This window comes from Diabrotica virgifera, chromosome 6 (assembly GCF_917563875.1).
Source record: "Diabrotica virgifera virgifera chromosome 6, PGI_DIABVI_V3a".
NCBI classification, from domain to species: domain Eukaryota; kingdom Metazoa; phylum Arthropoda; class Insecta; order Coleoptera; family Chrysomelidae; genus Diabrotica; species Diabrotica virgifera.
The window spans coordinates 84,494,664-84,638,842 of NC_065448.1; the positions used below are offsets into that span (position 1 = coordinate 84,494,664).

Sequence of the window (144,179 nt, forward strand, 5' to 3'; positions counted from 1 at the left end):
GAAAATTTGATCCACCGTGCTGCGTCCTCTTCTGAATCCACATTGATATTCTCCTATGTCATTATCTATCTTTTGTGTTATCTTGTCTTTTATATGTACTGCAAGTATTTTATATGCAACGTTTAGTAGGGCTACTCCCCTGTAATTATGGCATAAACTTTTGTCGCCTTTTTTGTGAATTGGACACAGTGTGGCTTCAGTCCATTCTTTTGGTATGTGTTCTTGTTCCCAAATTTCTTTTATCAGCTTTTCCAAATGCTTAATTAGTACTGGTCCTCCATATTTAAACATTTCAGCTGTTATTTCATCCTTACCTGGGCTCTTGTTTTTCTTTAGTTTTTCTATTATTTCTTTTATTTCTTTTTCATTAGGCGGTCTTTCCTGTATTTCTTCTTGATCAATATTTTCATTCGGTCCTTCTTCTTCTTCTTCTGCATATTCTGTTGTGGGAATTTCATTTAGAAGCTCTTCGAAGTATTCTCTCCATCTGCTCAGTATTTCTTCGTCGCTTACTAAATTCCTTCCATTTTTGCTTTTGTAGTGTACAGGTTTTCTTTGGAACCCCTTTTTCTCATTTTTTACTCCTTGATATAAGTTCCTGACTTCTCCATTTTTATAGTTTTCTTCTATGCATTTCAATTTATCTTCGTTGTACTTTCTTTTCTTTGCTCTTATGATTCTTTTAGTTCGTTTTCTTTGTTCGTTGTATTGTATCTCCATCTCTGGTGTTTTCACTTGCATCATTTTGAGTCTTAACTTATTTCTTTCATCCAGTTCTATTTTACATTCTTCATCAAACCATTCTTTGAATCCATCTTTTATATTTCTATTACTGACTTGCGCTGCTTTGGTCATACATACTTTTATTTGCGTCCATTTTTGTTCGATGTTTTCATTTTTTGCAATATTTTCCAGTTCTCTAGTGACTAGTCTTTCATATTTACTTTGTTCTTCTTCTGACAGTAGTCTAATAGGTTTAGTTACTTTGTACCTTTTTTTCTGTTGATTTCTAAGAACTGGTATAACCTGTTTAAGTTGTATTCCGACTATAAAGTGATCTGTGTCTGCATCCGGTCCTCTATATGTTCTTATGTTCTTTATACATTTTTCCATGTCTTTTTCGATGAGCACATGATCTATTTGATTTATGGTTTTTCCATCTGGTGATCTCCATGTTCCTTGATATATTCTTTTGTGTTGAAAGTACGTGCTCATAACGATCATGTTTTTTTCTTTTGCAAAATCTATTAAGAGGTGACCATTTTCATTCGTTGTTTCATGCAGACTATATTTTCCTATGGTGGGTGTGTATATTTCTTCTTTTCCTATTTTGGCATTAGCATCACCTAGTACTATTTTTATATCGTATTTGGGAATATTTTCGAATACTGTATCTATTTGACTGTAGAAGTCTTCCTTTATCTCTATGTTTTTCTCTTCAGTCGGTGCATGTATGTTTATAAATGTTATTTTTTGGTATTTTCCTCTTATTCTTAGTATGCATATTCTCTCTGAAATTGGTTTAAAGTCAACGATTAGATCTTTCAGCTTTTTGTTTACTACAAATCCTGTGCCTAACATTCTATTTTCGCCTCCGCTATTGAAAAATAAATAGTCATTTATTTCCATTGAGTTTTGGCCTAGTTGTTTCGTTTCTTGTAGTGCTACTATTTCGAATTTATATTTTTTACATTCATCTACTAGGTGTTTCAGTTTTCCTTCTTCGTATGTTCCTCTTACATTCCATGTTCCTACTAATATATGTTCTTTTATGGGCTGCTTTTCATTAATAATCTGTACATTTTGTCTATTTCGTGTACCTGTACTTTGCCATGTCGTCTCCGTTATTTCAGTCTGCTTTCGTTGTATTGCTAGTTTTTTGGTTGTATATTTTTCTCTTTTATGAGTTGTTGTTGACTGTTATTCCATGTCCATATTTCACCATTAATGATTAGCTTCTGGTATCCTATTTTTACATTTTTTCCATTATGCCTCTCTACCATAGCCTTGCTTCTAATTTCTTTCTGAATAATTCTTTCTTCTTTTGACATATCATCATTAATATAGATTCTTTCGTCCTTTTTGGTTTTTAATTTACTTTTATTTTTCATTACTTCTATTTTGTTTTTCACGCTGTTGAGTTCCACTATGACAGTATTTTCTCCTATTTTCCTTGCTCCATTTACATCTACTGAAACTTGTAGCTCTTTTTCCATAAAATTCTCCATAGCCCCTCGTAAAACTTTCTGATCATTTGTATCAATTTTTATTCCTTGTATTATTACATTTTTTCTCTTTCTTTCTCTTTCCAATTTCTCTATTTTTTCATTTGCTATACTAATTTCTTTTTCTAATTGACCTATTTGATTTATAGCTTTTTCGTTTGTTTCTCGCAGCTTTTTTATTTCATCTTTGTAGCCGCTTTGTTGATCTTTCAGTTCTTTAATTTCATTCTTTAGTTGTGTGATTTCGTCTCCAGATCTATATTGTTCTTTTTTTATGTCTTTTATATCCATTGCTAATTCCCTCATCATTTTCATCATTTGTTCCATTCCACTTATGTTATCTTCATCTGTTTTTTGTGATGTTCTAGCTGTTATTTTTGATTTTTTGCTGGGATGTTCCTCCTCTTCCCTTCTCCTTTTCATTTCATCATCTAATTCGCTATCTGAACTCATTGTTCTTAATTCCTAGTTATTTTTCGTGCTAGAGTTATTAGTCAATGCGTCACGGGTGAAGTTTCGTGGAGAACTCTACTCACAGTTCAAATTCCCACCCGCACCCGCGCTAGCCGTTACTAATTTTCCAGCACTTTTATTCCTAGGTAAAATCAAAATCAAAATCCGGCCCTGGTTATCTGTTTATAATAAAATTAATTATATTATAATAAAGTTTTCTACTTACAGCTGATTCTGTTTATTAATATGCTTTATTTTCCTGTAGAAATACACCATTCACAATATTGTTTTGTTTCCACCTACTGCAAAACCTGCTTTGTTTATATTCGATATCACACAAGTTTTTATCACTTTACACAAGAATTTAATTCCTTATCGTTGGAATTACTTTTTTCCGATTTTTTCACTGTATAATTAGTTAACTAATTAGGTTGTTTATTTATGTACCTACATATATTGGTTTATAGTTACACTGCACTTTTGTATAACACAATTGTTTTATTGCTATATCTGCCCGAGAATCGAGTTAAGATACGAGCTAAACACGTGTGTTCTATTCGCTGGTCAGCGACCGAAACATTTTTCTCTGGTTTATCTAAGAAACCGCATATGCAGTGGGGTTTCGTTCGGTTTGACCCAGCGTCAGTTTACTACCGCGTCCGCACAACACACACCCTTCGATTGTCGATATAGGTCAACAACACACCAGCTTGTTCACACCAAATAATATTATGTACCTACCATAAAAAGATAACAGAAAAAATAAATCTTTCATTATGAGTTTCTCTTTCGTCATATAGAGTTTCCGTTAAGTGATTTACAATGACGCTATGTTGATAAAACCTCAAAAATGCAACTTGAGTAATAGAAAATCATAGCACGGATAATTAGGGTTCTACTGTAAGTTAAAAGGGGACATGTGGGACAAAGGGGGTTTTACCTTCATCATACACATACCAAACTATACCAACTTGAAGAAATGTTACTAAATAGCATATCAAGCAAATAATCTCATTATGGCTAAAATCAGACGTAACATCAAGTTTTGCCATACCACTACAGAAATATAGTATTGAATTTAAATAAAAGTTTTCCCCACATTAACAAATTTTTACATCATTGAACAGTTATTAGGTTTGTTCTAGCATCAGTTTCAAACGGTTTGAAACCATCAGCGAATAGTCGACCAGCGCGAGTAGATAGCGGATAGCACTGGTGACTGTATTATGTTCTCTCACTGAGCAACTAATTGCTGACGGTTTCTGACTAGTTTGACTGTTTGCTAGAACAAACCTAATATTAATAATCATATGATATGTACATATATAATTATGTAAACAAAATTACCACTGCATCTGTTTCATTAGCTAGCTTGTCTTTATTTAAACTTGTCTTTGTCTTCTATTTTACATACAAATCAACAGTTTTCCTCTAATTTAAAATGGATTTACCTCTTGTTCAAGCTCTCCAGTAAACTATTTCAGCATAATCAATGTTTTCTTTCTAAAACAATATTGTTGTCTGATTAAAATATGGAAATGTATTTCTAAACCTTATGACTTTGTATACTTATTTTTTTAAGTTGTAATTCTTTGATTTACTTACATTTCCTTCATTCCTTCTTCCAAAATGGAAATAAAATCGATAAAATCATCTTTGAATCTAATTATGTTAGGTTAAGTTAAAGCTGAAATTATAAAAATAAACATAAAAGTCAGGTGTGTTCGGAATCCAAACTTACTTTTAAGCTTATCTACCGGATAACTAACTGGAACATAAATTGACGTGAAAAGACGGGTACATTTTATCTGGCGAATAAATATTTATCCTCCAGATAGCTAACTGCCAGATAAGAGCATATTTATTCGGAGGTGAAAAGACCGGGCCTAAGTATGGTTATAGACACCTGTTAATAGTCTGAAAATTTATTTATACCTTAAATTTTTTGGTATATTTTGAAAAAGAAGCCACATCTCGATAAAAGTTGATTTATCAAAAAAAGACTAAGGCCCGGTCTTTTCACCTCTGAATAAATATGCTCTTATCTGGCAGTTAGCTATCTGGAGGATAAATATTTATTCGCCAGATAAAATGTACACGTCTTTTCACGTCAATTTATGTTCCAGTTAGTTATCCGGTAGATAAGCTTAAAAGTAAGTTTGGATTCCGAACACACCTGACTTTTATGTTTATTTTTATAATTTCAGCTTTAACTTAACCTAACATAATTAGATTCAAAGATGATTTTATCGATTTTATTTCCATTTTGGAAGAAGGAATGAAGGAAATGTAAGTAAATCAAAGAATTACAACTTAAAAAAATAAGTATACAAAGTCATAAGGTTTAGAAATACATTTCCATATTTTAATCAGACAACAATATTGTTTTAGAAAGAAAACATTGATTATGCTGAAATAGTTTACTGGAGAGCTTGAACAAGAGGTAAATCCATTTTAAATTAGAGGAAAACTGTTGATTTGTATGTAAAATAGAAGACAAAGACAAGTTTAAATAAAGACAAGCTAGCTAATGAAACAGATGCAGTGGTAATTTTGTTTACATAATTATATATGTACATATTATATGATTATTAATATTAGGTTTGTTCTACCAAACAGTCAAACTAGTCAGAAACCGTCAGCAATTAGTTGCTCAGTGAGAGAACATAATACAGTCACCAGTGCTATCCCCTATCTACTCGCGCTGGTTGACTATTCTCTGATGGTTTCAAACCGTTTGAAACTGATGCTAGAACAAACCTAATAACTGTTCAATGATGTAAGAATTTGTTAATGTGGGGAAAACTTTTATTTAAATTCAATACTATATTTCTGTAGTGGTATGACAAAACTTGATGTTACGTCTGATTTTAGCCATAATGAGATTATTTGCTTGATATGCTATTTAGTAACATTTCTTCAAGTTGGTATAGTTTGGTATGTGTATGATGAAGGTAAAACCCCCTTTGTCCCACATGTCCCCTTTTAACTTACAGTAGAACCCTAATTATCCGTGCTATGATTTTCTATTACTCAAGTTGCATTTTTGAGGTTTTATCAACATAGCGTCATTGTAAATCACTTAACGGAAACTCTATATGACGAAAGAGAGACTCATAATGAAAGATTTATTTTTTCTGTTATCTTTTTATGGTAGGTACATAATATTATAATATGTATGTGTATACGTACTTATTATACATAAGAAATACATGTTCGGATTATCAGTGCCACCTTCGGTCCCGAGGAGCACGGATAATCTGGATTCTACTGTATTAGGTAGGCCAGAACTTGATATATTACTTGATTTCTTATGTTGATTACTTTTCGTTTTTGGGTTGACAAAACATGATTTAAACTTTCAAAATGCCCTCCTGAAAAATTAGGCTAGATGGACATATCAATCATTGTCAAAACGCTACAGATTTATAATCCATCCAACTGGTATATTGAATAGTAAACTAGGGATAAACCAACTATGTATATCAAAACACAATATTTTAAAGATAATTTACATGGTAAATTTACATGGTATAATTTACATGGTAAATTGAAGAATCCCAATAACAAGAATAAAACCTAATTTTAATATTTGTTAGTAGATATCTTTCACTTTTCTAAATAAAAAAAATTGGTTACAGATATGACAAACACCTAGAAGATGGAATCCTGTGTTCTCAAAGAAAAAGCTAGTTCCAGAAATAAGCTACCAATAATAAACTAGAGAATGTATTACAAGAAAGAACAACGCTAATACTCAACATAGCTCAATTGCTTCAGATAGAAAAAGAGGAGGAAAGGGTAGAACACAAGCGTGCCAGAGAAAATTAAAGGGCAGAAGAGACACAAAAATTCATTGATTTATATAAATGAAATAAAGAATAAAAAATTATACATGTATATTAATGATCCTTCTATTTCCCCATAAAGCTTGTTACTGACCAGGAGGTATACTATAATAGATATATTACATCTCATATTGCTCACTATAATAATGAGTGAGCCTGCATAAACGGAACCATAATATACATTAGGTATAGTTCCGTGTATGCAGCCTCACTCATTACTATAGTGAGTGATATGAGATATATTTTAGTATAGTTCCCCGTGCGTGACAAGCTTAACACAAAAATTTTTATAAGGTTATCAAACATCATAACTTCAGTAAATTCAATAATTTAGCTTATTCCTGGTCTATACTTAGCAATTCATTTTCAAAATTGTCTTCATTTTCATCTCTCTCTATGTTATAAATATATTGCTTCAGTGTAGGACAACTGAATCAATGTAATCGTTTTGTTTTCTGCTATATACAAAAAGGGATGTATTTGCTGACTCATTAAAAAAGTAACAACCCATTGCTATGATCTGAATTTAAACAGCAATAATACAGAATTACTTATATTTGGCACAAAAAAATATTAGTAAGAAGGTACCTATTTAAAACATATCCTATTACGAAATTCTCAGAATATAAAATCAGTCTTCCTATATTCTATTTTTTTAGAATTTCATGATACAAACAGCAGCTTTTTTTCAAGGTAGGTACCTATCATCTACTGTTTCTGAGAACCATGTGCATACATAATTCTAGTTACTACCTACATATATCAATACCTTTCATTTTGGAATCGTAAAATATTTGGCAATTCAAAGAAATGATGGGATAAGAAACTATTCTATTTTTATTTTTTACAACTTGTTTTCCTTTGTAAATGAATATAGTTGGGTAGGTATACAATAATACATACCTATTATAATTTTTTCAAATTATAAATTATAACCCATCTTTAATTTAATATCTAATAACTCTGCTTAAAAAATTACAGTAGGTAGGTATGTATAAAAACAAAATAACATAAAATTTGTGATTGAGAATTTTTAGAAAGAACAAAATTTTACTTTTGCAATAAATTCAATCAGACCCTCAAGATTTTAGGTTATATTTTTAGTTTCCTGGTAATCAGAAACCATGAAATATACGAAAATCAAAGTTTATCTGCCAGATAACTTCTTATTCGGTACTTTATTCGGAAGTTAAATATTTGATATTTAACGTCAATTTATCTGCCGGATAACTTTATTCCAGAGTGAATAGGCCCGGTCTTTTCACCTCCGGATAAATAGTTAACAGGAAGTTTATCTGACAGATAAAAAAAGTAGCGTCTTTTCACTCTGGAATAAAGTTATCCGGCAGATAAATTGACGTTAAATATCAGATATTTAACTGCCGAATAAAGTACCGAATAAGAAGTTATCTGGCAGATAAACTTTGATTTTCGTATATTTCATGGTTTCTGATTACCAGGAAACTAAAAATATAACCTAAAATCTTGAGGGTCTGATTGAATTTATTGCAAAAGTAAAATTTTGTTCTTTCTAAAAATTCTCAATCACAAATTTTATGTTATTTTGTTTTTATACATACCTACCTACTGTAATTTTTTAAGCAGAGTTATTAGATATTAAATTAAAGATGGGTTATAATTTGAAAAAATTATAATAGGTATGTATTATTGTATACCTACCCAACTATATTCATTTACAAAGGAAAACAAGTTGTAAAAAATAAAAATAGAATAGTTTCTTATCCCATCATTTCTTTGATTTGCCAAATATTTTACGATTCCAAAATGAAAGGTATTGATATATGTAGGTAGTAACTAGAATTATGTATGCACATGGTTCTCAGAAACAGTAGATGATACCTACCTTGAAAAAAAAGCTGCTGTTAAGTATCCAAAACATACTGGGTGTATCATGAAATTCTAAAAAAATAGAATATAGGAAGACTGATTTTATATTCTGAGAATTTCGTAATACTCCCCGGATATGTTTTAAATAGGTACCTTCTTACTAATATTTTTTTGTGCCAAATATAAGTAATTCTGTATTATTGCTGTTTAAATTCAGATCATAGCAATGGGTTGTTACTTTTTTAATGAGTCCGCAAATACATCCCTTTTTGTATATAGCAGAAAACAAAATGATTACATTGATTCAGTTGTCCTACACTGAAGCAATATATTCATAACATAGAGATGAAAATGAAGACAATTTTGAAAATGAATTGCTAAGTATAGACCAGGAATAAGCTAAATTATTGAATTTACTGAAGTTATGATGTTTGATAACCTTATAAAAATTTTTGTGTTAAGCTTGTCACGCACGGGGAACTATACTAAAATATATCTCATATCACTCACTATAGTAATGAGTGAGGCTGCATACACGGAACTATACCTAATGTATATTATGGTTCCGTTTATGCAGGCTCACTCATTATTATAGTGAGCAATATGAGATGTAATATATCTATTATAGTATACCTCCTGGTCAGTAACAAGCTTTATGGGGAAATAGAAGGATCATTAATATACATGTATAATTTTTTATTCTTTATTTAATTGTCCTTTGTATAATTTAATTATTAAATTTAATAAATCAATGAATTTTTGTGTCTCTTCTGCCCTTTAATTTTCTCTGGCACGCTTGTGTTCTACCCTTTCCTCCTCTTTTTCTATCTGAAGCAATTGAGCTATGTTGGGTATTAGCGTTGTTCTTTCTTGTAATACATTCTCTAGTTTATTATTGGTAGCTTATTTCTGGAACTAGCTTTTTCTTTGAGAACACAGGATTCCATCTTCTAGGTGTTTGTCATATCTGTAACCAATTTTTTTTATTTAGAAAAGTGAAAGATATCTACTATGGGCCATTCCACGAACATACGCCTGTTTTGGATTATTTCGACAACGAATATTTTACTGTGCAACCTAAGAAGTACGAAAGTAAATGGCACTAATAATTATTCCAATAAATAACAATGTAATTTGCAATTTACTTTTGTTCTTCTTATTTTGCAACGTAAAATATTCGTTGTCGAAGTAATCCAAAACAGGCGTATGTTCGTGGAATGACCCATAACAAATATTAAAATTAGGTTTTATTCTTGTTATTGGGATTCTTCAATTTACCATGTAAATTATCCAATCTTTAAAATATTGTGTTTTGATATACATAGTTGGTTTATCCCTAGTTTACTATTCAATATACCAGTTGGATGGATTATAAATCTGTAGCGTTTTGACAATGATTGATATGTCCATCTAGCCTAATTTTTCAGGAGGGCATTTTGAAAGTTTAAATCATGTTTTGTCAACCCAAAAACGAAAAGTAATCAACATAAGAAATCAAGTAATATATCAAGTTCTGGCCTACCTAATACAGTAGAATCCAGATTATCCGTGCTCCTCGGGACCGAAGGTGGCACTGATAATCCGAACATGTATTTCTTATGTATAATAAGTATGTATACACATACATATTATAATATTATGTACCTACCATAAAAAGATAACAGAAAAAATAAATCTTTCATTATGAGTCTCTCTTTCGTCATATAGAGTTTCCGTTAAGTGATTTACAATGACGCTATGTTGATAAAACCTCAAAAATGCAACTTGAGTAATAGAAAATCATAGCACGGATAATTAGGGTTCTACTGTAAGTTAAAAGGGGACATGTGGGACAAAGGGGGTTTTACCTTCATCATACACATACCAAACTATACCAACTTGAAGAAATGTTACTAAATAGCATATCAAGCAAATAATCTCATTATGGCTAAAATCAGACGTAACATCAAGTTTTGCCATATTGCATGATATTTACAGAAATATAGTATTGAATTTAAATAAAAGTTTTCCCCACATTAACAAATTTTTACAGCATTGAACAGTTATTAGGTTTGTTCTAGCATCAGTTTCAAACGGTTTGAAACCATCAGCGAATAGTCGACCAGCACGAGTAGATAGGGGATAGCACTGGTGACTGTATTATGTTCTCTCACTGAGCAACTAATTGCTGACGGTTTCTGACTAGTTTGACTGTTTGCTAGAACAAACCTAATATTAATAATCATATAATATGTACATATATAATTATGTAAACAAAATTACCACTGCATCTGTTTCATTAGCTAGCTTGTCTTTATTTAAACTTGTCTTTGTCTTCTATTTTACATACAAATCAACAGTTTTCCTCTAATTTAAAATGGATTTATCTCTTGTTCAAGCTCTCCAGTAAACTATTTCAGCATAATCAATGTTTTCCTTCTAAAACAATATTGTTGTCTGATTAAAATATGGAAATGTATTTCTAAACCTTATGACTTTGTATACCTATTTTTTTAAGTTGTAATTCTTTGATTTACTTACATTTCCTTCATTCCTTCTTCCAAAATGGAAATAAAATCGATAAAATCATCTTTGAAATACTTTGAATCTAATTATGTTAGGTTAAGTTAAAGCTGAAATTATAAAAATAAACATAAAAGTCAGGTGTGTTCGGAATCCAAACTTACTTTTAAGCTTATCTACCGGATAACTAACTGGAACATAAATTGACGTGAAAAGACGGGTACATTTTATCTGGCGAATAAATATTTCTCCCGTGAAAAGGAAAAACCTAGTAACTGAGTTTTGATAACTTTTCAGGAAACGAAAAGAAAGAAAAGTATATCGCCGTTTAATAGAATTATATTATTTTTTGTTTTTTTTTTTCGTTCAGTGGATTTCAAGTGTATGTCCCTGTAACTGTAACTTAGTTTTTTCCAAATATTTGCAGTTTTTTTAATTCTATGTCACTTACTATTTTTGAAATGCAAAGAAATATTGATTTTGCTGCGGAAAAAGCTAGTATGCTTACTTAGTTCCTAATTCATACTATTTTTGCCAAGGAAAAAACTAGTAGGTACTATATTACACTTGCTAATATGATACTTTATGATTGCTTTAAAACTATGTAAAATCAAGTAGTTAGGTACATTTTGGTTTTTAAAAATAAAAAGTAGGTAAAGTTATAATTTTTACATATATTTTATTAGAAAAATTACAAAAAGTTTTTGAATTCAACATTTAATTACATAAAACAAACAAAAATAATAAAAACTAAACTCGATTATTTAGTAAATCATTTGATGTTTCAGAAACAGGTAGTTTCTCCCAAAAGAATCTTTTTTGGCTTAGCATTGCAGGAAGAAGCTCTGTAATTATTTTTTGTTTTTTTTGAACATTTACACCCCTATCTTCAGTTTTGCTCTCAGGCATTTCCAGATTAAATTTAGGTTTTAAAAAGTCAAAATTAATAAATTCGTTTTCAGTATGACTTTTCTTATAAAACATTTGTCTTGACCCTTTTCTAAATTGTACTACTTTAATCACGTTAAGTTTTGGGAAATTTTCATCTTTTTTTGTTCTTTGTTTTACACCGTCTTTAAAGCGATAAAAATCATCATGTTTCATTAGTAAGGTTTTATTTTTTCTAGAGGCTTTTAATATTAGCTCATTTAAGTCGTTCATTTCATAAATGTTGGATCTCTTTTTCCATAGCTTGCCAATGTTTCCGTGGACACTGTCGGCTCTCATAAAAGAGTGCCCAGCTTCAAAGTATTTTAAAGTAATACTGTTTGGACCCCAGTTAGAATTGACAATTACCACAAATGACGTAAATAATTTCCAGTTTTTATTTTGGGCACTGCAGTTGTCACACCAAAATTCGTAGTGCTCTACGTTAACTGAGGATCTTTGAATAAGCCCGCAATATGCTGATGCCACATCTTCCGCCGAGCGACCACTTATAGCTTCATGCCACAAAACGCAAATATTTTCTTCATCTTTTGTTAACGAAGCAAAAGTTTCATTGAACACAACTAATTTACTAACAAAGACAGATTTTTTTAAAGATAACTTTGGAAGTAGTAACACTTTTTGCATATCCGCGCAATAAACTTTAAATGAGTCTGGATAGTCGTGCTGTCTGTCATTATCATACGCTTTTCTGGCAGCAATATATGCCATATGGTGATCATTAAACGTATTACATTGATCACAAGTCTCTGGAATTGTACATATTTTTTTGTGCTCTTTTTGATGTACGCAAATGTCACACTCATCTTGATTTGGTTGATCAAATCCAATGTTAAGTGAATTAAATTCAGTTCTATATCTGTCATAAGATATTTTTTCATGAGTTTCACAAAAATGTTTCCACATATCAGTAATAGATAGCTCTTGAGATAAATATCTTCTATTGGGAGCATGTTGCAATTTATAGTGTGATATTTGCGGATTATAAGATTCAATATGGTTTCTTATTAGAATGGGATCCTTCTTGTTAGATGGAACAGACGAGCCTCGTTTATCCTTAACCAGTTCTAACCCCATAGATTGTTTATATCTGTTTTTGAAGTCCGTTATCATACCATCAGTTTTCATTCCATGTGTATGTAAATACATTTGCTTACACACATTCATTTCAATACCATCATCCTTGAGCAACGAGTATGTAAGGACGTGTTGACGTTTATTTTCACTATCTACTTTTCTTCTCTTAATACCCCCAATCTTTATACTGGCATTAAAATATTGACTTCTCTCGCCAAAACTCATTTTCCAAAATGACTGGCAAATATTTTGTCTTCTTTCTTCTGATAAAAATTCTCTACATTTTTTTTTACAATTACATGGTTCTAATAACTGATATTTTTCTAGATGCCTCTCAATTTGCTCTTTCGCTGTTCTTGCTCTTTTTTTTCTGTTTTTCTCGTATCCTTCATCGGTTTTATCACTGATTTGTGCTTCTATAAAAAACGTAGATATTATAGTTAATTCATGTGAAACACAAAATACAAAGCATTTTTACCTGGCAGAGTTTCCTGGTTTATATCTTTCAATTGTTTATCTACTAAACCTTCATTTTCCATAACAGTGCCAACTACACTTTTTTCATTTTCAGTTTGAAAAAATTTTGCTATTCTCCTTTTTTTCTTTGTCTCATAACTTATTTCTTCAGATTCTTGTGGGTCATAACTAGGGTCTAAATCTGAGTCATCGTCAACTGTGTCATCTAAAAAGTATAAGTTTGGTCTAATTGTTTATAATAATTAATATTTTATTTAGTAACCTTTATTATGCTGACAAACGTCTATAACATCAACCGATTTTTCTTTGTGACATTCATTATTAACATCCGTATCATTTTGACTACCATCCTTTGTTCCATCAATTAATGGTAGCGGTTTTAATTCGGTATAAACTTTTGTGTTTTCTTCCTTCCTAATATCTCTTACTAAACATATTGGTTGAATATCATAAAAATGGTTTTCATTAGTAGAGGGGTTATCATTATCACTAAAAATAAAAAAATAAAAATCAAAAATGCTAGCGACAAACGTCCATATTATTATTATCATTGTAATAATACTCCAAACCAAAAGCTTTTGAGTTCGAAGGCTCTTCTGAATAAACTGTTATGCTTAGTTTATTTGATTTTTGTTTATAAATTACTCTAAAAATAATGATAATACACATATTTTAACTTCTGAAGTTTAGAATTAAAAATTGCTACATTTGCTATAAATACACAATGTGTTTAAGAAATACTTTTTAGTATACGAATATGAGCAAGATAATTAAAATAATTTCCACGAAACATAGTCAATAGAAAAATGTTTTGGTAATTGAATATCCACTGCACACAAATATAACGATTTTTGTTACATAAGTAATGGTAACCTAAATATTTATTAACAATCAGCTGACATGCGAATTTTCTAAATATCAACTAAATTAATTTGTTGTAACCTATCACCTTTTACAGTAATAAATAAGTCGGTTCATATTATTTTTTGTTTCAAGAAATGTTGATTTATTCAGAATATGTTAATTTTATAATCAGAAGTCCGTATAAATAAATCTAGAAACCTACTTTTGATTTTGTAAGCCGTCCATCATCAGGTTATCAACCAAATAATCGTCTTTCACAGTATCTTGTATCGATTTCAAACAATCTTGACCAAAGGACGCAAGTTCACTATACCTATAACAAAAAGAATGCATTCGTTACAGCATTTCTTTTGAATTATCTACCATTTTACTGATTGTTTGTTTTTTGAAAATCAAACAAACAAAATTGTACTTTGTTTGTAATGTAAAAACTAATACTCACCGCTTTTCAAGATCACCCACTTCCTGAACACAAACTACTTTATTTTCCTTAGCCAAAGCCATTATAATGTTTTTTCTTTTAGACATAGTTTTCAAAACTTTATATAATTAGATTAAAACAAATTCACCACCAGACGAGTATATGTAGGTATACACAGTTGAGACTGGCTCGACAGACTGAATAATTTAACGAAGTGCATTGGAAGAACATAGTAAAAGATCCTTCGTTTTCGCGCCAAAGCGGAATTAAATTGGAAATACCTAGCATACACACTTTAAAATAATTCGCCGAGTTTAAATGACCGGAAAAAATATGGATATATCTAGTAAATGACTTTGCTAGTTTTTTGTTTAGAAATATGACGTTTTTGTCTTTCGGCTTAAAAATGGTAAGGTATGTTATTAGGAACTTCCAATTTAAAAAAAATATTTATATATACACTTTTCAAAGGAAATATTTAGTAAAAGCCTTTGTTATATTTTTCCTTCTGAAATAAGTAGAAATGTATCGTTCACTGTATAAGTTGCTATGTTTATTCTAAAAAAATAACAAGATGCTAGGTTTTTCCAACCAAATTTATTGAAATTACCATTTTGCTAGGATTTTCCATCTGAAATAACTTTCTTAAAAATGCAAGTATTTACAAGTTTTAAGTACCAGTCGATAAAGAGCTTCATGGGGTTTCACACAATTGATACTAAGCATAAACCTAGTAAGTCACTTTACTAGGTTTTTCCTTTTCACGGGAGATTTATCCTCCAGATAGCTAACTGCCAGATAAGAGCATATTTATTCGGAGGTGAAAAGACCGGGCCTAAGAGACAAAATATTTTTAAAAACACTGTGTGTAACTAATGGTACCACAATAATACTTTAATTGGAACGTACACAAACATTTGGGTGGTTTAAAGGAACAAAACCCCCATAAATTTTTTTATGTAAATATAGTAAAAAGAAGCCGCATCTCGATAAAAACTGGCTTATCGAAAAAATACTAAGAGACAAAAAAGTTTTAAAAACGTTGTGTTCAACTAATGGTACCACAATAATGAATTAATTGGAACGTACACAAAAGTTTGGGGGGTTTAGGGGAACAAAATCCCCATAAATTTTTTATGGGGTGGACAAATTTCACTATAATTTTGTTTAAGGTGGTCCTGCCATAAGAATGATACATATCTTCTACTTTAAAATGTATATGTCTGAATTGCCAATATAAATGAGTCAGATTAAATAAATTATTATAAGAATTTTTTTGCTTAGCAACAACACTTTTGTTTATTTTAGTAATATTTTGTATTTTGACAACGGCACCCGATTTGGGCGTCGAAACGTTAATAAAATTATTTTTTTCATTTTAATTGTGGCTTATTTCCCATATAAATAATTAATCATAAAAATTCCACAAGGAAATAGCTCAGAACAACATTTTTTTAGTTATAAGTGAAATATGTAGTATTAGTATTACCGTCGAAAATTAAAATAAAAGGAAGACCTATAAAGCTTTCACAATAATAATTAACTTGTTCTGAAGCTATTTTCTTGTGGCATTTTTGTAATCAACTATTTTAAATGGAAAATAAGCCACAATTTAACTAAAAAAAATGATTTTATTAACGTTTCGACGTCCAAATCGGATGTCGTTGTCAAAATACAAAATATTAATAAATTAAACAAAAATGTTGTTGCTACGTAAAAAATGTCTTCCAATAATTTATTACTGATTTTTGTTTTTTGACAACGACATCCGATTTGGTCGTCGAAACGTTAATAAAATCATTTTTTTAGTTAAATTGTGGTTTATTTCCCATTTAGAATATTTTTTTTGGTTTTGTGGCATAGACTTGGGTGTCAATTAGCCAGTCCCAACTTTTTTTCTATTCATACATAAAGAAGGCAATGAGGTCATTAGAGTTCCATAACAAACTGTTACACAGCTCTCTACTCAGTTCAAAAGCTGCAGCTGGCCTCTATGTACTATCCAAAATTAATAATATAACATTTAGAATAGTTGATTATAGTAATTAACTTACGTATAAAAATTATTTTAACAATATTTTGTACATGTCATGTCAACTAAATACATATTTATTTTGCTAACCTGAATATATACTTCTTTTATATATACATTGATTTAATTACAATTAAGTTTGAAACATCTGAATAGTTCTGCTTCCCTTCCCTTAATAACAAATATTGTTCTATCAAAAAAACCCTAAACATATTAAAATAGCGTGTCACTGCGCACGCTAAATAATGACGTCACTGGCTTGATGAAGTTTAATTCGCGTGTACCTAACTTTTTAATTTGCGTACACGTTAGCGTGCACCTAGACACAGCGTAATATATACGGATTATACGAAATACAGTGATGTGGGAGGGAGGGGATGCGGAATACGGTGAAGTAGATGGGCTCAGTTTCACTCGCAAAAACGCTCCATCCAATATGGCGGAACAACTCTTTGGTAGTATATTCTGCTCTGTATAAAATATATAATTATAAAATTATATTATATAAATATATAAATAATTAATAATTCTAATGACTAATTAATAACATATTCCATATATAACATATAAAAACCTGCCCGTCGCCATATTGGATGTCGCACAAAAGTGTCAAATCAAGTGGTCCCATTTAGTAAATACAAAATTATCCCTTATGTCGTATCCCCTCTCTCCCATATCACTGACGAAATATGACTGAAGCTCGAAACAAATGACTGTAAATGAAAAGCCCTATTGTAAAAGAATTAGGCTATGCTGTGAGCTCGTACGTAGAGGGGATATTTACAAATTCGCGAGCGCCAGTAGTGGCAAGTCTGTAAACGTTTACCGGAAATTTGACATAAATGTCAAAGTGATTAATTTAAAATTAAAAGTAAAAACATTAATTATAAAAAATATTAGTTGGTCAAAGCTGTGGTATATATTTTTACCTTAAATATACTTACGTTTTAAATACTGAATGTGAAAGGTGGCGGCTGACCTTCTCGTATTCTGCATTTGACGCTGTGTATTTTCACTCAAGGTCACGCGCCAGCACTGGCTTGTCGGATAGTAAGTTTTTTTAATGTTCCGTAATATCGTTGATTGAAATAAACGGTAATCTTAGCGCCATCTACACGATAATTGTGAAAGTATCCGAAGTAAGAAATTCATATTTTATTAATAGAACGTCAAAATGATTAGCAAAATTTAAAAAAAATCGAGTACAATTTAATTAATTTTTTGCGTTGTAATCCTTTATTCGATTAGTTATCGGAATATTAAATATTAAACAGTAAATATTAAGCGATAACAATTAAATAATAAATTTAAAAATTACCGGTGAAAGTTGAATTAGTAATCCGCCAGAAGCGCCACCAGCGAAGCTCAGAGCCTTTACGCTGTGAGCTCGTACGTAGAGGGGATATTTACTAATTCGCGAACGCCAGTAGTGACAAGTTTGTAAACGTTTACCGGAAATTTGACATAAATGTCAAAGTGATTAATTTAAAATTAAAATTAAAAACATTAATTATAAACAATATTAGTTGGTCAAAGCTGTGGTATATATTTTTACCTTAAATATACTTACGTTTTAAATACTGAATTTAAGTTTTTTTAATGTTCCGTAATATCTAATTATAAATAATCTATTATAATCTTAGCGCCATCTACACGATTATTGTCAAAGTATCCGAAGTAAGAAATTTATATTTTACTAATAGAACGTCAAAATGATTAGAAAAATCTTTAAAAAATCGATTACAATTTAATTAATTTTTTGCGTTGTAAATATTAAGCGATAACAATTAAATAATAAATTTAAAAATTACCGGTAAAAGTTGAATTTAGTAACCTCTAGGAACGACACCAGCGAAGCTCAGAGCGTATAACATATTAAAAAAATCACTTAAATCTGCCAACAGGTTTAGAAAATATAAGACATATTAAGTGGACGGACTTCTATATGCACGCAAGTTTATATAAAAATATATTATATTGAACTAAAATCATTTAATAACATACCTTTTAATATTCTTTATAATTTGGAGCACGAAATATTGTAAAATACAGTTGAGTCCGGGAATCTTTACCCGTGCGTCATCATTTAAAGCATAGGTACGAAATAAGTCGATGATAAGTCGGAAATTGAAATATACTAAACGCAACAACAGTGCCATCGGAGACATGTCAGACGACCTCCAAAAAAAAAACGCAACAACAAGTCACTTACTGTTGCGTTTAGTAAATTTCAATTTCCGACTTATCATCGACTTATTTCGTATGTTTTAAATGATGACGCACGGGTAAAGATTCGCGGACTCAACTGTATTTCAGTTTCTCTGTAAATACAGTGAAAATTATTTAAAAACAAATGAGAACTGTCAGATTTAGGGCCGGTACTTTATGTCTTGATTAACAGCCCGTTAGTTAACGGAGGTTTAATCGGGACCTCTTTACGGTCTCTTGCGTTGTAATAAATGCAATTATAATTATTATTATACTTATTTATAATTATAATATTACTTGTAATTTGTAATTGCATTTATTACAACGCAAGAGACCCTAAAGAGGTCCCGATTAAACTTCCGTTAACTAACGGGCTGTTAATCAAGACATAAAGTACCGGCCCTTAATCGGTCTACCAATAGATGTTGCCAAATTTCAACTTCATGGCTTGTTAAGTAAAGGTGGCTATGTGTGCGGCTGCCTTATAAGACAGAACTAACCTTAGACAAGGAAAAAAGAGAGGACGGGTAAAGTCGACTTTACACTACATGATTTATGATGTGATTTGTCATATGATTTTTCCCATGACGAGCCGCATGACAATGCTTATGACAAAACGAGCCGTATAAACAATGCAAAATCATATGACAAATCACACAGTGTAAACATGTAAATTTCACTCCATGACCAAATCATATGACAAATCACATGATAAATCATGTAATGTAAAGTCGACTTAACACTCATTTAACACACACGTTCCAAAAGTGAAGCCAGTTTTTGGTTTGTTTGTCACCAGAAACATGGCGGTCACGTCAAAAATAACAATGGGTTGCCAGTGGTGGGTGTTCGTTGAAGGTTAAAATTTCATAAAAAATGGTCGTGTTCACCAGAATAATCCGAGTGCAATCCATAGAGGCAGTGGTGTCATGGCAAAATTAGCAGTGCCGGAACGCACTGCTAATTTTTGTTTACAAAACCTAAATTCTCTATTTATTTTTTTTTCTTTTCTTAACCAGTGTGGGAACGGCGTTCCCACGCGTTCCCACACCATGACACCACTGCATAGAGGTATATATTAACATAGAGTGAGCCTTCACTCCGCCACCACTGACGACAAGATCTCTTGGACTGGTTTGCGGTATCTCTTTCTAGCACAATGTATCGAGAAACATAACATGAAACTAAGTGGGGGTACGGGACGGCAAGTGAAATAAGGAGAATGGACAGCCTAAGTCTGACGTCACAAATGTCACAAAATTGGGAGGAGTTAGGAGTTTATATTGGCTGGCTCCAAACAATTTTGATTGTAGGGTTAAATGGTCATAAGACATTTTTCATTTATGTGCTTTGTGTGGCAAAATAAGACTTCATTTACGTATTTTGTTAAAGAAACGTGTTAATTAAGAGATTTTTATTCGTTTTTGCTCAGGTGGTTTTTATTCCTTAGTGATTGAAAATAAACATAACCTCAACACTGTTTACATTCTAATCATTGCAATAAATTAACTCACCTGAGCCAAAACGAATAAAAATCTCTTAATTGGCACGTTTCTTTAACTAAATACCTAAATGAAAAGTCTTCTTTTGTCACACAAACTACGTAAACAATAAATTAAAAATTCCTTATGAGTGTTTAACATTACAAACAAAATTGTTTGGAGCCAAATATAAGCTCCTCCCAATTTTGTGACGTCAAGACTTAGGAAGTCCATTACCTTCTTCTTTATTTATTATGACAAGTGACAAGACAACATAACCCAAATAATTTAATCCAGCCCTATTTCTATTTTTGAACAAAATGCTGGAAATTGGAAATATCTTAGTTTATTTTTAGTTCTAGCTTATTTACGACTAGATTGAAAATCTGAATTTTCTAATATTGGTTCATGATTATCATCAGGGACTTGATTCGGTTCTTAAACAGGTAAATTTTCTGTCTCATCTGATATTGATTTGGTAGTGGAATTCTTTAGTGTATTATTTGGACTTTCATTTTCATCTTAATCACTATTGTGATTCAATAATTTTAGGTCACTTCTAGGAGCTGAGTACTTCGTTGCAACTGTACTTTTCTTTCCGTTTAGATACTGTATTAAGGCATAATCTGCATTGGCTTCTAAAAGATAATCCTCTTCAACTAAAGGATCAAACTTACTCATTCATACAAATTTTCTTAGTAATACTGTGTCTGAATCTTTCATGAAAAAATAGAATTTCTGCTAGTTGATCTTCATTGATAAGTAAACACATGTTCATGATGTGTACAATTGGTTGCTGTAGACAGTAAACTTCATATAGAGTGCAGAGCATCTGGTATATATAGGGTTACCATACGTCCGGATTTGAAAGACATGTCCGGATATGAGAAATGTCCGGATTTTTTTCTTTACTAAAAAAAATATTAAAAAAAACATATTTAACAAATTACTCGAAAGACTCAAAGATGCAAATTTTATTACGGTTATAGTTCAAACAGAAACGAAATCAAACTGACTCCGGTATGTGTTCGTTATTTTAAGCAAAATGAAGGTGTCAACGTGAAACTTTTATTTTTTGATGAACTTCCGGGTGAAACATCTATGTTTTAGTAGAACATGTTTTAAAATATATTAAAAAGTACTTTATTGATTCAAAAGTAATTTGCGTTTGTGCTGATAATACCAGCACTAACTTTGGGGGTGTCAAAAGGCAAGGGCAAGGATATGTTTTTTTCCTTGGACTACCCCTGTCCGGATTTGGCCTTAATAAATTATGGTAACCCTAGGTATATAGAACATTTTTCCATTTAGTGATGTCTAAATTACTGGTTTTCAATGCTAGATTCACTGCTTTCCATATAACTCCATTGTATCTTTTAACTTAACCATTTTCTTCAGAATTATATGGTGTTGTTCTACTTGAAGATATTCCTTTAGAGTGTAGGTAATTAATAAATTCTTGATAAGTAGAGCTAGTCCCCCTGTCTGACTGGAAGTATCTTAGCATGGAAATCTTGAAAATTCATAAATTTTTTTTGTTCAGAATCTGTGAGGATACGTGAGAAAAAGGTAACGGGTCTTCCAGATTGACTCAGCATGATAGCAATAGCAAATTCATTCATGTATCTGTTTCAACAATGAGAATTTATTTTTCATTAATTACTGTCCATAGAAGTGCAATATTGTATATCCCAACATATTTATAACTTTTGATTGTAGTGACATTTATTTTGATTTAAAGTTAACCCATATTTTTTAACGGCATTTAAAAACTTCTGTAAATTCAAATCATAGCTATCTTGATCCTCACCACTAACTGTTACGTCATCTAAATAAGCGTAAACCCCTTGTAGATTTTCTTTTTTATTGATAGAATCAATGGCTCTCTGAAAATATGATACTCCATTGGTCACCCCAAGAGGAATACAACAAAATTGGTAAAGGCATCCACTTTCCTCAAAAGCTGTAAATGGTTTGTCATCACGCCCAGATGGATGACATCACTAGTATGTTGTATACAGTAGAACCTCGAAAATCCGAACTAATTGGGGGGACAGCCTGTTCGGATTCTGAAAAGTTCGGATTATCTGAAAGTCAGCCTAACTAGTAATTCAAAGCTCTCCTGCAAAACGTGTAACCTGACTATGAGAAAACCGAAGTAAATTTATGTTTAACCTTTATAAGAGATGTTCAGCAGACATCAAGAAATCATTACTTTTCTATTCACCCATTATTACCCAAATGTATACCTCATTTTAACTACAATTATAACAAAGTACATTCCTCATTAATAACCCGGCTAAAACTTACCCATGGACTTTTTCCAGAGCATCTACATAGGATTGGAATCTATGTCTGTTCCTGTAACCATGAGTCCATCGGGGATCTGAACATGTATTCTTTGATTGTCTTAATCATAGGGATCAGACTCAAAACTTATATTTAGGTTTAATTAACCTTAACATTAGCCTTCCAGTTAGCATCAGCAATCTTTTATCTTATTCTGACAAATCTATATTTAATATCTTAATCAAGTTTATAAATGATTCTAAGATAAAAATTTAAACATATCTATAACAAAAAGACTCTTTGTCTAATGCCATCTCTTTGACACACACACACACACACACACACACACACACACACACACACACACACCCACACCCACACCCACACCCACACCCACACCCACACCCACACACACACACACACACACACACACACACACACACACACACACACACCCACACCCCACACCCCACACCCCACACCCACACCCACACACACACACCACACCCCACACCCCACACACCACACCCCACACACCACACACCACACACACACACCACACACAACCTTTATAATCATTACATATAAAGTACCTACGTATTTATTTTTAAGAAATTTTAAATGTCAAAGTCCTACTAATCCAATATTGTTCAATTTTCTGGTTATACTCTATATAATAAACATGTATTTAAGTTTTTGTCTTAAATTTTTAAAAAAAATTCACTTTCCGTTAGTTTGGATTTGCGGGGTTCTACTGTATGTCAAAAATATATATGGGGGGGGGGGGTGGTCAAAATATAGTGAATAACCCTGTACATCAAGAAATTTACTACCAACGCCTCTGTTACTGAATATATCACTAAGTACAGGGCAACCTATTTAAAACTTAAAAAATCAGCTAAAAAATTATACTATCAAAATCATCTGAGAAGCTTTAAAAGTGTTGCAAAGGAAATTTGGTCCATAATAAACAATCTTCGAAATCAAACTCACACAGCTCAAACATTTTCCCTTCCAGACCATGAATACTTTATTAATGTGAGTAAAATTATAACATCAACTATTTTGTCACAAGAGATCAATTTTGTTAAGATCCGATTTCCTATCTCCCTAATTCAAGAAAGGTCTCAAATTCATTATTTATAAGACTAGTTGATTAATCTGAACTGATCCAAACAATCAATAGTATCAAAAGCAAATCTTCCTGTAGTACTGATGGACTATCCATAAAAATTGTCATAAAAATCTCCCAGAAAATGTGTTGGGAGTCCTCATCCCACTAACGACTCTTTTAAGGGGCTATCCTAGTGTAAAAGAACGAAATTCACATACTTTTTTTGGGAATATCTAAAATAAAAAGTACTGTACCAATTGTTTTGAAAATTTGCATGACCATTTATTATAAAAAGAAGTACAAGTAAAACAATTTTCATAAAAAAAAAAAAATAATGAAAATTTAACGATTTATGCCCTATCTACTGGCACAGTGAAAATAAAAAACATGGCTCCACTGCTGCAGTGATTGGGACTAATAGAGATCCTGAATTATAAAATTGCAGTGATTATTGAAATATAAGTATTTCCTATGTCCTATACCATCAATTAGGATTTTTGGAAAAATGACAAAGTGTTGAAATTTTTTTTAAATTAGCTAGAACATTTTCAGTTTCAAAAACCGCCAAATTGACATTTTTTATCCGATTAAAAAAATCCCTATTTGATGGTATAGAAAATAACCTATATTTCAATAATAACTTTGATATTTTATGTTTCAGGATCTCTTTTAGTCCCAATCACTGCAGCAGTGGAGCTATGTTTTTATTTCCACTGTGCCAGTAGATGGCGAATAAATCGTTTAATTTTCAATATTTTTTTATGAAAATTGTTTCACATGTACTTCTTTTTATAACAAATGTTCATGCAAATTTTCAAAATAATTGGTACAGTATTTTTTATTTTAGAAATTCCCAAAAAAGTATATGAATTTCATACTTTTACACTAGGATAGCCCCTTAAGAAAGGTAAATTTCTAGAGCTGCCTAAAGACAGCCATCATTATTCCTCTTCATAAGGGTGGTGAAAAATCTAATGCCTGCAATTATAGACCTATTGCATTACCACTGGTACTCTCAAATAGGACTCATAATACACAAGTATAAAAACTTGTTGCTGGTATGAGCACATTGTGTAAATGTTAGGATTTAAAGAGGATGTAAAAACCTTCAATACGATTATGAGCGTTAGTCTCTTTATATCCTAACATTTTTTTGTTATTGTTTTAGTTTATTATTGTTTTATTGTGTTTATTATTGTTTTTTATGACTCTTTGTAAGTTTTGTGTATAAATTGTACAATTTTCCATGACAATAAAGCATTTTTCTATTTTAAGTTGTCTATTTGTTAAACCAAAGCATTGATTATTACAAAATATTAATATAATCAATTAAATAATAATATTAATCTCACAAACAACGTAGGAAGTATAGTTAAAAAGAATAAACATAGTAATCCACAATGAAATAAATCTGCACATAGCTATAGCCCAAAGTAACTTCTGTTGTTTATCCAAATCTTCAATAGTCAAAAACATTTGTGTAAAGTTAGGTTCCAGCAGTTTCTCCTTTTCCTACATTTAAAATAGCTGGTGTTTATTCCTAAAAACAACAAATACATAAATAAAAACTCTAAATTGTATACCATAAAAAAATCATACAAATATGACAAAATATCACATGAGTATTTTAACATTATTTAAGGACAATTGCCATAATAAGCCACAACAAAAATGTATTAAGCGAAAAAGCTATAGAGCTGAAACAGGAAGTTGCTATGTTTGGTCTATATATTAATGAAAGTAAAAAAAATACCTATATGGAGTGCACAAAGTCGAATCCACATGAGAATCTGAAGGTAGACAACCATACCTACGAATATGCCTCCACTTTTCCCTACCTAGACTCAATAATAAAAAATGACAACAACACCTGTCAAGAAATATAACAACGGATTCTTATCGGTAATAAGAAGTGTTTTTATGCATACTTAGTATGCTTAGAGTATAAGCTTAGAATCTACAAAACAGTAATTACACCAGTGGTCACATATGGATGTGAAATGTGGACCATCTCAACCACTAATGAAAATCGACTAAAAATATTTGAGCGTAAAATACTAAGGAACATATTTGGACCAACACATTGTAGAGATGGTTCATGGAGAATTAAAATGAACCACAAGCTGAATGAACTAATGCAGAGCGCAGATATTGTTAGATTTGTAAAGTCTAAAGAAGATTTAAGGACAGTTTAGGCAGGCTATATGCATTAAGGCATTATTAAGCTTTGCATTTAACCATATTGTAATACACTATATCTTACATGATCAAGCATGATTTTCTTTACATAACCCTTGTTCTAAACTAGAACCGAATTGGTAAGTACATGTATATTATTATTGTAGACATTTCAAAAACTTATTACTTAGTTGAATTACTTTAAACTTACCACTTATAAAATGTTTACTGTATACTCTCATATTTTAATTTGAGGTCTGTTCTCCTTATTGCTTTTATCCAATGTTCCTGCCTTTGTTTGGATAAAATTCATTTAAATGTATTGCATGGGGGAAATGTATAGCCTTGGGAATAGTAAAAAGTGAGGATTTTATCCCTGTCTGTCCTATTCCCGCAATTTACAGGATCCACAAGAAAGCCCTTGCTACAAGTCTGTCAAACACAAGGAAAGGTGTTTTTTCTTTTTTAAACAAATTGACACAAACTGATAATTACTATGGGATAATTCAGTTCTGTAGGCGATAAACAACTTTATATTTAATTTACTATCACAATTTCGCTGCACAATTAACAATCAAAAACAAAACCAAACAGAATATTTGTCTAAAAACATCTACAAATTACAAATAAATGTAAACAGTGACTAAAATAAAAATAACAGGAAAGACATCAGCTAACTTCATACTTCTCCTAACTTAAAAATGACGTTTATTATACTGTCGCAGCTTTACTATGTGTAAGAGTGAAGTAGCACTAATCCAAAGAAAAAAGATGGTGTCGTCACTTCGCTCCGAATGACACTCTCTCTATGTCATTGGGTGCATTCAGCAGACGCAATCGCTAACTAATCGATTAGTGATTTTCTGCTGAATGCCACATAAATTGTGGCATTCAGCATGTAAATCACAAATCGATTACTAATCGATTAGTTAGCGATTGCGTCTGCTGAATGCACCCAATATATACCTCTATGGTGCAATCCGATTAATTTGCGCTGAAACGCTGACAGTTTTTTTACTAGTGAACGACTGACGTTTGACATTCGATTGAGAGTGTTCTGTGTTCCATTTGTTTATGTTTTTATTCTTTGTTTATATAATTTATAACCTAGACAGTTTTGTTTTTAAATAAAACTGAAACTGTCTAACTAAACTAAAATGGATAATATTCTTGAAGAACTTTTGTTTGGGGACGAAATTAGCAAATGCCGTTATACATTTAGCAGATGTACCTACCTCAAATTATTCCAGAAGGATGAGATGAAATTAAATATATATAAACCATAATTCAATATCCAATTTAGAGAACATTTTCATATGTCCAGAACTACTTTCCAGGTAAAATTATATAACAAATTAATAACATCATGTATATTATATTGTTATATTTCCAGGAACTATTTAATTGTATTGGTCATATCCACCAATTTGAAAACAGAATAATTCTATTGGAAAAAATTAATGTTTATGATGTGGATGCTAAGTAAACCAGAGAATTTGTTGCTGGGGATACGTTTGGTTTGCCAAAGAGCTCTGGACATAAGATTTTCACCCAAATAATATAGAATTACAAAAAATTGGAAATAACTAATCTTGAATATCAATGTGTATATTGAGTTTAATTTTATTGTAAATATTCTATAATATAATTTTATTGTAAATATTGTATTAACACATTTGTGGACACATCTTCATATGCAGACAGTAATTTCCCTTTGTAAGTACATGCATATTAGTCGTATCTGCGAATGGGTTAATTGTAAATCGTAATCAATAAAAATTTTTTGTGACTCAATAAAAAACTGGTTTGTTTGAAAATAAATGTAGTACAAATGTGGTCATAATATTTATTTTCATGCTTAGATAAAAACTAAATGTATTGTAACACAACCTTTCATATATCTTCCTCCTCCAGTGTTAAGCAGAATTTGTTAACAAGAATTGTCCCTCCATTCTTTTTTTAATAAGAGGAATTTCTTCCTTAGCGTTCCTAGTATTTGGTTGTGGCTCTAAAATTGCATTTGTTTCACTGAGAGCATCTAAAAGGTCTCTCAATCCTTATTTCGTTTGACATAGCCATACTCGTAGAAATAATTCTATCTGTATTGATGGTATTATCAGAGAACAACAAACACATGGTGGTCTTCAGAGTGCTCCCAACCAACAGTACCTTATGCTGCTGCGTTTTCTTTTACTGTTTTAACCCTTATCCGGGCAAGTGGGGCTCAATAGGCCCGAAATGCCATGTCTTTTATATGGAAGTAAAATGTCTTGCCCGGATAAGTATTAAAGTGAGCTTTCTCGTTTCAGAATTTTTTATCGAATACAGCTTCAAGATAACGTAACCATGCAAAATAATTATTTTTTCCCTTTATAGGATGCCAGCAACAACTTTGTAATGTAAGATTGCTTGGAAATGTGCTTCTGTATGAGCATCATAAAGGGATGTCTACTGCATTCCCAGTTTATCTCAAGAGTTAGTTGGTTGTGATCAAAGAATCGTATTAAAAAATAGATATATCTCCCTCTAGTTCTTTTTTCATAGTACTTATATTAAATTTGGATTATGCCTAATTCCATGAAATGACAACAAATAATATGATTGTAAATAGTTTTGAAAAAGCTGTTTAAACTGTATAATTAAATTTTTTTTAAAACGTCTACTTTTAAAAATTTCGTACCTAGGCCTGGATCCCGCATACCAAAAAAAAGTTGATTAATAGCAAGCTCAAATTTGTTAATAGCTTAACGGTGTCTAGTTGGACACACTTTGATGTATAGAAACACTGGAACAGGGGAAGCCTTAATTGTGGAACGTGCCATCCTGACAAGTTTATGATTGTGAAAACTAGCAGGTTGTTTTTAAGTTTATTCAATAGCAAACTTTGTATATTATAATATATGAAAAAATTTTTGTCCGAAAAATATGTTGGGCAGTTGGCTGAAAGACTTTGGTCGATGGCCTTTTGGTACATTGTATCAATAAAGTATGTCTCTCTCTATGTTGGGCATTTTAATAATTCCGACACGTAGAACATGTCAGAGGATAGGAATTATATTGGTGATAAATAGCAGTCTAATTTTGCATGCTAATGAAATAGTAGCAAATCAATTGGAAGTTCTGTCCGACACAACACATGAGACGTTTTTGTAGTCTGACGTTCGAAACCTGTAACCTGTTCAACAATTAAAACTTCCCGTTCCAGTGTTTGTTTTAAATTAAAACATCAAAGTTTGTCCGACTAGACACCGTTAAGCTAATAACAAATTTTCAGCTTGCTATTAATAAACTTTCTTTTGGTATGCAGGATCCAGGCCTATTAACTATTTAACTCGAGCAGATTCCATTTTACCAGCGAATATAAATCTCATTCAAAATTCGGCATATCTAGATACTTAACTTAATGAAATCTTACCAGAATAATAAACGTTTACTACAAGAACAAGAAAATTTTGATAATAAATTAAAGATTCGGTCAGCTGTAGAAAGGTTTGAACTAATAAAATGCAAATTTAGAGAATTAAAATTTGATACAGAAAATATTCGATTAACGAACATTGTGTTTTACACAATTTTATAATATAGAAGGCAATAATGTTCTGGATAAATGCAATATTGAGTAGGTATGCTAAATAAAGAAATTAATAACATAACGGTGGGTGAAGAAGAATAAAAAATTGGAAATATTATTGAAAATAACTAATATGGTGTATTATTGTATAGGTACCTACCTACCTATATTAAATTTAATTTTATTGTAGGTAAATATTAATTACAAATAGTTGGTATGCAATCATACCAATTTTTATAAGATTTGTGAATCAATCAAAAACTGGATTGTTGGAAAATAAATGAGGTATTTAGGTACCTACTATACAGATATTGTGTTAATATTTCTAGTAACTATATAAATAAAAAAACACAAATATTTCTAACTTAATTTAGATAATAACTATATATAGGATACATATTAATAATACTAAAATAAGAACTACAAATATTTACAATAAATTACATACAATAATTATTGTATTTATATTCAATTTTAATTAAATTATCCATTTTACTTTGAACTTAATTTTAAAGTTGGCGGGATTCAGCTATCACAGCACAATAACAAATTTAAGGCTGAATAAAATGGCGAGCGCTTCCAATCCGATTAATTCAGCGCACCGTTCACTATTAGTAAAAGTAAAAGAGCTTCCAATCCGATTCCAAGCTCTCTGTTTGATGAACGCAAAAGTAAAAAGTAAATCATCATCTAAAATTCGTAATAAAAACATATGTATGTATTGAAACATATGTACGTAATATGAGAAACTTAATAAAACATTTACCGTACACAAATTCTTCATTTTAAATACATTTCATGTTTTTATTTTAAATACTCAATGCATAACAATACCCCAAAGATACGTCGATGATCAAAATCTCTGCGGTGGGATCACGATCGGTAGAATGGTAGAATGCTGACGTCACGTTGCCTAGCAACCGTCGATTATCGCCTGCAAGCGTAAATTTGGTATCACGATGAATAGAATGGTCGTTTCCAGTCGAATTTTATCCCCACCCTTGTAGAATAAAAATCCTCCTCAAACTACCACTTCTTAGCTGTAGAAAGGACGGTTAATCTCTTTCTTTCTCATGTTAATAAACAAAAACAGAACCAATATGGCAATATGACAGATATTTATTTTTCCCGCTTCCGTATTTTTTGTCTTGTTTATTGTTCACTAATATGTTTTACATAATATTTCAATCAACGGTTTTCCTCATAGACATGTAAAGAAAGTTTCTCGTGGTTTTTCATAGTGACTGTTTTTTCAAAAATATAATTAGTTTTTATTTTGAGATAACTAATAGCAGGATAACCAAGCAACAAACCTAAATAACATGTTTGGCTTTCCTTTATTTGGAGACATCAACTTTATTTCTTCGTGATACTGGTACCTTAAACCTCTACAGAATAGAATTTTGTCTCAAAATAGATTGGTGAATGTATCTACTTACACTGTATGTTTCTTAGATGAATAAAACTTTTTTCTACATAATTGTAGGTACATTTTGATTTTATATACTGTTTAACAACCCATACTTATAGTAAATATATAAACCTACCACTAATAACCCTAGTGGTTGATGCAGATAAAAAAAAGTTTGACCTTCACTGTGATTGTTTTTAATAAGTTATTTAAATTATTTGTAGTTTTTTTTATAAAAATTTGTTTGAATTTAATCTTTTGATTAAAATTTAAAATGCTTATTCTTTTGCACATTATTTGTATTCTGAAAGCTTACCTATATAAAGATGTTTAATGCCTGGTTGCACCAACAGATCTTAAACTTTAGACGTGCCTTAAGCTCAGATTGCGAAATATATGTATGTGTGGCATCATTGAGTCTTAGATCAGTTTTCAGCTTGGCACAATGGATTATTTAATTTATTTATTTATTTAGACAAGAATCGAAAATTATGGTGCAATGTGAGTGAAACTTAAAGCGGCCATATCTATGAGCTGAGCTGAGTTTAAGATTTGTTGGTGCTACCAGGCATAAGTTTAGTTAATAAAAATATATGATTTACTATTTTATTGGGAAAAAGCCACAATTTAAGTGAAAAATTAAATTTATTGACGTTTTAACTTCCACTTCCGAAGCAGTTATCGAAATATAAAATATAAATTAATATAAGTAATCAATTTTTATTCAACTTATTAATGAGTACTAAAATATTAATTAAGATTTTGTATTTCAATAACGATTTCCGACTTGGAAGTTGAAACGTTAATAAATTTTATTTTTAACTAAATCGTGGATTATTTCACAATAAAATAGTATATTGCATACGATATCACAAAGAAGCAGCTTCAGAACAATATAAAAATATATGTAAATTAACTACAGAGGACAGTCTGACTTTTACAAAATTAACCTTAATTTTTGTGAAATATTTTTTCTCAAAAAATGCATTGTTTCTGCAGAAAAACCTCAGAATCCTCTTACTATTATCATTATAATTTTCAGGTTGAAATAAAAATCAATAATGGGTAAAACATAAACTTTATTTAAACTGAAGAAAACATAAAAACAAATATAATCCATGAACATTATAAAAATAACATAAAGACAAATCTTCATAACAAAGTTGTAGTACTTCTCTGTTACATCCAAAACATTTTCTTTCATAGGACTGAAAAAGCACACAGTATTGTCTTAACATTGTTTCATACCAAGACTAAAATAAGAACAAAGAATAAATCACAAATAAACCACAAATTTATGTAAATTGAAAAATAATGCAATTTTACTCTCTATGGCCAGTTTCACCAACAACAAATAAATCAGTGAATAGTTTGATAATTTAAAATTAAATTGACAAATTTTCTTTATATAGATATTTAAAGTGAGATTAACTCGTCAATTCATTTGAAGAGTAACTATTTATTTGATAAATAAATAAAATAAGTACTATTTGACGTTAGAGAAACATAGTTGTGTCAGTTTTATCAGTTGAATAATTTTATTCATGGAATAAACTACTATTCATCTTTGGTGAAACTGGCCATTAGTCAATGAAGCTTTACAATTATTATTTCTAGTGCAAAAATAAGTAATAATATTAAACTACTTATAAAAATTATTATGAAACTTTAAATAAACATTTCTTTAAGATATTTGATCAATGCATCCATAAAACAAAAGTTTTATGTTCAAAATACTTCATAATAAGATATAAAGCTTCACCGTCCAGCAAAGATAACTAAGAAGTGAAAGTAATCTTTGCCAGAATAGAAATGGAAAATGCTTTGATCTCTATTTTAAACGATCTGCTGCAAAAAAGTTTTACATTTGAGTTTCTCCACATCATGTGTTGCACCTCCCCATCTAGCATCGATGTTTAAAATTTTTAAGTCTGGATCACACGCCTAAAAGATTGTAATTTTTTACTTATTCTTTATTTTGTTAGTCAAAGTTTTTTCAACACAAATATCAACAAATACTACAAATTTTTATGATATTTGCAATATAATATATTATGTGATAATACATTATTTTTATAAATTGATTATTGGCAGCATATAGTACATAATATAATATTACAAGTAAGTAGTGTTATATAACGAGTGTTACAATTTCTACATTTTTAGAAAGATAACTTTTCTATTAAGATAGTTATGTTCCCGTTCCGTTGGAGCAATTATAGCAACATGTGTGCAAACTATGACCCCTACACTGCATAAATTTTCTTTTAAAATTCTCTTTTTGAACGAATGTAGTAGGAAAGATAATCGACTCTTCACTTAGATGCTCAAGTGTTAAATTTGTTACATCATTTAAACGGATGCTAACAGTATTTTAGGCAATTGATATAGTAGTTATATATAGGCATAAAGTGAAACGTACGCCGATGTGCTTAGTATATTAGTATACAAAATGTATATACACATCAACGTTCATTTCACTTTATGTTTTGACTTAATTTGTTTGAAAATGAACTGATAGCTCTGACCGACTACTCTTTGATAGGAACTTATTGCATAAAAATAAGTGAGGTAAAAATTTACAGTGAAGGCTCAACACTGCTTGGATGAACGGATTATCACATATTATGAGGTATAAGCCTCTCAAAAAAATAGTTCACCATGTCTGTTGTTAATATAAATAAATCTACAAACTCCTAAAGTAAATGCATCACTTTCCCTTCTCATTATTCTCCTCTATATTATACCTATTTATTTCGTTTCTTAATTGCTCATTTCTTTGTATATGAGCAGGAAGCATCTAAACGTCAAACTATATCAGTATTTAATATAAACATCAAAATATATTAATAATAATTAATAATTAAATAGTTCACTATGTCTGTTGTTGATATAAATAGATCTACAAACTCCTAAAGTAACTGCATCACTTTCCCTTCTCATTATTCTCCTCTATATTATACCTATTTATTTCATTTCTTAATTGCTCATTTCTTTGTATATGACCAAGTATCCGAGCAGGAAGCATCTGAACGTCGAACTATATCGGTATTTAATATAAACATCAAAATATATTAATAATAATTAATAAGTGATATGAACCTACAACTTATTGTGTTATTTTTCCTTTACAGTAACAGGAATTTATAGAAAAAATACCTACATAAAAATACCTTAATATAACAATGTTCCCTAGTCACAGGTAAAATTCAAAAATTTAGTGATTTCTAATAAAATAGTTCCAAACAACCCAAGACAAAAATATACAAATTGAAAATAATCACAAATAATAATCTTTCTTTAGGTTAGCTTTTTGAATACAACCACCACAAAATAAAGACAACCACACGTCAAACAGCAATATTTTTAAGAAGAAGAAGCGATATTTTTAACACGGCTAGTAGAATCATAGAGGTATATATTGACATAGAGAGAGTGTCATTCGGAGCGAAGTGACGACACCATCTTTTTTCTTTGGATTAGTGCTACTTCACTCTTACACATAGTAAAGCTGCGACAGTATGATAAACGTCATTTTTAAGTTAGGAGAAGTACGAAGTTAGCTGATGTCACTTGCGGTTAGCGAAAACCAAATACTTTGGCTTCGGAGCTTCTAGACAATTGACAGTTACAATTATTGGGGACTTAGAAATTTTACACCCGTATTTTGAATTTCTCTAATAGATGGTTTGTTTAAACCCTAAATTTGCCTTTAAGGCTTTTTCTTATTAATTGAAAACAATCATTTTTGTTTAAGAACATTTTTATTATGTGAAATATTTATGTTTTTCTTTGGTAGTAGGTACCTACTGTTTTTGATCTGGTAATAATATAACTTTTATAATATGGTTAATTATTTGACTGTAATTTATAACTTTCCTATGGTTAATTATTTTATAGAGAAATTCAAAATACTGGTAAAATTGCTAAGTCCCCAAGAGGTACCGAACTATAAGTAACATATCCTATACATATAGGTACATATTATTATAAGGTACCTACATGACAAAGTTTTTTATTTAAAATATTGCTAATAAGTACTATATAATTAGGTTAATAAGTATATTTTGAATTTCATTTACATTTATATATATATAATCTACCAAGCGCAGTGAGGTTTTTCATTTACTGTCTTAAACTCAATGATGTATAAGTTGTATATGATGTATAAGTAGTATAGGTACAATATATATACTTTTCAAATTGCCCGCCAAATCCAGAGAACTGTCAATTGTCTAGAAGCTCCGAAGCAAAGTATTTGGTTTTCTCTAGACGCAAGTGCTGATGTCTTTCCTGTTATTTTTATTTAGTCACTGTTTACATTGGACATTTATTTGTAGATGTTAGACGAATATTCTGTTTGGTTTTGTTTTTTATTGTTAATTGTGCAGCGAAATTGTGATAGTAAATTAAATATAAAGTTGTTTATAGCCTACAGAACTGAATTATCCCATAGTAATTATCAGTTTGTGTCAATTTGTTTGTGTGCAAAAAAGAAAAAACACCTTTCCTTGTGTTTGACCGACTTGTAGCAAGGGCTTTCTTGAGAAGCCTGTAAATTGCGGGAATAGGACAGACAGGGATAAAATCCTCACTTTTTACTGTTCCCAAGGCTATACATTTCCCCCATGCAATACATTTAAATGAATTTTATCCAAACAAAGGCAGGAACATTGGATAAAAGCAATAAAGAGAACAGACCACAAATTAAAATATGAGAGTATGTAGTAAACATTTTATAAGTGGTAAGTTTAAAGTAATTCAACTAAGTAATAAGTTTTTAAAATGTCTACAATAAAAATATATATGTACTTACCAATTCCGTTCTAGTTTAGAACAAGGGTTATGTAAAGAAAATCATGCTTGACCATGTAAGATATAGTGTATTACAATATGGTTAAATGCAAAGCTTAATAATGCCTTAATGCATATAGCCTGCCTAAACTGTCCTTAAATCTTCTTCTTCTAATGACACTACAACCATTTGTAAATCTTTGCCTGCTTAACAGCATTCTTCTATTCTGCCCTGTTGCTACTTTCCTGCACCACTGCCTGATATTTATGGTTTTAAGATCCTTCTCTACATCGTCTATCCATCTGTTACAGGGCCTTCCTCTTGTTATATTTCCTTGGGGCTTCCATCTCTGACATCACAGCTCGATTATCTGACATTTTTGCTAAGCGACCAAGAAAGTTTAGTCTTTGACACTTTACAAATCTAACAATATCTGCGCTCTGCATTAGTTCATTCAGCTTGTGGTTCATTTTAATTATCCATGAACCATCTTTACAATGTGTTGGTCCAAATATGTTCCTTAGTATTTTACGCTCAAATATTCTCAGTTGATTTTCATTAGTGGTCGAGATGGTCCACATTTCACATCCATATGTGACCACTGGTGTAATTACTGTTTTGTAGATTCTAAGCTTATACTCACGATTCAGTAACAGTAACTTACTTTTCATTACGTCTTTGTATGCATAAAAACACTTCTTATTACCGATAAGAACCCGTTGTTATATTCCATTTAGGTATTTTTTTTTACTTTCATTAATATATAGACCAAACATAGCAACTTCCTGTTTCAGCTCTATAGCTTTTTCGCTTAATACATTTTTGTTGTGGCTTATTATGGCAATTGTCCTTAAATAATGTTAAAATACTCTTGTGATATTTTGTCATATTTGTATGATTTTTTTATGGTATACAATTTAGAGTTTTTATTTATGTATTTGTTGTTTTTAGGAATAAACACCAGCTATTTTAAATGTAGGAAAAGGAGAAACTGCTGGAATCTAATTTTACACAAATGTTTTTGACTATTGAAGATTTGGATAAACAACAGAAGTTACTTTGGGCTATAGCTATGTGCAGATTTATTTCCTTGTGGATTACTATGTTTATTCTTTTTAACTATACTTCCTATATTGTTTGTGAGATTAATATTATTATTTAATTGATTATATTAATATTTTGTAATAATAATCAATGCTTTGGTTTAACAAATAGACAACTTAGAATAGAAAAATGCTTTATTGTCATGGAAAATTGTACAATTTATACACAAAACTTACAGAGTCATAAAAAACAATAATAAACTAAAACAATAACAAAAAAAATGTTAGGATATAAAGAGACTAACGCTCATAATTGTATTGAAGGTTTTTATATCCTCTTTAAATCCTAACATTTACACAATGTGCTCATACCAGCAACAAGTTTTTATACTTGTGTAATATGAGTCCTATTTGAGAGTACCAGTAGTAATGCAATAGGTCTATAATTGCAGGCATTAGATTTTTCACCACCCTTATGAAGAGGAATAATGATGGCTGTCTTTAGGCAGCTCTAGAAATTTACCTTTCTTAAGGGGCTATCCTAGTGTAAAAGTATGAAATTCATATACTTTTTTGGGAATTTCTAAAATAAAAAGTACTGTACCAATTATTTTGAAAATTTTTTGCTCAATTAGAAATCCAATGAAATCAATTAATTTGTGGTCATCTGATTGAATACAACCAATAAAACCAACATTATACTGAAAACAGATCCCATGGGCTGTTTTCACTCAATCATGTAGCTATGGATACCTACATTTCGTTTCATTTCAATTTTGACATTTCAAATATTCAATATTTCAAAATGTCACGATTTGGTTGTAATAGTGATGAGAATATTAATGAAATTATTATTAATTTTATATCAGCAAAAAATTTTCTATCCGAATAACCCTCGAACATTGATAAATGCTCAAAAATTTTTTAACAACTTTCTCAAGCTTGTTGCTTACAGGCAACAGACCTCCGCCTACAGCGTCGGTCTGTTTCCAAGAAACAAGCTTTCGAAATCTGTTATAAAAATTTTTCGAACAATTATCAATGTCCTCTGGTTATTACTACTGAACATTTGTTATAAAAAGTACATGTGAAACAATTTTCATAAAAAAATATTGAAAATTAAACGATTTATTCGCCATCTGCTAGCACCGTGAAAATAAAAACATAGCTCCACTGCTGCAGTGATTGGGACTAAAAGAGATCCTGAAACATAAAATATCAAAAGTTATTATTGAAATATAGGTTATTTTCTACACCATCAAATAGGGATTTTTTTAATCGGATAAAAAATGTCAATTTGGCGGTTTTTGAAACTGAAAATGTTCTAGCTAATTTAAAAAAATTTCAACACTTCGTCATTTTTCCAAAAATCCTAATTGATGGTATAGGAAATAACTAATATTTCAATAATCAATATGTATTTGCAATTTTATAATTCAGGATCTCTATTAGTCCCAATCGCTGCAGCAGTGGAGCCATGTTTTTTATTTTCACTGTGCCAGTAGATAGGGCATAAATCGTTAAATTTTCATTATTTTTTTTTATGAAAATTGTTTTACTTGTACTTCTTTTTATAATAAATAGTCATGCAAATTTTCAAAACAATTGGTACAGTACTTTTTATTTTAGATATTCCCAAAAAAAGTATGTGAATTTCGTTCTTTTACACTAGGATAGCCCCTTAAAAGAGTCATTAGTGGGATGCGGACTCCCAACACATTTTCTGGGAGATTTGAGACAATTTTTATGGATAGTCCATCAGTACTACAGGAAGATTTGCTTTTGATACTATTGATTGTTTGGATCAGTTCAGATTAATCAACTAGTCTTATAAATAATGAATTTGAGACCTTTCTTGAATTAGGGAGATAGGAAATCGGATCTTAACAAAATTGATCTCTTGTGACAAAATAGTTGATGTTATAATTTTACTCACATTAATAAAGTATTCATGGTCTGGAAGGGAAAATGTTTGAGCTTTGTGAGTTTGATTTCGAAGAAGATTGTTTATTATGGACCAAATTTCTTTTGCAACACTTTTAAAGCTTCTCAGATGATTTTGATAGTTTAATTTTTTAGCTGATTTTTTAAGTTTTAAATAGGTTGCCCTGTACTTAGTGATATATTCAGTAACAGAGACGTTGGTAGTAAATTTCTTGATGTACAGGGTTATTCAATATATTTTGCCCCCCTCATATATATTTTTGACATACAGTAGAACCCTGCAAATCCAAACTAACGGAAAGTGATTTTTTTTTAAATTCAAGACAAAAACTTAAATACATGTTTATTATACAAAGTATAACCAGAAAATTGAACAATATTGGATTCGTAGGACTTTGACATTTAAAATTTCTTAAAAATAAATACGTAGGTACTTTATATGTAGTGCTTATAAAGGTTAAACATAAATTTACTTCGGTTTTCTCATAGCCAGGTTACACGTTTTGCAGGAGAGCTTTGAATTACTGGTTAGGCTGACTTTCGAATAATCCAAACAGGCTGTCCCCCCAATTAGTTCGGATTTTCGGGGTTCTACTGTATACAACATACTAGTGACGTCATCCATCTGGGCGTGATGACGTAATCAAATATTTTTTTAAATGAGAATAGCCAATTCATGAATCTGACAAACCATGTACAGCTTTTGAGGAAAGTGGATGCCTTTACCAATTTTGTCGTATTCCTCTTGGGGTGACCAATGGAGTATCATATTTTTAGAGAGCCATTGATTCTATCAATAAAAAAGAAAATCTACAAGGGGTTTACGCTTATTTAGATGACGTAACAGTTAGTGGTGAGGATCAAGATAGCTATGATTTGAAGTTTTTAAATGCCGTTAAAAAATATGGGTTAACTTTAAATCAAAATAAATGTCACTACAATCAAAAGCTATAAATATTTTGGGATATACAATATTGTACTTCTATGGACAGTAATTAATGAAAAATAAATTCTCATTGTTGAAACAGATACATGAATGAATTTGCTATTGCTATCATGCTGAGTCAATCTGGAAGACCCGTTACTTTTTTCTCACGTATCCTCACAGATTCTGAACAAAAAAAAATTGATGAATTTTCAAGATTTCCATGCTAAGATACGTCCAGTCAGACAGGGGGACTAGCTTGACTTACCAAGAATTTATTAATTACCTACACTCTAAAGGAATATCTTCAAGTAGAACAACACCATATTGAAGGAAATGGTTAAGTTAAAAGATACAATGGAGTTATATGGAAAGCAGTGAATCTAGCATTGAAAACCAGAAATTTAGACATCACTAAATGGAAAAATGTTCTATATACCAGATGCTCTGCACTCTATATGAAGTTTACTGTCTACAGCAACCAATTGTACACATCATGAACATGTGTTTACTTATCAATGAAGATCAACTAGCAGAAATTCTATTTCTTCATGAAAGATTCAGACAAAGTATTACTAAGAAAATTTGTATGAATGAGTAAGTTTGATCCTTTAGTTGAAAAGGATTATCTTTTAGAAGCCAATGTAGATTATGCCTTAATGCAGTATCCAAACAGAAAGAAAAGTACAGTTGCAACGAAGTACTCAGCTCCTAAAAGTGACCTAAAATTATTGAATCACAATAGTGATTAAGATGAAAATGAAAGTCCAAATAATACACTAAAGAATTCCACTACCAAATCAATATCAGATGAGACAGAAAATTTACCTGTTTAAGAACCGAATCAAGTCCCTGATGATAATCATGAACCAATATTAGAAAATTCAGATTTTCAATCTAGCCATAAATAAGCTAGAACTAAAAATAAACTAAGATATTTCCAACATTTTGTTCAAAAATAGAAATAGGGCCGGATTAAATTATTTGGGTTATGTTGTCTTGTCACTTGTCATAATAATTAAAGAAAAAAGAAGAATAAAGTAATTCTCCTTATTTCACTTGCCGTCCCGTACCCCCACTTAGTTTCATGTTATGTTTCTCGATACATTGTGCTAGAAAGAGATACCGCAAACCAGTCGAAGAGATCGTGTCGTCAGTGGTGGCGGAGTGAGGGCTCACTCTATGTTAATATATACCTCTATGAGTAGAATATCCGAACATTGTCGAGCACCGATTCTACTTTCCCAAGCGTGTTAACGTGATACCAAAATTGTCGATTGTAGAATTATTTTTGTGACGTCAGCATTCTACCATTCTACTGATCGTGATCCCACCACTGGTGTCAGTTTGGCTTCACTTTTGGTCATAGGATTACTCGTCCTCTCTCTTTCCTTGTCTAAGGAACTAATAGAAACACGAAACCTTAATTCGCACACTTGATCCAACGTTGCCAATTGTACGGGTAACAGTCAATGCGCGGTAAATTTAAAAAAGTCGATGCATTGTGCCAGCACACAATGTGACACAATCATAATATAATGATTAGTAATATATTAATTTAATCATTAAAGGTAGTCAGTAACTGCGTGCGTTATACATATATTTTCAAGTTTAATTTTTGTCTTACTAATATACATACATGATAAAGCTCAAGCTAAAATAAGTTTATTCAAGCGTTTAAGCTATTAGGTCAGGATCCCGCGTATGAAAAAACAATTGATTAATAGCAAGCTGAAAATTTGTTAATAGGTTAAGGGTGTCTAGTCGGACAAACTTTGATATATGGGAACACTGGAAATTTTAATTGTGGAACAGGTTAAAAATTTGGAACGGTCAGACCACGAAAACGTCACATGTATTTTGTCCAAAAGAACTTCCAATTGATTTGTTACCCTTTCATTAAACTTTCATGCAAAAATCAGACTGCTATTTATCACCTGCTATAATTCCTGTCATTTGACATATTCTACGTGTTCCACTCATTTATAATTCTCATTTGGTGATAAATAGCAACCTGATTTTTGCATGAGAGTTTAATGAAAGGGTAACAATTCAATTGGAAGTTCTGTCGGACAAAATACAGGTGACGTTTTAGTGGTCTGACAGTTCCAAATTTTTAACCTGTTCCACAATTAAAACCCCTTTTCCTATATATCAAAGTTTGTCCGACTAGACACCCTTAAGCTATTAACAAATTTTCAGCTTGCTTAATCAACTTTTTTTTCATACGCTGGAGCCAGACCTATATACATATATGTACAAGAACTGTAAGAAATTTTGTGAAAGTGGCTTGCGAAAAAAAAACAAACAGATCGCTTCGTAGCGGCAATTAAGATTGCTTCGTAGGGGTAACTTCAGACATGGCCTGTTCTGTTGGGCCATAACAGAGGGTTACTTTAAATTGTCGGCTCGAGTGGGGAAAGAATTTGGTAAGATACTGGGTGCTATGTAAATACCAGGTAAATTCAGAACCAAGTACTAACTTTTATTACAGGAGTGAAATGGAAAGAATAAGCTAAAGATAGCCTAACTCAGCAACCTTTAATATATTACTCAGACACATATTTGCTGTTTATTTAGCGTTTGCCTCTAAATCACCGCCTTTGAAATCAATAGGCAGTGATGTGTTGTTGCCATATCAATTTCTAAAAGTAAAAGTTGATATAAAAATAGTGTTTTTCAAACTAAGCAATATCTTAAGGCTTACAATAAAACGAACGTCTATAGTCGTACCGAATTTATTTTGCAAACATGAAGTTGGTCAAGTGCAATCAATTACACAGTTTAAAAAATACCTCTAATACAAAGTATAACAATACTTGAATATATGCTATAGAGGGTGTTATAACAGAAAAAAATAATAAGCAGTAGAATATGATCGCCGTTTACAATTAAAAGAAAATATGATTTAAAAATTGTGGCCTTCTATGGAAAGTTTTTGTTATCAATGGGTTAAAGTGTTTTTCACTCAATAATATGTAGTATGTGTAATAATATGTGTAGAGCACCAATTCAAGTTAAACTTGTTATTGATTTTTGTGTTTGTTATTGTTTTGTATTTTTTATGACTCTGTAAGCATTGTCTATAAAATTGTACAATTTTCCATGATAAAAAGCATATTTCTATTCTAAGTTGTCTATTTCTTAAACCAAAGCATTGATTATTACTACGAAATATTATTTTGTAGAAGTTGTCAAACAAATAAAATATTTGGGAATCATTATTGATAATTTATTTATCAACATTAAAAACGATTTATTGATTACAGTTAATTTATTTAATGGAAATTAAGGCAATAATAATAATAATAATAATGTTTATTCAACACAAATATAACAATATACATAAAATAATAAACTATAAAATCTTCATGCGACTAAAAACATATCAAAGTGTAGATATAGTTAATAAGAATAAACATAGGAAGCCACAAGAAAATAAATTTGCACGTAGCTATAGCCCAAAGTAACTCCTGTTGTTTATCCAAATCTTCACTAGTCAAAAGCCTTTAAAGTAAAGTTCCAGCAGTTTTTCCATTTTCTACATATATAAAATAGCTGGTGTTTGTTCCTAAAAACAAATACATAAATAAAAATTTTACGTTGTGTACCATAAAAATCATACAAATGTGGAAAGTACCACAAAAGTACAGTACACACTTGATACTCCGACATGCTCGGTAGTCTGACCTTTTGGTCCCATACCTGTCAGACTATCAAGGGACAACTGTATTTTATTATTAGGATAGTTATACCTATAAGGTTTAGGTTAGTTTAGTTAGTTTTATATAAGGGCAGTTGCCATAATAAGCCACAACAAAAAGGTATTAAAAGAAAAAGCTATAGACCTGAAATGGGAAGCTACTATGTTTAGTTTATATATAAATGAAAGTAAAACAAAATATACAGAGTGCACAAAGTAAAATCAACATGAACATCTGAAGGTAGAAAACCATACCTACGAATATGCCTCCCATTTTCACTACTCAGACTCAATAATAAATGACAACAACGCCAGTCAAGAAAAGCATGGATTCTTAGCAGCAATAAGTGATTTTATGCATACAAAGACTTGACGAAAAGTAAGTTACTAAGTCTACCCTTAGAATCTACAAAACAAATCTACACATTGCAGTGATGGTTTGTGGAGAATTAAAATGAACCACGAGCTGGATAATACTAATGCAGAGCGCAGATATTGTTGGAATTGTAAAATCTCAAAGACTAAATTGGCTTGATCACTCAGAAAGAATGCCAGATAATCGAGCTGTACAAGTAATCCAGAGATGGAAGCCCCAAGGAAATAGAACAAGAGGAAGGGCCCATAAAAGATGGATAGACGATATAGAGGGGGATCTTAAAACCATGAACATCAGAAAAGTATCTGGCAGGGCAGAATGTTGTTAAGCACACCAAGACTCACAAAGGGTTGTAGCACCATTAGAAAAAGATTGAAGGACAGTTTAGGCTATATTAAAACATGGTGAGCTTTGCATCTAACCATATTGTAATAAACTATATCTTAATATCTTATACTTACATGGTCCAGAGAAGTCTCTTCATTATTTTCTTTACATTTACTTCTTTCATCAGCTCTTCTCTTGCATTCTAGATCACCTTTTCTTTTTATTGCCTGCTTTGGTAACCCATGTTTTAGTTTGGAATATCTTTTTAAAGTGGCTGGCTTTCCTAATAATTAAGTTTGAATTATTACTTAGGTACATCTTTATTATTGTAGACATTTTTTAAAAACCTTATTAATTGAATTACTTACCACTTTTATACAATGTTTATTGCATATTCTTTCATATTTTAATTTTAGTTCTGTTCTCCTTATGGCTTTTACATATCCATTGTTCCCGACTTTGTTTTGTTCAGTAATGTAAGGATAACTATTTACATTTATTTTTAAAAGATAATCTGTCAATTGTCAAATTGGTGTCAAATATTGAGATTTTAGTGACTTGGCAACGTTGGATCAAGTGTGCGAATTAAGGATTCGTAATAGAAACAGACAAATGTCAAATTTTTAAGGATGCTGAAATGCAAGAAAGTTTGTTGATTTGATGCTGTGATTGTGATAAATTAGGGAAAAACCAAATACTTTTGTTTCATTTATTATATTCAATATATTAATTTGTGGAATACCAATCAAATCAAATGGAAGTTAAACAAGAAGTTAGTGAACATAGGTATAAAATAGAAATAGATAATAATGGGGTGAATGACGCTCTTCTGGATACCGTTAAAACTGAGATTAAGGAGGAACCCCAGACTGAAGTTACACACGATTCATTTGATTATTTAAACTTGGAGGAGTTTCCTTTAAAGACAGAACTAAAATACGATGAAGATAAACTGTGTCCCCTTGAAGTTAAAGAAAGTAAGTAATTAACCTTTAAGTAGACTATAGACTTTAAAGTCCACTTCAACTTTATTATGAAATCGGGCGTAAGTATATTAGCCCAGTAAATGAACGTGAAATACGGCGATACCGTGTAATTTTCTGTAGTAATTACACATTACACGAGAGCTCTAAAATTCTAATTTCAGGACCCGAAGGGGAGTAAAATTATGTCAAAGTGTCACCAGGGCAAAACAAATTGAGAATTTTTAAGAGTTCGAGTGTAATTTGATAAGTTTACTTCATGAATAAAACTGTTTTTTAAATAATTTTAACTAATATTTTAATTGGTATCTGCACGTGAATATTTGCTAAACCTGTTCCTGGTGTTCTCTTTGACAAGTTGTAAAACATTAATTATTATTAATGTCGCTGCATCTTCATTTTTTCGTAGCAACGAAGGGTATCTGATGTAATAGTTGACAACAGGAAATTATCAAAAATTATCGCTGTAATTTTAATTCTTGTAGCTTTTTATTGTTCTGAATCTCTATGAATGATATAATCAGTGTCACCACCGAATTGCATAAAAATTTGGATATTAAGTTCATAATAATTGTAGTGCCTGGACTTATGCATAATTGTGGTAAAAGTGGTAACTAGAGATTGCAATTGCTGGATCCAGCAATCCAGCGCTTTTTTTTACATGCTGGAACCAGCAAACCATGCTGGATCCAGCAGCGCGGATCCGCAAACGTGTCAAATTCGAAATAAGTTACTTAATGTCTTCATTCGCCTCTTTATTCAAAGTCGTGAGTTGGCAACTTGCCACTCTATCGCACTGGCATGAGGTGAATCGATTCGCGCCTGCGACTGTTCGGCTCACTCCGAGGAGTGCACCGACCAGCCGAGGCCCTGGTCTGCCTACCTTACGGCATATCTGGCAGTAGCTCAGTATGCTGGAAAGTTTCTATAGCTTAAAAGTTTGAATCGATAAAGCAGTATTATACCGGGTGGCCAACTAAGAACGGCCGTCGGCTATATCTCAGAAACGGATTATGTCAGAGCTTCGGGATAAAAAATTTTATGACAAAAGTGACCTCGAGAAAAGCCTGGAAATTATTTTTAGAATTGTAGGTCTACCGCTAGATGGCGCAATTTAAACAGAAAAATTTAAAAAGGAAAATTTGACAAAATTTTACCAATTAACAGGCATTCAAAATACGATCATCTTATTCTTCATAAAATTATGCGTATATTTTGTAATACAAGTTTTGGTCAATCTTTTAAAATAAGAGGTAGGGGAGAGTGGGAACCTTGTTACGGAAAAGTGCTTGTAAGTCCGGTTCTGCTTAACCGATCTTTACAAATTTGGTCTTGTTGTAAACAGCTCTTTACTGGCAATGTAGGAGTTATAATGTCGAAGCAACCTAATATGTTTGGTACCTGCTAGAGGGCGCTATTTAATTTTTATTTTAAATCTAGTTTTCCTTGAAAAATATTAAATAGAAACATACCGTTTTATTATCAGATTATAAAAGAAGAATAAATTAGCAATAAAATACCGAAAACAGCATGTCGATATCTTCTTCCAATCCGGAGATATCTTAAAAAACGTGTTAAATGGGAGAAACTTTTATGCATATTCTAATTTCGACTTATTATGTTACTATATTATTAGGTAAGTAGGTATATTGTACCACCATTTATCTTATGAATCAAGGACTGATGAAAAGTATTAGGAAACTATTACCTAAGTCGATTAATCAGTAACAGTCAAATTATTACACTTCAGTAATAAGTATAAAATAAATTGCCCTTTACATACCTACAAGCAAGGCTATGATTAACAAATGAATATCGCTTCTAATGTCAAAACTTTTAATGGCGTTGTAATTGTGTCTATTGTTTATGTTGTTACCTTTTTAATTAATTACATTCGTTAATATAAATATAAAAATATGATTATTACAAATGAAGAAGCTTTTGACATGTTGGCAGTTTATTTTGAATGTATGAGAAATGCCACTGTTGCTGCTAGAGTATATGCACAGCAGTATCCCAACAGACGACATCACGGTAGACGAGTTTTTATTCGAATCGCACAACGTTTACGTACGACAGGAAGTGTGCATTTACCTTTGCATCGAAGACGTCGTATAGGTCGCACTGAGGAAAATGTAATAAACGTTTTAGCGTTTATAAATGTAAACCCCCATTTAAGCACAAGAGCTATCGCCAGAAGTTTGGGAATAAGTCGAACCACTGTCCAAAATATTTTAAGAGACCACAGGTAACTTTAGTAAATCATATTCGTTTACTTTATTCGCAATTAGAATACGCCATAATTTTTATAGTTCATCCAATATTTGAATGATAGTTTGTAAATATTTATATTTTCCACATTTTGCAAAATTTTAATTATCTCAAAATTTACTATTTTAGATTGCATCCATATCACCTTGTCCTACACCAACATTTAAATGCTGAAGATTTCGATACCAGGCTGGATTATTGTAACTGGCTACTAAATATGATAGACGACAACCCCGAATTACTTTCAAGTATTATGTGGTCAGATGAGGCTACATTTCGTAGTGATGGCCATGTAAATCGCCATAATATGCATTACTGGTCTGAAACGAATCCCCATTGGATGCAGGAGGTTCGGCATCAGGGTCGTTGGTCTGTTAATGTATGGTGCGGTATTCTAGGTGGACAAATAATTGGACCATATTTTTTTAATGAAAATTTGAATGGAGAAAATTATTTAGATTTTCTAATGAACCAATTGCCACTACTTTTAGAAGACGTACCATTAGCAACTCGTCGAGACATGATTTTTCAGCATGATGGGTGCCCAGCACATTACTATAGAGGTGTTCGGAATTTCTTAGACCAAACCTATCCTGATAGGTGGATAGGACGTGGAAGCCTATTTGCTTGGCCAGCAAGGTCCCCCGACCTAACGTGTTTGGATTTTTATTTGTGGGGAAGAATAAAAGAGATAGTTTTTATTAATAGACCTACGACAAGGGATAATATGATTCAAAGAATACGAGATGCAATACAAAGCATCCCAGTAGCAGAAATTGAAGCTTCCGTTTTATCCACTCGTCGGAGACTTTTGTCTTGTATTGCAAATGATGGACAACATTTTGAGCACCTTGGGCGCCATTAGTCTTAGTTTTTTCTCAGTAATTACTATTTTGGAATTTACTTAGGTACTTAGTTTGTGTATTATTGGTAGTAGGTAAGTATAAATTTTAATTTATGTAGTTAAAAGCCAATTGTATCTGAGCATTTTTTTTTATAATTTATGATTTACAATGTATTGTTATTGTAAATTAATGTAATTTGTAAGACCTATGCAATTATTAGTTAAGTTAGTGGGTTTATAACTACTGTTAAGTTAAGCATAAAAGTTTCTCCCATTTAACACGTTTTTTAAGATATCTCCGGATTGGAAGAAGATATCGACATGCTGTTTTCGGTATTTTATTGCTAATTTATTCTTCTTTTATAATCTGATAATAAAACGGTATGTTTCTATTTAATATTTTTCAAGGAAAACTAGATTTAAAATAAAAATTAAATAGCGCCCTCTAGCAGGTACCAAACATATTAGGTTGCTTCGACATTATAACTCCTACATTGCCAGTAAAGAGCTGTTTACAACAAGACCAAATTTGTAAAGATCGGTTAAGCAGAACCGGACTTACAAGCACTTTTCCGTAACAAGGTTCCCACTCTCCCCTACCTCTTATTTTAAAAGATTGACCAAAACTTGTATTACAAAATATACGCATAATTTTATGAAGAATAAGATGATCGTATTTTGAATGCCTGTTAATTGGTAAAATTTTGTCAAATTTTCCTTTTTAAATTTTTCTGTTTAAATTGCGCCATCTAGCGGTAGACCTACAATTCTAAAAATAATTTCCAGGCTTTTCTCGAGGTCACTTTTGTCATAAAATTTTTTATCCCGAAGCTCTGACATAATCCGTTTCTGAGATATAGCCGACGGCCGTTCTTAGTTGGCCACCCGGTACATTGATTCTGCGATAAAATTCTCTTTTGGCGAGTGGTCAATAATCAATGAGTTAATCACCACTTTTAACCGGCTGTAGCTCTTTGCAGAATAGAGTCCACTTTGTTAACGGCCGACACAACCATGAAATTTGTCTTAGACAAACTAAATAGCCAGAGCCTTAATGCCGATCTATTGGAAGCACTACGCAACACAATCACGGAACGGCACCTCTCTGAGATTTTTTATTTATTTATTTTACGAGAAAACCCCATTAACAAATTACAATTAACAAAATAAATAACAATATGTAAACAGATTGAAAATAAACTTAATTCTAAATTAAAAATTTAAAATAAATTATTTCCATTATACATTATCATATACACCCTTAAATAGAGACTAGGTTACATCACGTCATATTGCATTCTAAAAATTTATGCTCCTTAACTGACTTTTAAAATAATATAAACTAATACCAAAGACCTCTAGATGATACTGATTTATAATTCTTGCATATCTATCTAAAGGAGAGTAGTAACCATAGTTTGTTCGGTGAAATGGTACAAAAAATGAGATATAACGATTTCTCCTATTTCTTGAGCGAATCCCAATGTGTAATTGATCCAATAGATCTGTACAATATATTGTACAATTTAAGTACTAATTTGTACAGAAATATTAATCCAGCACAAATCCTGCGATCTACCAGGGATTGTAACTTAAGTTGCTTTTCAATTTCACTATACTCATGATCTACTATAATCAACTTAAGTTTATAAGAGCACACCCGCAAGAATTTATGCTGAATGCTTTCAATTGTTGCAATGTGCACTGCATGATATGGAGACCATATCACCAAAGCACACTCTAATCTAGACCTAACTAATGAACAATAAAGAATTTTGAATGTATTTACAGAAAAAGTTTTACAACTCCTAACTATAAAACCTAGCATTTTTGATGATTTCACTGTAATTGTATTAATGTGTTCCACAAAAGTTAAGTTTTCATCAAATATAACCCCTAAATCCTTAATTTTAGTAACATAATTCAGTGTTATCCCTTGTAATGAATATGAAGTATTCAGTTTTCTAATTCCTTTAAAGAAGCTTATGTGACAACATTTAGAAATGTTTAACCTTAGCTTATTTATCCTACACCATTGATCTAATCTATCAACATCTTCCTGCAGAAGTTTTTGATCCTCCAAACTGCCAATTACTCTAAAAAATTTCAAATCATCTGCAAAACCCAGGGCTTCACAGTTCTTAAAGCATTCAAAAATACTATTTACAAATAAAACAAAGAAAATCGGAGAACAGTGTCCTCCTTGGGGAACTCCTGAGGTAACATTTATAGAATCTGATTGATACGAACTTATTTTAACTCTTTGCTGACGGTCAGACAAAAAGCTCTTAATCCATTTTAGAGTGTCGATGCTAAACCCAACATTATAAAGCCTATTGAGTAATGTATGGTATCTACTTGGTCAAAGGCTTTGGAAAAATCAGTATATATAGAATCCACTTGTTGAAAGTTTTCAAGTGCTTTTGTAATTTGCATCTGATACGATAATAAATTGGTGACCGTAGATCTACCTGCACAAAAGCCATGTTGGTTATTGGATATTAATCCTCTACAGAGCCACTTCAATTGATCACTTACTATCAAATAGTTTTGGGATTGATGACTGGATACAGACACTCCTATAGTTAGTAACAAGATTTTTTGTCCCACTTTTAAATATAGGCATTATAAAACTATGCTTCCATTTATCTGGAAATATTGAGCACTTCAAAGATTGATTATATAGTAAATATAATGGAACAACTAAAGTGTAAATACAGTGCTTAAGTAAACTGTTTGGTACCCCATCTGGACCTAGTGTGTTTTTATTAGGAAGCTCCAAGATTTTGTTAAAAATTTCTACTTTTGTAATATAAGTGAAGTTTAAACTTTCAGAAACATTTTCAGGTATCTCTATTGACAGTGAATCATCCTGGTTCCTGGAAGTATATACTGATTCAAAAAAGTTTTTAAACAATGCAACACTTTCTTGACCATTTCTGGCTTCTTTGTCATTGTAAATTATGTTTTGAGGCAGAGAATGATTTGACTCGTAAGTCTCAGATATATTCCCAAAAATATCTAGGATTTAATTTAAATTCTTGATCCACCTTAATTAAATAGTGTTGCCAACATACCTCCCTGACTCGTTTACACTCCCCTCGCAACCTAGAAAACTCATTATAACTAGCATAGGATTTCGTATGGACATAGGCTCTATGTGCTGCTCTTTTAAGGTAACAAAGATTTCTAAGCTCAGATGAAAACCACTTAGGATACGTCCCAGTTTTATATTTCTTTAGAGGCACAAAAAAAGAAATTCCCAAACTCAAGACTTCATAAAAAACCTCCAAAGATGTATTTATATCCTGGTACAACAGACACCGCTCCCAATCTATACCTGCCAAATAATCATTAAGACCCAAGTAGTTGGCATTTTGAAAATCATAGTAATAGTCTTCATAAAATAAACCAGAGGGATCCTGTTTCTTATAAATATTTCTAATAATACATTCATAACTGACATGATGTAAGCTATCTCTGAAAATTTGTTCCCTTGCCAAACTTAATTCTACATCTTTATCATTTGTGAACAATAAATCTAAATAAATGTTCCTTTTATTTGGAATATCTATCTTTTGAAGTAATTGAAGGTAACCAAAAGACTGAGCCACTGGAAGTGCTGAAGAAGTACTAGGACAAACTACTTTAACACCAAAATCATCATTAGACCATTGAGCTTCCGGAAGATTGTAATCACCAAATAGATATAATTTATGAGATGATTTTATGAGATTACAGGTACCTTAGTGTATTGACAAAATCAAAAAAAGGATGACCAAAGACTCAACAATCCTGGTTACTTCCCCATGCCGAAAAAGAATGCAATGTGACAAGAGATGAAAAATTTGTTGATTCGTATAAATAAACAAGTATTGTTCATCCGCTATAACTTTTCCCATGCGTCACGATTCATTTTCAAACAAATTAAGTCAAAACATAAAGTGAAACGAATGTCGATGTGTATATACATTTTGTGTACTGTATACTATATACTACACACATCGGCGTATGGGAAATGCCACATGGGAAAACTTATAGCGGACGAACAATAACAACTGTGGAACCAGTGCAAGAGATAATGGAAGAAGATGGGCCAACTAATCCAGAGCCCGTGAATTTTACATTGGAACAAGAACTTGAGATTGAATTGGAACGAGAAAGAGAAAACATTTATAGCCAAAAAAACTGGGTCTGAAAAAGATTAGGAAAAGGAAATGGCGGTTTATGAGACAAAAGGAGTGAAAGGCGATCGTTTGTCAATGATCTATGACTATTTGATGACCTTAAAACCGACCAGAACAGAAGGAAGGGCTTTCTCCGTAACCGGTTATATGTGCAGTTCTGTGCAAAGTAGGTAAGGTCTATGTTTTTAAGGTATCACTTTCAAAAAACTAAATAATTCATGTTTCTGTTGTTTAAAACTTTAGCATACAGACAAAAAAAACATTAAAATCGTGTTTTTATTTTGGTTCCACATTTTGCTGGATCCGCGCTGGATCCAGCTGGATTCAGCCCAATCTTGCAAAAATCCAGCTGGATTGAAAATGCTGCTAGATTGCAATCCCTAGTGGTAACACAAGCAACAAACACAGAGTGGGTTAACAAGCTTTAAAGTTTTAAAAGGGTAGTGCTAAATCCAAGGACCCTAGATTTCGTAGGCTTACTGTCAAAAGTACATAAGTCCAAAATACCTGACTTTACAGGAATGACAAAAAACCAACTGTGCATAACTCGACTTGTATACAACAAAATATTAATATGAAAATCTATGAGGAAAAAATTTTTCCTGTAGTTGGCTGTATACCATTTATTACAAAAAACCATAAAATCCTTTATGAAAGGTATATTTGATAAAATCCCTATACAGGGCTACATCACAGAACAGAACTAGTTTTTGATCGGATGACTGATCATCATCAGTGTTTACGTGAATCTAACATGCTAACCACCAAAGTAAAAAATATGTGGGTAAAAACCCTTTACAATTAATCTGTCATAGGAACATAGAAATAAAATGTGAAATTAAACATGGATGTTTAAAATAACCCATGTTTCATGCTCTAGGTACCATTGAGCTCGAATCTGACTTGTTCACATCATGACTAGTGAAAGTCATGATGTGAACAAGTCAGATTCGAGCTCAATGGTACCTAGATGGTACTATGTGTAATATGATGTAGATATGTACAATGGTACTAGTGAAAGTCATGATGTGAACAAGTCAGATTCAAGCTCAATGGCACCTAGAGCATGAAACATTGGATATTTTAAACATCCATATTTTTTACTTTGGTGGTTAGCATGTTAGATTCACGTAAACACTGATGATGATGATGATCGCTCATCTGATCGAAAACTAGTTCTGTTCTGTGATGTAGCCCTGTACAGGGATTTTAACAAATATACCTTTTATAAAGGATTTTATGGTTTTTTATTAATGTGAAAATTGCATGACTCCCTATATACAATTTAATTTCATGTTTTTAATAATAAATTTAATCATCAAACAGTAAGTTATATTAATCTAACCTCTACTCACCCATTTGCAATGAAAACATTGTTTCCACCTACCTCTACCGAAAGTATACTTTTCCGGACCTGATTGTAGGGAGCAAAGTTCTACTTTTCCTCCCTAGGGAGGAAAAGTAAAAGTGACGTCATGGTATTTCATTCATGAAATATAACTTATTGACGCCCTGTACAATATCTATTTTCTATTACGTAAGTATCTATACATTTTAACGTTTATTTATAAAACACCCTGTATTTTGCAGAATGGTAAAAAACAGTAAATTGTTATTTTGATTTAACAATGTTTACGTTAATAATTTGACTTATATTTTTGACAGTTGACAGTTATGTTGTACTTAGTTGTTCGTTTTAGTTCTAATAAATTTTGTTGGTTAGTTACATAAATAAATTAAGGAAAAATGAAAAAAATGTCTTGTTATTTGAGAAAGGTGGAAAAACCATATGTATAACATGGGAGTAAACAGTGGGGTAGCTGACAGGCCCGCAAGGCGGGGGGCCCCGACGTTAGGAGGGGCCCCTTAAAGCCTCCAAGCTTAATACTTCTACTTTCTTTAAATTGGGGACCAAAACCTATTTTCCTAATAAACATCAAAATAGAGAATTTAGAAGGAAGTAATGAAGCGGGTAATTGATGTAACTCTTATGCTCGGTTTCATAATCAGTTAAAGTGGACTTTATATTTTAAGTTGGTACTTTTACCAATGCAATTCATATGGGTAAATGTCAACTTTAAAGTGAACTTTAGTTAATGTTCACTTTAAGTTGATAATGAAACCGGGCATTACTCTTTACATGTGAAATTTAGCGTTTCATGGACATGTTGGTAGTTTAGATGAGAGTGAATCCCAAAAACGTAATTTTATGTCGGTGTTTCTTTTACGAGCTAAATATGATCATGTTTTAGCTAAATGAATCGATAAAAACAATAACTTAAAAACAAAATACTTGAGCCCCCAAATACAAAACGAAGTTATAAATTTGCTGGCTTAAGAGGAAACAGTAGCGATCAACAGGTAGCCAAAACGCGTTCCAAGATTGCAGCTGTAATTTTGAATATTTCTTCGAGATATTTGGCACATGTATTAGTAATATAATAAAGAATGGCGGTACAGAGCCAAATTTTAAAAATATATTAATATGTGGCAATTACTCTGTAATTAAATACAATATTAAAAAAACGAGCCTATACCGCCATTAAGAAGAACAAAAAAATACACTTTCTTCAAAAGAACTTTTTTATCCCTAGATTTTGTGTCATTTTGGAACTACTAATGAAATAAAAAATGTTAGTAGTTCCAAAATGACACAAAATCTAGGCATCGGATAAAAAAGTTTATTTGAAGAAAGTGTATTTTTTGTTATTCTTAATGGCGGTACAGGCTCGTTTTTTAATATTGTATTTAATTACAGAGTAATTTCCACATATTAATATATTTTTCAAATTGGGCTCTGTACCGCCATTCTTTATTATATTATGAATACGAGTGCCAAATATCTCGAAAAAATATTCAAAATTACAGCCGCAATCTTGGAACGCGTTTTGACTACCTGTTGATCACTACTGTATCACCTTAAGAAACTGAACACAAATTGATTAATTTAATTTAAAAAAGTTGTTTCTATTCAATAATTCTTGATACCACTCAAGATATTTCAAAACACGATCAGCTTAGTTTTATTTTCTGGTTTGTAAAAATAACTTGCGATGAAAATAATTTACCTTCCAAAGCATAAGTTGTTGAAAGTTTTTTGGAATATATTCGCATATTAAACCAAATTGCAGAAGGACTTGTAAATGAAATTTTAAAATTTACACAATCAAAGCACCTTACCGTACACAACTGCAGAGGAAAGGGGTATGATGTGGCAAGCGTTATGAGTGATGTATACTCAGGCGTACAAAGGCGCATCACTGACATTGAAAAAACAGCTTCCTATGTGCCCTAGTTGTGACCTATTGTGCATCCCATAATCTGAACCTAGAGTTGGATGATGCCGTTGCTGGTGTACAGGAGTTGGTTTTTTTTAGGATATAATTAAAAGATTATATGTTTTTTAGTGCAAGTATTAAAAGATGAGATGTACTCTTATGACTTTTGATTCATCACGTTTGGCAACATTTAAAAGGTTGTGTAAAACCCGGTGATCATCCAGACATGATGCTGTTATGGCTTTGCATTAAGCTAGTGCATTATTAGAGCATATGAATTTTGAATTTGTCGTTAACATTACTATTTTTTTTTGCAATCTGAAACGGCAGAGTTAACGGTCGCCCTTCAAGTTAAAAAAAAAACGTGATAATCTTCGAGAAATGATAAATTCATTTTCCGAAACTTTAGCAGAAGCAGCAAGAATAGCAGAATAGTGGGATATTATACCGGAATTTAAAAATAAACGGATAAAACGTATAAAAACATTTTACGAAAACATAACTTGTAGCAAAAAAAGTTTTGAAGTTAATGTTTTCAATGTAAAATATATACCTAATATTGCAACAACTTACTAATAGGTTTGTCAGATTAAGAGACATGTAGGTGCAATACGTTTTCATGTCTATTCCCAAAAAATCGTTTACACCAACTGATATAGAAGAAAGGCAAAATATTGTGATTTACACATATTTTAGTAATTATACTGTTATTAGTTGTCGTTATGTTTATAATACGGGGGCCCCACAAAATTTTTCGCGGGTGGGCCCCCCAATCTTCAGCTACGCCACTGGGAGTAAAGTGCCTTTTCCTCCCTTAAATGATTACGCGTCGGGCAGTAGACTTCATTCTCGGGAGGAAAAGTAGCACTTTCCTCCCTTGTTATACAAATAGCTATTTATTTTGTAAACAACAGAAACGCAGCCATACATTTGAACAGTTTGACCACTAAGTGTATGTTCAGAGTGGAGCGAAGAAAGAGTGCAAACAAAGAGTAAAGAGCACGAGCAAAGAGCAAAGAAGTGCTAGACCAGAGTGGAAGCTGCGCTGGTAGTTACTTGAGACGAGAGTTTAGTTATTTCCTACTCGGCAGTCATAGATAGTTATTTTCTTTTTTTTTTTTTCTTGAAAACTCCTCATTTAGTGGAGTCAATGAAGGTTTTCACCTCCGATTTCGTTGAACCTCCATCGATTTTCATGAAAATTGGTAAGTATGTAGAGGATACCTCAAGAAACAAAGGTGACATGGTGCCAACTTGCGCTTTTACCCTAGGGGGGGGGATGCCACCCCTTCTCGGGGGTGGAAATTATTTTATTAAAAATAATACCACTAATCGATAGAGGGACAAATTATAAGTAAAATTTGTTATATAAAGTTATTTCAATAAATCAATAGTTTTTGAGTTATTAAAGATCAAAAGTTTTAATTTTTCCTGAAAAAAATCCATGTTTTAAAGCAGTTTTTCATAAATAACTCAAAAACCATAAGTTTCTTCAAAAAAGTTGTTATTACCAAAATCGAAGATAATATAAAAATAAATAAGCTCCTTATTCGAAAAATCCTTTATTACATATACATAGTGGCAATTGAATGTATATTTTTTTTTCGCGAGTACTCAAATCTTAGTATTCAAGCTTAAATAACAGGAAAACGATACACTTTGTTAAATATAGATATTAAACATTTTAATAAAGTACTTAAAGGTAACTATCAAAAAGCTATATAAGAAGTCGATAGCATCAAAATTAAGCAAGTTATGATGGAAATAAGAGGACCCTTTCAGATTTTTTAGGGAAGAATGAAAAATGAAACATACGTCATTTCCACAAAAATTAAAATTTATAGTAACCCATTTAAAACATTATTTATTTTAACATGAGTAATAACTTCAACAATTTTGACCGGTTTAGAATGCATATTTTTGAAAAAAAAATACGATTAAAAAAAATTAGAATTTTTCAAATTTTCGTGAATTTCATTTTCTTTTGATAATAACTCCAAAAATACTCGATATACTTAAAAAATGGTAGAGAACAAAATTTTAGTTTTAACTTTATTTAAGCTTTTTCTTTTTTTAATATTTTTTTACGACAAAAAATAACCGAGATAGAAACATTTAAAACCTAAATTTTACTGCGAGAACCATGTAACCGGGGCCCTTTCACCTTGTATTAAAAAAAAATAAAGGATTTAGAAAATTATGTTTAATACAGTGTTATAGAACTTTTACTTAGCTTTGTAATGGTTTTTGGATAAATCTCATATTTAAAAATTTAACGGAGTTATTTTAAAAAAACCAATAACATTTTCTGTGAAAAAATTTTATAGCGGAGATTTTGTATGTATACAGGTTGTGGGAAGTCCAATTAGTCGTTTGTTGTAGGAGATACGAAAAAAGTTTATTTAGGTGAGATTGGGGCATAGATAATATCAGAATTTAAATACATTTCCAAATATACAGGGCCACCCATATTGACAGGGTGAAACAAAATTATCTTTTGTTTAATGGACCACCCTGTATATTTTTACATTTTTGGATTCTCCTCTATGTTTTATTTCTTAAAATATCAGGTTTTGTGATTTTATACGAAGTAGTTTAAAAGATAATTACGTTTTTATTTTCAAATTTCATAGCAATATTCACCCCCTGTATAATTGTAGTGATTTGACATCAGAAAATCAATTTATGTTCAAGTGATTTTTAATATAATCTATTATTGTTAAAAATTATGAATCTAGCAAAACGTTTAATTTTAGCTAATACAGGGTTGGTCGAAACTGAATGAGTGTTTTCTCAAAGTTTGAGAGTATGTGTTTTCTCAAACGGAGCAGCCTGTAATGCCTGTAATGAGCATTGTAGTGAAATGCTATTGTATGGCACTTTATTATTTCCCACCCTGCCAGTGAGAACTGAATTTATTTTTGAAATCCCTAACTTTATGTCTTTAATTATTTTAAATATTGTAAACGATTAAAAAACAATCAAATTAAATTGAAATGAATAACCAGTGTATATCTTCCACATTTACTTCATATTTAACGTAGCCTGTACCATAACATTGCACAGATTATTATCCCTGTATAGCAACGATATACCATGAATGTGAATTCATACTTGAGAAATGTCCTATATCCAGTCTCACAAAAAAAGGGATTCCTCAAACATAATATATATGCAGACAAAACCAGCCAAAGTGATTTGCGATATCTAATTAAAGGCCCTACCAAGTTGGTTTTGTTGAATATAGCATGGAAGCACGACGATACTTTAGTGATAAGCGTATTTTTCGTAGTAGCTATAGTATGTTGTTTTATATTATGTATTACCTATATTAAATTAGTTTTAGTATGTTTCGTTTATCTAAAAAAATGTAAAACAAACAAAAATTCTGTTTTTCTTGTAGTTGTTTTTTCGTATAGATATTGTTTTATATTGTAGTAAATTGAATTTAGTTTTAGTATGTTCCGTTTGTTTGTAGAATTATATTTAATTAGATTTGCTTTAATTACTAAAATAAATAAATTTTCAGTAGTAATTGCACAAGAGCTCTGAAATTATTGAATTTTTCCCGAGTGACACTTTGACAGTTTTAATTTCACGAGCCGAAGGCGAGTGAAATTATGTCAAAGTGTCACGAGAGCAAAAATTCTATATTAATTTCAGAGGTCGAGTGCAATTTGTTGCGATTATTTCATGAATAAAACTGTTCAAAACCAAAATTTTATTGTAATTTATTTATGTAAGTACCATTAAACACACAGTTTTTATAAATATTTGACGATTGAAAGTCATCACTTTTATAATTTTTAAAACATTAATTGTCATTAATGTCACTGAATGTATTTTTTCGTAGCAACGAAGTGCATCTGACGTAATATACTTAACGACGGGAGATTATCAAAAATTATCGATTTAATTCAGATTTCTGTAGCTTTCTATTGGTCAGAATCTCCTATGAATGAAATAATCAATTATATTTTATGTATTTGTGGAAAAGAAAACCTAGCATTAGCGGCCACATTTCTATAACGGCCAATTGTTTTCTATTTTTAGTGGCCGTTATTGTCAGGTTTTACTGTACCAATAATATTTTATTAAATTATGAAATATTATTTAAATAAAAAATTTATAAACTTGATAAAAGAAAGTTTGCTTAGAATTTACTCCTCTAATTATGGGGTTATTTTTAATAAAATAGTGTTCACCCATGAGAAGGGGTAACATCCACCCCCAGGATAAAAGCGCAAGTTGGTACCACATCATTTTTGTTTCTTGAGGTATCCTCTAACTACTTACCAATTTTCATGAAAATTGATGGAGGTTCAACGAAATCAGGGGTGAAAACCTTCAGTGACTGCCTTTTTGGAAATATAAAAGATTAATTTTTTTCGTGATTGTCGATTTGCTAACTTTCTGATTTTTGGTTGCTATAAGGTTTAAAAAATTAATAAAAATTATAAATCATGCACATAAATGTAAAAAAATATTTATTTTACTTAATTAAACGAGATTGCTTGAGCCAGAATGCTGAAATCTGCATTTTTATCATTAAAAAAAAAAGGTGGATTTCACCCCTAACATGCACGAAGCGCAACTTGGTGCCATATCACTTTTGTTTTTTGAAGTATCCTCTAACTAATCAACAATTTTCATGAAAATCGATGAAGGTTCAAAGAAATCGTGGGTGAAAACATTCAGTGACTACACTTTCAGAAATATAGAAGAATAAGGTTTTCGTGATTTTCGACTTGTTAATTTTCGGATTTTTGGTTGCTATAAGGTTTGAAAAATTAAAAAAAATGTAATTCATGCACAAAAATATAAAAAAAAATATTTATTTTTCTTAATTAAACGAGATTACTTGCGCCATAATGCGGAAATCTGCATTTTTTACAATTTAAAAAGTAGGGGTGTATTACACCCCTAAAATGCAAAAGCGCAAGTTGGCACTATGTCACCTTTGTTCCTTGAGGTATCCTCTAACTACTTACCGATTTTCATGAAAATCGATGAAGGTTCAACAAAATAGGAAGTGAAAACTTACAGTGACTGCACTTTCAGAAATCTAAAAAATAATTTTTAAAAAAGGGGTGCATTTCACCCCTAAAATGCAAAAAGCGCAAGTTGGCACTATGTCACCTTTGTTCCTTGAGGTATCCTTTAACCACTCACCAATTTTTATGAAAATCGATGGAGGTTCAACGAAATCTGAGGTAATAACTCATATCCACCTTCATTGACTCCACTAATTAAAAACGTGGTACTTTCTAACTCGCGGAAAATGTTAGAGAATTCATCGTATTAATCAACCCCGCGGTAATCAAGGTGAATTTCGCCATTTATTCAAAGAGCTACAGGAGGATCCCGTCAAATTAAAAGCATATTTCAGGGTGAAAATGGAGACTTTTGACTACCTACTCGAAAAAATCCAAAACAAATAATTAATAATTGGCCAAGACATGGAAAAATTTCAACAATAACCCCATCTTACCTGCTGAATGTCTTAAGGCGAAGATAGATATGCGCGCCTTGTGAGGCGCAGTTATTGTTCGTTAAAATTTTTCATTTTGACGAACCTTACACGATCCAGAGGAAACTTACGAACATTTAGTAATTGTCGATAATCATGTCTCTGTACGTGAATTTACAAAAGCTATACTAATTCAGTCACGGGAGCGACTGAATTCGAGTAGGTTTTGTATGCAGAATATTAGTATATTCTATACTATTACGGTCCACAAATTAACTATAGTGGTGTAGAATTTGTAAGCGAAATTTTTGATTATTGAGTAAATGTCTATACTGTTTTAGTCATGTAAGTAAAACTAATCAAGTATTTACTTAAGTGGATTTATTATTATATCATAAAATTTAGATATATTTTGAAAATTAAAATGAATAATATATATTTGGATATGATTAAAAATAAAAAAAAAATGAATTACAACTACTAATGTACGAGTATATACAGTATGTCCCTGTAAGTTGGAACCATATGGAAAACTTTTTTATTATTGATTTTACGAAAAATAGTTATTCTGCATAAAAAGTTCTGTGTGGTCTAAAACCCCAGATACAATCATCTGATATCAAGTTTTATCAATAGGATATGAGGAATGTCAAAAAATATGAATTTATCTCAAGAGTAAAGTAGGTACCTTTATATTTTCACAAGATTGAAAATTATTATTACGAAAATTTGTTTGGACTTAAAAATAATGTTCTAATATTCAATAACATTCTTCTAATTGAAAGAGAAATTGAATTTTTTTCTCAAATACAGATACCCAACATCATTTTTATTATTTATAATAACCCCTATAAGTTTTACGAAAAAAAAATTATTCATTATAAAAAGTTTTGTATGGTCTGGAAACTAAGATACAACAATAATTTATCAAATTGTATCAATTGTATACGAGGTTTGTCAAAAAATATGAATATCGTTCAAGAGTAAAGTACCTTTATAGTTCACAATATTTCAATTGAAAATATGTAATTGTATACTCATACATTTTTTTAATTGTGAACAACTTTTTATAATAAAATTTTTCAATATTGTGCAAAATAAAGGTACCTACTTTACTCTTGAGCGAAATTTATTTTTTGACATACCTCGTACAAAATTGATAAAATATGAAATATGTATTATGATTGACGCTTATTTTGTAGAACGTGCAAAACTTTTTATATAAAGTATAACTTTTTTTTGGTATAATTAATAATTTCGGAGTTATCATAATTAAATAAAAATGATGTTTTGTACCTTAAAAAAAAATTTAATTAGAAGAATGTAATTGCGCATTAGAACATAATTTTTAATTCCAAACAAATTTCGATAATAACAATTTTCAATATTGTGGAATATAAAGGTGCTTTACTCTTGAGAGAAAATCATATTTTTTGACATACTTACCACGTATACTTACTATTAATAAAATTTGATATATGATGAATGTATCTTAGTATTTATATAAAAGTATAAATCTTTATTTATACGTCCATGACTGAAACAGTATAGACATTTACTCAATAATAATCAAAAATTTCGCTTACAAATCCTATACCAATACAGTTAATTTGTGGACCGTAATAGTATAGAATATAGAATATGTAACTAATATTCTGCATACAAAACCTACTGGAATTCAGTCGCCCCCATGACTGAATTAGTATAGCTTTTATAAATTAATGTCTCTGTACTGTACTTCTACTACATCTTATTTTGGTATTGTTCTGAAACTATTTTCTTGTGGCATCTTGTGCAATTTACTATTTTATGTGGAATAAGTCACAATTTGAGTTTGAATGAAGTTTATTTGACGTTCCAAATAAACAGTAAAAAATTATCTAATAAAATATTTCAAACGTTTCGTGTTGATTTTGAGAGTAAACTAAATGTAAGACCAAATGTTTACCTTGTCGAGATCGTATCATGAGGTTTTTTCCTCGTTATTTACTACGGGATCACTAAAAGATTTTACTGTAATCATTTATGATCTTTCTGATATTCTGATTTTCTTTCTTCTGACTTTCGGATATTCTTAAGTTAAAGTTGGTTTCATGTTATCGAATGAACTAGCATCTTCCAATAAAGTCAACCCTTTCGCGTTTCTGCTCTCCTGATATAAAATCGTAAAAATTCTCGAATTTTAAGTGATTTTTTTAGTCCTGAACATTTCAGGGACTACCTTTTTCGCTTTCCGGTGACACAATTATAATATATGTGCTTGTTCCAACTACGTCGCTTCACCAGAAACAAAATTAGAACTATAGGTTCTTCCAAGTTGTGCGTTACCTTTTTCGCTTTTCAGTGACCCCTTTTGTTATATATCTGCTTGTTCCAACTGCGTTGCTTTACCAGAAACGAAGTTAGAAAACTATAGGTTCTTCCAAGTTGTGCGTTACCTTTTTCGCTCTCCGGTGGCACAATTATAATATATCTGCTTGTTTCAACTGCGTTGCTTCACCAGAAACAAAGTTAGATAACTATAGGTTCTTCCAAGTTGTTCGTTACCTTTTTCGCTTTCCGGTGACACCATTATAATATATTTGCTTGTTCCAACTGCGTTGCTTCACCAGAAACCAAGTTGGAAATCTATAGGTTCTTCCAAGTTGTGCGTTACGTTTTTCACTTTTCGGTGACACAATTATAATATATCTGCTTGTTCAACTCCGTTGCTTCACCAGAAACGAAGTTAGAAAACTATAGGCTCTTCCAAGTTGTTCGTTACCTTTTTCGCTTTCTGGTGACACAATTATAATATATCTGCTTGTTTCAACTCCGTTGCTTCACCAGAAACGAAGGTAGAAAACTATAGGCTCTTCCAAGTTGTTCGTTACCTTTTTCGCTTTCCGATGACACAATTATAATATATCTGCTTGTTCCAACTGCGTTGCGTCACCAGAAACCAAGTTGGAAATCTATAGGTTCTTCCAAGTTGTGCGTTACCTTTTTCGCTTTCCGGTGACACAATTATAATATATCTGCTTGTTCCAACTCGGTTGCTTCACCATAAACGAAGTTAAATTTTTAATTTATGAATGTTTTTTTATATTGATAACGATTTCCGAAGTGAAAGTCGAAACATCAAGTAAACTTGATTTCAAACTCGAATTGTGGCTTATGCCCAAATAAAATAGTAAATCTTATTTTGTATTTCTTATGTCGGTAAGAAGACAACAATGAAATGACCTTTTTTTACATTGGTCCGCATGTATATTTTTTATTTCAGCTTCGAGATGGATGACGTAAGTCTTCGGTTTACGAAATAATGAATTTATTCCATTTGGTTTTGCCACACTGTAGAACTAATAATAATTATTAAGTTACATAATATTTAATTATAGAATTGCATAAAGTTATAAATTTAAAAAGTCATCGTCGTCATCTGAATAGGGAATCTTTCTGATCCAATAACAGCTTTCTTTGAAACACTTCCAGCTATCAGGACATCGAGATTCATTTTTCGGAAAAATAACAAAGAGTGCGAGCGGAGAAATCAAACTTGTTTGGTTTCGCCGGTTTGCTCTTTGCTAGCACCCTAGCACTCTGTGTACCTCCGTTTCTCAGTAGTAGTTTGATTTCACCGCTTTGCTCTTTGCTCGCACTCTTTCTTCGCTCCACTCTGAACGCGGCCTAACAAGATCAGACTTGTGTAGATATCATATGAAGGGTACAGGGGAAAAAGGAGGAAGGTCAGAAATTTAAATTTTTTGTTTTAATAATTCATTAGATATGGTATATTCTTTACTTTACTATACATAAATAACACGGGTTAAAAATGGATTGTGTCATGAGATAACAAAAATAATAAAATACCTATACAGAAGAAGAAGGGGGAATGTCTCGGTGTTACCAGTTAAGAAGGGGGAATGTCAGTTGTGAATCACGCAGAAATAAGTTAAAACATTTTTATTGTTACACATTGTTTTCGTGTGTAACCACAGAGTATACATACCAAACATATGATTAAAAAAAATTTAAAGCACTCATGGGAGTGCCGAGAGAAGTAAAAACTTCTAATAGTATCTAAATTACGAGCTCAATGCTTTTTCCCCGTCCAAAAAGAAGTGCTATACCTATATTATATACGCGTTGCGTACGTTCTATGCTATTTATGCATACATATATATACATAATATATATATATATATATATATATATATATATATATATATATATATATATATATATATATATATATATATATATATATATATATATTTAAAAAACAAAAAAAAAGAAGTCAATCTTTGAACACACTCAGTGATCAAAAGATACAAAGTTGGTTCACCGACCAATCGTAACAAAATCAAACAAATGAAATAGAGAATGTGGAAAAATCCCCTTACGAATGACTCACACATCCACTATTTATAGTGGATGTGTGAGTCATTCGTAAGGGGATTTTTCCACATTCTCTATTTCATTTGTTTGATATATATATATATATATATATATATATATATATATATATATATATATAGGGTGAGGCAGATAAAGGGCCTATTAGAAATATCTCGAGAACTAAAGGCAACTGAATTATGAAAATTGGAATAAGGGGGTTTTGAAGCCTGATCTATTTAATGAAAATATTTTCATCGATTTGGTACTTCCGGTTATACCGGAAGTTGCTTATAACTTCGTTTTTTTAAATGGGACACCCTGTATATTTTTACATTTTTGGATTCTCCTCGATTTCTTCTTTCTTAAAATATAAGGTTTTACATTATACAGGGTAGGTTAAAAGATAATTTACGTTTTCTTATTAATTTCGTAGTAATATTCACACCCTGTAGGATTGTAGTAGTTTGACATAATAAACTCTATTTATGTTCAAAGGATTTTTAATATAGTCTACTTTTGTTAACAATTATTAGTGTAGCTAAATTTTTAATTTTAGTATACAGGGTGGGTCGAAACTCGGAATGAGTATTTTCTGAGTTTTCTTAAATGGAACACCCTATATTTTAGTATTGTAATGAAATGATATTCCATGGTACTTTTTTACTTCTTAAGCATTCCCTATACCTAACTGCTTTAATTTGTGCTTAATTGTTAATCGCACCAACAATCTTAACTTCGATGGTATTTTGATAGTTCAACCATTATTGACAATTTTAAGTGTAAGTCTAGATTAATATGTATTTATTTCCAAAAAATTATTTGTTACTGAATATTTTCACGGCCAACCTAATACAATGTCACCTATTTTGTGTTGCAATTAATGTTTGACTTAAATCACCAATAACTCACGAATTAAAGCAGTTAGGTATAGGGAATGCTTAATAAATTAAAAAGTACCATAAAATAACATTTCATTACAATACTAAAATACAGGGTGTTCCATTTAAGAAAACTAAGAAAATACTCATTCCGAGTTTCGGCCAACCCTGTATACTAAAATGAAAAATTAAACTATACTAATAACTCTTAACAATAGTAGACTATATTAAAAATCATTTGAACATTAGTAGAGCTTATTATGTCAAACTACTACAATCCTACAGGATGTGAATATTGTTACGAAATTAATAAGAAAACGTAATTATCTTTTAACCTACCCTGTATAATATTACAAAAACTTATATTTTAAGAAAGAAGAAATCGAGGAGAATCCAAAAATGTAAAAATATATAGGGTGTCCTATTTAAAAATACGAAGTTACAATCAACTTCCGGTATAACCGGAAGTAGCAAAGAGACCAAAATATTTTCATTAAATAGTTTATACCTCAAAACCCTTGTATATAGTCTGTTCGCTAAACTCAGACGCAACTTTCTAGATATGTTAGTCGGTAATTTTGCCAATTTTATTAAAATTGGCAAAAAATAATTACTAAATAGTTAATAATCACTAAATAGTTAGTAATTTTGCAAATTTTTGCAAAATTGGCAAAAAACAAAAAAATTATCGACTAAAATATATAGCTAGTTGCGTCTGAGTTTAGCGAACCGACTATACCAATTTTCATTATTCTGTTAGCTTTAGTTCTCGAGATATTTCTAATAGGCCCTTTATCTGCCTCACCCTGTATATAGACGTACGAAATTTAGTTCGGCAAAGTGATGACGGTCGCAAACACAATATTTTTCCCTATCTAAAAAGTGCAACACGTTCCTAAAAAAGTTTTCACTTCACAAATTTATTTCGTCGAAGCAATGAAGGTCGCTAGTTTAATACTTTTTCCCCATCTAAAAAGTGCACAACGTCCCTAAAGAAGTTTTCATTTCAAAAATTTATTTTGTCGAAGCCATGACGGTCGCGAGGACGGTCGCTAATTCAATACTGTTTCTCCATCTAAAAAGAGCACGACGTCTCTAAAGAAGTTTTCACTTCAAAAATTTATTTCGTTAAAGCAATGACGGTTGCTAATTTAATACTTTTTCCCCATCGAAAAAGTGCAAACGACTCTAAAACAGTTTTCACTTAAATAATTAGTTCGTCGAAGCAATGACGGTCGCTAATTCAATACTTTTTCCCCATCTAAAAAGGGCACAACGTCCCTAAAGAAGTTTTCACTTCAAAAATTTATTTTCGTCGAAGCCATGACGGTCGCGAGGACGGTCGCTAATTCAATACTGTTTCTCCATCTAAAAAGAGCACGACGTCTCTAAAGAAGTTTTCACTTCAAAAATTTATTTCGTTAAAGCAATGACGGTCGCTAATTTAATACTTTTTCCCCATCGAAAAAGTGCAAACGACTCTAAAACAGTTTTCACTTAAATAATTAGTTCGTCGAAGCAATGACGGTCGCTAATTCAATACTTTTTCCCCATCTAAAAAGGGCACAACGTCCCTAAAGAAGTTTTCACTTCAAAAATTTATTTTCGTCGAAGCAATGACGGTCGCTAATTCAACACTTTTGCCCCATTTAAAAAGGGCAAAACGTCCCTAAGAAAGTTTTCACTTCAAAACATTATTTCGTCAAAGTAATGACGGTCGCGATGACGGTCACTAATTCAATACTTCTTCCCCATCTAAAAAGTGCACAACGTCACTAAAGAAACAAGTGTTCGCTTCAAAAATTTATTTCGTCGAAGCAATGACAGTCGCTAATTCAATACTTTTTCCCCATCTAAAAAGTGCACAACGTCCCTAAAGAAGTTTTCACTTTAAAAATACCATATATAACAAAACATTCATTAATATTAGTCTTATAACTTTGAAAATGCTCTCCTGAAAAAAATCAACAAAAGTGACATTCCTCCTTTTTCCCTTGTACCCTTCATATTGTATCAAAATTAACGAACTTGTGTAGATTTCATTTTCACAATTTTAGCAAAATCTAGTAAACTATATAGCCATACGTAGGTTTTGGATAATGCTTTTAGGACAGATATCAAAAATCTAAAATTTTATACTTTGGACTTATGCATTTTTCACAGTAAGCCAATGATATCCCGATGTACATAGAAAATTAGGGTCATGAAATCATTACAAATTTTTATAAAAAAAAAGCTAGGTATAGGCACATAAACATCCAAAATTTAAGAAATAAAGCATATTATGGAATATTGGACATGTACCATGTCCGAAATATTTATTTACAAAATTTATAAGTACAGCAAATACAAAAATATTAATTTGTTAGGACAGTCTAACTATCATTTGCTAAATAAATTAGGTACAATGCTTTAAAATTTACACAATGTGAAGCTAGGAATTTTCAATTTTCTCAATATGTGCAATTATTATAGGGTGCTAATATTAATATTTTGTACTTCACTATTAATAAATTGAATTACAGAAGCGCTTAGGGTAGATGTAATATTTTTTTCCTAATGCAAGATTTTAATTAATGCCACACATACTTTCTGCATACTTACGTATCACATTTTTTTTTATAGATAAAGTCTTTAAAATTTGCAATAAATATTTTTTATCATTATCAAACATGTAATCTGGAATAGTAACTTTAATATTATTGGCACAAGGAGCTTTATTTAATTATCTATTATGAAAAGGCACACTGTCCATAACAATTACACTATTTGGTTGTATATTTGGGATATAAAAATCGTTTTGGGGATTGGAATGTCCTAGTAGGATCTAATAATATTGGAAAGGAACATGTAATGGGGAATCATGGCATGGGACAAAGGAATGACAATGGCACAAGATTAATAGAACTTTGCTAAACAAATCATTTGAGGATCCATCCATCCATCCAATGGCACTACAGCCCAAATCGAGCCTTGGCCTCCTTCAATAAGCTTCTCCAATCATTTCGATTTACCGCTGTTCTTTTCCATGAACGCGTTCCCAGGAAGTTCCTGGCATCCTCATCGACTTCGTCTTCCCATCTCTTTTTAGGTCTTCCAACCGGTCTTCTTCCCTGCATTCTTGCATTCAGCAATTTTCTGGGGATTCTATTCTCATGCATGCGGACCACGCGCCCTGCCCACCGTAATCTCTGTAGTTTAGTGTGTTGGGCTAGAGTTGGTTCGCTATATTGCTCGTATATTTCTCTATTATACCTAATTCGCCAGTTGTTATTTTCCCTTATTGGGCCCAGTATCCTACGTAATACTTTTCTTTCAAACATATCTAATGCATTGGCAGATTTCTGTGTCACCACCCATGTTTCGCAGCCATAACTTACTATGGGCCTGATTATTGTTTTATATACCCGGAGTTTTGTTTTCCGGTGTACGTCTCGCGATTTGAATATGTGGCCCATCGCGAAATATGCTTTATTTGCCAGCACAAGCCTTCTATTTATTTCCGGTTCTTCTTCACTGCTTGCAACCAGATCCATTCCTAGGTACGTGAATCTATTCACATGTTCTATATCGTCAATAAAGTGTTGTTGCGCCGGTCTATTTGATCTGGTTTGTATGAGTAGTTTTGTTTTATTTGTGTTTATTGCTAGCTCTACTGCTTCTGCACTCTGTTTCAACTCAACGTAGGTTTCTTCCGCTGCATTCATTGTTCTGCTCATTATGTTTATATCATCCGCGTATGCTGCTAATTGGGTAGATTTGTTTGTAAGTATGTTATTTCCGCTTACCGTCAACCGTCTAATTACATATTCAAGAACAAGATTAAAAAGCGTTGGAGCCAGTCCGTCGCCTTGTTTCAGTCCTTGCGTTATCGTAAACGCATCAGTGATCTGTCCTTGAATACATACTTGTGCTTCTGTTTCTGTCATTGTCATTTGCACTAGTCGTATTAATTTTGATGGTATGCCAAATTCTTCCAATATATTAGGTAGAATTGTTCTATCTATTGAATCATAGGCTTGTTTAAAATCTACAAAGAGATTGTAAACGTCCATGTCATATTCCCATGCTTTGGCTAGTATTTGTTTAACTGTAAATAGTTGGTCAATGGTAGATCTATTTTGCCTAAACCCTGCTTGATATTCCCCGATGATTTTTTCCGTGAGAGGTTGAAGTCTTCGATTAAGGATGTTTGTGAATATTTTGTATCCCGAACAAAGTAAAGAGATGCCTCTATAATTCTGACACAACAGTTTATCTCCTTTTTTATGAATCATTTGAGGATAGGGGTACATTATTCCAACATAAAGATACCCATAAAACAACATCCATGGACGTCACCAGGAGGGAAATTTAAGAACCAAATTGACCACATTCTCATTGAAAAGAAGTGGAAAAATTCCTTACAAGATGTGAGAGCAATGAGAAGAGCCAACTGTGCATCAGACCATGAATCAGTGAGAGCAAAATAAAAATTAGCCTCAGAGCTAGTTATAAATCAAACAAAAAAATAAAAAATTCAATACAAATAAATTAAGAGACTTCAGCATAACCAATAAATACCAAGAATTGTTAAAGAGGCATGTGTGAAACTTAGAACAAGTAGGAAAATCTAGCATTGTAGGTACCTATATAGTGACTACATAAAAAGGCGTTCATGAAAGCAGGGAAAGAGATATTAGGGAATAAGGGGAAAGCTGATCAACCATGGATAACGCTGGAAACTAAAACAAAAATCAAGGAAAGAAGAGCAATCAAAACCGAATTGATTAGAACAACAAGCCCAATAAAACGAAAAGAAATACAGGGAAAATACTTCTTTTTCTACGGCACTACAGCCCAAATTGAGCCTTGGGCTCCTTTATTTTTTGCCTCCACCCTTGCTTGTCTGTGGCTGCTCTTTTCCATATACGGACTCCTAAAAGGGCTTGTGCGTCGCTGTTTACTGTGTCTTCCCAGCGCTTTCTTGGCTTTCCAACCGGTCTCTTTTCCTGCATTCTAGCATTCAGTGCTCTTTTTGGTAGCCTATCCTCTCCCATTCTAATCACATGTCCGGCCCATTGCAATCTTTGTATTCTAATGAAGTCGTGACAGAGGGGTGTTCCCTTATAGAGTTGATACTGTTGAGCTGATACACAGAAAATACCCAGAAAAAAATAAAGAAGTTAAAAAACAAGCCAGAACAGATAAAAAGCTGTAAATGGAACAAATGGCAGCAAAAGCAGAGGAAGCAGCGAGAATACATGACACAAGGACACAAACTAATAAGAAAAGAAGGAGAAACACTCATAACTCAAAAAGAAATCGCACAAAGATGGACACAGTTCTTCGCAGAACTCTGAAGAAATTGAATTACAAATACAGTGGAAGAAGCTGAGAGAAACGAAACATTAGAAAAGATGAATTTACGAAGGATGAAATAAGATATGCTATAAATCTTTTAAAAAACGACAAAGCGGCTGGTGTTGATGGAATTCCTGCAGTAGTACATTCTTTCACGGTTTTTGCCCTAAATTTTAAAGAACCGCTTGGATTGACATGAAATTTGGCACACGCATAGCTTACATGTCAAAGAAAAAAAAGTGATATTGTGCCGATGTGTGCTTTTGCCCTGGGGGTGAAAAAATATATGTCCAAAATAATTCCGAAAATGGATAAACTGACTAATTTTAAGTAACTTTTGTTCTATAGAGCTTTTTCGCCAAGTCAACACTTTTCGAGTTATTTGCGAGTGAATATGTTCATTTTTCAACAAAAGAACTACATTTTTAGACGGTTTTTCGCAAATAACTAAAAAAGTCAGTATTTTGTCGAAAAAAACGTTCTTACCAAAAATATAGCCTGTAAAACAGTAAAAAAATGGTGTACGCGTTAGGTCTCTGGACCTCGTAGAACCAGAGTTATAGCCAATGAAAAATAGATTCACATTCACCAAATTTCAACTAGAATATTTCGAAGTGACATATCCAAAAAATTAAGCACTTTTTGGGGAAAACTTAATTTTTAACTTTTTTAAAGTGTTTAAGAAAATCTTTATTTCTGTTTTTATAAAAAGTTTCTAACATTAAATTTAAGCAAGTTACGCTCAAAATAAAGTTGGTCCCTTTTGTTTTGGCAAAAAAAAATCGGGAAGACCACGCCCTAATTAGCAACTTAAAGGCTGATTCTCATTAGCATGCAAGGCAAGTGCTCGGTAAGGGCAAGGCATCGGCTCGGCAAGATACATTTTACATAAAATCTTGTGCACTTCACGGGATGTAATTCACACTATGCGTGCCAGGCACCGGCAAGCGACGGGCTTTGCATGCCACGTTCTTTTCGAAACAATCTTTGCCGAGCATGTGCCTTGCCGTTGGCGGTCCGGTTCCTTGCACGTCTAATAAGAATCGGGTTTAAATGAAATTAATCGTTACCGCTCCACAAATTATATGTTGTGTTTATATCATCTGTAAGTTTCATCGATTCAAAGTGCTTATTTTTGAAAAAAATTGTTTTCAAAGTAAAATTTTTAAAAATTTTAATTTTGAAAAATATGCTTTTTTTCAAAATAACTTAAAAATTGTTAGAGATACCAAAAATCTCCAAAAACAAAAAAGTCAGCACTGCTTCTCTGAATACCATGTATTTTTTTGTTTTTCTGTTAGACAAAATTGATTAAGATTTGGTGTTTCTAAATTTGCATACATTCGTGATCAGTGACTCGTTTAACCCCTTTTAACTACAGCCCTTTGAAAAATAATGACTTTGAACCGATGAAACTTACAGATCATATAAACAATACATACACGAGTCAAGAAACTTAACGATTAAGTTCATTTGAGATACTAATTAGGGGGCGATTTTCCCGATTTTTTTACCAAAAAAAGGGACTAACTTTATTTTGAGCGTAACTTGTTTACTTTTGATGCTAGAAATTTATTTTTAAAAACAAAAATGAAGCTTTTTTTTAAACACTTTCAATAAGTTCTAATGAGTTTTCCCGAAATGTGCTTCATTTTTGGTTATTTCACGTTAAAGTATTCGATTTGGAATTTGACGAATATGAACCTATTTTTAATTAGCTATAACTCTGGTTCTACTAGGTATGAGACGTGATATATACACCATTTTTTTTAAATTTTTTACAGGCTATATTTTTGTTCAGAATGTTTTTCGACAAAATACTTACTATTTGAGTTATTGGCGAAAAACCGTCTAAAAGCGTGGTTATTTTGTTGAAAAAATGAACATATTCACTGGTAAATAACTCGAAAATTATTGACTTGGTGAAAAAACTCTATAGCACAAAAGTTACTTAAAATTAGTCAGTTTATCCATTTCCGGACTTACTTTGGACGAATATTTTTTCACCCCTAAGTGGGGGGTGAAAACCACCCCCGGGGCAAAAGCACATATCGGCACGATATCACTTTTTTTTCTTTGACTTGTTAGCTATGTGTATGCCAAATTTCATGTCAATCCAAGCGGTTCCTTAAAATTTAGAGGTTTTGCAATATTTTACCGTTAAATAACGTACTACAGAACTGATAAAATCACACTTAAACTTCTCAGTGGACATGTACTACTTACTATTCAAAAAAATTTGGATCAAGGAAAAGATACCAAAAGATTGGGATGAAGGAGTGTAAAGCTACCAAAGAAAGGAAATCTCACACTATGAGAAAACTGGAGACCAATCACTCTTCTCGCTGTAGCGACCAAAATAATGGCCAGGATAATATTGGAGAGAATTAAAGATCTGATCAATGAAAAATTAAGAATTAACTACATACTGTGGGCTAATTAGCAAAATGCATGGAAAAGTTATTTACCAGCAATGTTATTGCTGGAATCGAATTATAAGATCCTATATATTAATAATATAGGTATGCAAAGTCCGCAGATAGTGTGCTACTTTTTTTATAAACAAAATGGCGCCGACAAATCGTGTTTTTTTCAATTATTGCTCTATAACTCCGAAGATTTTAACTTTATAACAAAAACACCCATATAAAAATTCACCCGCAATTTTCCTCGGAAAATGCGGGTTTTCCCAACAAAATCTCTAATTTTCAAATAAAGTTTTAGGTAAGTAATTATTTATCAATAATTAAATAACTTAGTGACATAAAAGCTTTCTTGGTATAGATTGTAATTCCAGAAGCCGGTGAAAATTAAACGAATATTTTAGCAACAATTCAATTGTTAATTAACAATTTACGATCGCAATAATAACCAAAATAATCATGATACATTGATCAAACTTATATATTATAAAGATGAGATGCTTATTTAATATTTTATTGACAAAATATAAATTTTTCGTTTTTTTTGCATAATCTATAAATTTTGAATAAAAAAATAGTTATAATACTCTGGTCTAATTAGCAAAGTACAAGGAAAGGTTATTTACCAGAAATTTTATTGCTGGAATCGAATATCTACTATGATCCTATATATTAATAATATAGGTACGTCAAGTCCGCAGATAGTGTGCTACTTTTTTATTAACAAAATGGCGCCCCCAAATCGTGTTTTTCAATAAATTTTCAAATTAATTTTTTGAGCAAGTAATTATTTATCAATAATTAAATAACTTGGTGAAATAAAAGCTTTCTTGGTATAGATTATAATTGCAGAAGCCGATGAAAATTAAACAAATATTTTAGCAACAATTCAATTGTTAATTAACAATTTACAGTCGCAATAACAACCAAAATAATCATGAGACATTGATCAAACTTAGAAAGATTATAAAGATGAGATTCCTATTTGATATTTTGTCGACAAAATATACAATTTTTTTTGCATAATCTTTAAATGTTTAAAAAAAATAGTTATAAACAAATTAACATTTCTCAGAAATTCTTTATTATATTCTAATTTAAAAAAATACTTAAAATGCGTATTTCAAAGGTCTAGAAAATAAACTCTTTAAAACTGTTTTCCAATCATTTGCAAAAAAGTTATGAAACAGCAAAGTAAATATACGATTTCTCCGTTGTTTATAATTTGTTTTAATTGTTTCAAAGCTTAAAAGTTTGTCTGTGGTACAATCTAATTACTCATAAAGAATATCAAATATTAGTTCAATGGTTATATTTTAATCAAAGATTAAGATATTTTTTTTTTATTTTTATCGCGGAAGTAGGCTTGATACAGAGCCGGAGCTAAATTGTTCACTCGATGCGAGTGAACGCTATTATTATGTACGCTGACACGCAGCGTACATAATAATATAATTTTATTTATTAACTATACGTCGCGCGGCGGTCGTCGCTTCGAGTGAAAATTTTAGCTACAGTACTGTATTAGTCTACTTTCGCGCGTGTAAATTACAAAAAAATATATTTATAATCTTTAATTAAAATATAACCATTAAACTAATAATCGATATTTTTTTTAAATAATTAGCTTGTACTTTAAACTCACTTTTACGCTTTGAAAGAATTAAAAAAATTATAAACAACGTAGTAATCGTATGTTTACTTTGCTGTTTCATAACTTTTTTGCAAAATGGTTGCAAAAAAGTTTTAAAGCATTCATTTTCAAGATCTTTGAAATACGCATTTTAACTATTTTATTAGAATATAATAAAAACTTTCTGAGAAATAAACATTTAAAGATTATGAAAAAAAATAAAAAATTTATATTTTGTCGACAAAATATTAAATAGGCGTCTCATCTTTATAAGATTTCAAAGTTTGATGAGTGTATCATAATTATTTTGGTTATTATTGCGGTTGTAAATTAATAATTAACAATTGAATTGTTGCTAAAATATTCGTTCAATTTTCACCAGCTTCTGGAACTATAATCTAAAACTTTATTTGAAAATTAAAGATATTGTTGGGAAAACCCGCATTTTCCGAGGAAAATTTTCGTCGGAGCAGATCGGGAAAAACATATCTCTATGCAGAATTTAATTGCGGTGAATTTTTATTTGAGTGTTTTTGTTGTAAAGTTAAAATCTTCGGAGTTATAAAGCAATAATTGAAAAAACACGATTTTCGGGCTCCATTTTGTTTATAAAAAAAGTAGCACACTATCTGCGGACTTTGCATACCTATATTATTAATATATATGTTACAGTAAAAACTCGATTTCAGTTAAAACCCGAATTTACTAGGAAAAACTAGTTTTAACTGTGGGCTTTAGACAATTCTAGTTTTAACTAGTGAAAACTAGTACTATCAAATATTTTTAGTTAATTATAGTTGAGACTAAGCATATTTCAGTAAAAACTAGTTTTTACCAAACTTTTCAGTAATTTCCAGATTCAACGAAAACTCGGTAAATAATTTGCTACCCCGGTTGTTTGCAAATAATTTCTCTAAAACGTAAAATACTCTGTACAAGATCGTAAACGTAAAAAACTCAAATCTTTTTGACCACGTTGTTGTGTTATAGTCTTGCATCCAGGCTGCTAACATTTTCTTGATATCTTGGTTAGCTCGCTCGACTGAACCTTGACTCTGGCTGTGCATTGGTTTTCCATCAACTATTTTTTTCTCAGGCCAGTATGACCTCATTTATAACTGAATTACCGAACTCTCGGCCAAATGTATGGTGCGCCAAAAGTCAAGAATATATCCGTTAATAAAATTGATAAGCAAATTCTTCCGCCCTCTTACGTTGTAATGGTCTCAACAAAACAAATTTTGTTAAATGGTCTTGATAAACCATAATAAACTTATAGCCGTGATCCTCTTGTGATTGTGTATCGATCAAATCTACCTAACAGCGACTATTAATTTTTGAATGCAATATAGGTTTCGCAAGACCCCTCTTCGCTCTACTCTTCTTCCGTTGGCAGGTTTCACACATTAATATAACATTATTGAACATATCAATTGTTATATGGCGGTTTTAGTCTTCAACCTATCCCAACCTCCATAACCAATAGCAACGTTTAAAACCTCCATAAACAATAATAGCAATATGTAGCTTCAATTATGTCAAACATGTCTTCAGCAGGTACATAATATTGAAATTTGTTGAAGATTTCTAGTTTTAACTGAATTTAGCAGACTAATGTAGTTTTGACTAGTTAAAACTAGAATTGTCTAAAGCGCATAGTTAAAACTAGTTTTTCCTAGTAAATTCGGGTTTTAACGGTAACATGTAATCACAGTATATAGAGGTTCCACAGTAAAACCACTCCTCTGTCGGCGCTTTGGCGCAATTGGTAATTCACCAGTGGTGGATGCGGGTTTTCCCTGTTAAAATCCGTACGTTTATATGCGAGTAGCAATGCGAGAGTGGGGCAAAAGCGACTAAGCCCCGTATTTATAGTCAGTACTCAAGACTGATCTCGAGACCGGTCTCAGCCAAGACGATCTTACGGCAACGTCGAGCTCAAGACCACGTTCTGTTTTATAAACGAGTCTTCGGCTGATCTCGGCCAAGATTGATCTCGAGGCTGGAAAATTATGGATTTTAAGCAATTTTGACATAGAACACCAACTAAAAACTGTCAATCGTCAAGTTAAATATCTTTGAAATGTTTTTATATTTATTTTGTTTTTTGAAAATGGATTATTAAAATGTTTTCAGTTAAATAAAGTTTATTTTATTAGTGGATAGTTTACATTTTTATTTTTTCTAAATCTTACATGCTATTTGTTCAAAGGTTAATGACCTCTCATTTCTTTCCATTATGAGGTAAAGGATTTCTTTTCTTTGTGGTAAAGGATTGCATATTAAAGGAAAGTATATATATTCTTTGATATTACCCCAGTATATAACAGAATACTGTGATATTACTTTATTCTTCGTTGGAGATATCCTTTATTTCTTCTGAGAGAAAGCAAATAAAACTATGGTACTTCCTAGTATTACCTGCCTTTTTATTAATGGTGTAAGCTTTCTTGTATGTTTATATTCTTCATCTGACTTAAAACAAAGAAGAAACCATGACAGGTGGAACTTATATAAAATGCAATTACTATTTTCATGGGAATAAGCTGCAATTTAAGTTTGAAATTAAATTTAATTAATGTTTAAATTCTTAAAGACAGATCACATGCTATAAATTTTGTGACGGATATTATTGAGTTAAAGTTGATTTTATGTAATCGAATTAACTATATTTTAATAAAATCGTCCCAGGAACGCAACTCATAAATATTGGCTATATTGCTTTAAAGTCATCTACTCTAAAATGTATAAATATATGTCTGAATTGTCAATATGAATGAGTCAGATAAAATTAAATTATTAGAAGAATTTTTATCAAGCAACAACAATATTGATATAAAATATTAACAATCTTACCCAAATAACAGCACAAAAGTAAATATAGCCTATCCATTTCTACTGGACATTAACGCTCCTCCTCCAATTCTACACTTCTATATCATCCAAATCTCCTTACTGCTTCTAACAACTCTTTTCATGGTCTTTCTCTTTTTTTTTTTCCTCCAAAAATAATCTCTTACATGTCGCTCTTACATTCAAGTAATGTTGACCTAGCCACCTGACTTTCCATATCTATTATTTTTTGCCAGTCCTAACTCAGAACTGCCAGCCCCTACCAGTACTATGTCTATTTTCATTTCATCTTTCTTATTAATTTGTTTCAAGTGCCACAAGCATACAATGCCACTTAAATAACTGCTTCATAATACATTTTTGCATTATAGTTGTCCTACATACGTTTTTGACTTCAATCATATACCATCGATCTGCTTACTAGCTTACTCTTAGTAGTATCTTTTCTATTTCTTTTTCTTCTTCCCATTTATCAATTATTGCCACTCCTAAATACTTGAATTGGTTGATATTTTCAATTTTGTATGCCTTTGTTCCTGTTTTTAGTGTGAAAAATTTATTCTACTTCATCTCTCCACACATTTCAATACACTTAATATTTTATTTTTGTTTCATTTATAGACATGCAATTTTCTTGCTTCACCTCTCAAGTTTCTAAACAACTTCAGCTTTTTTTCTTGTTAAGAGGACTATGTCATCTGCATAAATAATGGTATACAGTGATAAGCGTGCTATTAACTGGCAAAATGACACAAAAGATGGAAACATATAGTACGTTGTGAAATAAAAGGAGATGAAACTAGTAGAGGTGTACAATTATCAACCTACAAATTTACATTACATTACATAATTTCCCACCTTTAGACCTCTGCGACAGTTGTCATACTCCTCCCACACATCTAAAGGTGACAAACTATGTCATGTAAATTTATAGGTTTCTATAGATAATTTTACATCTCTTTTTATTTCACAACATATGTTTTCCATTTTTTGCGCTATTTTGCTGGTTATTAGAGTGCTGTTTACACGCCTGGACCTCAGAGGTAATCTACACTATGTCGACATGGTGTTTTTTTATTAGTTGGATTATACACATTGGTTATATATTATCATTAAAATATAGTCATATTGTCTTTTAACTAATTATGGGATATATCAGATTTTTATTAACATCCTAAGTGCTCTAAACTTTGTTGCAAACAAACGCTAAACACAGTTGCTCGAAATGACATAGTGTAGTTTACCTCTGAGGTCCAGATGTGTAATTAATTTTATATTTGGTAAGGAAAGGTTTGTCAAATAAATACTTATTTAAGAAGAGGGAAACTCATACTCATTTATTTTAAAATAAAATATAAAAAATACATATTAAGAAATAAAATAAAAAATAATATATCTAACATAATACAGATTCAATAATGTATTCTCAGAATAAATAAACAAATTCCAGTTGAACAAGAGAAAGACAGAAGGTATATTTATATTCTAAAAATATATGGTGAAAGTACAATAGTAGAGTAGCAGTAGACAGGTAGGTAAAATAAATGATGATAAATTGATAAAGCACTGGAAACAACGATAAAGCACTAGAATCAGGCTAAATAGCATCTAAAATATGAAGACCAGAGAAGATATAATTTTGAACTATACAGGGCATACCACGATCCATATGCATTCATCAAAATAGGACCACGTTCTAAGAGGAAGGATGGAAGCATATGAAATACTTTCCAAAATAAACACACAAATGTCAGCTGGACATATAACGAGAGAAAGACTATAGATTAGATATAAGGAACAAACAGAATAAGACATTGATATTTTAAAAATAAAAAATTGCAAGAACAAATCCTGAAATAGATTGGAATGGAGCTGTATTCCTCAAGAGAGCAAAACTCAAACAAAAAGGTCTGTCGAACAATGATCATGATATTTTGAGAAATAATAGACAAAAAAATCAAACACAATAAGAGTAGGTATTCAATAATGTATTCTCATGCAAAATATTGTTGAAAAAAATGTCACCAAAAATTTAGAGATTGTTCCACATCATTAACATGTCTATTTACCACCAGATCATTATTTACCTAGATTGTAAGGTACTGCTGTAGCACATATTATTGCAAGACATGTATATAATTTGGTTTGTAGACCTTGTTGAAGACAAGGAAACTCTCTTTTCCAGGTTCCAAATAGCTTTTCTACATTTCTTGTTCTCACATGAGTACTATGGTAAAAATATCTTATTTTCTTGATCATTACCTAAAAAGATATTTATGTCTATTAAATAACCTACTATTTATTTAGCAATTATCAATAAATACCTGGGTGTAATACTGGGGTAAGTAGATAGTGTCTGCATGCATACCCACTACTGTCATCTATTCCTATTAATAATCCTGGAATTTCACTTCTTTCCATTTCACAATTTCACTCTTAATGCTCTTAGATGAAATATTGAATGACTTGATAACCTTGTTGTTGAACAATAATACACATAATTTCTCTTCTAGTACCTACAAATTCATTTACATAAGAGCCTGAATAACATAATATATTGTATGTCTTTACAGTACCTGTACATTTTTGGAAAGCGGGGTCCTCATAAAAACTGGTTATATTCCTATAAGTAGCATAAAACCTTTATTGTTTAAGTTAATGCGCTGATTCGCTGATGAACTTCAATATTGTAATACTCCATTGTATTTTAGATTATATTTTTATCTTGAATATATCGCTTTTGTATACTTCCCGGGCGATTTTCTTCTCCAATATTATCAATAAACTCTAAAAATGCTTTTACTTCTTCATACATTTTTGTTGTAATTAGAAAAACAAAAAATATATGTTGGAACGTTGGAACTGAATTTAAAATATTCAAAATTCAAACAATAACAAACAAAGTTAGGTTAGAATCGCGGTCTTGAGGAAGGTCGATCGATGACTTGAGATTCGCCTGTCATTTTACACTTCCCAAGACAACGTCGTGTCTCGAGATCGGTTTATAAAACACAAAGTTGGTTCAAGGTCGGTCTTGAGCATCGACGCTGTCTTGAGACTCGACTATAAATACGGGCCTAAGAACATTGCGCGGTCGCCATGCGCGACTACAGGTTTTACTTCCAATTTTTCGGAGAGTGGTTCTACTGTCCCTCTTTATACTGTGATCTAATCATAAGCGTCGATTCCTGCAATAAAATTGCTGGTAAATAACTTTTCCCAAAAATGGCCTATTCTCCGATAATAATCAGCCCATACTAACAGTACTATTATTTAAACTCCTGTGGAGAGCGGATGTGTTTAAAATATTTCTTTCGCTAAATAATAATTACCTACCGTTATCAAATTCACATTAGAATCTAATTATCGCTTAATTAGTATTTTAGGTGATACGAATAAATGTGATATTTTGGTTAAATTACTTTAATAGTTATTTATGATATAAGTGTTAAAAGTACATGTTTAAGGCACGCAAGTGGAAGTTTCACATGACTGCCTTAAAAATGTATTTTTTAACACGTATATCATACAATATTTTTTCTACAAACGTCTTATATATCAACAATTATAATTTATTAATTCTTAATTACAGGACAATATCTACAAAAACTTTTACTTGAACTTGACTGACATCCCATTTTTATATTTTTCTTGACATTACATCAAGACTGCCTATACTGTCAATACGTAAATCATAACAACTATAGAATAACATCTTACTTTTATTGTTGTATATTCTAACAAATTTTAATAGTTTTTTTCTACAAACGTGTTAAAAATGCAATAATACAGTTTAAATTAAATTTTAAAAAACCTTTTAAACCACTTTTTTCAAATTGCCCAAGTTGTACTATTAATATTAATCTTAATAAATGAAATATAAATATTTTGACGTTTCACAATTTGTTAGTTCACTTTTAACTGCAGTGCCTTAAAATTTTTAAAGCACTAGTGCTTTAAAGTAGCTTTTTAACGCTCCTATGGAGTGCTAAAAATTGCATTTTTAACACGGTTGTAGAAAAAACTTTTTAGACTTTATAAAACATAAAATATTAATATTTACGTTTAATAAATAAATAAATAGTGTGGTGAATAAGGTGTAAAAATTGTCGATGAACCACCCTTGACAAAGGAGGAGAAGAGAATGGAAAGGAAGGAAAAGTTTGATAGTCTTTATGTAGGCCCCTTCACAATAACAGAGGTAAATAACGTTAATTGTAAAATTAAAATGGAAAATAATAAGATCAAGGAAATACATAAGAAAAGACTATATGCTTACAGTCCAAGGACACTGAGTGACAGGTGAAAACGGGAACAATGTTGATATCGAACATTTTTTTTTCTCTGTATTTAGTGATTAGTTATAGGGAATAGATATTTAATTTTGTTTTGTTTGAAACACAGTAATCAGTTGGTGACGTTGTCTAGAAAATTTTCTTCTTTGTCGGAAGAGGAAGAGTTTCCCCCTTTCCCTACACGAAGACATAATATCAACAATCCTAGACAACCAGTTTCATCTCAGTCAACTAATTCTGTTACCTTACAAACAGCTCGAAATCGCAATGCTTCAACTCAGATCAAAACGGTTAACAAGAAGCGAAAACCCAATTCTCCCATTCAAATATCAAATTCCCCTCCAATGTTCCCATTTAAATTTGGACCCGAAAAACCTATTAATATACCACCAAGAGAAAATTTTGAATCTGATATGTCAGATAAATTTACTAAAGGATTTTTCACGGTTTTACAGAAAGTACTGAGTGAAGTAAAATCTTTTGAAGAACTTACAGCCATTGATGCAAATTATATTAAAAATTTTTCAAATATTAATAATATTGCTGTTAGGATTGAAAACTACTTCATCTTTCATCTTTTATATAAAAAATATTGCGTATAATTGTAATGAAAGTATATCTGACGATGACGACATATACTAACCTCAATCAATTAAAAATTTGTCAGTGGAACGCCCGTTCCGCTGTATCCAATAAACATAGCTTAGTAAAAATATTATCAGATTATGATGTTGATATTGCTCTAATATCAGAAACATGGTTTAAACACAAAAGTAACTTATACATGTTATGGATATTTCTATTGTACGTAAAGATAGGATAGATGGTACGGCGGGTGTCGTTATTCTTGTAAAAAATAATATCAAATTCAAAGAAGTATTTATTAATAATGTAGCAGATGGTATGCAAGTCTGTGCAGTAGAAATTTTTGTTTCTAAAAATCTATCCATTACTTGTGTTTCTGTGTATTGTCCTCCAAATGTCTCAATTACTGTGCATAATATTTCCAATCTTTTTAATAACATGAATGGTACATCAATAATTGGATTAGATTTTAATACGCACCACGATCTATGGGGCTCATATAAAGTCAATCAATCTGGAAAAAATATGGTAAATGCATTAAATTAAAATAATCTGGTAATTTTAAATGATGGGTCACCTACAAAAATATCTCGGTCGGTTCAAAACTCTTCTGTCGATTTATCACTAGTATCTCCGGACATCGCTGATAAAACTAACTGGAGAGTGGTAACACAATATAACCAAAAACTAAATGGAACACTAGAAAAGCTAACTGGATGGAATACGAACGAACTTGCATTTTATATTTCAGTAATAAACCGCAACTATAGGTGGGGTAGTGACTGGTGAGGTAGGAACTGGTGGGGTAGTGACTGATAAAGTCGTTTTTTATAGAAAAGAAGCAATAAAAAAATATATCGACGACAGTAATATCGAAAATTATATACATGTTAAAGAAAAAATCATCATCGTCAATGGTGCTACAGCCCTATGAAAGAACCTCGACCTTCCCAAGTCTATTACGCCAGTCAGTCCTATCCATTGCCAACCGTTGCCAGTTTGCTGCGCCTATTTTTCCCCCATCCTCATCTACACCATCTTTCCATCTAAGTTTTGGCCTACCCCTATTTCTACTTCCCACAGGTTGTGACATAAGGATTCTTCTATGAGGGTTGTTATGCTGTGATCTTGCTAGATGTCCTGCCCATCTTAATCTTCCTATTCTTATAAGAGATACTACGTCTTTACCACCAAATAATATGTTTATATCTGTGGTATACGTCGTAGTTGTACCTCCTCCTCCAAATAACATTTTCACAGATGCCACCGAATATGCCTCTCAGGATCCTTCGTTCAAATATAAGCAGGTTTTCATCTGCCTTGGAGATGGTCCATGTTTCCAATCCATATGTCAACACTGGTTGTATGAGGGTTTTGTATATGGTTATTTTTGTTTTTTGGCTTAAGTTTCTGCTTCTCATATGTCTACTCAGTCCAAAATATCATTTGTTCGCTAGGATTATCCTTCTCTTGATTTCTTCCGTCATGACGTTCTCCTTGGTGATCAGGGAGCCTAAGTATGTGAATTTGTCCACCACTTCAAAGGTAGAGTTATCAACAGAGAATTGGTGACCGATGTTTCTGGCTCTATTGTTGGTGTTGATGCCACCATCCTATTTTTCTCCTCGTTTACTTCAGGCCCATATTTTTTGAGTTCAAGAAAAAATAGCAGCAGCAAAATTTTTTTAAGTTATGTTTTTCAAATAACTATTACTTAGGTTCTGCATTTCTCGATATAAAAGGTGCCTACGATGCAATTAATATCATGTTAAGAGAAAAATTGCTTCAGGCAGATGTTCCTCCAAGAGTGTGTAATGTCTTGTGTAATCTTCTCAACCAAAGAAAAGTTTATGTAAGGTCGAATAACAATTCTATAATAGGTCCTAGACGATCATCCACAGGTTTACCACAGGGTTCTGTTATCTCTTCCCTTTTATTTAATATTTTTACAAAAGAAATACACGATGGAAATAATCATTATAATATTATACAGTACGCTGATGATTTGTCATTTATAACACTAATAAAAAATTAGAAGCAGGCATAACTGAGCTCACGTCACATATACTAACTACATACTTTGAAATTTGAATCGTTAGGTTTTTCCTTAACCCCTCAAAAATCTAATGTTACCATCTTTACAAGACATAATCTGCCCAATATTGATAATATTAATGTAAATGGTACACTGTACCCAGTATCAAATAAGGTAACTTATTATGGAATTATTCTTGACAAGAAGCTTAGCTGGAAACCATTTATACAAAATATAGAATCAAAATGTTTAAAAGGTATAAATTTTTTAAAATTCATAAGAAGAACTTGGTGGGGAGCAGATCCACAATCATGTTTAACTTTCTACAAAGCCTTTATTAGGTCCATCCTGGATTACGGATGTACGTTGTATGGATCAGCCAGTCCTTACACCCTAAAACGATTGGAAATAATTCAAAATACTTCCCTAAGACTCTGTTTGGGTGCAATGTGTTCAACGCCTGTGGAACCACTTCGGATTGAATCACTAGAACCACCATTATTTTTGCAGAGGGAATGGTCCGAAAAATGTATTATTAAGTCTTCTTTTAAAAATCCTACTCTGTTACATAAAATAGCTTTATTAAATAACCACGATTTAACAAACAAATATTGGTCAAAAAAATCTTCTCCTCCATTATATATGGCTTTTAGAAATACAAGTCCTCACAATAGTGCTTTAAAAAGACCTATTTCAGCCGAGAAATCTGAATTCTTTGATATGCTGGTACCAATAGAAATTAATATTCCTGTATACCATGAAAATTTGTTGATAAGTAAAAATATTTGTTGTTATACCTTGTATACCATTTGCCAGTGCATTCTATATACCATCAACGAACGAAGAAAAATTCAAAATAAATAACAGTACTTCCATTTTTTCTGCAGAAGCGATTGGTATTATTAAAGCCTGCGAGTATATCGAAAAAAGCGAGTTAAAAAAATACATCTTTTGAGTAACTCCTTATCGGTTCTTAAATGCATCGCTAACCCAATTAATGTGGTGAGTAGATATTCTATACCAAAGCTGGAGCAAATTAGGGTGGGAGAAACCGGTTAGACCGGTTCGAGTCAAAAGAGGAAACCGGTTAGATCGGTTCAGGTCAAGGTCGGACAAGTTTAAGATAGCTTAAGGTCACATAAAGGTGACTTGTGATGCAAATAGAATTAAAAACCGGTTAGACCGATTCCTGTCAAGGTCGGACAAGTTCAAGATTACGGAAAGTTACCTGAAGGTCACAGTAAAATCACTTGAACGTCACGATAAGGTCACCTGAAGGTTGAGTTCATGGTAACCTTAAAGATACTTTCAAGATTACGAAAAATTACCTGAAGGTCACCGTAAGATCACTTAAACGTCTTGTATAAGACAACCCAATATAGCCTATATTAGAATATTTTGAGTTGGTTTGGTCATTCCTATAGTCTATATTAGAATATTTTGAGTTGGTTTGGTTACATGGAATGGAGCAAAAAGGTTAAGGAAGTAACTACAATCGAAAGCCATGGTATAAGATACACGAAAAATCTAATCATCAAACGCAAATAGTGCATCTCGACGCCCTAGAAAGTACTAAGAATTATTATGAGAAAGAAGATTTTAGCACAATACTGTGAAACAGAAGAAGAGATCCTAATTTTGTCTAAGCCAACTCCATATAAATATATTAGAATCTTTTGAGTTGGTTTGATCACCCTATATAAATTTATATTCCCGTTACCACATCCTTTAGACTTGATGATCTGTAAGAGATGCAATTTTTACCTCATGCGAACGAAAGCGAATGGTCAATAATTTTATAATACAGGTTACGCGAGAACGATGGCCGGCATTTTTACACACAGAGTTCATCATTCCTTAGCAAAGGAATGACTTCGCGTGTATACGTATATTTTTAGAGTTGCATAATATTGTAGTGCTTACGTTTAAGGTTGCCAAGACGGAATGCGTATCTTCACATTTCAATCAGGTTATAGAGGGTTAATGATTTAAACCAATGGCCGCATAATACCCGTTCGTCTCTCTAACTTGTTTGTTGTTGAGGCAGGTTCTATACATTTTTTTTAAAGTATCTTCTATATAAATTCAGCATTTAGTAATTTCTAGCATCAGTTCTTCTACATCAACATGCCGAAACGCAACATTAATATACTACAAAATATCAAAGTCAAAAAACCAAAAGTAGAAAAAGTGTCGGTGCTGGAGCAACTATTAAGTAAACCACAAACTGTGAGTATTAATTTTAAATTATATAAGATTTATTGTTTTACTAATATTTAGGAACTTTATTAAATTATTTTAGTATTTTGTTGGTATGGATTTCAGCCACAATTGTTGGTGAAAAACATACATTTTTCAAGGGGAACTTCCCGTTTTAGTTTATACCTTTCTTAATTACTTACTGTTTGGATTTTTCACCAACAATTGTGACTTAATTTCATATAAATATTCTACTAAAATTAAACATATCACATGAAAACAGTTCCAGAACATTGTAGAATTTGTTTTTATTTTATTGCAGTATTTGTAGTATTTAATTTCTTTGTTTTCTAACCATTTCATTTAAATCTGTTTCATATTTTTATATTCTATATGAGGCTAGACCTGATATTTACATTACTTGATATAAACAAAGAAAATTATTAGAATAACTAAAACAATCGGATATTGTTCTGATAATTTTCTTTGATTATGTCAAGCAATATACATATCAGGACTCTCATGGTCTTCTATATCTTATTATTTTGAAATATAAATTCTTATACTGAAATTTTTGTTTTATGTTGACCTGAATCTGGAAAACCAGGATCTGCTGGAGATTTTTGGACCGTTTGACGTGGATGCATCCTCCTCTTCCACGCCCCATTAATTCCAACCTCAGACCCAGGAACTCCAGACGCAGCTTCAACCTCAAGCGAGGTCTATGTCTCAACTTCAAACGCTCTAGCCTCAACCGCAGCAACCCCAACCACTCCAGCAGCAACCACAACCACTCCAGCAGCAACCACAACCACTCCAGCAGCAACCCCAACCACTCCAGCCGCAACCCCAACCACTCCAGCTGCAGCCACAGCAACCACTCCAGCCGCAGCCACAGCAACCCGAAGTGAGGTCTATGCCTCAACTACTCAAACTCCAACTCCAGGATCCTCGGTCTGCTTCAATCGTTAAAAGTATGAAGCTTACCGACAAATACAGTTATGAAATATATCAAGAGACCTACTCCAATTTCCAGGCTTGGGGTATTCATCTAAACAAAATGAAAAATATGGAAAATGAAAGAGTTGCAAGGGAATGCAGAATAAGGGAAATTATTAAAAATCAAAAGGAGCTGGAGCAATAGCTAAACATACTTAAACAAGAAGAACAAAATTTTGAAAAAAAATTTGATGTATGTCACCAAAATTTGTTAGATATTAATTTTTACTTTAAATAAATTTATGTTATATATTATTTTTTATTTCGTTTTATTAATTAGGAAGTAATACTCTTGATGCATTATACATATTGTTCAACATCGTATAATATCTGGAATGTAAAAATTTATTCAGTAAACAGTAAAGAAATAATATTGACTGCATTCCAAATATTACACAAGATCGCATAATATCTGGAATGTAAAGATTTATAATTCAGTTGCCAGTAGCGGCGTTATCTAAAAAAACCAAGAGAAATTAAATTGAAGAAATGTTTGAGATTTATATCTTTTCAGATAATGCAAAGTGAAATAGTTATATTTAAATTAAAATTTGTAGTTACGTTATTTAAACTTTAAGGAATTAAATTAATAACTGTTTGAGGTATATAATAAGAGATCTTGCAAAAAGAGGAAAATTACATTACTACCCATAAACAAAGAAAAATATATCTCGTTTACTCAACATTTATATATAAATGTACCAACTTTATTGGAATGTACTTCATATTTTACCTAATATTAGCGAACAATTGCGGCTAAACAAAATAGTTCGTAGTAATACGGAACTACCTATAAAATTTAGAAGTTGGGAATTAATTGAATATCCCACTTTAAATAATTAAACACATCATACTTGGCCAGTAAAAACAACTACAAAATTAGAAAGTCCTCGTCATATTGTAGTAGCTTTCCATGATGGTCAAAAAGGTAAAATGTTAAAAGATGTGCGTAAATTTGATCACTGCAATTTAACAAATATTCGTATGTTCCTTAATTCTGAGCGATATCCTTATCAAGATCTCAACTTAGACTTTGACAGTAACCAACAGACAATGACAGTAAGCAACATTGTATGAGATGTTTGCTAATTTCCAAGAATCTTATTATCACCTTCAGACTAATCAACCAATATTTAATCCAGAAGAATTTAAAAATAATGCCCCCATAGTCCATACTGACTGTTCAAGACAAAAAGAAATTATTCAAAGTGGTTTTGTTGTTTTGAGAATAGAGTTTGAAACCAGTAAATCTGTGGGAAATAATGTTTCCGCATATTGTCTAATATTACATGAAAAAGAATTCTCTTACAATCCTTTAACCAAAATTGTGAGACAACAATAAAAGGGTTGCATCTTATTCAGGATGTCAGTTGTTACGATGAAGCTAGTAATAGACGTTCAAGGATTTAAAATAGAAAATAATAAATTTATAGAAAGAACTAGCTGCTTTCAATGGAACACAAATTGGCCATTACGTGTTTAAGTCTCCGTTTCCGATTAGAATGTTATCTTCCGATTTACAGAGACAGGCAACTTGGTTAACAAGAAATCATCACTGCATTGATTGGAATTTTGGTTCGACACCTCTTTATCATTTTGCAAATATTATAAAGGATATTACAAGAAACGCCGATGCAGTTTACGTCAAAGGTTTGGAAAAGAAAAATTATTTAAAAAAAAATTGCTGTTCCTTTATATGAATTGGATGAACAACCAGCATTAGAAGTTAAGGAACCTGCTTGTTTTTATCATAATAGTAAAAAATGTATTTGTGCTTTATCTAATGTATTTTGGTTGTATAATAGTTTTTTAATGCAAAAATAAAAATATATTATTTTTTGTTATATTTCTTAATTATAAACAACACAGTCAATTAGTATTAACACAATTACATAGTATACGGTTTACTTAAGTGCAGTTTACTAAAAGACTTAAACATTATTTGTTTATCTTCAAATTGTTTTATTTTTTCCTTTAATTCCTCGATTTTTTTCATAAATTCCTCCAATTTTAATGATATGTTGTTTTGAAATGAACAAAATACTACAAAATAAAATATATTATTTATTAATTATATCTACATGTATTTACAGTATCTACCCCTTCATCTTCAGTAGGTAGAACATCTTTGAGGTTATTTAAGAAATCAGCCAGCCCTAGATTTTTATATTTTTTAAAAAGCAACACATGCATATCACGTCAGAGAGATAAGTCTTCACATATTCTTGCTCCCTTGTGGTATTTGGTGGCTTCTTCGTTACACTCTTCTACCGTGTACCTTCTTGTTCTTATAACAGCTCGTTCAGCTTCGTACTCGAAATTATCCGCATTGTTATTAAAAACCCATTTCAAGTTTCTAATTGCTTCAACGACATGGAGTCCTTTTCTACCACCTACACACACATCCATGACTAAAATTAATAAAGTTAGCAACAATATTGACTAAAAATATTTATTACCTTTCTGACTGATATCTTCTCACGACGAACAAAATTTACTAAATGACTGTATACGAAGAACAAAATTTACTAAAGATCCCTACAACTATCCGCAATTTATGTAATCTACGTTTGAATTACTGCGCATGTCTCAGAGGTGACCTTGATTTACAATATAAAAGTAGATACGTTTGACGTTTAAGGACATTAACCTTCAATAGTAATGGAGTGTTGTTACAAAGCTTTCATAATGGGTCAACACCCGCAAAAACTGTTGTACAAGTTTACAGCAGAAGAATTAGAAAACTTTACCCTACAATACTTTAGAAAATATGTGCATCCGTGGGAATTACTTCAATCTTGGTCTAAATTACCCAAGAAAGCAGTTCAAGATTTTGAGGATCAGACTCGTCTTCCATATTATGTACATTTTAATCGTCCCGAGTGGAGAACAGAGCTCGAAGGTTCAGCACCGGCGCAATCTAGTTGTCATTTATGCAAGTTTGCGCTTGAAAATATAAAACACGTGTCTAACAGTGTAATAAATAGTTAATAAAGTATTATTTTCTTGATAAAAGTTTTTATTACAATAATAACCTTGATTGTGACCTTCAAATGATCTTGAATGACATTGACCTTGACTTTGGCCTTGACCTTGACCGACCTTAACCGGAACCGGTCTAACCGGTTTCCCCACCCTACTTTGCTCCAGCTATGGTATAGAATATCTACTGTAGTGGCTACTGATATAAATCCTTTTATTAGGGAATTAAAATTAAAAATACATAAATTAAGAAAAAATCAATACGAATTAAAATTCACTTGGGTAAAAGCTCATATAAGACTTCGTAGCAATGAAGTTGTAGATTTCTTAGCCAAAGAAAGCGTCACAACTGGACAGTATATGGAGAACAATTTAGGAGCTCAAGAATATTTAACGATATCTAAAAGTAATTTTAAGGAAAAATGGGAATTACATTGGAAAAAATATTGATGTAATTATTATTATTATACAGCCTATTGCTGCTCTACATTACAATGCTGAAAGCAAAAGAAGAAAGGGAAGACCATCTTATATGTGGAAAAGAACAATAGAGAAAGAACTTGAAGAAAATAATTTAACATCGAACAGTGCAAAAAAGAGCAAAAAGCAGAAGAGAATGGAGAAACCTAGTAAACAAAATCGGACGGAACTCAACAGATGATGCGTGGGACTACCAACCTCACCATCATACCTCATGCTACTTGAAACACCACAGGGTGCCCTTTGCCCCACTTGGAGATGTATGATTATGATGATGAAAATACGCACTGTCCATAACAATTTACACTATTTGGTTGTATATTTGGTATTAATTTATTTTTAATCTTTGTCGAGCAGTATAATTTTACACCGGTAACAGACGGCATAAGTACAATTGTACCTGTTATTTATTTTGTTAAAAATTACTTAATCTAAAAGACAAGAATTGTTAGTTTTCAAATATTATTACTTATTCTATCTATCAATCGGTTTTAAAACGTCTTGCGACGTTGTCCGATGCCTAATTTCCATGACACTCTATCATCCCATTGGCCCTCTCTAAGATCTCTTGCGCTCATTGCCTTCGTTACTCCCTCTCTCCAAGATTTCTTGGGTCTTCCTCTCTTTCTGCGGTTTGGTGGTACCCATTGCATAATTATTTTAGGGAGTCTTGAGTTATCCATCCTCTGGACGTGTCCGTACCATATCAGCTGTTTTCTTTCTATGTCTGTTGTTAGAGAGCCGTCAACCCCCATTCGCTGTCTTATCTCATCATTACGTATTCTCTCTCTGCGTGACACTCCTACTGATCTTCTAAAAGCGTCCATTTCTACTGCCTCCAGTTTTCTTCTGTTGTTTTCGGTTATCCGCCAAGTTTCTGCTCCGTACAATAGACTGCTTTTAATAAGAGATTCGTAGATATTGTGTTTTCTTCTTTTTCCTATTTCATGATTCCACAGTACGCTGTTTAGACAACCTATTGTTTTTCTGGATTGTGTTATTCTTCTCTTTATTTCTTCATCATCTTTCCCCGTTGTGTCAAAAACGATTCCTAGATATGTGTAATGGTCGCAGGGCATGATGATTTCATTATTTTCTAATGTGATGTTCGATAGTTCGGTACCTATTGGCAGGTATTTTGTTTTTTCTGTATTAATTTCTAGTCCCCACTTTCTATATTCTTCTTGTAATTTCCTTGCCATGTACTCTAAATCATCTTTATCGTTTGCTATAACAACCTGGTCATCAGCAAACTGCAATGTATATAAGCAAATCTCTCCAAGGTCTACGCCCATGCCTCTGCATTTTCGTTTCCACTCTTTCAATGCTTTTGCAACATATATTTTAAATAAGGTCGGTGATACACAACACCCCTGACGTAGACCTTTATTAACCAGGAAGCTTTGCGATAATCTGTTTCCAGTTTTTATTTGTGATGTTGACCCTTCATACAAATTTCTTAAGGCTTTTATTAAGGTGACACTAATATTCGTCTGTCGTAACACGTTCCAGAGTTTGTTTACAGGAACTGTATCGTACGCCTTCTGCAAGTCAATAAACATGAGGTGAGCTTCTTGATTTGTGCTTAATTTTTTTTCTATTAGTTGTTTGAGGCAGAAGATATTATCAGTACAGCTTCTTCCTGTTCGAAAACCGGATTGTTCTTCTTCCTCTTGGTCTTTGTACTCCTTCTCAATGCGGTCTCTAATTATTCGTCCATACAAACGGCTGAATGTACTAGTCACTGATATCCCTCTATAGTTTTCACATTTAAGCTTATCTCCTTTCTTATGGATCGACGAAATATAAGCAATTTTCCACTCGTCGGGTATGGGAGAACCATTTATAAATTGATTTATGCACCAAGTGACGGTTTCAAACAATTTTTGTGATCCACATTTTATTAGTTCGGCTGGGATATCGCCTGGTCCTGGAGACCTACCGTTTTTCAGTTCTTTTATAGCTTTTATAATTTCTGTCACTTGTATTGTTATATCTTCTCCTTCAATGTTAACCTCTGTTGGTGATTGAGTTAAGTATTCGTCCCTATTTTCTGTCAGTAGTTCCCCATAGTACTTTTCCCATTTTTGTGTGGATATTAATTGAATGTTTGTGCTCTTCCTTTCGTTAGTTCTTATTTTATTGAGGAACTTCCATGTTTCTGTACATTTTCTGCCTCCCAGGTAGGTATTAATTTCCTGACACTTCTTATCCCACATTTCTCTTTTGCTTTTACTGTTGTTCTTCTTGTTATTCTTTTGAGTTCCAGGTATTCATCTCTATCTTTTTGTTGTTTACTGCTCAGCCATCTGATATACGCTTGCTTTTTCTCTTCTACGAGTGCTTCTATTTCTTTGTTCCACCATAGTTTTTCACTTTTTCTTTGAGTGTTAAAGCCGAGTGCTTCTTCTGCAGCTTTTTTAACGCTAACGACTACGTTTCCATATACCTCCTCTACTGTTGATGTTTCAGTTACTTAGTAACTCAGTACTTCAGTTACTCAGTATTATTACTTATTACTATCATAATTGGTTAAAAATTGTTTAATATTGCAAGAAGTAAATAATAATATTCGGTAATTTGTTCTTGTACGAATTTACAAAAAAAAAAAAATTAGAAGCCGCTTTTAAGTGACCGCTGGTATCTATCGTAAATTATTGAAACTACTGCAACAATAAACTTGGAAAGAGTGGTGTAAACAAAATTTAGGAAGAGTAGCATTATTGTATTGTATTTCAATTGGAGACATAATAGATTTCATCCACATTTAGTTATTTGGTGTTTGTCAATACGTGTATACCTAAAAATGATCATGAGTAATAATTATTCTAAATTTAGTTTACCAAAATGCCGACAAAATAGGTATACATAGAATCAACAAAGAAAACTTGTAAAAGATGTGGAATATGGAGTCTCTGCAACTTAATACTTGCAGCAATGTCTCGTGATCGTTTCAAGACCATGCTAAGATTTATAAGATTTGACAATGAAAATACCCGCCAATAACGCAAAAAAAAGCCGATACGGCTGTACTTATACGAGATACCTGGACAATGCTGACTAAAATGTGCACCAAGGCTACAAACCATCCCAATGCATAACCATAGATGAACAACTGTTTCCGTTTAGAGGCCGCACACAATTTACATAATCTATGTATATCTTCCAAACCCACTAAATATGGTATTTTGTATTTGTAATGCATCAAATCCCATAGAAATTCACCTTTATATTTGAAAAACCCGATGAAAATGGTTCCCGACAAGTTATTGTTGACGAACGAACATTTTTGGATCTGGTCAGGTCTTATAAAGGTTCTGGACGAAACATTACTACAAATAACTTTTTACCAGTTTTGAACTAGCTAAAGTCTAGAATTCATGTCACATGATGTTAGTGCGCTCAATTAGAAAAAATAAGAGATTTCTAATCATAAATATGCCAGCAAGCAAGAAAATAGCTTTTTTTTCACAAATCTTGCATACAATCATACATGCTCTTATTTGCTAGGGTGTTGACGCTATGGATAAAATGCTGGGTGAGTATACGGTCAAACATCTAACATTGCTTTGGCTCTTGGCCTTTTTATATAATATTATTGACGTCACTAACTTAGCATCCTACATTATAATCGAGAGCCAGAGCACAATCCATTACAAAAAACAAAGGACCATCGCAAGAAGTTTTTGAAGGATCTTTCTAAATATCTTTGTCTTGCTGTAGATACACCTTCTCAAGTATATGACAGCATTCGTGGAACTAGTAGCTGGAAGTTTCCATGTTTGTCAAGACGAACGAAAAAAACAACCTGAAACGATAAAAACTTGTGTAGTATGTTTTCTACTTATGTGTGAAAAACATTATTTGTCTAAAACGACATGTATGTGTAGCGAAAATCCACACTAACATTTAATTTTGTATTTTGGTTCAAATAAACTATCATTTAAATACAAAATATAATTGATATTTTATAACACTCATTTAAAAAAAAACAATATGTACCTAAAAAAATGTACCTATGCCGTCGTTTATAGAGGTAGGAACAATTTAAGCCCCCTGCTGGGAACTGATTAAATATTTCTTCGTTATATTTGGCTGACATAATCTACTGGATAAATGTAGAGATGTCACAAAATTTCAAGTCTCTATCTGTTTAACAAAAAAAGTTATCACAATTTGAAAACTCAAAAGTTACAATTGTACCTATGCCGCCCGACGAAGGTTAAACCAATCTTCAGATACCTTCACGGTTATGTCTTGGTGCTAGTCAACTCAAAATTCACTAATGTTTTTGTCAGGTAAAGACACACAATTTGGAACCCATCTATCTACCGATCCAGCGTGGAATATCGTTACATATTTTTCTTTATTGCAATGTGCTTTTGTTACACAGTGTTTGCTGTTATCAAATCAATCTTTTGATGGAGTGGCGTGTGTGTCGAACCATATCTCATCTACACTGTGGTGCAAAAAAATCGATCCACTAAAAATTTGGTCATTTTTGAAGTTTCGAATTTCCTAAACCTCTTGTTCGATTTAAGTGATTTTTTTTACCACGTTATAGCCTTATTTATTGACAATATCGCTGTAATAATATTGTTGCTATACAGTCAAACTGTCATTGTATAACGGGTGTACGAATCAAACTGTGTCTTTTTCTCAGAGTTCGCATCACCTTGTGGACTATTCTAGTACTTATAAAATACTGAAATTAAAACCTAACTATAGCCTCAGGTTTTCTTAACATTTTGTCTTTCGATTCATTCGCTTATGTTGGATAATAAAAAAGTTAGGTACATTAACAACTGGCCATGTTCGTCATCAGTACAGGGTTTTTTTGAAATAAGTGCGGCAAACTTTAAGGGGTAATTTTACACATGAAAATAATGACAGTTTGCTTAATAATCATATTATGTCCGCAAACGCTTCGTTTCCGAGATACGGGATGATCAATATTTTTTTACAAACCGACGATTTATTTATTGCTTTAAAACCAGTTGAGATATGCAAATCAAATTTGGTGGGTTTTAAGAGGTAGTTATTGCACATTTTTTGACATACAATTAAGAATTTTATATTCACCATTTGCGTGCGTACGGGTAATATTATCGGTCATAATAACCGTTTGCGCGCCAATGGTGAATATAAAATTCTTAATTATATGTCAAAAAATGTGCAATAACTACGTCTTAAAACCCACCAAATTTGATTTGCATATCTCAACTGGTTTTACAGCAATTACAGCAATAAATCGTCAGTTTGTAAAAAAAAATTGAACATCCCGTATCTCGGAAACGAAGCGTTTGCGGACATATGATTATAAAGCAAATTGTCATTATTTTCTCATGTAAAATTACCCCTTACAGCAGGGGTGGGCAAAAGCCGGCCAGCGGGCCGGATCCGGCCCTTTTGTTTATTTTATCCGGCCCATTGAAAAATCCAACAGGCAATTTTTGTTATTCTCTTAGTATTAGTGTGCGTATAACATAATTTTAAATTGATTAGTAGAAATCGTTAAGCTATAAAGAAATAGCAAAATAAAATCTTTCATTAACTGACTTATTTAATGACCATTATTTTAATATTCTTCTTCTTTTAGTGCCGACTCCACTAATGAAGGTTGGCTATAACTATTGCGAATTCGTCTCTATCTTCTGCTGTTCTTAAAAGCGTCTGTGTGTTTAACCCGGTCCAGTCGCGAATGTTTTTCAATCAGGATATTATTTATCGACTACCAGGACCGGTTTTTCCTTCTATTCTACCCCTCGTAATCAGCTGCAACAATTCGTACTAATCATTTTTAAGTATATGTCAAAAGTTCTCTATCTCTTCCTATTCTGTACAAACCATATAGTTTATAATATGATCGGTCCGTGGTATTTTCAAAATTCTAAAAAACCACGTCGCAAAAGCTTCCAGCTTTCTCATTAAGTCCACATTAACAGTCCAAGCTTCGGCACTATAAAGAAGAATAGAGTGGATATAAGATTTTACCATCCGATAACGGATTTGCAGATCGAGTCTTTGGTTACCTACTCAAGGTTACTCTTTGGTTACATCTTCAAAAAGGCTATCTTGATTGCTCTCTACTTGATCGAATTTCTGATTTCGGATTTAAATCTTTCGTAATCCAGACTAGAAAAGATTTTTCATTTTGCCCACTTGTTATAATATAATATAATATAATATAATGGACCATATTTCTTTAAAAATTATGTAATATATTTTAGCGGGCATAAATTATTGTTTGCATGTACACCCAAGTAAGACAATAATTTATTATTACTATTATCTATTATTAACAGTCAAATTTCTGTGTCCAAATGCTTTAAAATCATACTAGTAATGATAGTATTTTTGTCAAAAAATTTCTTGAACAGGGAAAAAACTCCACCAAAAACATTCGCGGGTGCAGTGTACTTACGCGTTATAGTCCTCCGGCCCGGGAGACATTTTGGAAATTTCATTTTGGCCCGCGCTTAAAAGTATTTGCCCACCCCTGCCTTAAAGTTTGTCACACTTATTTAGAAACACCCTGTACTGATGACGAACATGGCCAGTTGTTAAAATACCTAACTTTTTTATTATCCAATATAAGCGAATGAATCGAAGGACAAAACGTTAAGAAAACCTGGGCTATAGTTAGGTTTTAATTTCAGTATTTTATAAATGCTAGAATAGTCCACAGGGTGATGCCAACTTTGAGAAGAAGACACAGTTTGATTCATACACCCGGTATGCAATGACAGTTTGACTCTCTAGCAACAATACTATTACAACGATATTGTCAATTAATAAGGCTATAACGTGGTAAAAAATCACTTAAATCGAACAAGAGGTTTAGGAAATTCGAAATTTCAAAAATGGCCAAATTTTTAGTGGATCGATTTTTTGCACCGCAGTGTATATAAATAATTGATTTTTTTCTCTCCGGTACTGTTTTGTGTTCGTTAAATATTTCGTTTTCCTTATGCGCAGATGATGGAATTCATTAATGGTCTGCCTTATGTGTATTTTCTTAAACCTAAATCCTATGCATGCGCCTCAACACTTCCACAAACTTGTTCTACTGCACTTAATTCCAGTGTCATCTGCATTGAGTGTATTAACAAGATTGTCTAATGTCGGCACTCATTTGCCTTCACTTACTGATTAATATAATGTAATGAGACGTATGCATAAGGAAAGAGAAGTACTTCTAACAATTAAGAAAAGAAAACTGAGATTTATGGGACATGTGACGAAAGGAGATAAATATATAATACTCCAGGTCATTCTGCAAAGTAAAATCCAGGGAAAAATATCTATAGGAAGGAGACGTAACTCATGGCTGAAGAACCTTAGAGAATGGTTTGGTTGTAGTAACAACGAATTATTAAGAGCCCCAGTCTCAAAAGTAAAAATCGTTCTGATGATTGCCAACCTTCGAAGCGAAGACGGCACCTAGAGAAGAAGACTGACGAAAACAACAATAGAAGATTGTTTCACAAGACTAGCAAGATTGGAGGTAAATATTAAACGCGGCCAAAACTGATTACGATTTGTAGAGCCAAGAAAGAAGAAGTCTGATTTATGAGATAATAAATATTTACACTCAAGACATTTAACAAAACTCGAATTTTTTGTGATAAAGTAAATATAATACAGGGTTGTATTATGAAAGCCGTATTAATAAAGAAATATGTTTTGTCGATAACGAATTTGTTAGGGTCGTAACACTAATTTCTATTTTTTAATTTTTCCTTTCCTTACTTAATATCATTTTAATGGATAACTACGATTTTAGGTGTCATATATGAAGATACAGCAACTGATGAATGCAACGAATTAAAAGATCACGTTATAAGTAAGCAATTGACCCAATGTACAACTACCGTAAAGAAAGAAAACGCTGTAGAAAAACCTTTTGAATGTGAAATATGCACCAAACAGTTTTCGTACAGATCTCACTTGAAAATTCATATGATAACTCATACTGGTGAAAAACCTTTTTCGTGTGGAGTTTGCACCAAACAATTTACACAAAGTTCAGCTTTAAAACAGCATATGAAAATTCATACCACTGGAAAAAGTAAATTTGAATGTGACATATGCACCAAACAGTTTTCAAACAAGTCTTATTTAAAACTACATATGAAATTGCACACTGGTGAAAATCCTTTTGTGTGTGAAGTTTGCACCAAGCAGTTTACTCAAAGTTCTTCTTTAAAAGTACATATGGCAATGCACACTGGAGAAAGTCAATTTGAATGTGAAGTATGCGCCAAACAGTTTTCTCATAGTTCTCATTTAAAACTTCATATGATAAAGCACTCTACTGAAAAACAGTTTGAATGTGAAATATGCACCAAACAGTTTTCACACTATTCTTCTTTAAATATGCATAAGAAAATACACACTGGAGATAACCTTTTTGGATGTGAAATTTGTACCAAACAGTTTGCAAGAAGTCAAGATTTAACGAGACATTTGAGAATACACAATGGAGAAAAACTATTTGTATGTAACATATGCTCAAAACAGTTTTCACAAAGTGCTCACTTAAAGAGTCATATGCTAACTCATACTGGTGAAAAACCTTTTGAATGTGAAGTTTGCTCCAAACAATTTACACAAAGCTCTTCTTTAAAACAGCATATGATAAGGCACACTGGAGAAGGTCAATTTAAATGTGAGATATGCACCAAACAGTTTTCACGAAGTGCTAACTTAAAAATTCATATGATAACTCATACTGGTGAAAAACCTTTTACATGTGAAGTTTGCGCCAAACAGTTTACTCAAAATTCTTCTTTAAAAACACATATGAAAATGCACTGTGAAGAGAGTAAATTTGAATGTGAAATATGCACCAAACAGTTTTCACAAAGTGCTCACTTAAAAGCTCATATGATAACTCATACTGATGAAAAACCTTTTGAGTGTGAAGTTTGCACCAAGCAGTTTACACAAAGTTCTTCTTTAAAAAAGCACATGGAAAGGCACACTGGAGAAGGTCAATTTGAATGTGAAATTTGTAGCAAACGGTTTTCACGAAATCATGATTTAACGAGACATTTGAGAATACACAATACAGAAAAACTATTTGTATGTAACCTGTGCACAAAGCAGTTTTCACAAAGTGATTACTTAAAGACTCATATGAAAACTCATACTGATGAAAAACCTTTTGAGTGTGAAATTTGCTCGAAACAGTTTAAACAAAATTGTTCTTTAAAACTGCATAAGAAAGTACATACTGGTGATAACCTTTTTGGATGTGAAATTTGTACCAAACAGTTTGCAAGAAGTAAAGATTTAACGAGACATTTGAGAATACACAGTGGAGAAAAACTCTTTTCATGTAAAATATGCAACAAACAGTTTTCACAAAGTGCCCACTTAAAGGGTCATATGCTAACTCATACTGGTGAAAAACCTTTCAAGTGTGAAGTTTGTATCAAAGCGTTTACACAAAGTTCAGCTTTAAAACAGCATATTAAAAGGCACACTGGAGAACTTAAAGTTAAATGTGAAATATGCACCAAACAGTTTTCACAAAGTGCTCACTTAAAAGTTCATATGATAACTCATACTGGTGAAAAACCTTTTACATGTGAAGTTTGCGCCAAACAGTTTACTCAAAATTCTTCTTTAAAACAGCATATGAAAAGGCATGCTGGAGATAATTGAGTCTGAAGTACAGGGCCGCCGAGAGAGATGAGCGGGCCCCAGTAAGAATTGAAGAGCGGGCCCCGGAAAAAAGTGACGAGCGAAAAAATTGTTTAATTTTTATAGAAATAAAATTGTCAATAATAAATAATAAGTATTTCAAATATAACTTTTATTAAATTTTGACTATATTTTTATAATAGTGAAAATATTTACAATACCAGTACAGTAAAACCTCGATACAACGGACTTCTTTTTAACGGACTTCGGATATAACGGACAAAAAAAATCCGATCAAATGTAAAAAAAAATTAATGCAAAAAAATTGAAAAATCGAATTCTGAAAGAAAAATCAGCAATGACAGGATCTCGGCACTGCTTTATGCTAATCCCGATAGATCGCATGGATTGACTGCTATAATTGTTGACAAATCTCGTAAACCTAGAGTTGTCAAAGATATAAGCATCATCTGCCCCACTGGCGAAGCGTCCATGTAACCAATGTTACCATTGGTAACAGTTAAAAATCTTGCAAATAAATATTTTATGACTACTGTGAAATAATTCCATTTTATTATTTTTTTTTTCAATAGAAATACGAGTGTTAATAGTAATTCACTAAAAAGCCAACTAGACGCACGAAAATATTGGCGAATTTATGCGACTCGAAAGTTTATGCCACCGAAAGAGGTGAAATGTTTATTCATTTTAGACCACACTCTTGCTTATCCCCCTGAAAATATTCGTCATTCAGAACATGGCAACTTTAATTGTATAATTCTGCCAAAAAATACATCGGCTATTCAACCCATGGATCAGTGAATAATTTTGTCAAACCAAATGAGTATATTGCAGAAAGTTTTTAGATGAGGTAGAAAAGTAAAAAAGTAGCCAATAAAACTAGATTCCTTTTTTAAAGTACAGATTTGTACACTGTATCTAGATACAGTACATATTTTCAAAAAAAAAAACATTTATTTTAAATCTATTTTTATATAACGGACTTTCGGCTTTAACGGACATCCTGTCCCCCCAATTAGTCTGTTATATCAAGGTTTTACTATAGTTTTCGAGTTTTTTGATTGGCAAAGATGTCTTTAATTTTCGAAAAATCTCTTGATTTTACCAAATCATTCTCAATGCACAAAGTTGCTAGGTCAGTTAACCGATCCCGTTTAAGATGCGCCCCGGTAAAATGTACCGGCTGTACCCCACTCTCGGCGGGTCTGTCTGAAATATGGTCCACACATTTTGTAACAAATTAAAATCTAAAAGAATATACAGTTGAGTCCACGATTCTTTACCGTGCGTTATCATTTAAAGCATACGAAATAAGTCGAAAATCTATTCCAAGCAACAGCAAGTGACAGAAAATGGCTAAGGCTCCGATCACGGATTGGATTATAAAATTTGACGTTATCAAAAATAAATAAAATGTAAAATGTTAGTTTTGCTTTAACACATTCATCCCTGCGTGAGACAGATGCTGTCTCACGGTGTTGTGTTCTTGCCGGACCGGGTGAGCTTACGGGTGTGTCTCACAGCTAAATTTTACATCAGACTGCGTGAGCCGGTGAAGAGACACGGTGCAATATTATGTATTATAGCATTGAATAATGCCGGTCTAAGGGAACACTTCAGTGTTTGCGGTTTCAAAATAGGACAATTTGATGTCAAGTTATGAATAAAAAAACAGCTATATGTACCATATTTACCTTCCTAATTTGTTTTTCTTGGTACCATGTCACATTCACTGGAATAACTTCCATCAGAAGCAAAGTAATCATCCGAATCTGATAAATCACAATTAGTCCTGTCGCCAGGGGGGTACAACGGCCTCCTTTATTCAGATGGACTTACCCAAGTTTTTTTCATGTATTTTGACCCGTAGAATACGAATTTTTTGGGTAATAGTTGATCCGGATGTCGATAAGATTGTTATTGACCAAGAAGTTGAGGAATTACATAACCGCGATCTCTCGCAAAACAAAACATTTTTTGGTATTTTTTGGGTCATTCTAAGCAAAAAATGTTTCTACAATTTTTTTCGTAGGATGTCTAGTTTTCGAGATAACCGCGGTTGAACTTTCAAAAAATCGAAAAATTGCAATTTTTGAACCCGAATAACTTTTCATTAAAAAATAAAATAGCAATTCTGCTTACCACATTTGAAAGTTTAAGTCAAATTATATCGGTTTTGATTATTTGCATTGCTAAAAAGTTATTTTTTTATTGTTAAACAAAGCTATAAACACATAGTGTTTCCCGTGTCTTTACATGCGTTTCAACGCATGCTACGTAGAAATAGCCTCGACTGCACTAGTACCTATTCTACCTACTCGTTCGATTTTAAATGAGAAATCATTGAAAACATCACTCACGCACTAGGTATTTGTAGCTTTGTTTAACAATAACAAAATAAATTTTTAGCAATGCAAATAATCAAAACCGATATAATTTAACTTAAACTTTCAAAGGCGGTAAGCAGAATTGCTATTTTATTTTTTAATCAAAAGTTATTCGGGTTTAAAAATTGCAGTTTTTCGATTTTTTTGCAAGTTCAACCGCGTTTATCTTGAAAACTGTGCATCCTACGGGCTAAACCTGTTAGAACATTTTTTGCTTAGAATGACCCAAAAAATACAAAAAAATGTTTTGTTTTGCGAGAAATCTCTGTTATGTAATTCCTCAAGTTCTTGGTCAATAACAATCTTATCGACATCCGGATCAACTGTTACCCAAAAAATTCGTATTCTACGGGTCAAAATACATGAAAAAACTTGGGTAAGTCCATCTGAATAAAGAAGACCGTTGTACCCGCTGGCGACAGGACTAAATCTTCATCTGACATTACTTCATCATGCAGTCTTTTATCCGAGCTTGTTCAGCTTCAGAAGAGGACATACTGCCCTATTTATAACACTTCTCAAATTATGAGTTCAAGAGATACTTGTAAAGTAATGCAATAATTGCAAGTAACTATCAATGCCGTGATTTAGTCACATAAGTACCGACAAGCCTGGGACGACATCTGCCCTCCATACCGGGTGAGCCATCCGTGGCTCTCAATTTTATTGCTACATAAATAATACACAATTGACTAGATTTGAATGGAAATTATGTTGTGGGATATTTAAAGGTCCATATTTGATAATTTAAGTAAAATTAATTTCCGGTCCGCAGATCTCATAAAAATAAAATGAATGCCGGTGTGTTATTGGTGCAGAATTACAACTCCGTTAAAAATAGCTTAAAAATTTTAGTATTATTAGTGATATTAAATATTTGGTATAATATAAAATATAAATACCTATTTGACAAGAAAATATTTTCTTTTTGTTATTTATTTCACTTTTGCCACCTTTTGCGGAAACTTAAACAAAACCATTCCTTAATTGTGAATGAGGTTAACGTTGTATGTAAATTAATGGCAAAATCAAATACCCTTACCACAAAATTTCAAAATCCAATATAAAATTAGTTGTGAAAACAACTGTTTGTGTAATATTAATAACTTCTAAATGCAAAAACAGGACACAAAAACAGCAAAAAAATTCAACAAACTAACAGTGACAAATAAACCAGAAACGTCACAAATTGTACTTAAAATCTTAAAACGTCACCAAGCGTGTTTTTTGTACCTACCTCTTTTAGATGTACCGAGTCTAGACCGTTCAGAAAAATAACATGTGTCTTTACTTAATAACAGGCGGTAGCTGGTTTGTCTTTAGTTTCATGCGTGGAAAACAATGATGCTAGATAAAAAAAATATGTGTTTTATCTCAACAGATATTAAAGACGCACGGGTAAAGAACCCTGGACTCAACTGTACTATATGAACAACGCCGCACATATGCCGATTTAATACAATGAAAAATATTGTTTCTTTAAATATCGGCATGTATTTTTCATTCAACATAAGAGCGAAGTACAAAAGAAAGCAAACCATGAAATTGAAGATGGTCAGATAGCAATAGAGAGCAAGAAAGAGAGAACGAAATAAAGAGCTCGAAAAATAACAAAAGCCCAGGAATAACAGAAATATCGGCCGAAATGATAAAATCAGGAAAGACTACAAAGAAAGATATATGACCTGATAAAAAGAATATGGGAGTAGCAAAAAGGCCAGAAGAGTGGATCAAACCAAGGATATACCCTATACATAAAAAAGATGGTAGAATGCTATGCGAAAACTATAGAGGCATTGCACTACTAGAAATAGTTTACAAAATCTTGGCACAAAGCATAAGAAAAATGCTAAATCAATATTCGGAAAAAATATTGGGAGAATACCAGACAGGTTTTAGAATCAACAGATCAACGGCTGACCAAATATTTGCTTTCAAAGAAATACAGACTACCTGTTACGAACATAAAACAATACTATATGCTTTATTCATCGACTTTAAGCAGACCTGTGACACAGTAAACAGAGCAGATGTCCGAACTGAAAGAATAGGGGGTACCAAGTAAAATTATCAGGATGGTAAAGATGATGATGGAAAACACAATAAACGAAATATAATGGAAAGGGTATAATACATCCAAAAAGTGTGAAACCAAGGAAGGATTATGACAGGGAGATCCACTATCAACAACTGCATTCAATTTGACATTGAACTCCCACCAATGCATAGCATTTTCAGATGAAGAAAAGACAAAGTATATGATAATGGGAGTCAAAGAGTCAAACAAGTTAATTACCTTGGAGCCAAAATAGATGAAAATGGTCATGAGGAAGGGGAGCTAAAGACAAGAATAGCTAAGGGAAATAAAAAGTATGAAGCATTACGAACATTAATGAAATCCAAATACGTATCAAGAAAAACAAAAATCAGATATACCTAATTTATAAGACTGTTATCAGACCTACAGGAGCATACGCATGCGAAACATGGGTGCTGAAAAAGTCAGAAACAGACCTTTTAGAAAGATGGGAGAGAAAAATGCAAAGAGCAATATATCGCACCCTCAGTGCAAAACTGTTGTAAGTCAAAAATTTTATGAAAATGAAGTAATCATGGCATTCGCTTGTAAACATGCATATCTATCCCGTGTAAAACTTCAGTAACTTTCAAATGCTCAACCGGCTAAATATCACACCGACATTAGCACGAAAATAAACAAAATCGTCTTTATCTCTCAAACTTACTTATTTTGACTTACAACAGTCTTGCACTGGGAGTTCGATATGGAGGTGTCAAAATAGAAGGTCGGTAGAGAAGAACAACCAATAAAGAATTGGAAGAACTGTATGGAGAGCCAACGGTAACGACGACGATCAAAGCACAGAGAATACGATATTTGGGGCACATGGAAAGAATGGGAAGTAAAACTAAGTCAATACTTTTCGAGTTATTTGCGAGTGACTATGTTCATTTTTAACAAAAAAACATGCTGTTGGACTGTCTCCAATATCAAACATTCATTATTCATATCCGATATTGAACAGTATATTTTTATCACCCCGTACATCACACGAGCCAATTTGTTATCATATTTAAACATGTGCGGATTAATTAATTTGTTTAATTGTAGCAATTTATAAACAATATTTTGGCAATGGACATTAAATTAGCTGACTAATTAAACTTGTTGTCGTGTGGTCCATGACCCAATTCATGTTGCCAACAAGAAATAATACATTTTAGAATCATTCTCAAGAATCACTTCAACCAGACCAGAGGTGCTTGTAACTTCACTCACTAGAATCAATATGTAGTATCAAATAGAGTCTTCAACTAAATCGCACAACTAAAGTCGCAAGTCAATACTCAAAGTTCTCCCGGGGTAACTACCCTTAGTGTCGGTCTTATAAATAAAATCTCGCATTACTATTTGGTGTTTTCATTATCTGAAGAGCAGCCCCCACTGATCCTAGAATTATACAACTGTTTTCACAAATAACTCAAAAAGTAAGTATTTTATCAAAAAAAAATATTAGCAAAAATATAGCTGATAAAAAAGTAAAAAAATGGTGTATGCATGAAGTATGTAGACCTAGTAGAAGCAGAGTTGTAGCTAATGAAAAGTATGTTCTTGTTCGTCAAATTCCAAATCGAATATTTCAACGTGAAATAACCAAAAAACGGAGCACTTTTCAGGATAAACTCAAAAGTGTTTAAAAAAAAGGTTTATTTTTGTATTAAAAAAAAACGTCCAACATTAGTGAGTTATGCTCAAAATATTGTTGGTCCCTTTCACTTTTTGGTAAAAAGAATCGCGAAAATCGCCCCCTAATTAGCATCCCAAATAAAAGTAATCGTTACCGCTTCACAAGTTATTTTGCTTATGTATTCTTTATATGATATGTAAGTCTCATCGGCTTAAAGTGCTTATTTTTAAAAAGGCTGTAGTTAAAATGGCTTAAACGAGTCACTTATGACAATTATTGTATGCAAATTTTTAACAGCTATAGCATAACCAATTTTTGTCTAACAGGAAAACAAACAATCCAAAATATTCAGAAAAGCAAAACGTACATTTTATTACTCTTTAAGATTTTTTGTTATTACTAATAGCTTTTAAGTCATTTTAACAAAATGGAATTTTTTCAAAATAAAAAAAAAGTTTTTTGAAACCAATTTTTTTCAAAAATTAGTACTTTGAACCAATGAAACTTATAAACAATACATAAGTAAAGTAACCTATGAATCAGTGACGAATAATTTTATTTGGGGTGCTAATGAGGGGGGGGGATTTTCGCGATTCTTTTTACCAAAATATAAAAGAGACCAACAATATTTTGAGCGTAACTCATTTACTTTTAATGTTACAAGTTTCTTTTTTAAACAAAAATAAACTTTTTTTAAACACTTTAAAAAAGTTTTAACGAGTTTTTCCCGAAAAGTAATCCGTTTTTTGGTTATTTCACGTTGCAATATTCGAATTGTAATTTGACGAATGAGAACCTACTTTTCATACAGACTTCATGCACACACCATCTTTTCCACTTTCTTGTAAGCTATATTTTTGCTAAAAATATTTTGTTCGATAAAATAAGTACTTCCTTTTTGAGTTATTTGCGAAAACCTTCCAAAAACATGTTTTTTTTTTGTTAAAAATGAACTTATTCACTCACAAATAACTCGAGTAGTGTTGACTTAGTGAAGAAACTCTATAGAACAAGAGTTTCTTAGAATTAATCATTTTATCGAATTCCTGACTTACTTTGAATGTATATTTTTCACTCCCGAGAAAGAGGTATTCCCCTCTATTTTTGTAAAATGGAGGGGAATACCTCCAGTTTTACAAAAAGGGAGGGGATGTAGAATTGTAAACGTTTTCTTATATAATAATAGACAATTTCAACTACCTATTTCCAAATTTTCATCCTTCCTTCATTTTTTTTGGGTCAGATTTTTCTTTGTTCGGGCTATAACCCATACAACAAAAACTTTTTCGTGTGAAGTTTGCACCAAACAGTTACTCAGTATTCGGGTCCCCGGTAACAGTATTTCAATTGTTTTAGAGCAAGATGACCCTATTTTGACTCTTCTCTACTCGTTTCTTGCTGCTTAAAATGATTAATAGTGTAATAGAAGTTAAAAGAATTCTGAACATATCTAGGTTGCATTCCTCCCGCATATATTGACATAAAATTTCGCTGTTGCTATCGAATATTTATAAAATTTTTGAATGACTATTTTATGACTGCTTGAAATTGTGTCCAATACTATATTCAATCTACATATTATTTCAAAATCAACTTTTGTTACATCGGCAGCTAATCGAGGATTTTCACTAGTAATACCACTAGAGGTCAAATTATTTCCGGAAATTTTTTTGAGATCATGAATATTTTGAAAATTTCCCGAGTCGCAGACGAGGGAAATTTTCTAAAAATATTCATGATCAAAAAAAAATTTCCGGATATTAATTTGACTTCGCGTGGTATTCGGTAAGAAAATTCCACACCAAATTTGCATTTGAAAATCCAAAGCTGCATGAACAGATTAATAGCGCGCCATAGCTTTGTCAGCAATTATTTAGGCTTTCAAACTCGTAATTTCTACTCATTGTAGTTGCATGGGAATACCATTTCAAGATAGAAAATAGTATATTCTTCAATTTTACATAAGTTTTGAGTAACTACAAGTGATAGAAAATTAGTTTTTGGCGTTTTATTTTAAATTATGTAAACAAATAAAAACCAGTCTGTCAAAAATGTTCTGTTATTGTAAACGTCAAAAAATTTCCACTATAATTCGCTGTTGGGTACCCACGAGCAAAAAATTTCCGATAAAATACCTCCGTTGCCATGGTGATCTATCAAAATAACGTATTTTGATTGGTTCAAAATTACAGGTGTGGAATTTTCAAAAAAATTTCAGCTAGTGTAGCCGCCATTTGTGTTCCCGAAATTGGCCTTTTACATGTTGACTAACAATCCAGTTTCTTTTCTAAATCTTTCCCGGGTATGTTTTTTTTTGTGGATCCTGTCTCCTGGATTAGTTTTCTTCTCTCCATTCTTTTCTATTGCTAATTTATATGCCAAATGTAAAACGCTGTCAAGCATTCGATTCCTAGCATGTGCTTCCGAAAGAACAAATTCAATAGCCGTAGAACTCATACTAAATTTTTTAGTCAGTTTGTTAAAGCCTTTAGATTTTGGTCCGCATATACAGGGTGTCCCGAAAAGATTGGTCATAAATTATACCACAGATTCTGGGGTCAAAAATAGGTTGATTGAACCTCACTTACCTATACATATATAATAGTGCACACAAAAAAAGTTACAGCCCTTTTAAATTACAAAATGAAAATCAATTTTTTTCATATATCGAAAACTCTTAGAGATTTTTCATTGAAAATGGACATGTGGCATTCTTATGGCAGCAGAATCTTAAATAAAAATTAAAGTGAAATTTGTGTACCCCATAAAAATTTTATGGGGTTTTGTTCCCTTAAACCCCCCAAACTTTTGTGTACGTTCCAATTTAACTATTAGTGTGGCACCATTAGGTAAACACACTGTTTTTAAAACATTTTTGCCTCTTAGGACTTTTTCGATAAGCCAGTGTTTATCGAGATATTTTGAATATTTATCGAATCCACCACATATTTGTATAATGGTTAAGTACGATTATAGAGACCTGTTAATAATCTGAAAATGTATTTATAATTTACATTTTTAGGTATATTTTGAAAAAGAAGCCACATCTCGATAAAAGGTGACTTATCAAAAAAAGACTAAGAGGCAAAAAAGTTTTAAAAACACTGTGTTTAACTAATGATACCACAATAATAGTTTAATTGGAATGTACACAAACATTTGAGGGGTTTAAAGGAACAAAACTCACATAAAATTTTTATGTAAATATATTAAAAAAGAAGCCGCATCTCTTAATTGGCATCAATTAATTGGAACGTACACAAAAGTTTGGGGGGGTTTAAGGGATCCAAACCCCCATAAAAATTTTATGGGGTGAAAAAATCTCACTATAATTTTGTTTTAAGATGATCCTGCCATAAGAATGATACATGTCGATTTTCAATAAAAAATCTTTAATAGTTTTCGATATATTGAAAAAAATCGATTTTCATTTTGTAACTTCAAAGGGCTGTAACTTTTTTTATGAGCACATTTGTACTAAGCTAAGTTAGGTTCAATCGAACTATTTTTGACTCCAGAATGTGTGGTATAATTTATGACCAATCTTTTTGGGACACCCTGTATAACACCGACTTGTAGATTGTCTATTGGTTTCAGCATTACATACCTCATATCTTGCCATAAGTCATGGTTATCTTGACTTTGAACATAACTTTATTCAAACATGAATGTGTCACACTGTGAAACAACTTCAGTACGTGTTAAGTTTTGGGCGGATTCTTTAACGTAACTGATCTCTTCGTTCGTTATATCAACAGGTGCTTTCACAAACCTAAATCGTATAAATTTGCAATATCTAGGGGAGGACGGTGTTGAATTTTGCCAAATTACTTTTTTGCCTCATACTCTAAGTGGAACAAAAGAAGATAGGAATATATGCGCATCCGAGTTAGTGTCATCGTCAAATTTCTGTTTATTTACCTCTTGTTCAGATCGGTCACAACTCCATTTAGAAATAATTTTCAAAAAATTCCTTTTATTCTTATTTAGAGAACAAATTGTTTCTTCTAAGGTCAGTGAAAAGCGTTTTGTCTATCAAACTTTGTAAACTAGAATATCTACTAAGTTGTCATGAAATGGAAATAATTAAATTACTTATAAACTACTTAATATAAACCTTGATAATATTTATACCTAAATAGGTATAAATATAACAAACTTAACAGATAAAAATAAATTAAAAATCTATGGCTATCGTACCTGCATCCAAGTCATCTTTTCACACACACAAACTTTGTAAACTACTTTCTGCGCAATTTGTAACGTTTTTGCAATCTGTGGGCGGGAGGCATTGCTTTTCCTTTTTTTTTTAACATTAAGTCGTAGCATGGATAAATATTATGTTGTACAACAAGTGAGAAAAAAGACATATTTCTCACGAGCGCAGAAGTTTGTTCACAAGCCGAGGCACGAGGCGAGTGCCGCAAATCAAGCGAGGGAGAGATATGTCATTTTCTCACATGTTTTACACTACTTTTTCTATGGATGCGGTTATATCAAGAGTTCAAACTTCAAAATTAAATAATTTAGGTGCTTTTAGGTATAGTATGTGCATTGAAATAAAATACAGATACCTGTAGGCATTTAATATTCTTAAAATTTATATACTTACATTATTTATTTAAAATTCTAATTAACAGTTGTTTTTGAACAGTTTTGAAAGGTAATTCCTGGTAAGTTCATCTTCAACACATTTTGTTTGACAACATTAATAATTGTATTTGTATTGTGCATGTTGCCATGGAAACGGCGATCACATGTATTGAAACCGGCGGAGAACCCGTGAGAAAAAATATTTCTCACTGCAATGGCCGACTTTTCTCACTGCCTGAGAAATCGTTCGTTTTGAATGTATGTAAGTAGTGAGAGAAGTTGCACATTGTATAGCATCCATAGAAAAATGATTTATTTGTATTTCTAATAATTTCAAACTGTCACTTGGTTAAATCAGCTTGAACAAGCATTGCTATGGTTTGCAATTGAAGCATTTCTTTTTTCCTCGCCCCTGTAATGTTCATCATCACCATCATCATTTGGCTCTACAACTCTATGTGAGTCTTGGCCGCGTTTACTATTTCCCTCCATTGTTGTCGGTCCTGAGCAGCTATTTCCCATTGCTGTACTTCCATTTTGCGTAGATCACTGGCTACTGCGTCCTTCCATCTCTTTCTTGGGCGACCAACTGACCTTTTTCCATCGGGCCTTTCCCAGAATGTGGCGTTCCGAAGTCTTTCGTCACTTGATCTTAGCACGTGACCCGCCCATCGTATTCTGTTTGCTTTAATGTAGCGCAGGGGTCACCAATTAGCGTACCGTGGTTCGCATCCTGACCGTAAGCTAGTTTTGTGCGGACCGTCAATAAATTCAGAATATACCTAGTGTTTCGCAATTTTGAAAATGTTTGGCCATGAAATTGTGTACTATCTTTGGCTCAACTTATGTGTGCGAAGTCGCTTTATCAAAAATGAACTTTATTAAAAATCGGTAGAGATCTCACTTAGCAGATTAATATCTCAACTCCCTAATGAGACTCAGTTGCAATAAACTCACTCCAAACTTTAGACAGGTTGTACATAAAAAATGTCAGTTTTCTCTCTGATAATTTAATTTTGTAAAGAGTTTTCTCCCTTATTGTTATACTTACTAATCATTAATTTTGAAATTAAGTAAGCTGTAATATAAAACTTTAAAAAGAGTAAAACCTGTAGTTGGCTGTATACCTTCGATATAACAACGTGGAATGAAGTAAACACTTCTGTTGTATGTAGGTATATGAGTTTATTAAAATTCTTAAAATTTATCCACAAGGGAGTGGAAGTACAAAACGTTTTCGGTCAGTTTGAACAAAAAAATATTAAACAATTTCTGCCGCAAAATTTCGCCCGGCACCCTTCTGATTTGTTTATAGGGGATATTTTTTAACAAGAATCCATAAAGAAACCGAATCAGAACAGTCAGACACAGGCAGCATAAATCCGGACCCCGGAAGTGTCATAGGTTTTCGAAACGGACCCTCAGGTAAACTAATTGGTGACCCCTAATGTAGCGTACTATGTTTTCATCTCCATATATTGTCTGGAGTTCATCATTGTGTCTTCTTCTCCATTCTCCTGTTGTCTCGTCTCTGCACGGCCCATAGATAGTCCGCAGTATCTTTCTTTCAAATACCAGTAATTTTGTCGTTTCCCGCTGATTCAGAGTCCATGTTTAGCTTCCATAATATGTTATTGTGGGACGAATTATTGTCTTATATATTCTTACTTTTGCTGGTCTTGAGAGTATTTTTGATTTAAGTAGGGTCATTAATGAGTAATATGCCCTGTTTCCTGTAATGATCCTGGCTGCCACGTCCTTTTCATATTTATTTTCAGATGTTATGATCGCTCCCAGGTACTTAAATTCTTTGAGGACTTCAAAGTTTTCATTAATTGTTACGTTTTGTCTAACCCTTGGTCTTGGGTTCTTCGTAACCACCATGTACTTGGTCTTGTCCTCGTTGACCTTAAGACCAACTTCCTTGGCTCCTTTTGTCGAATAGAGTAAAAACTTCTTTTGCATCTCTGGTGGATTGTGCAATTGTGTCCACGTCATCCGCAAAGGCTAATAGTATTTTTGATCCTTGGGCTGCAAATCCGTTTGTCAGTTGTTGCTGAGCTTTCCTTACTGCATGTTCCAGTGCGAAGTTAAACAGCAGGGGGGTGAGAGGATCTCCTTGTCTAAGCCCGGTGTCAATGAGGAATTCCTCCGACGTGGTGCTGCCAATTCTGATTCGTGCGAAAGCGTTCTCCGTGCTCACCTGTTCTAATCGTACCAGTTTTCCAGGTACTCCCATTTCTACCATAGTCTCCCATAATGCCTCTCTGCTAACATAATCATAAGCTTGTTTAAAGTCCACGAAGATTTGGTGTACGTCGCGGTTGAATTCCCAGTTTTTTCCAACACCTGGCGTAGGACGAAGATCTGGTCTATGGTCGACCTTCCCGGTCTGAATCCGCTTTGGTAGTCGCCTATTATTTCCTCTGCATATAGAGTTAGTCTTCTAAACAGTATTATGGATATAATTTTGTATGTTGTATTAATCAACGGTATTCCTTTATAGTTCCGACATATTTGTTTGTCTCCCTTCTTGTGAATAGGTATTATATGGCTTTCATGCCAGTGTTTCGGTATTTCTTCTCTCTCCCAGACTTCTCTTATGAGATGATATATCTCAAGATGTAGTTTTTCTCCCCCTTTTTTAGTAGTTCCGCCTGTATGCCGTCTGGGCCTGGAGCTTTATGGTTTTTTAGGGACGAAATTGCGGACTTTACTTCAGCTATTGTAGGCCCTGGTATTTCAGATTCGGCTAACTGGTACTGTCTTTGTTGCCCTGTCGTTGTGGGGTTTTCTGTATTTAGGAGTTGCTCAAAATACTTTCTCCATTGGCGGCTTATCTCTTCGTCGTCTGTGAGCAATTTTCCTGCATCATCTTTTATAAATCTTGGGCTGTTGATCGTGTTGCCCGTCATTGTTTTTAGGTCCCTATAAAACTGTCTAGACTGACCGGTTCTATGTTCCTCCTCGAGTTGCTGTATTCGTGCTTCTAGGTACTGTTTCTTTTTTCTTCTCAAAAGTCTTCTCGTTTGAGTCCTTATTCTGTTGTAGTCTTCCCTGTTCTCTTCTGTAGGTCGTGCTAGTAACTCCAGCCTCTTGATTGCTTTCTGCTGCAAGCTTTGTTCGCACTCTTGGCCAAACCACTGGTTTTTCTTCTTGTTATTCCTTTCTTTCCCTATAGTTTCCGCTGCGGCGCTTTCTAGTTATATTTTGCCGTTTCTGGTCGATGGTCAATTCTGGTGTTGATGTTTCTTCTTCTTTCAGTGTCAGCAATTTATTTTGGATCATTGACTGATATTGGCGTTCATTATCAGGTAGTTCGAGCCTTGAAATGTCCCATCTGTTTACTTGTTAGCGTTGCTTTGGATGTCTCGTGTTTAGCCTTGTTCTCATTTTTATTCTGACCAGGAAGTGGTCAGTCACTTTGTGCTCCCCTCAAACTGTGTGCGCCGTTGATATTGCTAGAGTGTCTTCCGTCGATAAGCACGTGGTCTATCTGATTTCGTGTGATTCCGTCATTTGACAATCAGGTTACTTTATGTATATCTTGCCTTTGGAACTGTGTAGTTTTCACTACCATATTATTGGCTACAGCGAACTCTGCCAGTCTTGATCCGTTATCATTAGTGTTATCGTGTAAGCTATGTGTACCGATCACCGCTCTAAGATGGTCCTCTTTGCCTAGTTTGGCATTGAAGTCTCCCAGTATAATTTTGACGTCGTGTCTGGGTGCCGTTGTGTACTGTTGTTCTAGAATTTCATAAAATTCCTCCTTGTCGTCTTCATTTGCTTCTTCAGTTGGTGCGTGGGTTGAGAAGAGGGTTAGGTTAAACCATTTTCCTTTCAGCCTTAGAGAACACATGCGCTTGTTGATTGGTTTGAAATCAATTATGGCAGACTTGAGTTTTCCGTTGACTACAAACCCACATCCAAATTCGTGCCTTTCCTCTTCTCCTGACCAGAAAACCAGGGAATTTTTCATTTGCATGCTTCCCGATTCTGTCATCTCATTTCCTGGATCGCTGTTACGTCCATCTTATATTTTTGAAGCTGTTTTATGGCATGTGTTGCAATTCCGGGCCTGAACCAGCTTAGCACGTTGCATGTGCCTAAAAGAACGTCCTTATTTCGTAGCTTGGGTCTAATCCGTGTTTCATGTCTATTCCGAGGCAATAGTATCCGATTCGTAGCGTCTTTCTTTTTCCTTGTATGGGTTGCTGGTCCATAGCAAAACCCCCTTTTCGGAGGACCATTTCTCCCATCCTCGTCAGCCCTGACCCTGCCTTCCACTGGGGTTGGTTACCCAATCTCCAGCAGGGTTGCTCAGGTTCTCCGGAGTTCACCCGTGCAGCCTAAGCCGCACTTCGTGGAGGCGTTGATTGAGGTATTAGGGGATAACATTCAATACCTCAATCAACGGTGAAGGTGAGGATAGGAATTGAGTAGGAGAGGCTAGAGATGCTAACTGGAAACAGCATCATGTATTGCGCTTCACTACCCCATTTGAACCCCTTTAATGTTGTCTGTGGTAATATAAGGATATTACCAGTATGTTTGTTAACCCTTCCACCAACATACGGTTCCCCCTCAAAAATTATGTAGGTAAATAATGTTTCTTAAAATATATGAAAGGTTGTGATTTATGAGGTAATATAAATTTACACTCAAGACATTCAACAACACTCGAATTTTTTGTGAAGTATATACAATATACATGGCCGTATTAATAAAGAAATATGTTTTGTCTATAAAGAAATATGTTAGGGCCGTAACACTAAATTACTATTTTTTGTTTCTTTCGTTGCTTAATACCATTTTAATGGATAACTACGATTTTAGGTTTCATATGTGAAGATACACCAACTGATGAATGCAACGCATTAAAAGATCACGTTGAGAAAGTGAATGCTGCAGAAAAGCGTTTTGTATGTGAAATATGCACCAAACAGTTTTTACACAAATCTCACTTGAAAGTTCATCAGATGAGGCACACCGGGGAAAAACCTTTTGAATGTGCGATTTGTACTAAAAAGTTTACAAGAAAGCAAGATTTAACGAGACATTTGAGAATACACAATGGAGAAAAACCATACTTATGTAACATATGCACAAAACAGTTTTCACAAAGCGCTCACTTAAAGGATCATATGGTAGTTCATACCGTTGAAAAACCTTTTGCGTGCGAAGTTTGCGGCAAAGAGTTTTCGAGAAGTTCTGATTTAAAAATGCATATGATTATTCATACTGAAGAAAAACCATTTGGATGTCACATATGCGCCAAAAATTTTTCACGCAGTTCTTCTTTAAAAGAGCATATGAAAAAGCACACTGGAGAAGGTCAATTTGAATGTAAAATTTGTAGCAAACAGTTTACACGAAATCACGCTTTAACGACACATATGAGAATACACAATGGGGAAAAACTATTTGTATGTAACATATGCACAAAACGGTTTTCACGCAGATCTACCTTAAAGGTTCATATGCTAACTCATTCTGATGAAAAACCTTTTGAATGTGAAGCTGACACCAAACAACCTTCTTTAAAACAAAATATGAAACCGCACATTGGAGATAATCTTTTGGAGCCTGAAATATGGCCCAAACATTTTTTAGCAGATTAAAATCTAAAAGAACATATGAACATCGCCGCACATACGTCAATTTAACGAATTTACGCGGCTAAAAGGATTTTACAACATATTTTTACTCCATCTCGTACAAATCCATGGAAAATATTGTTTTTTAAATATTGACATGTATTTTTCATGAAAAAACAATTAAAATAAATATTTAAAATTAACAAGAACTATATACGTTTTTATTTATACCTCACATATCGGTGCCACATATCGATATATAGCCAAGAATACGGTCTAACAATGAACATCAAGAAAACAAAATTTATGAGAATATCTAAAACTCAAAGAAGTAACGAGAATCTCCTCATAAACGAAACCAATGTCGAACGAGTAGACCAATATGCATATCTTGGAACAATGATGAACTCCACAAATGATTACTTCCAGGAGATTAAAATTAGAATAGAAAAGGCTAGAGCGAATTTTAACAAAATAAAAAAAGTGCTCTGCACAAGAGATCTAAAGTTAGAGCTAAGAGTAAGGTTGGCTAGGTGCTACGTTTTCTCGACTCTGTTTTACGGAATGGAAGCTTGGACCTTAAATGCGGCATCAATGAAAAAACTGAAATAATTCGAGTTGTGGGTATATGTATAGAAGAATTCTAAAAATATTATGGACAGAACACGTCACCAACAAAGAGGTTCTGAGAAAGATGAATAAAGAAATGGACGTCTTAAATACAATCAAAACCAGAAAATTGGAATATCTCGGACATATTACACGTGGAGAGATATATAACTTTTTCCAGCTCAGTATGCAGGGAAAGATTCAAGGAAAAAGGAGCATAGGGAGACGCAGAATATCGTGGCTGCGCAACCTAGGAGAATGGTACGGATGTACATCAAATGAACTTTTCAGAGCAGCCGACTCCAAAGTCCGAATAGCTACGATGATTGCCGATCTCCGTCGCGGCACTTGAAGAAGAGAAGATCGGTCTCTGACATATCGGAGTCAGTAACCAGTAAAAAGAAAAATACATGGATCAGAAATAAAGTGGAAGACGTAAACAAACATGCAGCTACTCTCAAATGGAAATTTCAACAGCAGACAAAAAACGGATGATGAAATGAATCGATAACCCACTGGAGACCTTGGCACAATAAATGAGGAAAGGGTAGACCACAGATGAGATGGTCGTATGACCTAAAAAGCTAGGCAGGGACCAGATGGACAGGATTAGCACTGAATCGAGAAGAGTGGAAAAATAAGGGGGAGGTCTACGTTCAACTTTGGACAAATGAAGAGCAATAGATAGATAGAATCGAAGTCCTGCTTATTTACCCTGCCATTAACTGAATTGTGCTTCAGCATTCTACAAGATTTTTCTCTCGAAAAAAGAATCGCCCGCTCTCATGATTAGGTACCAGTCTATCGGTCCAGCGGTTTCAGCTCCTGCCTCAAATGCTGGGTATTCACGGTTAATCCATTTAGAGCCAAGCTAAATGGCTTCAGTCAAATGGATTGATGCCAAAATAATAGCCCACGCATGATCACTCCAAATTGGTTATTGGTTACCATTTTGTATTTGACGTGGTTTAGTGAAGACACACAATGTCGGATTCCGAAAAAAACTTGTAACGGGCAGCTCTTTCAGGAAAACAGACTCAGTAAACACAGATTAAAAATAAAATATCATTCTCTCTTCGCCCCGTTCCGAAGCGAGCTGCAAAAGAACTAAATGTATCAAAAATGACTAACCATTTTCAATTTCGTTGCAAAACGAAAATACAGCCGAACCATATTCTAGTCCAATCAGAGAGTGCAGCAAGCACCTCTACCGGTTTCGAAACTTATTAGTCTCTCATCAGGAGGCACATATGCTGCTCTCCCCGATCCAAACAAAACAAAACCCCACCGTGCAGTCCCGGATTGCAACGAACGAAATGTCATAGATGGCCTAGCGGCAACTGCTACAAAAAGATTAGTTTTCACTCTAATGGCATACAAAACAACATAATGCTATTCTACATCCCACCAGAATGAAAACAATGGGAACCTTCTCTGATTACACCTCCGAGGCTTCTACAATATGCAAGCCATACGGATGCTGAGACTAAGGAAGATGAGGGAATTCTACAATTTACAATTCACGTCCCATCTGCTCAGCGCGGTAAAGTTCCAACGAGAATGGTTCCCTTCGTACTCCAACAGAGTAAATGTAAATCAAAAATGAATAACCATTTTCAATTTCGTTGCAAAACGAAAATACAGTCGAACCATATTCTAGTCCAATCAGAGAGTGCAGCAAGCACCTCTACCGGTTTCGAAACTTATTAGTCTCTCATCAGGAGGCACATATGCTGCTCTCCCCGATCCAATAAAACAAAACCCCAGCGTGCAGTCCCGGATTGCAACGAACGAAATGTCATAGATGCCCTAGCGGCAACTGCTACAAAAAGACTAAGTTTTCACTCTAATGGCATACAAAACAACATAATGCTATTCTACATCCCACCAGAATGAAAACAATGGGAACCTTCTCTGGTTACACCTCCGAGGCTTCTACAATATGCAAGCCATACGGATGCTGAGACTAAGGAAGATGAGGGAATTCTACAATTTACAATTCACGTCCCATCTGCTCAGCGCGGTAAAGTTCCAACGAGAATGGTTCCCTTCGTACTCCAACAGAGTAAATGTAAATCAAAAATGAATAACCATTTTCAATTTCGTTGCAAAACGAAAATACAGTCGAACCATATCCTAGTCCAATCAGAGAGTGCAGCAAGCACCTCTACCGGTTTCGAAACTTATTAGTCTCTCATCAGGAGGCACATATGCTGCTCTCCCCGATCCAACCAAAACAAAACCCCAGCCTGGGGTTTCATTTCAATGTCATAGATGCCCTAGCGGCAACTGCTACAAAAAGACTAAGTTTTCACTCTAATGGCATACAAAACAACATAATGCTATTCTACATCCCACCAGAATGAAAACAATGGGAACCTTCTCTGGTTACACCTCCGAGGCTTCTACATTATGCAAGCCATACGGATGCTGAGACTAAGGAAGATGAGGGAATTCTACAATTTACAATTCACGTCCCATCTGCTCAGCGCGGTAAAGTTCCAACGAGAATGGTTCCCTTCGTACTCCAACAGAGTAAATGTAAATCAAAAATGAATAACCATTTTCAATTTCGTTGCAAAACGAAAATACAGCCGAACCATATTCTAGTCCAATCAGAGAGTGCAGCAAGCACCTCTGCTTGCTGCACTCTCGATTGGACTAGAATATGGTTCGGCTGTATTTTCGTTTTGCAACGAAATTGAAAATGGTTATTCATTTTTGATTTACATTTACTCTGTTGGAGTACGAAGGGAACCATTCTCGTTGGAACTTTACCGCGCTGAGCAGATGGTACGTGAATTGTAAATTGTAGAATTCCCTCATCTTCCTTAGTCTCAGCATCCGTATGGGTTGCATATTGTAGAAGCCTCGGAGGTGTAACCAGAGAAGGTTCCCATTGTTTTCATTCTGGTGGGATGTAGAATAGCATTATGTTGTTTTGTATGCCATTAGAGTGAAAACTTAGTCTTTTTGTAGCAGTTGCCGCTAGGGCATCTATGACATTTGGTTCGTTGCAATCCGGGACTGTACGCTGGGGTTTTGTTTTGGTTGGATCGGGGAGAGCAGCATATGTGCCTCCTGATGAGAGACTAATAAGTTTCGAAACCGGTAGAGGTGCTTGCTGCACTCTCTGATTGGACTACAATATGGTTCGGCTGTATTTTCGTTTTGCAACGAAATTGAAAATGGTTATTCATTTTTGATTTACATTTACTCTGTTGGAGTACGAAGGGAACCATTCTCGTTGGAACTTTACCGCGCTGAGCAGATGGGACGTGAATTGTAAATTGTAGAATTCCCTCATCTTCCTTAGTCTCAGCATCCGTATGGCTTGCATATTGTAGAAGCCTCGGAGGTGTAACCAGAGAAGGTTCCCATTGTTTTCATTCTGGTGGGATGTAGAATAGCATTATGTTGTTTTGTATGCCATTAGAGTGAAAACTTAGTCTTTTTGTAGCAGTTGCCGCTAGGGCATCTATGACATTTCGTTCGTTGCAATCCGGGACTGCACGCTGGGGTTTTGTTTTATTGGATCGGGGAGAGCAGCATATGTGCCTCCTGATGAGAGACTAATAAGTTTCGAAACCGGTAGAGGTGCTTGCTGCACTCTCTGATTGGACTAGAATATGGTTCGGCTGTATTTTCGTTTTGCAACGAAATTGAAAATGGTTATTCATTTTTGATTTACATTTACTCTGTTGGAGTACGAAGGGAACCATTCTCGTTGGAACTTTACCGCGCTGAGCAGATGGGACGTGACTTGTAAATTGTAGAATTCCCTCATCTTCCTTAGTCTCAGCATCCGTATGGCTTGCATATTGTAGAAGCCTCGGAGGTGTAACCAGAGAAGGTTCCCATTGTTTTCATTCTGGTGGGATGTAGAATAGCATTATGTTGTTTTGTATGCCATTAGAGTGAAAACTTAGTCTTTTTGTAGCAGTTGCCGCTAGGGCATCTATGACATTTCGTTCGTTGCAATCCGGGACTGCACGCTGGGGTTTTGTTTTGGTTGGATCGGGGAGAGCAGCATATGTGCCTCCTGATGAGAGACTAACAAGTTTCGAAACCGGTAGAGGTGCTTGCTGCACTCTCTGATTGGACTAGAATATGGTTCGGCTGTATTTTCGTTTTGCAACGAAATTGAAAATGGTTATTCATTTTTGATTTACATTTACTCTGTTGGAGTACGAAGGGAACCATTCTCGTTGGAACTTTACCGCGCTGAGCAGATGGGACGTGAATTGTAAATTGTAGAATTCCCTCATCTTCCTTAGTCTCAGCATCCGTATGGCTTGCATATTGTAGAAGCCTCGGAGGTGTAACCAGAGAAGGTTCCCATTGTTTTCATTCTGGTGGGATGTAGAATAGCATTATGTTGTTTTGTATGCCATTAGAGTGAAAACTTAGTCTCTTTAACAAAATTTATATTTATAACTATTATCAAAAATATAATATCACAGTATGTATATACAATCGCGATTTCGCTATACGGAATCAATCTATGTACATGATTACACACTCAGATTCGTAGTCCCCAATCAAACATAGACCCATCGACACAGTTACCCATCAGCGACCTCGGGGCGAGGTGGCGGCTACCCCCCACTACAGATCGCGTACATCTCGGCAGGTTACAATTCATTCCATTGCATCTCTGCCGTTAGTTCTGCCCGGTTCACTACACCAAGAACTGCTTCATGATTCTCCTTGCTCGTCTTAAATACAACCTCGGTAGCCATCACCCCTTCGGTTCGCTGGAGAGATGGTACGTAGGGAGGTTGCGCGAATATGAAAGCGCGTTCGATCCTCTGCTGTTGATCTGTCGAATACCGAGCTGCAGGCATCATATCATTACACCCCCTTCTCTTTACCTCAGAAAACAAAAAATAAATGTAGCATAATTTTTTTGTGCCGTGTATGCTACACGGCTTGGACTCATCAACGGTGTGGTCTTCATCGGTTCTTCGTTACTTTGTAAACTGGTCTTGGATGGCTATCAAGAAGATGCTTCCCTCTGTAGATCTTGGGCATGGTCCCCTCAAATCCATTGGGACAGTGTGCCAAGGCTTTTCTACAGCAGATGGTCACATTCTTCCTGCTGGCTTCATCTTCGACGTTGAAGGTATTTTCTTAAACGTCGTGGTCCCATCAACAGTGTCGTCTTTTTCGGTTCTTCGTGAATTGGTCTCGGATGACTGGCTAGGAAGTGTCTCCCTCTGTAGATCTTGGGCGTGATCCCCTCAAATCCATTGGGACGGTATGCCAAGGCTTTACTACAGAGCGCCCCCACCTCGGCAGGTTCCAATTCATTCCATTGCATCTCTGCCGTTTGAGTTCTTCCCGGTTCCATACACCAAGAAGAACTGCTTTACTAATATGATACAAAGCTGGATTACGAAAGAAGTATACAGGCTCAGCAAAATGTCATGGTTGGTATAGCAAAATTTAATGCGATATCTAACAAAGATATAAAATCATGTTTTCAGCGAATAGACAAAGATATCAATCGTATTTCCCCTTGTCCTCCCCACCACATTGTTCATGCACGCCCATCAGCGAATGTCAACACGAAACACGATTATTACCTATCCCTATTATACGTAAAATGCAGGGTTGCTATTACATATTTGAATTAAAACATTAAATTGATTCAAAAAATTGGACTGAACTGGCTGAGGATATTAAAAATGAAACACTAATTGACAAATACTGGTACCAAATTTCTCAAAATCATGAGAAATTTGCAGATTCGCAGTTTTATTTGACGAAATTGTAACATAATTTCCGATAAAACACGATAATTTTGGCAACATAGTACCATAATCCTGTCAGTTACTGACACTGCTTCTCCAAGTTGTTGTGTTTCAGTGTTGCCAACCAGAGGGAAATTTCCCTAATTGCGGGAATTTTTAACAAAAAAAAATGATAATAGGGAAAAAGTTAACCCAAAACGACATTTTTGTCCAAGTAAAAAATATTTGAAAATAATTCAACATATCTTCTCAGATTTTGTAAACAGTAGGAAATTTTTCCATAAAAGTGTAAACTTTTAAGGTAAGTTGAGGGATAAAGTTTGCTGGACGGTTAGCAACACTGGGCACATAATGTGCTTAAAGCCACGCGAAGTCCGTTAGCTATTTCTTTTTAGAGGTAGACTTTGAGGTGTTACCATAAAAATTAGGAATTAAATATGCCGACTGTTTATACAACTGAAGAACGAGTACAAATAGTAAAATTGTACTGTCATCCGAACCGTTCGGTACAAGACACTGTCAATGCATTCATTGTAGCTTTTCCGAATAGGCCAATACCTGCCGAAAAAACTGTATTGGCAATTATTCACCACTTTGAAAAGTTTGGCTGTACTCATGGCAGGTGTAAAACATGCTGCCCACCAGATCAACCTCGCGAAAAGAAAGTCTCTCAAGAACGAGAAACTAGAGAAATTCAGGTCTGTGTATTGGCAGAAGCGACCCGTGTTCTTGTCAACAAATCGCCGATGAAGTTGATTTGAAGGCAAGAACAGTGAGGAATATCTTGAAAAGAAATGAATACCATTGCTATAAAGTGCAGACGACTCAGGAAATATTTCCTGATGACAGTGGCGACGCGTGACTTTTTCTAAAGTGTTACCAAAACCAGATGCAAAAAATCTTATTTAAAAAAATGAAGATATGGCTAAATGCATATACATATCGCTGTGTCTAGGTACACGCTAACGTGTATGCAAATAAAAAAGTTAGGTACACGCGAATTAAACTTCATCAAGCCAGTGACGTCATTATTTAGCGTGCGCAGTGACTGTATATTTTGGTACACGCTATTTTGATATGTTTAGTGTTTGATAGAAAAATATTTGTTATTAAGATTAAGAGAAGGGAAGCAGAACTATTGAGATGTTTAAAACTTAATTGACATGACATGTACGTATTTAGCTGATATGACATGTACAAAATATTGTTAAAATAATTTTTATACGTAAGTTAATTATTCTAATCAACTACTCTAAATGGGAAATAAGCCACAATTTAACTTAAAAAATGATTTTATTAACGTTTCGACGTCCAAATCGGATGTAGTTGTCAAAATACAAAGGTTAGGTGTCAGGTTAAATAAATTATTAGAAGCAATTTTTTACTAAGCAACAACATTTTTGTTTAATTTATTAATATTAAAGTAGTATTTTGACAACGACATCCGATTTGGACGTCGAAACGTTAATAAAACCTTTGTTAGTTAAATTGTGGCTTATTTCCCATTTATAATAGTTGATTACAAAAATGCCACAAGGAAACAGCTTCAGAACAAGTTAATTATTATTCTGAAAGCTTTAGGTCTTCGTTTTATTTTAATTTTGGACAGTAATACTATTTCTCTTATAACTAAAAAAATATATATTAATTTATAGTCTCTTATATTTTTCATACTGTTTTAAAATATTGTTAAACTCATTAAAAGAACTAAATAATTAAAAAATCATACAGAAATAAAAAAACTTCGTTTGTACAATGGTATAAAAAAGTTTATTAAAAACTATTAAAAGTCATTCAAAAGGATTTGCAAAACGTTTTCAATCTAAATTAGATCATCTTCAGTGCGTTCTGCCTAGTACATGGAACTAGCAACCTTATGAAATAGGTAACATCGAGAAATATGGTTTACATGATGACTATATAATATTTATAGCGACTCCAAGTCGATGTTAAAAGATTAAATGTGTTAGGAGTGCTCAAAGGGCAACATGGTTCCCTGCTCGATAAGAAATCGTGGTTCTTGCCAGTTCAATGGACACAGACCAACTCATTGGTTACAATTATTAGTATAGCTAATTTTTAAATTTAGTATACAGGGTGGGTCGAAACTCGGAATGAGTATTTTCTGAGTTTTCTTAAATGGAACACCCTATATTTTAGTATTGTAATGAAATGATATTTCATGGTAATTTTTTACTTCTTAACCTTTAACTACACGCGCTGGCGTACTTTGTACGCCAGATATAAGAATTCTACTGCAAATATATTTAAAAATTTTATTTTTGACCTTGTTTATCTCTCTAACCTATCACTGGAATGTGCTTTACAATTTGGTTTTAGTTTCGTTATAATCGGCTTTCTAGGAAGATCGTAATTTACAGTTTATTATTTGTTGTTTCCGGTGGTGGACAATATACGCCACGATTATATTAATATAAGTAGTAATATAAGTACATATTTCAATTGTTTTTTAGTCATTATGGCACAAAATATATTTTTCTTTATAAATAATACCTTTTCTCCTGTAAAAAATCACATTTCACAAAGTTTTTATTAGTAATTTTATTTATCATGGAATCCAGTTATTTCATGATTCCAGTTATAAATCCCAATTGGCTTACTGAGAAGGAACTCCAAGTATTCACTGATGCCGAATAAAGTTTATAACAAACAACTAAGTGTATTTTTCAAAAAAAAAATAAACAAATCCGCTATTTTTAAGTGTATTTTCTTGTGGCGTATAAAGTACGCCACGCGTGTAGTTATGTTATAACTTGATGCGCGGGTAGTTAAAGGTTAAGCATTCCCAATAGCTAACTGCTTTAATTTGTGCTTAATTGTTAATCGCACCAACAATCTTAACTTCGATGGTATTTTGATAGCTCAACCATTATTGGCAATTTTAAGTATCAGTCTAGATTAATATGTATTTATTTCCAAAAAATTATTTGTGATTGAATATTTTCACGGCCAACCTAATACAATTTCACATATTTTGTGTTGGAATTAATGTTTGGTTTGAATCATCAATAACTCACAAATTAAAGCAGTTAGGTATAGGGAATGCTTAAGAAATTAAAAAGAGTCATAAAATTACATTTCATTACAATATTAAAATACAGGGTGTTCCAATTAAGAAAACTCAGAAAATACTCATTCCGAGTTTCGACCAACCCTGTATACTAAAATGAAAAATTCAACTATACCAATAATTCCTAACAATAGTAGACTATATTAAAAATCATTTGAACATAAATATAGTTTATTATGTAAAACTGCTACAATCCTATAGGGTGCGAATGTTGCTACGAAATTAATAAGAAAACGTAATTATCTTTTAACCTACCCTGTATAATATTACAAAACCTTATAGTTTAAGAAAGAAGAAATCGAGGAGAATCCAAAAATGTAAAAATATACAGGGTGTCCCATTAAAAAAAACGAAGTTACAATCAACTTCCGGTATAACCGGAAGTAGCAAAGAGACCAAAATATTTTCATTAAATAGTTCACACCTCAAAACCCCTGTATTTCAATTTTCATGATTTTCTTACCTTTAGTTCTCGAGATATTTCTAATAGGCCCTTTATCTGCCTCACCCTGTATACTTAAATATAGTATTTTTACTACAAAAGCGATATTACGTAGGTCAAAATTTTTGACGTAAGAGAACTGTCAAAACATTAGAATGTGACTTTTCATTATTGCCATGTTTATTAATAAACATGGCAATAATTAAAAGTCGCATTCTAACGTTTTGACAGTTCTCTTACGTCAAAAATTTTGACCTACGTAATATCGCTTTTGTAGTAAAAATACTATACCACAGCAATACACGCGGCTTAAGTTAGCGTATATGCAAAAAACCAGTATAGTCGGTTCGCTAAACTCAGACACAACTGGCTACTGATTTTAGTAAGTAATTTTGCCAATTTAGTAAAATTGGCAAAAAAAATTACTAAATAGTTAATAATTACTAAATAGTAAGTAATTTTGCCAATTTTGGCAAAATTGGGCAAAAACAAAAAAATTACCTACTAAAATCACTAGCCAGTTGTGTCTGCGTTTAGCGAACCGACTATAACAGTGCACACTAAATAGTGACGTCACTGACTTGATGAAGTTTCGCGTGTACCTAACTTTTTTATTTGCGTACACGTTAGCGTGTACCTAGACACAGCGTATACATATAGCTTCAATAATATCATTTTGTATATCACTTGAAACTCTCGAAAAAACAGTTGATGTTTCTAGATGTTGGCAAAACTTTTTGATAAAAAATAGTTGAAAGACTGATAAGTTTGTACACACTTGAAAGTTTTTATTTTTTATCTGACAAGGTGTGTATGTATGTTGGGCCAATTAGTCTTAAAATCAATCATGTTATCAATTAATTTATTAGTTGATTAGTACAAACATCTAAGGTACATTTCCTTATCAATTTAATTTTTTTTTAATTTTTCTTTCAAAAATGTTAAAAATATTCAGAATTTAATGTCAGCTGTCATACGTCAACGCAGAACAGATAAAAGCAGATTTGAATATCCGACTTTGTCAGTCAGCTGTTTCTACTAGGCCAACAATGGATGGGTGATACCTATACCATGAAAAAAGTTTTTTTGTGTTTGTGTAACGTGTAATGTGGCCGTTTTTCTGTTTTTACTGTTTGGGGTTGTACGGAGGACATAGCATATCCAACCAAAATTTATTTTCACAAGATGCAAATGTTAACACCTCAATTTTGTAGCGGTACTTTTTTAACAATTGACGTAAGTAAAAAAAGAGTTTTGTACTTCTTTTTCTTACAAGACCTCTTTTTTTATTTTAGCATTAGCTCCGATGATGACATTTATGTCGAAAGCGCTCAGCTAAAGAAATAAATTATTTACACACTTTGATATACTACATTTTTTATTTTCTTTCCAAAATTTTGGATCTTTTTTGGCAGTTAATGTTAACAATTCCCTGTAATTGCCTCGAATGTCAGAGCCGTCGCCCTCAAAATGACCACGAAACGCTAATTCTTGTTCGGCCAAAAAACATACGGTACATATCTATTCTAAGTGAGCTAAGGATATACGAGTACCTATCTATTTTTTTTTAACAAACTCATTATGTTTAGCAATATTTGTTTTAAATGCTTGGTTAAGAGAACTTTTGATTTTTGTTTTGTCAAACTGAATCAAATTGGGTATACATCTTACATGTAGGTAACGAAGAAATTTCATGTCTCTTTTTTAAAACTCTAAAACTATTTAAATCGTGAACCTGGTCCACCCATTTTTCTGTAAAAACCAGAAGACATGGCCAACAATACAGTCTATTTTTCTTGCAACCACATAACCAAGGATTTTCACTGTACCAACTAAATTTAAAATATCGAGCTAACTTTTTAAATTCCTTTTTTAAATTGTTTAAAACAGGTCTTTCATTTTCAATAATCTCATTTTATTTTTCAATCAGAATTACTTTTCAAGTAGTTGATCGATTACGCAGCGACACTCATCCATGGTGAACTGCACGCACTTTTTATTATAGGTACTGTTAGCAAATTTAAATCTGGTAACAGCCCTACTGATATACACAGCGCGCTTACGCCCATCGCTCCTTCAAAATTTTCGCACTAGCCGGTCCCGAGCCGCCCGAGCGACAGCGAGATAAGCATTCATTGTCACCACAAATAAGACTGGTAACAGAATATAATAAAGTGCAACTGAGTCACATAAACTCGCCAATATTTTCGTGTGTCTGGCTATTTACTGAATTAGGTACTATAGTCGGTTCGCTAAACTCAGACGCAAATGACTAAAGATTTTAGTACGTAACTTTTTTGTTTTTTGCCAATTTTGACAAAATTTCCAAAATTACTAAATATTTAGTAATTATTAACTATTTAGTAATTATTTTTTTGGCAATTTTATCAAATTGGCAAAATTACTAGCTTAAACCACTAGCCAGTTGAGTCTGAGTTTAGCGAACGGACTATATTAACACATAATATAATAATATATTTCTATTGGTAAAAATAAAATAAAATAATAAATGGAATTATTCATCGTCATAAAATACATATTTATTTGCAAGATTTTTAACTGTTACCAATGGTAACAGTGGTTACATGGACGCTTCGCCAGTGCCTGATGATAATTTTAAACGGATGGTTTTTTGTGAAGCGATGATCGAGAGATGCAATAGAAATAATAATTTTTTGAAAAATATTTTATTTAAGTCCTTCACTATTTACAAAAAACATAATTCATCCGTTGTACGTTATTGGTCTCAGGCAAATAAGCATTTGACTGTGTCTGTACGTACACAGTATCCACAAAAGTTAAATTTTTGGGTTGGAATTTTGGGAGACCATATTATTGGTCCTTTTTTCGTCGAAGGGAATTTAAACGCTGTTAAATATCTTGAATTATTGCAAAATCAAATTATTCCTGAACTTGTACGTCTTCAAATTAACTTCAACCAAACATGGTTCCAACAAGACGGCTGTCCTGCACATAATGCAAATGCAGTTAAACATTATTTATCTTTAACTTTTGGTGAACGTGACATTAGTACAGACGGTACAATAAAATGGCCCCCTCGGTCACCCGACTTAGCTCCCCTAGATTTTTATTTTTGGGGGATGTTAAAGAACAATTTGTACAGGCATGAGTTCGAACGAGCCACCAACTTAGATGAACTGAGAGAAAAGATTATCCATCTTTATGCCTCCTCTACACATCGGCAGACGCGTCTGCGGATGCATATGCCGATGTATCATCACGCGCTGACCACACATCTGTAGTACACATCTGTAAATCGTTCAGTCTGTGTTAATTATCGGGTGACGCAATATTTACTTTGAATTCACTGCGAAAACTAATGCGTCGTAGAGGTCCGAGGTAAACAACAGACGATCAAATTACCCATCTACACATCTGCGGATGCATACGCAGATGCCGTCCGCGGACACGTCTGCCGATGTGTACAGGAGGCATAATGCTAACATATGGGCAGATGGACTCGACGCCATGAGAAATGTGTTGTATAACAGATTTGATTTTTGCTTGCATGAATATGGTGGATTGTTTGAACATTTACTTCCCTAAGAATTTAATTTAGTTTATAATTTCTAATTGTTTGGAATTATTTTTAATTTAAACAGTAATGTTGGAATTATTTTTTATTTGATTTAATTTTTTTAGAACAAATTTTATCTTTTCTAATTCATTTTAATAGAATTAATTGTAATAGGTACTTTATTTCATTTTTATAGAACTAATTTTTATTTTAACACCTATTACCTCCAAAAAATCTTAAAGAAAATATGGTTTCAAAGATATTATTTGGAAAATACTAAATAATATCTTTTTTACATAAAAACGTAATTTTTTCTCCAGTTTAAATCGAATTCAACACACGCTCCCCCAACAGACGAATGAGAATGAATACTAAACTTTATTAACATTTAACCTTTAACAGGTTAATAGCACGGGTTAATAGACACAAGTTCGGCTGTGACCACACCCAACTGTGAATGATATACACAACGTTGCCAATTAATACTTTTCTGAAACTTTTTTCTTGTGGCATCTTAATGCAATGTACTATTGGAAATCAGGCACAATTTGATTTTAAAATAAGTTTATTTTGATGTTGAGATTTCCACTTCGGAAATCGTTCCGAAAATACAAAACATTAATAAATTTTAATTATATAAAGCGATTTCCGAAGTGAAAATAAAAACAAGTAATTGGACTTCGTAAGTCCTAGGTTTTCACCTAAAGTGATCGAAAGTAGAGCCTAAAGTCGATATTTGAAAGTTATAACTTTGCGTCGATTGATATAAGATTTCACTAATTTGTCGATTGAGTATTTTTACTAAACTTTCGGTCATAATTATTGTTTAAACAGAAATTATGTACATACTTCCAAACCGGAACTAAAGATTCAATCTTGAATTTTCAATACTATTCGATTGATATGTTACATGTATAATTTCTGTGACTATAATATGGCACTTCCGGTTAGAACTTTTTAACCGGAAATGATTTAAACACTAAATGTATAGGTACGTTTGTTCTTATCTTGCTCAGGTACGTCGAATATTATATCGCTTATACTGTTTTGCTGACTTTAAAACGGTACTTCCGGTTACAACTCTAAAACCGGAAGTCCGATGTCAAATTTGTCATCTTTAATAGCATCTTCGAGTTATTAGCTTTCTTTCCACACCTCACTTGTCATTCTAAACGAAGGATATTCGCGGACGGACGGACAGACAGTCATGATTCCGGAAGTATATAATTGTTCTCGTCTTGCTAAGGCGCGTCGAATAATATATTGCTTGTACTATCCGGTGACTTTAAAACAGTAATTCCGGTTGCATTTCTAAAACCGGAAGTACTAGGTAAAACTTCTAAACTTTAGTACAGTAAAACCTCGATATAACGGACTAATTGGGGGGACGGGGTGTCCGTTAAAGCCGAAAGTCCGTTATATAAAAATAGATTTAAAATAAAACAGACTATTTAGAAATGTGTCCTCATTATGCTATAATAAAAAGTTTGTTGAATTTCTTTGTAAAATATAGCGTTTGGGATCCACGGGGACCCGTTGATATGCAATGTATGTATCTTGGTATGGGCAGGGTTAAGTATGTATAATATTAAAAGGAAGTTTTTAATTTTTTTACATTTGACCGGATTTTTTGTCCGTTAAATAGAGGTCCGTTATATCGAGGTTTTACTGTACTATCCTTGGATTATAAGCCTTTCATTCAATACCTCATTTGTCATTCTACCTGGTATAATGACGGACGAGTTGTGTTTGCGGTCGGAAGGACGGACAGACTGACATGGATAATTCAAAGTTTTCACATTTGTTCAAAATTGGGTGAAAACAATATTTCTAAGCTTATTTTAAAGTACAATTGTGGCATATCCCCAATAAAAATAGTGAGATGTCATTTAAATCAATTTGCCCAAATTTGATTGTCATAGAACATAGTTCAAATGCTGAAAAGACGACATGCAACAGGTCAAGTAAAAACAATAAGTTTGGCAACAATGTCAAACCTCTCCTCTCTAGGTACTTCCACTACTGAATTTTTGGACAATATTAGGCGGACCTAATATACCTACCTCTTTTTAAAGTAGCTGTTTTTCACTCCCTCTCACGTAAGGTCAATACCAACGATGAAAATTTGCCGAGACGGTATATGAGAGACGTATAAATAAAAGAATTGTGTTTCGTCTATAAAGAAATATTTATGTGCGGGTCGGAACACTAAATTACAATTTTTTTGTTTGTCCTGTCCTTACTTAAGGGGCTATCCTAGTGTAAAAGTACGAAATCCATATAGTCTTTTGGGAAGTTCTAAAATAAAAAGTACTGTACCAATTGTTCTGAAAATTTGCATGAGCATTTATTATAAAAACAATTACATGTAAAACAATTTTCATAAAAAAATATTGAAAATTAAACGATTTATACGCCATCTACTGGCAGCGTGAAAATAAAAACATAGCTCCACTACTGCAGTGATTGGGACTAATAGAGATCCTGAAATATAAAATTTCAAAGTTATTATTGAAATATAAGTTATTTTCTATACCATCAACTAGGGGTTTTTGATCGGATAAAAAATGTCAATTTGGCGCTTTTTGAATGAAAATGTTTTAGCTAATTTAAAAAAAAATTCTTCAACACTTCGTCATTTTTCCAAATTTTAATATTTTTCAAAAATCCTAGTTGAAGGTATAGGAAATAACTTATATTTCAATAATCACTTTAAAATTTTATGTTTCAGGATCTCTTAGTCCCAATCACTACAGCAGTGGGGCCATATTTTTATTTTCACGGTGCCAGTAGATGGCGCATAAATCGTTTAATTCTCAATATTTTTTATGAAAATTGTTTTATATGTACATATTTTTACAATAAATGCTCATGCAAATTTTCAAAACAATTGGTACACTACTTTTTATTTTAGAAATTCACAAAAAAATATGTATATGAATTTCGCACTTTTACACTAGGATAGCCCCTTAATACCATTTTAATGGATTTAATGGATTTAATGGATAACTACGATTTTAGGTCTCAAATGTGAAGATAGTGATTTGAAATGTGAAGACGCACCACCTGATGAATGCAATGAATTAAAAGATCACGCCATAAGTAAGCAATTGACCCAATGTACAACTGCTGTAAAGAAAACGAATGCTGTAGAAAGCCGTTTTGTATGTGACATATGCACCAAAGAGTTTTCATACAGATCTAACTTAAAAATTCATATGATGACGCACACTGGGGAAAAACCTTTTGCATGTGAAATATGTTGTAAACAGTTTTCAAGAAGGCAAGATTTAACGAGACATCTGAGAATACACACTGGAGAAAAACTATTTGCATGTAACATATGCACAAAACAGTTTTCACGCAGATCTAACTTAAAAGTTCACATGATGACGCACACTGGGGAAAAACAATATCAATGTGAAATATGCACTAAACAGTTTTCACTTAATTATTCTTTAAAACTACATAAGAAAATACACACTGGAGATAACCTTTTTGGATGTGATATTTGTAGCAAACAGTTTTCACGAAGTTACATCTTAACGAGACATTTGAGAATACACAATGGAGAAAAACCATTTTTATGTAAAATATGCACAAAACAGTTTTCACAAAGCTCTCACTTAAAGGATCATATGGTAATTCATACTGGTGAAAAACCATTTGGATGTGAAATATGCAACAAACAGTTTTCGCGAAGTTCTGACTTAAAAATACATTTGAAAATTCACACTGGAGAAAAACAATTTGAATGTGAAACATGTACTAAACAGTTTGCAACAAATTTTATTCTCAAAAGACATATGGCAGTACATACTGGGAAAAACCGTTTACTCAAAGTTCTTTAAAAGTTAATAATATGATGATGTGAGAATGCACACTGGAGAAGATCAATTTGAATATGAAATATGTTCCCAACAGTTTTCACAAAATACTCATTTAAAATAAATTTGTCAACGCATTCCCAATAAAAACCATGTGATTGTGAGATTTGCACCAGGCAATTTTCAATAATAGAAAAGAACTGTATGACTCGTACACACTTCTACAGAGATGGGCTAAATTATGGAATAAATCCATTTTCTCCAAAACGCACGACTCTGGAGAAAAATCCCGAAACAGGTCGATTTTTATTTTTAAATTAAAATTTTTTGGAATAAATTTCATACTAGTGACGTCATCCATCTGAGCGTGATGAGGTAATCGGTGATTTTTTAGATGGGAATAGGGGTCGTGTGATACCTTATTTGATAGGGTGTTCAATTCTCTATTCAATAGTATAAATATTACTATAATTATTTATATAGGGTGGCCAAAAAATAATTTTTTAAATAAATTAATTGACGAAAACATAAGAATGTATGCAATTTATTTAACTCAAAATACTTTCTGTTGCTCTCAAAAAACAGAAAAAAAATGTTTATTTGGCAAATACACATTGATTTTCGCTTAAATTAAATGTTCAAACTCCCAAGAGGTAAGTGGGAAGGAAGCTGTTTGTGATTTAATTTAAGCGAAAAAAATGTTCATTTGTGAAATAAACATTTTTTTCTATTTACTGACAGCAGTCCAATGTATTTTGAGTTAAATAAATTACATACATTCTTCGTTTTGCGTCAATTAATTTAACTCAAAAATGATTTTTTTGGTCACCCTGTAGAAATAATGATATTATTGTTTATATTACTGAATAGAGAATTGAACACCCTTTCAAATGAGGTGTCACACGGCCCCTATTCCCATTGAAAAAAATCATCGATTACGTCATCACGCTCAGATGGATGACGTCACTAGTATGAAAATATATGCCAAAAAATTGTAATTTAAAAATAAAAATCGATCTGTTTCGGGATTTTTCTCCAAAGTCGTCCATTTTAGAGAAAATGAATTTATTCCATAATTTAGCCCCTCTCTGTATATGTATACGTCAAAACGGCAACAGGTGTATGTTTTCAGAAACTGATAGTGTGTAAAGTATTTAATAAAATCAGCTAAGTACCTACTTTCGGCATAGCAAAATGCCATCATCAGAGCTTCCTATAAAAACATCAAAGTTAAGAGACATTCATAAAAAATACAAAGATTGAAAAAACTTACGTCTTATAAACTTGCGTGCATAGAAATCCGCCCACTTAAAATTTTTTCATCATTTGGATATTTGGTCATTTTTGATGTCTTGTATTTTCTAAACCTGTTGGCCGATTTAAGTGATTTTTTTAATATGTTATAGCCTGATTATTTAACAGTACCGCTGTATCTAATAATATTGTTACTAAACAGGTAAATTTTTATTGTACACCGAACAATATTTTGTTTGTATACAAACTGTGTTTTTTTCTCAAAGTTCGCATCATCCTGTGGAATATTCTAGCAGTGGCGTAACTAACGCCAATGCAACCAATGCGGTGCATTGGGGCGCAGGCCTTAGAGAGGCGCAAAATTCTGGAAATTTTTTAGCAAAAAATATGTTGAGGCAAAACTCCCTGTAGCTTACCGAAAATACATGTAAAAAAATGTTCGTGCTAATAAGAGCCGTAGGTGCTTTGTCGGGGAATTAGAATTAACGTACAGTGTTGTCACTATGAGCTGTAGAGAATGCTCATCTAGTAAAATGAATCAAATTTTGAGAAACAGAAGATAAACATTATATTGTAGCTTGCGATATCATGTGTACTGTATAGGGCACTGAATAAATATAAAATGTTAAGTAAAATAAGAAGTAGTCTATTTTTTATCGTCCTAAAAAGTACATTCGTTAATTGTAAGCATGTACTGTTATCATTACTTCAGTTATGTTAATGATGTTTGGAAATGTTTAGTAGGTAACTTTATTTTACTTTCGATTAATGTTTTGAATATTAATTTTTTTTTAATAATTAACTTTAAAATTACTGTACATAATAAATTATATTTCTTTGAATAATCTTTCTCTAATTGGATAGAGCTTGTACAGGGTTATCACTATAGCTTGACCCCCCTGTAAACTGCTTTATTTGCAGAATTAGAAAAAAATGTAAAATTCAAAAGTTATTTGATTTTTAAATTATGATTTTTTGACATATATATTGTATCGTACTAGTATCGTCATCCATCTGGGTGTGAGTACGTGATCGACTATTTTTTTTTTAATGAGAATAGGGAGAATAGAGAAATTATTGAACAAATAAACATTACTTTTCACTTAAATTCAATGTTCAAGCTGCCACTCATCTGCCTCTTGGTGAAGTTTGAACATTGAATTTAAGCAAAAAGCAATGTTTATGTGCGCAATAAACTTTTATTTCTGACAGCAGTAGAAGATATTTTGAATTAAATAAATTACATGGATTCTTTTTTGTGTCAATTAATTTAATTAAAAAAAATTTTGGACACCCTTATCTTAATGTTTATATTACTGAATAGAGAATTAAATATCCTTTAAAATGAGCTTGTACACGACCCCTATTCTCATTTAAAAAAATAGTCGATTACGTCATCACGCCCAGATGGATGACGTCACTAGTCATCCTACTAGTCATCACTACATATCAAAAAATCATAATTTAAAAATCGAATAAATTTTGTATTTTACATTTTTTTCTAATTCTGTAAATAAAGCAGTTTACAGGGGGGTCAAAATATAGTGAATAACCCTGTACAATGTCGTGTGTAGTGTAGAGAAATGTCGTTGTTAGTTTCGTTGGAGGTTATGAAGAGGGGGGAGAATGAGTATACGAATAGGGGCGCACGGGAAATACTTGCATTGGGGCGCAGTCAGACTAGTTACGCCACTGTATTCTAGCATTTATAAAATACTTAAATTAAAACCCAATTATAGCCTCGGGTCTTCTTAACATTCTGTTTTTGGATTCATTCACTTAAGTTGATAATAGAAAGTTAGGTACTTTAACAACTAGACATGTTCTTTATCAATACATGGTGTTTCTAACTAAGTGCGAAGTTTAGTATTTCTAAACGTTAAGGGGTAATTCTGTATGAAAAAATAATGACAGTTTGCTTTATAAACGTATGTCCGGAAATATTTCGTTTCCGAGATACGGGTTGAATTTTTTCGTACAAACTGAAACTACAAATGAAATTTGGTAGGTTTTAAGAGTTAGTTATTGCGGATTTTTTGACATACAACTAAGAATTGGCGCGCATACGGGTAATATGACCGACCGTATTACCCGTGTGCACACTAATGGTGAGTATAAAATTCTTAATTGTATGTCAAGAAATCCGCAATAACTATCTCATAAAATCTACCAAATAGCATTTGCATATCTCAACTGGTTTTAAAGCACTAAATAAATAATCAGTTTCTAAGAAAAAATTCCACATCCCATATCTCGGAAACGAAACATTTGCGGACATACATTTATAAAGGAAACTGTCATTATTTTTTCATGCAAAATTACCCCTTAAAATTTGTCACATTTATTTAAAAACACCCTGTAATGATGAAGAACATGTCTAGCTGTTAAAGTACCTACCTTTTTTATTATCCAACATAAGCGAATGAATCAAAAAACAGAATGTTAAGAAAACCTGAGGCTATAGTTGGGATTTAATTGCAGTATTTGTAAATGCTAGCATATTCCACAGGGTATTGCGAACTTTGATAAAAAAAAACAGTTTGATTAGTACACGCGGTATACAATGAAAATTTACATGTTTAGCAACAATATTATTACACCGGTATTGTTAAAGAATCAGCCTATAAAATATTAAAAAAATCGCTTAAATTGGTCAACAGGTTTAGGAAATACTAGACATCAAAAATTACCACCTATACACGTAAGTTTCGGTATAAAAACCTCATAGAAGAACAATTGTTGACAAACAACATATTAAATTTAAAAATTGATTCAGGGTTAGTCCTCTGATCTTGGGCAAAAACCCTTAAAATATTTAATATCACATCGATGTGCTAATAGACAATATGGCTACTACATTGTAACTTATACATCTGTTAATGACAGTTTTTGAGTTGATGAGGAAGGAAGCATCTAAACGGAAACAGAGTCCGATGTGTGTGTGTGGTTGGGATAGTGACTGCGAAACAGTGACTGCGAAATAGGCTTCATTCGCTTAATCATATTTACCTTTGATTCTTATACACCAGAGTCCGATGCGACCTCTATATAATTAAATAATAATCAAAACATTTGAAAATGACTAAGATGTCATGTGTAGTTAAATGTAGTTCGTAAAAATGTCATGGTGGTAGGTTAAAAGTGAAGTTAATATAAAATTTATGAAGCTAAAATTTACTTTTAACTTTTTATTTACATTTTAACTTTTAGTTTTAACATTCATCATCATCATTGGCTCTACAACCCATGGTGGGTCTTGGCCTGTTCCAGAATCAGCTTCCATTCCTTCCTATATTTCGCTTTGTTTTTCCAATTTCGCACTCCTAACACTCATAAGTCGTCTTCCACCTGGTCCTTAAATCGTGCTCTGGGCCTGCCTCTTCTCCTCACTCCATCCGGTCTCTGGCTATAAATGTGTTTCGACGGCCCCACCTCATTCATTTTCTCTAAGTGGCCTAGCCACTAGTTTGTTCACTTTAACATTAACAATTGAAGGGTCAGGGGGAAGAAATATGAATGTCTATCTGGAAGCATTTTCAGTAAAATAAGAAACAAAGATACATATCCATCCATTGTTTTCCCCCTTGCATCCAATCTTGTGACGCGTTTTTAAGACGATTCTCATTATTATTTCCCCTTGGCCATTCACAGGTTGATAGTACTCTTTCTAAGCTAACAAATTGCACAAAAATCGCAAAATGACCAAAAATTGACATTCATCGTTTTCCCTCTGACCCTTCAATTGTAATTTAAAATTTAGCTTCAAAAATTTTATAGTAACTTCACTTAGCTACATTTAACCTACACGCATGACATCTTATTTATTTTCAAAATTTTTGATTATTATTTAATAATATAGAGCTCGAATCGGACTCTGTTTCCGTTTAGATTTAGATGCTTCCTTCTTCATCAATTCAAAAACTGTCAGCTGTTCAAGTTACGATGTGGTAGCCATATTGTCTATTAGCACATCGATGTGATATTAAATATTTTTAAGAGTTTTAACCCATGATCAGAGGCCTAGCCTTGAATCAATTTTTAAATTTAATATGTTGTTTGTCACCAATTTTTCTTCTGAGGTTTTTATATTTATAAGACGTACCTAAGTTTTTTCAATCTTTGTATTATTTATATATAAGTCTCTTAACTTAATGTTTTTATAGAAAGCTCTGATGATGGCATTTTGCTATGCCGAAAATACTTAGCTGATTTTAATAAATACTTTACACACTATCAGTTTTTGAAAACATGTACCTGTTGCCGTTTTGACTTAATTTTCAAGAAATTCCTTTTTAAAATAATATTTAAGAGCCGTATTAATAAAGAAATATGTTAGGGCCGTAGCACTAAATTACTATTTTTTTGTTTTTCCTTTGGTTGCTTAATACCACTTTAATGGGTAACTACGATTTTAGGTTTCGTATATGAAGATACACCAACTGATGAATGCAACGAATTAAAAGATCACGTTATAAGTAATCAATTGACCCTACGTACAACTGCCGTAAAGAAAATAAATGCTGTAGAAAGACGTTTTGTATGTGAAGTATGCACCAAACAGTTTTCACACGGACCTAACTTAAAAGTTCACATGATGACGCACACTGGGGCAAAACCTTTTGCATGTGAAATATGTTCCAAACACTTTTCACGAAATGCACATTTAAAAGATCATATATCAACACATTCTCAAGAAAGACCATTTAAATGTGAAATTTGCCACAAACACTTTTCACAGAGTTCTTCTTTAAACCGACATATGAAAATGCACACTGGAGACAACCTTTTTGCTTGTAAAGTTTGCCCCAAAAAATTTACACAAAATAAGAATTTAAAAAGCCATATGTTATCCCATTCTCAAGAAAAGCCATTTAAATGTGAAATTTGCAACAAACAGTTTTCACGAATGGATAATTTAACGAGACATTTGAGAGAACACAATGGAGAAAAACTATTTTCATGTAAAATATGCTACAAACAGTTTTCACGCGGCTCTACTTTAAAACAACATATGGAATCGCATACTGGAGACATTGACTGCGTTCACCAGATGCAAACACGTTCACAAAAATGTTTGCACTTTGATTCTTAAACTTGTTGACAGCGAGCTGAACGGTTGGTTGTTTAGGTTAAAATTTGACATTTTGCTTGTTTGGTTTGAACGCAACCTAAACTAAATTTATAAAAATGAAAAAAGAAAATGGATTTAATAGATAATAACGTAGCTGAATGTCTTCAGTAGCCGTTATTTTATATAGTGAGGACGTTTGAGTTGGAATAAATTCATTATCTCGAGAAGGGGCGAATTTGGAGAGAAATCCTGAGCTAGGTCGATTTTTATTTTTAAATTATGAATTTTACACAGGGTTACACAGTTTTTATAAGACCGTAATATTTGAGCTCATCAGAATTTTGTCAACAACCTTCTGTATCATAGAAGGAGCTCAGATCGACCAGTGCAAGTTCTGTTATTTGCTTAATTTGTTACCATTCTTTGGATTAAAATAAACAAAATAGTTTAAAGCTAAAACTTTTCTGTACTCACCTCTACGTTATCTGTTCTAAGTTACCTACTATTTTTTGTTTTCCTTTCTTTGCTTAATACCATTTTAATGGATAACTACGATTTTAGGTTTCGTATGTGAAGACACACCAACTGATGAATGCAATGAATTAAAAGATCATGTTATAAGTAATCAATTGACTCAATGTTCAATTGCCGTAAAGAAAGTGAATGCTGTAGAAAGGCGTTTTATCACTTGAAAGTTCATATGATGAGGCACGCTGGGGAAAAACCTTTTGAATGTGAGATTTGCACCAAAAAGTTTACAAGAAAGCAAGATTTAACGAGACATTTGAGAATGCACAATGGAGAAAAACTATTTGTATGTAACATATGCATAAAACAGTTTTCACGCAGATCTAACTTAAAAGTTCACATGATGACGCACACTGGTGAAAAACCTTTTGCATGTGAAATATGTTCTAAACAGTTTTCACGAAATACACATTTAAAAGATCATATATCAACACATTCTCAAAGAATACCATTTGAATGTGAAATTTGCCACAAACAGCTTTCACAGAGTTCTTCTTTAAAACGACATATGAAAATGCACACTGGAGACAAAAAAAAATTTACACAAAATAAAAATTTAAAAACCCATACGTTAGCCCGTTCTCAAGAAAAGCCATTTAAATGTGAAAATTGCAACAAACAGTTTTCACGAATAAACAATTTAACGAGACATTTGAGAGAACACAATCACAAACCGTACATACTTTAGACCTTTCACGTAAATGGTCAAGGTCAAGTAAGCAAATTAGTTACCTTTCCAATCCAGAGATGTCGCCTTCAGTCAATTTTCTTGTCACATTCAAATCAGCAATTTGTCTACCGCGTGGCAACGTTTTGTTACTGCCTAGAAGACGACCCTATTCTGCATTGTGATACTTCACACCTGACTGATACAACAGCTTCAGTCGCTATTATACTGGTATAAATTTGCATAGACTTCTGTCTGGTACCAAGCATACTGCGGTTATAAATTTATTCTCCGATTCATAGGTGTCGCTCTGGACGACTTAAATATCATACCGGAATAACTTTTAGGCGGGATTTGCTTGTGATCACCGGTGATTCACATGGTATATGAATGAACCAGAAGAGTATAGTTTTCGTATTTTTCGCCTCGTACCCTTCTGATTTGTTTAAAGAAACATTTTTGAACACGAATCCACAAAGAAACCGAATCAGAATTTTTTTCATACCGGGGCGGCCTCGTATCATGGACTAAATAGTTGCCCAAATGCTCCGGCGCTATGTTTGGAATGTTTTTAAAAAAGTCACTAAGCTATTATTTGTATCTGTTAAAATATCTTTTTTCAGTTACTTTTTATAATATAATATTCGAACAATGCGTGATTGTTTTAATAATAGTCGTCAAATCTTGCTTTTTTCTTATTACTTTTGTAACTTGACTAAGATTAATCACCCTTGATGCCCACTTGTCCCACGTGCTATTAGGTTCACTTACATCCCATCGGTACACTCTGTTTGCCCGATTTTATGTACCAACGATAACTAAAGTTCACTTTAATGTGTATTACAATGGACCGTGAAGCCGTGTTCTCACCATCAAACAATTTGAGCAAACTGAAAGTGACAGTTAGTGACGTCACATCCTGAGTTTGTTCAAATTCTCTAATTCAAGGTGAGTTTGCTCAAAGTGCAATTTTTATTGGTCGAAAAATATGTAGCGACAAATGACAATCAGCTGTTAGGCATAACATGATTTTTTTTGTGAGAGTGGGAATCTTCTAAAGACCGTACCAGGCGAATCGTACCTGGCGTGTGTTGGATTCAGAGTAAACGGAGTACATCCGAACGCAGTTCCCCCTCTGGGGCCTTGCTTCCGGATGCATCCGTGTTACAATGCCTACCAACTAAACACACTCTCGACTTACGCGCGTGGCACGTCTTTCCAGACCGTTTTCTCGCGCGCGCAGCCTCCCTTTCTCTACT

General features: G+C 32.6%; 2 protein-coding genes and 8 long non-coding RNA genes across 11 annotated transcripts; 6 read left to right on the forward strand and 4 right to left on the reverse strand.

The window, feature by feature from the left end:
* Positions 1–4,273: 4,273 nt before the first annotated feature.
* Positions 4,274–6,554, forward strand: LOC126886520 (uncharacterized). 2 transcript variants are annotated; one of them, XR_007698652.1, is made up of 4 exons: positions 4,274–4,831; positions 4,886–4,967; positions 5,070–5,225; positions 6,320–6,554. It is a non-coding gene; the product is annotated as an uncharacterized LOC126886520 (long non-coding RNA). The 2 variants fall into 2 exon arrangements; XR_007698651.1 differs by having other exon boundaries at positions 4,278–4,967; positions 6,320–6,553.
* Positions 6,555–9,063: 2,509 nt separating this feature from the next.
* On the reverse strand, positions 9,064–11,363 carry LOC126886521 (uncharacterized). The gene is made up of 3 exons (XR_007698653.1): positions 10,895–11,363; positions 10,637–10,792; positions 9,064–9,341 (listed from the first exon to the last, which is right to left on the reverse strand). It is a non-coding gene; the product is annotated as an uncharacterized LOC126886521 (long non-coding RNA).
* Positions 11,364–20,222: 8,859 nt separating this feature from the next.
* Positions 20,223–25,061, forward strand: LOC126886545 (uncharacterized). Its single transcript, XR_007698678.1, has 2 exons — positions 20,223–20,830; positions 22,258–25,061. It is a non-coding gene; the product is annotated as an uncharacterized LOC126886545 (long non-coding RNA).
* Positions 25,062–26,777: 1,716 nt separating this feature from the next.
* LOC126886528 (uncharacterized) lies at positions 26,778–27,441 on the forward strand. Its single transcript, XR_007698661.1, has 2 exons — positions 26,778–27,302; positions 27,359–27,441. It is a non-coding gene; the product is annotated as an uncharacterized LOC126886528 (long non-coding RNA).
* A 4,568-nt stretch (positions 27,442–32,009) lies between these two features.
* LOC126886529 (uncharacterized) lies at positions 32,010–34,101 on the reverse strand. The gene is made up of 2 exons (XR_007698662.1): positions 33,911–34,101; positions 32,010–33,694 (listed from the first exon to the last, which is right to left on the reverse strand). It is a non-coding gene; the product is annotated as an uncharacterized LOC126886529 (long non-coding RNA).
* A 405-nt stretch (positions 34,102–34,506) lies between these two features.
* LOC126886524 (uncharacterized) lies at positions 34,507–36,976 on the forward strand. The gene is made up of 2 exons (XR_007698656.1): positions 34,507–35,692; positions 36,694–36,976. It is a non-coding gene; the product is annotated as an uncharacterized LOC126886524 (long non-coding RNA).
* Positions 36,963–40,792, reverse strand: LOC126886547 (uncharacterized). Its single transcript, XR_007698680.1, has 2 exons — positions 40,483–40,792; positions 36,963–37,988 (listed from the first exon to the last, which is right to left on the reverse strand). It is a non-coding gene; the product is annotated as an uncharacterized LOC126886547 (long non-coding RNA).
* A 2,162-nt stretch (positions 40,793–42,954) lies between these two features.
* LOC126886519 (uncharacterized) lies at positions 42,955–44,565 on the reverse strand. Its single transcript, XR_007698650.1, has 3 exons — positions 44,429–44,565; positions 44,195–44,343; positions 42,955–43,225 (listed from the first exon to the last, which is right to left on the reverse strand). It is a non-coding gene; the product is annotated as an uncharacterized LOC126886519 (long non-coding RNA).
* An 88-nt stretch (positions 44,566–44,653) lies between these two features.
* On the forward strand, positions 44,654–102,051 carry LOC114342386 (zinc finger protein 26-like). The gene is made up of 2 exons (XM_028293186.2): positions 44,654–45,037; positions 99,965–102,051. The coding sequence occupies exons 1-2, from the start codon at positions 44,815–44,817 to the stop codon at positions 101,848–101,850; spliced, it is 2,109 nt and encodes a 702-aa protein (XP_028148987.1). The 5' UTR covers positions 44,654–44,814; the 3' UTR covers positions 101,851–102,051.
* Positions 102,052–116,995: 14,944 nt separating this feature from the next.
* On the forward strand, positions 116,996–118,161 carry LOC114342390 (gastrula zinc finger protein XlCGF7.1-like). The gene is made up of 2 exons (XM_028293190.1): positions 116,996–117,065; positions 117,377–118,161. Exons 1-2 carry the CDS (start codon positions 116,996–116,998, stop codon positions 118,159–118,161), a joined length of 855 nt encoding a protein of 284 aa, XP_028148991.1.
* The last annotated feature ends 26,018 nt before the right edge of the window (positions 118,162–144,179 follow it).

Excerpts from the sequence above, each read along its gene's own strand:
- LOC114342390 (XM_028293190.1), top strand. The coding sequence starts at position 116,996 with ATGCTAACTGGAAACAGCATCATGTATTGCGCTTCACTACCCCATTTG. Across the intron at positions 117,066-117,376 it reads CCCCTTTAATGTTGTCTGTG|GTTTCATATGTGAAGATACA; the intron begins GTAATATAAGGA and ends CTACGATTTTAG.
- LOC114342386 (XM_028293186.2), top strand. The coding sequence starts at position 44,815 with ATGGAAGTTAAACAAGAAGTTAGTGAACATAGGTATAAAATAGAAATA. Across the intron at positions 45,038-99,964 it reads TCCCCTTGAAGTTAAAGAAA|GTGTCATATATGAAGATACA; the intron begins GTAAGTAATTAA and ends CTACGATTTTAG.